This window comes from Sturnira hondurensis, unplaced genomic scaffold (genome assembly GCF_014824575.4).
Source record: "Sturnira hondurensis isolate 20B ecotype Veracruz unplaced genomic scaffold, ASM1482457v3 Scaffold0024152, whole genome shotgun sequence".
Taxonomy (NCBI): Eukaryota; Metazoa; Chordata; class Mammalia; order Chiroptera; family Phyllostomidae; genus Sturnira; species Sturnira hondurensis.
The window spans coordinates 9,576,977-9,687,214 of record NW_028096783.1 but is presented as its reverse complement, the minus strand read 5'-3'; the positions used below and the strand labels follow the sequence as shown (position 1 = coordinate 9,687,214).

At 45.1% G+C, this 110,238-nt stretch overlaps 5 protein-coding genes across 8 annotated transcripts; 4 read left to right on the top strand and 1 right to left on the bottom strand.

Annotated features, from left to right (window-relative positions):
- Positions 1-3,852: 3,852 nt before the first annotated feature.
- On the top strand, positions 3,853-4,783 carry OR8A1 (olfactory receptor family 8 subfamily A member 1). Its single transcript, XM_037038222.1, has one exon. The coding sequence runs from the start codon at positions 3,853-3,855 to the stop codon at positions 4,780-4,782; it is 930 nt and encodes a 309-aa protein (XP_036894117.1). The 3' UTR covers position 4,783.
- Positions 4,784-10,819: 6,036 nt separating this feature from the next.
- PANX3 (pannexin 3) lies at positions 10,820-17,730 on the top strand. Its single transcript, XM_037038321.1, has 4 exons — positions 10,820-11,000; positions 12,247-12,389; positions 14,702-14,916; positions 16,585-17,730. The coding sequence occupies exons 1-4, from the start codon at positions 10,820-10,822 to the stop codon at positions 17,222-17,224; spliced, it is 1,179 nt and encodes a 392-aa protein (XP_036894216.1). The 3' UTR covers positions 17,225-17,730.
- Positions 17,731-20,538: 2,808 nt separating this feature from the next.
- TBRG1 (transforming growth factor beta regulator 1) lies at positions 20,539-27,541 on the top strand. The gene is made up of 9 exons (XM_037038320.1): positions 20,539-20,911; positions 22,553-22,623; positions 23,248-23,480; positions 24,056-24,192; positions 24,479-24,625; positions 25,208-25,305; positions 25,578-25,688; positions 26,079-26,221; positions 26,912-27,541. Exons 1-9 carry the CDS (start codon positions 20,762-20,764, stop codon positions 27,055-27,057), a joined length of 1,236 nt encoding a protein of 411 aa, XP_036894215.1. The 5' UTR covers positions 20,539-20,761; the 3' UTR covers positions 27,058-27,541.
- A 3,001-nt stretch (positions 27,542-30,542) lies between these two features.
- SIAE (sialic acid acetylesterase) lies at positions 30,543-68,039 on the bottom strand. 4 transcript variants are annotated; one of them, XM_037038316.1, is made up of 10 exons: positions 67,881-68,039; positions 64,908-65,069; positions 58,823-58,998; positions 49,543-49,681; positions 45,950-46,127; positions 44,458-44,567; positions 43,751-43,884; positions 34,607-34,764; positions 33,324-33,519; positions 30,543-31,651 (listed from the first exon to the last, which is right to left on the bottom strand). In XM_037038316.1, the coding sequence occupies exons 1-10, from the start codon at positions 67,945-67,947 to the stop codon at positions 31,400-31,402; spliced, it is 1,572 nt and encodes a 523-aa protein (XP_036894211.1). In that variant the 5' UTR covers positions 67,948-68,039; the 3' UTR covers positions 30,543-31,399. The 4 variants fall into 4 exon arrangements, with proteins under 4 accessions (XP_036894211.1, XP_036894212.1, XP_036894214.1 ...); XM_037038317.1 differs by lacking the exon at positions 67,881-68,039 and adding an exon at positions 67,781-67,869; XM_037038319.1 differs by lacking the exon at positions 67,881-68,039 and adding an exon at positions 66,281-66,312.
- Positions 68,040-68,138: 99 nt separating this feature from the next.
- SPA17 (sperm autoantigenic protein 17) lies at positions 68,139-80,826 on the top strand. Its single transcript, XM_037038271.1, has 5 exons — positions 68,139-68,240; positions 69,277-69,457; positions 75,495-75,565; positions 77,328-77,396; positions 80,243-80,826. The coding sequence occupies exons 2-5, from the start codon at positions 69,304-69,306 to the stop codon at positions 80,384-80,386; spliced, it is 438 nt and encodes a 145-aa protein (XP_036894166.1). The 5' UTR covers positions 68,139-68,240; positions 69,277-69,303; the 3' UTR covers positions 80,387-80,826.
- The last annotated feature ends 29,412 nt before the right edge of the window (positions 80,827-110,238 follow it).

Genomic DNA, 110,238 nt, shown 5'->3' with positions numbered 1-110,238 from the left:
CGAGTAGTGACAGGGAAGGCAGTAAAGGACTGCCAGTCCCTGTCCCTAACTGGGTCCTGAAGGCACTGATACATGGTACTGGTTACCAACAAAGGGGCTTGAGTAGGTGCCACTGTCAGCATAGGAAAATCCACAAGAGGATCCTGAGTCCTAAAGGTTTTTGGGTTTTTTTTTTTTTTTGCCAATCAGGAGCAGATGGAGGGAGCAGAGGCAGGGAAGATATCTCTTTGTTATTAAGGAGTGGACTTAAGCCTTCCTGACTGGAGGCAATAAAGGAGGCTTCCTCCACCCTCATCTGACACGGATTTTCTCCTGCCCCTTCAGTCTTCCTATCTGAGCTGTGAATAGGAAGGAGTGTTAGAGTAGCCCTGGCCACCCCCCAAGGAAAAAGATTCTGATGCCTGAAAGGGGTGCAGCTTTCCTGGAGCAACTTCAGTTGCCCCCGTACTTCTAAATCTAAAGTCCCTTTATCGGGAAACCAGGGGCAATATCTTTTTTTTTAATATAAACGAAAATCTTTAATTGTTTAAAGCAAAGGCACAAGTAAATATTTTAGGCTATCATACAATAATAAGAAATTCCAATAGTAAAACAAAATACATCACAATTTTGCATCTTATTGGGTACCTAATATATTACTCTGTCATCTATGCTTTGGAGAGAGAAGATAGGTAGAGCAATGGATGTGATGCAAACACTTGGATTATAGTCTCCATTCCACTTTTAACCAGAAATTTTAATTTCAGTAGAATGAATTAAAGTAATTAATTAATTAAAAACTTATCATTTTGCCAATGACAAAGCAGCAGTAACTTTCTTGCCAAAGCTCATTGTTTTAACAAAGTAAATCACTGATTTCTGAAATGCTAGCTGCCAACACCTGGTCCTGCAACAATCAAGCCGGCCACAGTAGGGCTTTACCAAAACATGATTCATCCACTTTTCTTACATAAGTCCAGAAATTATGGTGCAATGTCTTTTAACAATACAAATTAAGTTAACTAAGTCCTGCTTTTCAACACGACTGCCTGAAGCTTTGAGAAGCTGCTGGATTTCCTTAAGGTATTGCTTCTGATCTTTAGAAAGCCCGTCGCCCACGACTCTTAGAGAAATTACTTAACAAATGAATGAGCTTTTTCTGAAATTATTCCCACAGCAAGATTTGGCCCTTAGAAGACCAGTTTTAGTGCTCCTACCCCCGTCCCCAGCCCCCCCCCCAAGAATTCTCGAATCTTCTCTCTTGGAGCTCTGGACTCGGGCTGTGCCCTACTGCAAAAAAACCCTGCTCTGGGGAGCATGGGAGGGGGGATGGAGCCTCGCTATCCCTCCAGGGACTGCCCTGGGTGTGGGAGGTGACAGCATGCCCAGTCCCAAACAAAAGAATCTTTTTCTTAAATCCCTTCTGCTGCAGGACGCGGCGATTTTAGCCACTCTGCTCCACCTGCACTCTTAGGTCCTATCTCTTGTTAGCCAGCAAGAGTGTAGTGGGTCAGAAATGTTCTGTTGCTGAAAGACTGTCAGGGAAAGGGGCACCGAATATTTCGGGTACCCTTAGTCCTGCTTATGAGTCTCGGGTTCACTTCCCAGTTGCCTAAACCAGCTGGGAGGGCTCGGAGCGCCAGATGACCAGTGCTATCCCATGGTCCCCCGTTGAGCCCAAAGCTTTATGTGAGATGGAATTCCCTACGGGGCCCCTGCACATGTTAGGGGTTGAATGCCAGACACCTCCGCGAGGCCCCCACTCATGGAGAGACGCCCGAAATCTCGAGCTGGAGAGAGGAAGTGCCTCTAAAATACCTGGATACTAAAGCTGATAAAAGGAGGAAGTCTTTGCTTTCTCCTCCCAAACCTAAAAACCTAGCCGGGGATTGCACTGCAGGGAATGGGGCTGTGAATNGTTCACCTCCCAGTTGCCTAAACCAGCTGGGAGGGCTCGGAGCGCCAGATGACCAGTGCTAACCCACGGTCCCCCGTTGAGCCCAAAGCTTTATGTGAGATGGAATTCCCTACGAGGCCCCTGCACATCTTACGGGTTGGACCCCAGACACCTCCGCGAGGCCCCCACTCATGTAGAGACGCCCGAAATCTCGAGCTGGAGAGAGGAAGTGCCTCTAAAATACCTGGATACTAAAGCTGATAAAAGGAGGAAGTCTTTGCTTTCTCCTCCCAAACCTAAAAACCTAGCCAGGGATTGCACTGCAGGGAATGGGGCTGTGAATGCTTTTACAGTGTGCCTCTCGTTGCATGGGCTTTTTCTTGCAGGAAAAAGCGGGAAACCTAATGTTTGGCGGGAAGCCTAATGTTCTAACCCGACACCAGGACCAACTTATTCCTGTCACGGGAGTCTTCTCCTGGTGGGCACCCTATTGGATTTTACTTGCCTGACCCACTCCCCCAGGGTGCAGGGAATGCTGCTGGACGCGGGGCGGGCGGGAAAGCAATACTCTTAATATGAAGGAGAGTGCAGGGGAGAGAAATGAGAAGGAAACCACTCAAGAGGTGGTAACAGTAACCTTTCCTCTTATCTGCAACACGCCTGGGGGCCTTACTGAGAGATGCCTCTGGTCCCTCTGGGGATGAAGTGCTGATTTTCATCCTCTTAGGCGTGTCATCCATGACAGTGGCTGCAAGCCTCTGGTCTGAAGCAGGTCCCGAGTCCTCAGGTCCCTGTCCGGGGCACCAGATGCAGGGGAAACTTTGCGCGCAACTCCCCCTGTCCACCAGGGATGAAAATGAAAGTACCAAGATATGATCTGCTTCAGGAGGAGAGGTAGACAATCTCTCAAAGTAGAAGGACCAAGAGCCCCTTCCTCAACAGGTTTTATTAGGTTCAGAACACACAGGAATACAGGTAAAGCTTATCAATCAGTGTCAGATGGCAAAGATCAAACAACAGGTAACATTTCAAAGAAATCTGAGGGCTTAATCTGAGTCAGTGTCTGTCAAGAAAGGGGGTTGCAAAAACTTTGGGAGATATACTCATTTCCTGCTCCGACCCTTATAGTATGAATGAAAGCCCTCTTAGCAAAGCAGGCTTCACAGGAATTTAGGAATTCTTTCTTATGCCTGATCACCCTGGAACCCTCTCTAGCCCCCAAAGAACTGCACTGCCTTCCCCGTGATAGGTTTCTAGGCTTAAGTGGATTAGGGCCAGGAAGTGCTTATCCCTGATGGAAATGAAGCCAGGGGGTGAGGGTCCATCAGTCCCTCTTTGTTGCAGGCCCCCAAGTCCTTCCTTGAGGGCCTCCCAAGTGATTGTGTCTGGCTTAGGTTGCCCCTCCACAGGGTTGTATCTGTCAATGACTAACTGACCAAGCGTTGTGGGCAGAGGATGAAGCAGAAGCAGTGTTTGCTACCACAGACAAGCTTTGTCCCCTTAGTGGCTCGAATTCCAGAGGTCACTCACTCAGTCTTAGCCATGGGGGGTGGTCACAACTCCTGAAACCAGGCAGAGCAGTTCCCAACAGACTGAGGTGCCCCATTCCCAGAGTTTCTGACTTGGTAAGTCTGGGCTGAGGCCTGAGAGGTTGCCTCTCTGATGTACAGGTGATGCTGGTGCAGCTGGTCTGGGGACTATGCATTAAGAAGAAACACCCTAGGATATTTGAGAAACATGCAAGTGTGAAAAGACCCAGATCTTGGCCCCGTTTCCTCCCATCTCCTTGAACTTTGGAACACCCAGGGTCTGGTCTTTCTCTCAGAGACAGCAGGAGGAGGGAAGGGTGCACCTGGAAAGAACCCACAATCATTCAGCTGCCTCCAAATGCTCAAAACTAGCTTCACCAAGCAGTCCCAGGTGCAGCCTCTCACAGAGTTCTCTCTTCCCCTCACAGGGCCCCCAAACAAGGGAGAATGGCTGCAGAAAATCACTCTACAGTGGTGGAGTTCATTCTTGAGGGATTAACAAAGCAGCCAGAGCTCCAGCTCCCCCTCTTTCTCCTCTTCCTTGGGATCTACTCAGTCACCATGATAGGGAACCTGGGCATGATGACATTAATTGGTCTGAATGCTCAGCTTCACACCCCCATGTACTTCTTCCTCAGCAATCTGTCACTCATGGATCTCTGCTACTCTTCTGTCATTACCCCGAGAATGCTGGTGAACTTCTTGTCAGAACTAAACATCATCTCCTATGCAGGGTGCATGTCACAGCTCTACTTCTTCCTCGTGTTCATCATTGCTGAGTGTTACATGCTGACAGTCATGGCCTATGACCGCTATGTTGCCATCTGCAGGCCTTTGCTTTACAACATTATCATGTCTCATCAGGTCTGCTCCCTGCTGGTGGCTGTGGTTTATGTAATAGGGCTTATTGGCTCAACAATAGAGACCAGCCTCATGTTACAACTGCCCTATTGTGATGTCCTCATCAGTCATTATTTCTGTGACATCCTCCCCCTCATGAAGCTCTCTTGCTCTAGCACCTATGATATTGAGCTGATAGTCTTCTTTGAGGCTGGATTCAACAGCATAGTCACTGGCTTAGCAATTCTTGTTTCCTATGCCTTCATCTTCTCCAGCATCCTCCGCATCAGCACTACAAAAGGAAGGTCCAAAGCCTTTTACACCTGCAGCTCCCACCTTACGGCTGTGGGCATATTTTATGGAACTGCTGCATTCATGTACTTAAAACCCTCTACAGCCAATTCCATGGCTCAGGAGAATGTGGCCTCTGTGTTCTACACTACAGTGATCCCCATGCTGAACCCCCTCATCTACAGTTTGAGGAACAAGGAGGTAAAGGCTGCCATCCAGAAAACACTGAGGAGAAAAGGGTTTTGATGCAAAAACTATTATTCTTCGCTAAGTTGAAAAGTAATTGTTATAAACACCCACAAGAAGCCTTCTGAATGCCCAGCCAACACTGGGGAGCACGCACTTTTCTGCAAAGCCGGTTGAACGCCTCCTTTGCTTCTTTCCTCTTCCTTTCACCCATGTCACTACTCTCATTGCTTTTTGAAGCCAGTGGATTTCGAGTTCATGTTCTCTTTCATTTGGGGTCCATTTTCTCTATCCTGAGCCTTTTGCATTAAATTTTCAGAATAATCATTGTTTTATTATCTTTAGACAAAAAATATTACTCAACCCAATCTTCTCTCTCTCTCTCCCCCTCTTAGTCTCCTTTCTAGTTATTCCCGCACAAGAATTTCTACCTAATCTCTTTATGCAATTTTCTTAGTAACAATAATACTAGCTGTTAACATGGTTTTTGGTGCCTATTCTGGGTCTACAACTCTTTTTGATGCTTTATATGTATTATTTTCATTATACTTTACAATACTGAGGTATTGTTGTTATCCCACTTTGCAGATATGAAAACATGGTTTAGTCACTTGTTCAAGGTCACTTAGCTCGTAAACAAAGACACTGGAATATACACTGAAGCCCAAGTGACTCTAGAGCCCACACTACTGGCTCTCAGTCATTACTCCCTATGCTATAGGTGAACACTCCCTTTGAACTTCCTATTAAGTCTGCCTACTTACGTTCTTCTCATTTCAAATGCCTCCTGAAAATACAAGGTCTGTCCAAAAAAAGTCCAACAATTGTTAATAAAATGACAATGATTTTGGTGACATGGATGTAACCTGGAAGTCAAGGAGATTGGACTGGAATGCACATGTGCAAACAATGATGACTTCACTGTACTAGTCAGTGGGGACAGTAGATGCCACTGGGTGAGTATGTGTATGTAGTGTATGGCCATTGCATTCAAAATGACTGAGCAAGAAAATCAACAAATCTGAACCAGATTTTCTATTAAGCTTCAACATTCTTCTGTGGATACTATTCCAATGATTCAGAAGGCCAAAGCTATGGGCAACTGGTGATTGGCAGCTTCATCACAACATATCTCCTCAATCATCACATTCTGCAGAGTGGTTTTGAGAAACATCAAATCAGACAGGTGACTCAGTCCCTCTACAGCCCAGATTTGGAGCCTTGCAACTCCTCTCATTTCCCAAAACTAAAATCACCTTTGAAAGGGAGGAGATTTCAGGCCATTGATGAGATTCAGGAAAATACCATAGGGCAGCTGATGGTGACTGGGAGAACTGTGTGAGGTCCCAGGGGGCCTACTTTGAAGGGGACTGAGGTGTCATTGTTCTATGTTCAATGTTCCTTGTATCTTCTTCAGCAAATGTCTCTTTTTTTATTACATGGCTGGATACATCCTGGAAAGACCTCCTATTTTCCCACACTCTCACCTTTTACCATCTGCCCTACCCTCTGCCCATTCATGAGAAACTTCTTCAAGGTGACTAAGGAAAGCTTACACTACAGTGAGCAACTCAATCTGCTTTTAGAACTGAAAGTCCTGCCACATCCTGGGAAACCCTCCATCCCAGACGAAGCCAGCTGCTTGTTCATCCTACATTACACATGCTGCAGAATCTATTGCTGTGCTTAAACCACTGATAGATCTACTGCCAAACTCACTCAGCAAATCCAGTGGCCATGGGACAAACTTCCTTCCTTCCTTTATAATGACATCAAAGATGCGTGTTTTAAAATTAGCAGCCTGATGTAGTGCAAAGCATTTGTGGACATCCTCTTGTCATTTCTAGCTATTTGGGGGTATAATATTGTATCAATCAGTGGTTTATTATGAGAAAGAGAATTGGTTTTCTCAAGCAGAAAGAGACTGCATTCAAGGAATAACTTAATTTTTTGAATAACTGAAGAAGGGGTGAGGGGCCCCCAAACTGACTCCACAACACATATGACTCAGAGGTCAGGAAGCTCTGCTGACACTGTGACACCTGCCACTATGAAAACATGCCTGTCACGCTCACAGAACTGGCAAGCAAACAACTGCACCCTAGTTGGAGTATCGCATGGAAACTTGTTGACAATGAAAATTTGGGGGCCCTGCTCCACACCTACAGAATACCAGGTGGGGCCCTCCTGACATGTGCACTGACCAGCCAGCAGTGTCATGGATGACACATGAGACAAATCCACATGGACTACCGAGTCCCCTGGAGGAAAAGGGCCGACATGGCTACTCCTTCAAGGGGAGACTCCGAACAGTCTGGCTACCCTCTCAAGGGGAGAGCAGCTTGGAGCGGCCTGGCAATTCTTTCAAGGAGAGAGCGAGCATGCTCACCCTTGCCTAGACAGCCTTTTATTGGTTTTTTTGCACAGGAGTTCAGGTACAACTCATCAATCATTGTCAGGCAGTAAACAGTAGATAGTATACAAAGAACCTAAAAGGCTAAAGCCTAAAAGTAGATAGTATAAAGAGAAGTAGATAGTATACAGCCTAAAAGTAGATAGTATATAAAGAAGCTAAAAGGCTATAGAACTTTGGGAACATAAACGTACTTTCTGCTTGGGCATTTATGGTTTAACTAAAAGCATTCTCAACAAAGCAGGTCTCACAGGATTGTTAAGAATTGTTTATCTTGCCAGATTACCCAGGCATTGGGCAACCTGGTGAAAGGTTACACCATCTTTCCCGTCACAGGTCTTTAGGCTTAAGTGGGTTAGAGCCAGGAAGCACTTCTCCCAGAGGACCTGGGGACTTGGGCTTTGTCAAAGCCGGGGCGGGGAGAGGGGGTTGTCAAGGGTCCATCACTCCCTCTTTGTCACAGCTCCCCACCCCAGTCCTTCCATGATGGCCTCCCAAGTGATCGTGTCTGGCCTAGGTTTTCCCTCCTGTGAGGGGTCTCACCTGTCTCTGACCATCCAACCACACTTTGGGGGCAGGGGGATGAAGCAGAGGCAGCGTTTGCTACCAGAGACAAGCTTTGTCTCTTTGTGGCTCGCATTCTGGAGGTTGCTCACTCAGCCTTAGGCATGAGGCAAGGAGATAGTTTACAATTCCTGAAACCAGGCAGAGCAGTTCCCAACACCCTCCAATGATTCTGATATGTACTGAAGTGTGAGAGCCACCTCCCACTCTTCCCAATGCTCCCATCTTCCCAATCTCACACTAGTGTGTGTAGATACTAGAAACTGCTTCAGATCCAGGGCTCTGGCTACAAGGGAAACTGGGATATGTATTTTTAGCTTTTTGACCTGACTATAAGGAGGGTGGAAGGGATATTGAGAGAGCTGTCATTGCCAAATGGCTATTCTGCCCTTTTTTCTTGACTTCCTTCCAGCAGGAACTGAGTCCTCTACCACTATAGATCCCCTCTAATTAGAAGAAAATGTAGGAAAATATCTTTGTTATCTAAGGATGAGAAACCAGAAAGCTAAATCAATTGGTGAATATGATAACATTCAAAAATTCAGATTTTTGTTCAGGAAAGGACACCGGAGATAGACTTAATAGAAACACAACAGAATGGAAGAAGACAACTCACTGGTATTTATTAGAAACTTCAATATCAACAAAAAATATAATGGGCACACTATGTAGAACAAACAATTTATAGAATAGAAACCTTGGAGTGCCACTCAGCATACAAAGAGATGCTCAAACCTATTGCTATCAGAGAAGTACAAAATAAAACAAGATCTATCTGTATACTCACCATGGAATCAGTAAGTAGATAAAGTAAGTGTAGCGGAGACGCTGCAGCAGTTAGAAGCAAAGTATCAGCCACAGGCGACACACCTTAGAGTCTTAGAGCCATAGGGACTCGTGAGAAAAGTAAGAAAGATAATGAGATATAAAACAATATTATTCATGTATATAAAGTTACATACACACAAACCAGATAAAAAGCATATTTAGAAAAAATAACTAATAAAATGCTCATTAGGCAGGTTAGAATGGTTACCTAGAGAGCTCAGATGCATGGAAGTAGGGAGTGAGAAAAAAAAAGACAGAATCAAATACTGCTTTTCCTACATCCACCCCAAGATGCATATGATGTAGAGCGAGAGAAGCCAACGCAAAAGCGTATATGTACATGATTCCACTTCCACAGAGTGCAATGAGACAAAATTCATCTGTGCTGTTAGACATCAGGATAATCTTACCCTTTGGAGAGTGATAATTATTAGAAAAGAACATAAAGAAGGCTTCTGGGGTGTTAGTAACATTCTGTTTCCTGATCAGATGAAAGCTGATTGAACTGTCCACCTATGTGTCTATGAATATATGTGTTTTATACTTCATTCAGTAAAAATGTAAACTTTTTTTAAATCAAAAGAAAATACATGGATACAAATCAGTAATAAACATTTGACAAAAACACACATAATGAAGATACAGAAATGGAGTATGGAGAGGCTAAAGTGAAAGGAAATGAAGGATCCCTGCTCTGGCCCCTTGCCGGATCACTCCAGTTACCACTTGCAGGGCAGCGTGAATCAGAGTTGGCCCCTAGCCCGGGGGCAGGGAGTGGCAGGCCCAGGGAAAACAGTTCAAATAGAGGCCCACATACCATTTACCTAAAAAATTAAATGCTATAAATAAAGCTAACAAACTGTTTAATAAAATATGTTCTATCTGCCCACCTTGACACATTTAGGCACACACACACACCCCTTCATAGTGATCAGGGATGCCAGGTTTAAATTTAGAATTCTCAGACTCCCAAGGTCCCTTCCCAACCCAGTGAAGTCCCCATATTAAAAGAAGCCTCATAACTGCATGTGTGGGCATCCCAGCACTTTTAATTCCACCTGAACTCCCACGGGAGCCATTCCTTAGTCCCAGGGGTGCACACCAGCAACCAGATTTGCCCACATGAGGATGCACCCAAGGAAAAGGCCTGCGCAGGCCTTGGAAACAGGCTGGTGCCTCCTGGGCATGGAATTACAGCACCCGGGTACCAGGAGTGGTCTAGAGCAGACACACAGGCTCTGAGCAGGTACATCCCTTTGGCCCCACGGATTCTTCACCTCGTGGAAGGCTAGAGCCAGAGGGGACCAGTGTGAAGACCAAGGTCAGGGCCTCTCAGGGCACATGCCCTATGTCCCAGTGCTTTCCCCCTGATTCAACCCTACCAGATGGAAATAAGTTGACCTTTGCCCTACACTTCACAGTTTACAAAATACCTTCACATAGAATACTCTTAATCAATCCTCTCAATCTTGTAAGATTACAATATAATACCATTTGATACATGAGAATACTTGGCCAAAGTGACTCCTAAAGTCACACAATTAAAAAAAAAATGAATACTGCGTGGTCTCCAGCCGAAGACTTTTCCTTCTCAATGTCAAAGGTCACTTTCTTCCCGCTATTCAACACTGCCACCCGTTCCTCAGTTTTCTAAAGAACAAATGGGAGCTTAAAAATTATAACTATATGGAACTGATAAATACGAGGCAGGGAGGGGACTTTAACACCAAATACAGACTGCTTTCCGAGAAAGAGTGTGAGTCCAAAGCAAATCTCATCACTGGTACAAATACTATGTAGGAGTAGCAGTTCTAACTGAGTCTTGGGGTCCCCATCCCCACCCCAAACCACAAAATGAGCACCTTCAACACAATTCAGCCATCTCCACCCAAAATCTGCACCAATTACATGGGGGGTGGTCTGGCCACACAGCCTGCCTTCTCTCCACCACCCCAACAAAAATACTTTATTAATAAGAGGGCAGCATAAAGCCACGACCTCCATCTGCTCAAGGACAGTCCAGAGAGAACAGCCTGGCACCAACCCCAGCTGACGCCCAACCCTCCTCTAGTGAGGACCCACTAAGCTATGCCTCCCTCTAATTACTAGGTGTCTGGCCCAGGGGCTGGCCAGTTATTTAGAGAACCAACGCCTGCTCCTGGCACAGATGTCTATGAGGCTGGGGTTGCAGGCACTATCTGCTCAAGACCAGCTGCTTGAAGCTGTCATCTCCTCACTTCAGTACCCCGGGACACCTCCTGCTGCCTGTGCACCCCAAAACTCAGCAGCACCATGTCACTTGCACACACAGCTGCAGAGTACATGCTGTCAGATGCCCTGCTGCCCAACCGCAGGGGCCCCCACCTCAAAGGACTGCGCCTAGAACTACCCCTGGATCGCATGGTCAAGTTTGTAGCCGTGGGCTTCCCCCTGTTGCTGATGTCCCTGGCATTCGCCCAGGAGTTCTCCTCCGGTAAGTGGCTTCCAAGACCCAGTGTATAGGAGACTCTACCTTGTTTCTCTCTTTATATCATAGGTTCTGAAGCGAGGCAGTTCCCACATTATCTAGGTGCTGTGACTGGCCTGGGCATTACCCAAAAGGCTGACTATGCATGAATCTAGAGTACCAGCAAAGGCACCAAAATTTTTTGAAAGTCACTTCCAAAATTTTGGGGAAAAAAGATTTAAATTTCAGTATTCATGTATTTTATGTCACTGCAATAATTAAACTTTTTATTTTTTATGGATGAAGGAGATTGGGGGCCCCATAATCTTTTGAGGACCCAGGACTTCAAAAGGTCTTGGTCATCCATGCTTTGGATAAGTCTCTTACGTTCCTGGAGCCTTCTTCCTGCTCCCTACCTCTCAGACTGCTGACTTAAGAATATATGTTAAGTGCCAAACAGAGCTTAGCACATCAGGGGTGAGTAAGCCCATTCCTTCCTCTCCATACACTAACATTAACACACACGTGTATGTAGTGTCCTAGGGGAAAGATTAACTCAGTAAATCTGCCCCCTCTATTAAAGAGAATTGGAATTTCCGGCTTTCTTCCCCAGCTGTGCGAGTAGCTTACTACATTTCCCAAAGAAGTGTGCCAACCTCCCACTGCCTCTCCCTTTACCTGCGGGTGGGGAGAAGAACTGGCTCCCATTTCTGCCTCTTTCTAGACAATGATGGGAAAACCCAAAATGAGAGAGTCCCCCTCCAAGCCCACTTTCCTTGTAGCACTGTTTGTCCACCTTTTCTCTTAGGATCAGGAATCCAGGCAATTAATCCTCTAAATTTTAGAACCCAAAGGTGTCAGCTCTCTCACCATGAAACTGAAAGCCTTCCGGTGCCAAACTGCAAGATTGCAGGGAGCCTCTTCTCCTTTTCCCCCCACACACCCCTACTTCCCACCCTGTGACCCCTGCTGCCCGCCTGTTTGGGAGTCCAGGGGGAGCTCAGAGAGAGAAAAACTGGCAAACAGAGCCAGTTTTTCCCACTAAAGGGAAATCGGTACATGGGCAGGCCTGAGTCAAAGAGCAGAGTGCTATCCTGTCATGCCCATCCAACAGCGACACAGGCTTGCCAGACCCAGAAACCTGGGCATGGGAAGAAGAAAGTGCCTGCCAGGTACACAAATTGGCAGAGCTGTGGAAGCGGCTCCTAGAAAGCTTTTAGCTGAATGTCCTCTGGATTCCAAGGGCTCCTTCAAAGGTGTATTCCTGTTCCAGGGTCTCCCATCAGCTGCTTCTCCCCCAGTAACTTCAGCGTTCGGCAGGCGGCCTATGTGGACAGTTCCTGTTGGGACTCACTGGTTCACCATGAACAGGGTGAGCCTGGGCAGTACAAGCCGAAATCCCTCTGGCCTCATAAGGTAAAGTGGGCTCGGACTCAATCAGGACAGCTTCATGGCTGAGTGGGGTGGGCCTGGACTGCACCATCATACACATTTTCTTTCTTCCTCTTCGCCAACCCTCCCCTTTCACATGTGGGCCATTGATGTTCATGTTTCAGTTCTTCGAATGCCTGGTGATGTTTGGTTTCTCACTGTTACCTGATTGAAGGTTTTGTGCTGATGGACGAAGCTTGCTGGCCAGCAGCCTTCCATTTAAAGAAAGCCCTTGGGCCATTTCATTGGGAAAACGTCAAATGTCAGCATCTGTAATTCATTCTCTCAGGCTAGCCAGTTTTCCCAAGGAGAATGACTCAATCCCTAATTTGTGTGGAGAGGGCAGGGTGGAGTGGATGTCAGGCTGAGCTGCCAACCCTGTGGGAACTCAGATGTGGTATCAGCATTCAGTATTCATTTAACTCCTGCCAGGTTCTTGCACACACGGCTGCAGAGAACAGCAGCGTGGTCCCCCCGCCCTCGATGGACCCAAGTGCAGAATCTCCCTGGTTTAATGTTTCTGAGGAGTAGACCATGGCCTTCCACCAGGGGAGGGGCAGGGCAGTCACTGAGTGCATCCTGTTGCAGAAAGACTGCAGGGCTGGATTTTCAATATTCCTTGCTCAGACCCACTTTCAGAGGCACCTGGTGCCTCTAACTAAGTCTTTCCAGTCTATGGTGCCAAAGAGCTTGCTCACTTGCTCCTGCCTCAACTCCCCATCCATCCATGCACTGCTGTCCCCGGTCACACAACTGCTTTTCAGTTTTCAGTGTTTTGTTGCTCTTGTGTTTTCTCCTGCTTTCTTTGTCCTCACAGGATTATGTCTTTTCGATCTCTTTATTGTCGTTCTGGAGCAGAAGTCATTTACACATCACAATATTTAGTCAGAAGTCACTCATAACATTTTGCTGTTATGACAAGTTTACAAGGTCTCAAAAACACCACAGTTCTCGGACCCAGATCCTGCTCAAAACCAGAAAACTAATGCAAAGAGGCCACGAAGTCTCTATCACTGGAAGTGTTTGAGCAGGATCTGGAAGGCAACAGGTTCAGGACAGTACAGAGGGAGTTTGTGTCAGAAACGAGTTAAGTCTCTAGGGGTGAAGAGTTCGTTTTCAAGAAATGTCATTTTTTAAACAGGTGTCAAAAGGTTCTAATTTTCTCTCACAGTCTAACATACCTTTTCCAACACATTTCTCTTGTTTAGTTCTGAAACTCTCTCCCTTACACACACACACCATGTCCCTCTATCTAGATGCAACCAAATATGCGTCCTCCCTCTTATTCTTCAAACTCTCCCCCCATATCAAAGCGCCCTGGTGCAGAGAAGCTATAGCCAAGCAGTCATAAGGGAATAAGCTCCAAAGCCAGATCGCTGGGTCCCAATTCCCATTCACTTACTTGTACAAGTAACTTGTACAAGTAACTTGTACAAGTTACTTAATATTTTCACATTTCAGTTTCTTTGTGAAACAGAGACACTAACAGTACCTACCTGATAGCACCCCTGTGAACATGAAGTGAAACTATGCATGTTAAGCACCTAACACAAATGTAGCTTTAAAAGCCTTTACAGGTAGTTTTTACTCTGGGCAGAATAGTGGTCCCAATCTGGTAGGTATGATAAGTATGATGAAGAAAAAAGGACAAGTCCTTTATCTCAGGTAGCTCATGAGAGGGGGAAGAAAAGGAAATGGGATTTGACCTCTTCTCTGGAGAGTCTAAATGCAGGTCAGCAATGTTGGGGCCTTTCGCTGGACCTAGCTAACGGACTCTAGATGTTTGGTGATAAGAACCTGAAACAGAGAAAGAAAAGTGGAAGACTGAGAACAAAGACGAGAAAGAAAAGTGGAAGACTGAGAACAAAGACACCCTCCCCTGGGATGCAGTGACCATGCTGGCCTTGATTTCTGGTTAGGTACCTCGGCTGACATGGATGGGGAACAGCCCCCTCTCTCTACACACCCAGCCCCTGCTCCATCCCCTACCTCTCTCTCACCTCCTTCCTTCCTTTCTCTCTCCCTTCCACATTTCCTTTCTTTCTGCCTCTCGCCTCTCTCCTTCCTGGAGAACCTACACAGACCCCAGATCAGGAAAGTGGAGCTGGGGAGTGTGGAGATCTACTGTCCCTTCTCTCCAGGGCCTCACGGTATTCAGCCAGGTCAGTAGAGAGAGTCTAACGACCTGGGCCTGGGGCAGCTCTTGCCCTTCTGAGGCAGAAGCCCCACAGTCAGAGCTGTCTCCACAAGGCCCCAACACCCTGGGCCTCCCTCCTCAGCTCACTCTCACCCCACAGGCCCTCCCCTACTCCCTGCTGGCCCTGGCCATGGTCATGTACCTGCCAGTTCTGCTGTGGCAGTATGCCGCTGTGCCAGCCCTCAGCTCAGACCTGCTGTTCATCATCAGCGAACTGGACAAATCCTACAACCGCTCTATCCGCCTGGTGCAGCACATGCTGAAGATCCAGCACAAGAGCTCGGACCCCGATGATTTCTGGGATGATCTAGAACAGTGAGTTGTCTCTTCCACTCCTTTCTGAAGAACTCCGCCAAACATCAATGTGATTTCCTTGCAGGGTAATGTTTAAATTAAACTATCCTTTACTAGGGGTGTCCAACCCATGGCCCATGGACTGCACGCAGCCCAGGATGGCTGTAAACATAGCCCAACCCAAAACTGTAAATTTATTTACATTATGAGGGGAGTTTTTGTGTGATTATGTGTCACAATGTATTTAATGTGTGGCCAAGACAACTCTTCTTCCAGTGCAGCCAAGACCCCCAAAGTTTGGACACCCCCGCATACCCACCTTCTCCAAGGGGCAAACTGATGCACCATCTCATTCACTTGCTATCACTGGCGCAGGGAGAAGAGAAAGGGCTCTGCCTCCAGTTTACAGGTGAACAGAGTCTCCAAGGGAGTAAATGCTCCGAACTACTACTCTCGTATGCCACTCCCCTGCTCAGAAATCCCCAATTGCTCCTCTCATGCATATAGAAGAATATCCACGATCTTCCGAGTGTTTTTCCAAGGCCCTCCACACACACTGTCACCAACCACTTTCTCAAACTACCAAGTGACAGAAATTTTCCACTCTACCTAGGGAGTCTCGTTTTCTCCTGACAAGTCTGTCAGCCACCATTTATGAGTACCAGGCACTGGTCTGGGTGCTTTAGAGATACACATCTGTGTTTGCACCTCGGAGCAGAGGTGGGGAGGAGACAAAACTACACCTACCCATGTGGGGCTTACACTCTACTGAGAGAAAACAGACATGAATGGTCATAACACATGCGTAAATTATATGGTAGAAAGTAAGTGGTTTGAAGAAAAAAAGTCAAGCAGGGTAAGGGTGGGGTGACCAGGAAAGCTGGACGGCTGCAGAGTGGTGCAGTTTTAGACAGAATGGCCAGGGTGGGCCCCACCAAGGGGACAGTCGAGCTAAGATTTCAAACCATATTGTGTCTCATGTTGGTGCACATACTCCTTCTGAACTCTATCTTTTGAAGGCCGATTGTGCAACGGCGTTTTCTGCAAAGGTTTCTGAACACTCAGCCCATACTGTTATCCTCTCTCCTCATTTACAGCTACCATGGGTTGTACTCATCATTTTAACAAACTGAGCGCTATTTTTACTTTATGTTTGTATATCCTATCTGTCCTTTCCCCACAAGCCAGACTGTAAATGTCTTCAGAACAGAGACTGGCTTATGTGTACCTGAACACCACAGCTCTCAACAAGTACTTGTTAGCACATTTATTTTTATAAAATAACTGGATTGGCCTAAATGTCATAGAGTATACAGACCATGAACCAAAATATGCTTATTTAGACTCCCCATCCAGTGCTAATTTAATAAGCCTTACTGCTTCCTAAGAGGTTTCTTCTTCTGCATAGAGGTTTATTCTGCCTTGCTGGACAGAAACAAACCAGTGTGACAACTGACTGTTCATTGATCACTCACTGGTTTTACTGCATTGCACTCATTGCTTGGAGAATTAAGATACACTTACTTGCCTCCTTTTGGGGAGGGGGTGGTTATGCTCAGAGAAGGTGGATTTTCAGGAGTTGAGAACGCCACGTTGGATAAGCAGATTCTGTGACTTTCTCACACAGCTCCATTAGGATATGGTTCTAAACAGTCCCTCCTAACCTTGCCTCATTTCTTCCCCACCCAGGGCTCGGAAAGAACGATACTTTGAATTCCCCTTGCTTGAGCGGTACCTGGCACGTAAGCAGCGCTCACATTCACTAGTGGCTACCTACCTCCTGAGGAACTCCCTCTTGCTCCTCTTCACCTCAGCCACCTACCTGTACCTTGGCCACTTCCACCTGGATGTCTTCTTCCTAAAGGAATTCAGTTGTTCTGTGAAGACAGAGCTGCTAAGCGATGAGACCCACATCCCTGATCGCATCACATGCAGGCTGACCTCCCTGTCTGTGTTCCAGATTGTTAGCCTCTCCACGATAGCAGTATACACCCTGCTGGTTCCAGTGATAATCTACAACCTCACACGGCTATGTCAGTGGGACAAGCGACTCCTATCCATCTATGAGATGCTCCCAGCGTTTGACCTCCTCAGCAGAAAGATGCTGGGGTGCCCCATCAATGACCTCAATGTGATCCTTCTTTTCCTCCGAGCCAACATCTCTGAGCTCATCTCTTTTAGCTGGTTGAATGTTTTATGTGTGTTGAAGGACACAACCACCCAGAAACACAACATTGACACTGTGGTCGATTTCATGACTATACTGGCTGGCTTAGAACCGGCAAAACCTAAACACTTCACTCACCCAGTATCTGATGAAAACCCATAGTTAAGAAAACATGGGGTGGGAAATTTTATGGGTAAAAGTCTTTCCCCTCCTCCCAAGCCTCACTCACTAACATTAAAAAAAATCCACTTTAAAATTGCTAAGCTTGGAATTCAGCTGAATGATATATCCTGTACCATATTATCCTAAAGCTGAGAAGATCCAGTCAACACATGGAAACAAATTTGAAAGTTAAAGCTGAAGAGTCGAAGAACTAAAAAATTAGGTCTAAAGCATAATATGATAGAAAAAAACCTACAACTAAAATTAAAGTTAGACATTTTACAAGGAAAGAAGGTTCTAAAAGCTATTTATGGAGGCAGGTTCTTCTTTCTATAGTTAATACTCCGTGGCCCTTCTACAATACATACTCAGCTTACCCCAAAGAGCAAGTGAGTTAATGTGGTAAGAGAATAGAGATATGAAAGCCCTAAAAATCCTTTGGTGTGGCCTCAGATCCTAGGAATATGCCCACCTTGCTTCGTGGAAGACACCAACCTTGCCCAGGCCCTCTGTGGCCTGCAAAGTGGTCTGGAGATACCCATGGCAGGAACCTGTGATATGCTCTTGGGACGCACTTAATCAAGGACTGGGATTACAAGCTGTGGACCCCTTCACAATTCTTAGTGGGCCTACATGTGTTTTTTAATAGCCCAGGGGAGGCTACACATCCACTTGCAGCCAATCACTGAAGAGCAACCACTTAGGTAAGGTGCTGGTGATCCCCTTCTCTCTCTCCTCTGACTCATCACCCACCTCATGCAGTAACTCCCATCCCTGTGTCTGTATTTAATGAAAACTTGATCTGACTCCAAAAGCCACGCTCACCTACAATACCAACTGTCTCTCAACTGCTATTTCTTTTTCTAGATGCGTATTATACCCTTCTTCTCACAGGTATGTAGAAAAATGATGTCGTTCTTGGCAAATCTGGGTAAGTTTACCTAAAACAAGCAAAGGAGCTGATAGGTAAACATTCCTTAATGGCTTCTTCTTGTCTTTGGTAAAGGTCTACCTCTTCAGATTGCTACACAAGACCCTTTGCTATCCAGATACAGCCCGCCACTTCAGTCCTCTTGCACCTCTCCACATACCTCTTTCACTCTAATCAACTACTTGAAGTTCCTATGCTTCTCGTGATGCTAAGCCTTTGGATGCACTGTCCCCACTGCCCAAGATGCCCTCCTGTTCTCTTCTTCAGGGTAAGTGTAGGCACATTTCCTTCAAGAAGCCTTCCCTAGCTCCTCCCCCTTCCCTAACTAGGTGCTGCAGTATCATCCAATACCTACCTTTGAGATAAAACTTACTACACGGTGTCAATATGGCCCCCCTTTTCCCTCTTAAATAGGCCTCCTAAACGTCCTGCCACAATAAGCACCATTATTCTGAATAAATAAGTGACTCAATGAATTGTTCAGGAATATTACATTGTTCGGGGCACACAAACCCAGCCTCTAAACAATCCTATGTGGAAAAAGCTTGGTGCACAAAGACTCACTTTGCAGAAATTGATGACCAAAAAGCCAAACAACTTGAAGATAATCATGTAAAGTGACTATGCCATAACTGAACTATTAAGCAGCCATTTAAAATTATAAAGAAGTCGTAATAATGTTGCAAAATGACTATTATATTGGTAAGTGAACAAAAAGAAAACATTGTTTTCTTTTTCTATATAAAGATGCATGAAAACATTTAATATGATACACAAGCATTTAATATAATAAAGATGCATGAAGACACACATACCAACATGTTAAAAATGGTTTGTTCCAAGTGACAGCATAAAGGGATTCTTAAACTCCTTGTACCATATTTTCAAAAATTTGCACGAAATGTTTTACCTATTGTAATGAGATATTTCTAATGAAGAACAAACAATAAATATTTTAATGAAAATTCCACTGAAATCCATTGGCCTGAACAACTTGCAAACTAAGACAAATGACAGCACTTTTCCTCCCACTAGGTGTGAAGAGGAATAATGAAAACAGTCAGAGGACAAAGCCTGCAATGACAAAATACAGCTAGGCAGCCAATAAACCTGGCAGTTAGGGAATAGGTGTTCCCAAAAGAAAAGAAAAATACCCCAAACCTCTTCTGATCAATCAGAACTGTTTTCAGGGTCCAAGATGAAGTGCCAATCTATAGTATCAAACGCATGAGTGTGGATATTTTGCAGGCCGACAAAATTCCTGGCAGTTTCAATACATGAACTTGTGTGACTGCCTTGAGTGTGTTTGCTGGGGCACACCGGCACCAGGAGGGGCTGCTCTGCTAAAACCCAGCCAGGCCCTACAAAGGGCCGCTTACAACATGGATGGGCATAAAGGGACTTCTGTTCAATCTATTTTTGTCAAGACCCCCGTCACCATTTTTACAATTTTCAGAAATGAAATACCTGGGACATCGATTCTCAACCTCTTTTGAAGTCTGATTATGTTACTTATTCAGTATTAGATTTTACTCCAGTAATTTCATAAATTTTATAACTATGTATGTATGTATTTTCCTTAATTCCCACATGCCACTGTAGAAGTCTATATTTTTAACCTGCAACACTAATTTTATTTCATATAAATAGTGCCTTACAGTTTAGAGCTCTCGCTCACATCCATTACTCTACAGTATATTCAGTTTTCAGAGGAAAAACCTGTTGGCCCAGATACTCACTCAACTAGCCAGCGGCACTGCAGTGAGAAAGAAAAGAAGCCTCTGTCTTCTGGATGGGCGCATTCACCAATACTGCATCCTAAAGTTTCCCCTCTTCATTTGATTTTAAATAGACCTGGATTACACATAAACGTGAAGGTACAGAAACTTACTTTTGGTGCCATCAGGCAAACTATGACTGAGTGCCTATTTGTGCTTGCGTATTATTAAAGCTGTTTGTTAGTTCTTCCACCTTTCCTGCTACATTCTAACCTGCGGGAGCAGAGGCTTTTTGCTATTCAGCCCGGACTTATACTAAAATCACGGCAGTACGGCAACATTTACGCGAGCTGCCGTAAGGTAAGGAAGCCAAGAAAACAGCAAGCCCATAGCTTGTGTTCGAGCGCGTCCTACAGCGCAGGGAGGACTCTGGGTACCGAGTGTATAAAGCTGGTGTCGGCTGCAGTCGGCTGCGGGAGCGCGTCACACTCCGGCGGGGAAAGTTTTTGCCGGCTCCCGCCTCGGCCCAGCAATCACACTACTAATCTAAGTAAGGGCACGTGAGTCAGGGTCACAAGCGTAGCAGCTACCTACCCCGGGTCGCACAGGAAGCGATCCCTACTCTCAGCACCCGGATGTTTTGCGAGTCGGCGCCGTGACGTAACTTCCGGTCAGAGTTACTTCCGAGGCAGACGCCGAAGTACCGGGAGGTCGGGGTTTGACTGCGGGAATTCTGTTCCAGCCGCTCTCCTTGGCTGTGTTCTCGGAGAGGTCGGTTCTTCAGGGTCCCGTCCGCCAGCACAGACCCGACGGGGCCGACGTCCCGCCGCCCCTCGGCTGGGCGCTGATGCCCGCTGCGCCCGGGAGGCCCCGCAGCGGGCCCGAGTTATGAGCCTGCTGGGCTGCCTCACCCCCTCGCCGCGGGCCGCGCCGCAGTCCGCCAAGGCCAGGATGAAAAAGCCCCCGAAGCGGAGCCAGAACGAGAAGTACCGGCTCAAGTACCTACGGCTGCGCAAAGCCGCCAAAGCCACGGTGTTTGTGAGTCTCGGTCTTTCCCAGTCTCCACACTCCCAATTCGCGAAATCTTTCCCCAAACCGTGCCCCTTCCCAGAATGGCAGTGGTAGTGTCGTGTTAGTTTTCGCAGTTATACATCGCTTCTCGGTAGTCTTGTACCCTTGGCACCCCTGGACAGATTACGTATTTCTATAATTTTGTTTCCTACCTGTGAGACTTTTTACTTTGCTGAGTTGTGAAGATTAAATGAGGAAAGTGTTTGGTGTCTAGAAGTTTTAGCCCTTTTCGTTATAACCGCAGAACTCTTGGAAACACGTTCGACTCTCAAGAGAACCTGAGAATGGGGCACTATTTTAAAAATAACACTGAATCCCAGAGAGATGATTTGCTTGAAGGTACAGTGTCAGAGCCCTGACACCAAGTTAGACTCTTCGATTCTAGTTTCTTTATTACTTCACTCACCCAGCCTATTTCCTAAGCGCCCTGTGTACCCCTTCCCTAAACAGACACATACAGGAAGCTTTCGGTAACTTACCACCTACCTCCTTTTGAGTCTCCCCAGTATTTCTGCCATTTTTTCTATTGTAGAGACACTGGGTGTGTTGAATGAATGAACTGGTTGGCCAGCCCCACACTCCGTGTTAACATATTCTGACTCGCCTGAGCTTGCCTCAGTGCAGGGAAATATAGAGAGTGGAGTCCCCAAAGGTCCTCCCACGTCTGAATCACCACCTCACCTCGTCTTTCTACCCAGAACTTGAACATCTCTCAGCTTTTTGGGGAAGCATAAGGGAAAGTTTGGGAATGAGCACATTCATTCCAGAAACATTTATTTAGCACTTGCTGCGTGCACTGGAGAGAAATACAAAAATTATGATTAAGAGGATTTGATACCTTTTATTCCGTACATGTCAAAGGTACATGAAGCTTGGAGCCTGTACTGTTAGAAGGAGTTTGGTTCCATTATTATGTGAAGATTTTGTGAAGAAAAGGGCTATTGTTTTCGAGTCACAGGCAGAGTCTGAGGTCCCACCTATGGAACACCCAGATTGCAGCATTTCCCAAGGACTGCTGCTTGGGAGACAGACTGAATCATCAGTAAAGAAAGACAGTGCTTGAATAAGTAGATGAGGAAGTCTAAGAATTTTACATACTAGGGTTGATTTTGTTCCATCCAGTCTTTCTCTAGGGTTCATATTGCATGGGATGCTTCCAGTTAGGCTGGTTTCAAGAGCTCCCCCAAGAGTCAAGGTACTTGGGCATGGCTGGTCCTCATATTCACAAGGATTGAATTTAAGCATCCATGGATTTAAGCAGGATGCCCTTTTCTCTGCCAAAGGTGACCCAAATTAGGATGACTGCACATCTTGGTTTGCCTAGAACAGTCCTAACCCACCATACAGTTCTGGCATAATCACTAATAGTGCCCCTTTTTTACTCAGAGATGCCCCAGTTTTGATAAATTTTGTAATTACCCTGCACATAGTCGAACTGGACTCCATTGTTACCTACAGGTTCTTTTGTAGTTTGCAAGGTGGACTAGTTCTTCCTTCTTATCTAGCAACAAAGGACTTCTTTCGTTTGAAATAGGATTCATCTTCCCAGCATAGTATTTTGCTCTTGTATTCATTTTATGTGATTATATTCATTTTTTTTTCTTAAAGGAAAATGCTGCTATTTGTGATGAAATTGCTCGTCTTGAGGAAAAATTTCTTAAAGCAAAAGAAGAAAGACGGTGAGCTGAGTTCATTTTGTGTTTACAGTCACAGTTTTGGTGACTGATACGCTGTACTGCTCCGGGCATTGCTCTCCAGTGGGTTTTTGTGCACTGCACAGCCTGCTGGCCGCTGAGCAAGCACAGAGAAACAGCCTGTGGTGTCAGCTCCCACTTATCGTAGCTGCATTAGATCAGTGATGAGACAGCTCTCTATTCATCTCTCTGATGAAGCCCTCTTGCCACAACTAATAAGTAATCGAATAATAGAACTCCCCAGTTATAAAATAACCTGTCTCTCATCCTGCAAATTTGTGTTCAGTATGTCCTAGTCTGTGCAAAGCCCAAGGGTATGTATGTGTGCATATGCAGTTCATGGTGCACGTCTTTCAGAAGTTTGACACCTCCCAACCTCAAGTTACAGCCATTCTCCAGGTGCAAAGAGACACACTACAATTCTTTATCCTTCGCCTCTAGAGTATTGCCCTCTGGACTTTCATTATTCTCAGGGTCCAGTAAGAATGTTATTTTTATAAGTGTAATAATCTTGTACATAGTTTTGACTTTTCCCAGTACTTAAGTAAAACATTGGCTTGAGATAAAATGGAAGCTCATACCTCTGCTTCCTTTCCTTCCTAACCTCAGGTACTTGCTAAAGAAGCTCCTCCAGCTTCAGGCTCTAACTGAAGGGGAAGTACAGCCCACAGCTCCTCCCCACAGCTCCAGTTTGCCCCTGGCTTATGGTGTGGCCAGCTCTGTGGGGACTCTACAGGGAGCTGGGCCCATTTCTGGGCCTAGCACTGGAGCCGAGGAGCCATTTGGGAAGAAATCCAAGAAGGAGAAAAAAGAAAAAGGCAAAGAGAACAACAAACTGGAAGGTACCTGGAAGGGATATCAGTTGTGCCGGCAGCTCAGTGCCTGTTGATAAAGACCTGATACTAACTGGTGGACTCACACTGCCATGGCCATGCTTAAACTCTCAGCCAGTCCTTAAGCAGCCCTAATAGCCCTTGGTAAACAAGTGTGTCCGAGCCATTTCGAGTGGAGGAATGCCAGTTAGACCTGGTTAAATGCACAGGGAGCAGACTAAGGCTTCCACCTTCCCTATCCCCAGTTCTCTAGGCTGCCTTCAGTTCACTCTTTGCTAGAGGCAGGAAGATGAGCTAGGTGGCCTTTGGAGCATATTGCCATCTTGAGAAATTTCTGGTGTGTGAAGTAAGAGGCCTTAAAAAGTGTAAGACTTTTGGGTCCTAAGCAGTGATACTCAAATTGGTTATTGCTGGGTGGGTGGCTTAGAACGATCCTCGGGGCTTTGGGGTAAAGTCCTGTGTGCCCATTCAGTGTGTGTAGAGCCAGGATTGGCTTATTGCTCTTAGCATTTACCTGTAAATTTTCCCCTTCCCCTTAGCACTGGGAGGGGCCTAAGGTGGGTGACCCCAGATTTGCGTTTCAGTTCTGAAGAAAACATCCAAGAAAAAGAAAATGGAGGGAGGTGCTCGCAAGCTGGTTCAGCCCATTGCCCTGGATCCCTCAGGACGGCCTGTGTTCCCCATCGGACTGGGGGGTCTAACAGTATATAGCCTGGGGGAGGTGAGTGAGACCAGTGATACATAGAGAGGAGCTTCAGAAAGGTGGGAATGGGGTCGAGCCTTCCCTCCCGTTCCCAGTAGTAGCAGCACTCGCTGTTCCAGACCAACACCAGGAAATCTCCAGGCCCTAGGAGCCAGGTCAGTTTGGTCTGCCATACAGCCTACACACTTTCTGTGACTTGCGTCACTCTTTGTAGCCCAAGTGGCTTCAAAGGCTACCTGTGGCACATGGGGCTTCTGGATTCTCCGGTGACTTCATCTGCAGGTTGGGGGAATCTTTTTTGTAGATCATCACCGACCGTCCTGGCTTCCATGATGAGAGTGCCATCTACCCTGTGGGCTTCTGCAGTACTCGAATCTACGCCAGCATGAAACACCCAGACCAGAAGTGTCTGTATACCTGTCAGATCAAGGATGGTGGTGTGCAACCTCAGGTATTTTTCTTCGCAAAAATCTTACTGAACTTGATAGAAAACTTGTCAAAGAATTAAGTTGGCTAGAAAGCACTTACTACAAAAACTGTCTTGGCAAAAATTTCTCAGTATAATTTTGACTGAATCATTTATAAATTGTTATAAATAGTTAAGGTATTCTGCAACTCAAAAAATACAGAAAATGAATTGAAAAGGGGACTTGCCGTCAAAATGGCCCATGAGATATTATAAGGTTAACCCGAGATTACTTGGAGAATGATGTCATTGGTGTGTAAGATACCATTTGCTTTTGTATTTAGAGACCTAAGTAAGTGGATTGAAACGGGTCTGGAGAGGTATGGAACCAGGTCAGTGTTGACCTCTGGAGAGCAGTCAGGCCAGGAAACATAGAATTGAAAGAGTCGAAGGACTTTGTTTCCTTGGATTTATTTGAATTTTTAATGGCACCGTAGGAAACTGTACCCACCTGCTAGTGTGGTATACATCACCTTCACGTTCCAGACTGAAGAACAATTACAGGACAGTATGAGTTCCTCTCTCCTTCCTGGAAGGTTGCTCTCATAGCTCCTTTGTCTTCCTCAGTTTGAAATTGTTCCTGAAGATGACCCGCAGAACGCCATCATCAGCTCTTCTGCAGAGGCCTGTCATGCAGAACTGCTCACGGCAGTAAGTGCTACTGCGTAAGTTGGCCAGCAGCTTGAAGACAGACAGACAGACCACTTTGGGTACAGCTACAGTGAGACCTTTTATCCTGCTGCAGTGAGCGGAGATCTCTTACCGTACAGAAGGCTTTCTTTCATCACCCGGCTGTTGGGCTGTTGCAGCAACTGAGGTCTCCAGAGGATCCAAGCCAAGAAGCCTCTCTGTGGCTGTTCGTGCCCACGTTCCAGCCCAAAACCCATTCTCATCTCCCTCTGAGCTCTCGAATTAAAATTCTCCCTCTCCCATCCAGGGGAAAACCAGTGTCTAATGTGCTTCCATCTGGAGCTGACTTTTTTGGGTTTTCTCATCCAACCATCCACAACCTGATACAGAGTTGCCCAGGAGCTCGAAAATGTGTCAAGTAAGTATGGTCAGATCCACTCCCTTGAGAGGTGCTGTACAATCGCAGGCCAGGGACATAAACTGTTTGGTTCGTTCGTATGCTTACTGAGCCGCTCCTGTGCACAAAGGATGCTTGTTTCTTGACCGCTGTGCCTGCGTATTGCCTCAGTCCTCTGCACAGGCGAGCAGAAGCCAGTTTCCCACCATACCATAATTACCGTTTTCTGTGTGCCCCATGACAGCAAAAGGAAGTCTTGCAGAATAATGTGCCACTAAAGAAGCCTATCTGTTTTTTTAAAGGTTTTATTGTTACTGTTTAAATGTGTTTTAGGTATATATTGGAGAGCGCTCTAGAAAAAAATGGGTTGTGGCTAACAGCTCTTGATAACGGTTCCCTTTGGTCCTGCAGTTACCAGTGGGTGAAATTTGATGTGTGCAAACCTGGAGATGGGCAGCCACCCCAAGGCCTGCTAGAGAGTGAGGCAGCTATAAGCTTTGAAGCCTTTCAGAGACAGACCTTTGATGAAGATCATACTGATCCCATGCTACAAGGTATCGTTTAATGTTATCTTCTGGTTTGAAAACTGACCATATTTAGGCTGCCCTCCCCTCTTCATCCATAGCTGAGTACCCCAGATGTCTGGGCAGAGGTACAAGCTTTTGCTGCTCTGATCCTGGAGAGTCCCGAGCCAAGAGAACCCACTGCCCTGTGTGGCTCTCCAGCAGTCCTCACAGAAGTCACAGGGCACAGCTGGGATCATAACAGTAAGGCAGGGCCCACTGAGAAACTAAGGTTTTTCATTTTCTCCTGAAGTTAAGACCTAAGTGGAACTCCAGGGGCAAATTTGCTGTGCGAGACTAAGATTCTTGGTGGGGTAAAGGGGATCAGGTCACAGTCTCAGTCCCACCTGTATCCCACAGATTCCCTACTGTAAATGGATGGGGTAGCTGGGGTATCAGCACAGCAGTCATATCGGCAGAGTTCTGAACTGGGAATGAGAAAGAACTAAAATTCCCACTCTCTGCCTGATATACTACATAACTCTAGGCAAGTCACTTAATCTACTTGAAACACAGTGAAAGTAAATATCTTCATTGTAAAAGAATTGTCCTGTCTTGTGAAACAAGGGTGAAATTGGGCTGACAGATGCAAGGGTGTTAAGGATTTGAAAGAACATACGTGAATCTGACCAGTCTCCTGAGATTGCCAGACAACACTGGAACTTAAGGAATTTTTTCCAGGATCCTTGGACCTCCCGGAGCTTCAGCCTGCAGCTTTTGTGTCTTCTTACCAACCCGTGTTCCTGACGCACGAGCCCTTGGTAGAAAATCACCTGGAGCACTTGAAGTCTCCAGCGCAGTGCAGCCCAACTCGGTCTCTAGACTGAATGAGAAGGGGTCAGACACCGCAGCATTTTCATCATGACAATTTTTTTAACTTAATCTAAAACTTACACTATATGGAAAGAGGCAGCAGGTCAGAAGAAATGATTAACACATTTTGTTGTGGAGCTTCCCATGGTGACAGTTTTCCTTGAGAAAAACTTCACCTGCTTTATTTTTAGTAATAAATTTCTCGACAATTCTACTTATTTTCATCTTGTCATCAGATATAATCTGTTTTGCCTCGTTCTGCCTCAGGTAAACCTAAACCCTTTATTAACCAGAGTAAGAAATGGCTGCTGACTCAGGAAGGAGTCAGTACAGTTCTGACAACCTTCTATCCTTGATTCTGATCCTACTTCAAGGACTGTTAAGCCCCAGCCCCTGTACCCCAAGCAGCTGTTTTATTTCTGTGTCAGTATCGTGGAAATCAAATCCTGCTCATCCCCAAGCTGGAGGCACACTTTGTCCCTTCACATTTCACCAATTCTCCAAGGGGAGCAAAAGGTTCTCTAAACACTTTCTACATCCTCTTTGTGGTTTCTTACCAGAGATGTGCTGTTAACTAAGTACTTGAAACTGCATGATAACATTTAGGTAGGACTGGGCATCCACTCCCAGCCTCCCTCACAGGCTCACCCTGTCATTTCATTAACTGTGTGACAACTCTGCATTCAGTACAACTGAATTATCTGGACCCTGTGTGTGGCATTAAGGTGGGGGCTTATCACATCGTCTAATCCTGACCATAGCCGCTGGCTAGACGGGCAGTGAGGGCATCGCAGGGAGTGTCCATCCTAGTACCAGGGCTGGCTGCAGTGGGACGGGACAGAAGGCCCCAGGAGGAGAAGACCGGGGAAGGAAAAGTGAGAACTGGACTGTCACTGTGCTACAGCTCACAGCTGCCAGCTGGGGACAACGCAAATGGGATTGCTGTTTTAGAGGAACGAATCTGGCCGGCCTGGGGAGGAGCTTGGGCAGCAGCATTTAGAGCGCCCCATACTGGTCACTATAAAGTATCAGAAGCTGAAGTAACATTAATTTTATGTCTCTTAATTATAGTCTTTTTATAACTAAGCTTTTACAGTGCAAAAACATGATTTGGATTATGGTAAATCAAGGGTGGAAAGGGTATTACTCAGAGCTGTTGATATTTTAATATTTTTCTTTTTTCTCTGTGAGTTGCCTGAACATATCTGTACTTAACACAGAAATGATATATGCTGCCTTTATCATATAGAAAATACTTTTCCATTCTGTTACAGCTTGAGTAAATCACATATTAAAAGAAAGCTTTATTTTAAGAAAGACATTTTAAAATGGTTTAATAGGTTAGTGTGCTATTTACTCTTATTAAAAAATACTCACTTTTCGCCCTGGCTCGTGTAGCTCAGTGGATTGAGCGCAGGCCTGCGAACCACACGATCGCGGTTCGATTCCCAGTCAGGGCACATGCCTGGGTTGCAGGCCAGGTCCCAGCAGGGAACGCTCAAGAGGCAACCATACATTGATTTTTCTCTCCCTCCTTCCCTTCCCCTCTAAAGATAAATAAATAAAATCTTAAAAAAAGAATATTCACTTAGTAGCTTTCCTAGAACAGAAAGAACCCATTTGTCGTTCTGAAACTGAGGGAGTCAAGATGTACATCTTTTAAAATTAAAGTAATCAGACTACATTGGAATGCATCATGTGCCAGAAGGCTAAAACTTTGTATCAAATACAGTGTGTGTGTGTGTGTGTGTGTGTGTGTGTGTGTGTGTGTAAATAGCACACGTGTTCACATGTATGGGGACACATGGAATATCAAACGTTTTTCTTATGTATCATTTTTAATAACTTGCAAAACAGTGCCATATATTGTCATCAACTGGATTGTTAGGGATTTATTTCTTAAATTTCACCACATGCAGTATCAATGAGAATGAGATAAAAAACGGAACTGTACCTGGGTGGGAATAGAAACTGTTGGACCCCTGAGAGGGTGAAGCTGTAGGTATCACAATTGTAAACATATTTATCCTTAAAACTGTTACTGCACATTAAGAGTCCTAAGGAAATTAAGTGTGGTACGATGTTTGCAAGTAGCAATTATCACACTATTCATTTAATAGTGAAAAAGTGGGAGAAAACCTCTAAGTCCACGAATAGGCAGTTGGTTAAAGCATGGGGCTCCCACAAAACAAAACATTCAAATCTGTATGCAGTTTGACAGGAAAATTATTTTGCTGGAATAAATGAAAAGCACAGATTACAAAGTGATACCTAATGTGGTGTGTGCAATACAACCCAGACAAATCAAGTGAGTGTTCACCAAAATACTGTTTCTCCAAATGATGGATTTGGGGTTATTTTGTACTTGCTTATAGTTTTGTTAGTGTCCAAATCATCTACAGTAATTATAAGTATAATATTTTTAAACAGTAAAATGTTATTTCATTTGGGAAATAAGCTGAGTTCCCACAAAATGTTTTAAAGTAGTCAACTATTAAAAATAAATTTTTCAACCATTAAATCAACTTTTACATGACTTTTCATTAGTATGTCCACTCCCCAAACCTCATTTTTCACACTATGCACTAGGTTATTGGAGATAAAAGGGACCTCAGCTTCTTGGCTCAGTCTAGTTTATAAAGTAAAGAGTTTCAGTAAACCCAGGTTAATTTACTATGGAAGAAAACATTTTTACATAAATTCAGAGTAGCCTAAGAGCACAGTGTTCGTGACGGTGACAGCAGTGAGCAGGAATGCCCTCAGCCTTCACAGGCACCACTTCCTGCACTGCCTCACCCAGAGCGACTTCCGGTCCTGCCAGCCCCATTCATGGTGAGTGCCCCCTACAGGTGCCCTGTTCTTACCCTATACCCTGATTTTACTGTACCTCTCCTGTGCTTAGATATATTCAGGCACACAAACACCACTGTAAACTGCCAACGATCTTTAGGACAGTAACAGCCCAGGTGCAGCAGACAGGCAGTGCCACCCAGGTTTGTGTGCGTGCACCTGTGATGTTTGTGTGACAAAAACCGCCAAGTGATGAGCTGCTCACACTGTGTCCCTGTCAAGCAGCGCGTGACTGTATACTTTTATTTCTAACTTCTAATAGGCAACACACAATTACCAAGTGCTGTTAACTGTTTTTAATAAACCAATAAATACGATTCTTTTTTTAATATTTTATTTATTTTGGGGGGAAGGGAAGGAGAGAGGGAGAGAAATATCCATGTGTGGTTGCCTCTCATGTGTCCCCCACTGGGAACTGGCCTGCAACCCAGGCATGTGCCCTGACTGGGAATCGAACCACGATCCTTTGCTTCGCAGGCCCGCGATCAATCCACTGAGCTACGCCAGCCAGGGCAATAAATACGATTCTTAAAAGCTCACACAAAAGCCCTCTTCCACATTTTTCCCATGAGGGTTACTTTTCTCAATGCTCATCAAGAAGCTTTACTTTCAGCCTCCCTTTTTTCTTCCATCTGGATATCCTTTTTAGAGTTAAAACTCTTAACTTTAAAGAGCCTGAGATTTCTACTTAACTGTAATGATCTGTTTGCCCATCAGTGACCTCCAGAGTCACATTCTTTCTAAGCTTGTGATCCCCCCAGACCTGCTGCTGGCAACCGGGGTGTCTTTGTTACCACAGCCTTGCCTTTTCTCTGTTCCTGGGGCCGGCCCTCTGCACCTCCCCTGAGGCATACACGTGGTTCTGCCTTGCTAACCCTCAGCATTCACACTGCCGCTACTCAGACCGAAAGAGCAGAACTGCTTTTGGCGTGGAGTGTCACATCCAACACTTCGTCCCCCCCACACCTGGAATTGCAGAAACAAGGCTGGGAAGACCTGCAAGGCCTTGTGGGCCAGCCAGGTGTTTCACCCCAATTAGAAGGAAGTGAATGACACTGAGGTTTGATTTGTTTGTAGTCTGGCGTGAGACCAATATGGACAACCAGCCTAACCAGAGCAGCTGTTCCCAACCTTTTTGGCACCAGGGACCAGTTTCGTGGAAGACAATTTTTCCACAGGAGGGGGATGGTTTTGAGATGGTTCAAGTGCATGACATTAAAGCTCATCTCCTCCTGTGTGGCCCAGTTCCTGGTACTGGCCAGTCAGGCCGGGACTGGTACTGGTCCATGGCCCAGAGGTTGGGGAAACCTGAACTGGAGGACAAAAGGAAGGCATTTCATTATCTACCAGCCCTGACTCATCTTAAAATATAGAAACAGCCTTGTGCTCACTGGGAAATGTCCAACAAGTTTCTATTAATTCCTTTAAAAGCAACTGTTGTCATCATTTAAACTCCTAAATGCCCACTTCTAAGGGATCCATACTTGTGCCTGTGGTCATACTGCATCATTTAGCAACCCTGCTGTGAGATCCAGGCATCTGGTCTGCCATGAAAGCAGTGAAGGGAGGAGCTGGCAGGGTGCTGCTGGGGTGGTAGAGGGGACACAGCTTATATTCACAAGGCCACGTGGTCCAGGCATAGCGGACAGCAACCAGAGCGCCAGAACAGGAACTGATACTCAGGGCCAGCGACCGGGTGGAGAAAGTGTTCATGGGAGCTGGCAGCCACGTGCACTGCTGGTCACCGCAACATGAGACCTAACGAGAGAGCCGTAAAAAGGGAGGGTCAGGTCCAGCAGCGGTGCTCCTAGAGGCTGGGAACTGCCCTTTCAGACACAAAGAGCTACTTTCAGCCAAGAACCCACTTCCTCCAGTGACCAGAGCAAACCTGAGTTTGGGTCTGGTGAACACAGCCACAGGCTGACAAAAATGTCCATGTGATGAACAAGTGACTTAAGTCACTAAAGCATGAATTACCAAGGGAGACAGGAAGCATAACGCCATCCAGCATGTGAGGAAGGGTCCCCAAGCACCCTCGCTGTCCCTCTCGCTGTCACCCACGGGACAGATGGCCGAGCAGGAGTCCAAGCGAGCCAAGCACTCCCACTGCCGCTCCCCTCAGGCCCTCCCCAGGAGCTGAGGACAGAAGCGGGGGCACCGAGACACAGGACACCAGCCTTTCTGCGGTCAGAAAGCAGTCCAGGGAGGGGAACGGGAACGATCCAGTACCGAAAGGTTAAGTGCTCACCTGACCACAACTGTGTTTCTGGGTCCAAGAGATGGACACGCTGCCAGCAACTGACAGAAGTGGAGAACACAGAATGCAGAACCTACCGACAACCCCCTGTCCTGAGTCTAAGTGGCATAGTGCCGACCAAACACTGGGGGCAAGTGGATACTGAAGTCGGGACTGCAGAGGAGAAGCTGCCCCAGGTAAACTGTGTCATTAAAGTTTGTTCTCAATATTCATCTCCCCCAGGGCCCTCTTTTCATGCCCCGCCAATCCCAGCCTGATGGCCTCTTGGTTCCCAGGCACTCATACAAACATTCCGTCTAGAAACACCCCGACCCGACCCCCAACGATGGAAGGCTCTTCAAGGAACCTCCTTAATCAACAGCCCCAGCTCCACAATGGGGTGATCCTTGCTAGTTGTCAGAAGAAAGCCGTTCACTATATAAATTCACATTAAGCTACAGAGCACCAAGCTTATGCCTCTTAAAATTAAGAGACACCAAACTCAAAAGAGTTTCAGGTTTAGGATAAAAAAGGCATCCAAGGTTGAGGGAAATATTCTGGAACAAGGGTCCTTCCGATGCAACCTACAAATACAGTGGCAGCCTTGCCCACAGCAGAGATGGCTGCTCTGGGTGGGAGGGAAAACACGAAAGGTGTATTATTTTAGTTTGGACGCCCCTTCCCTTCCTTGATTGTCCTGACTATTGAACTTGCCTCTAAGTCAGCAATTTTCAACTGGTGTGCCTGCCACAAGAATGTTTAAAACACGCAATACATGACTATTTAGTCAAGGGCACTGACTCTTTTCCCTTAGACCGTCAGGTAAAAAAATGAGAACAGCCAACACAACTACAGCTGTCCAGTGTGAATGGACAGCTGTCCAGTGTGTAATTTTGAATGAATCAAAATGACACCTACTTTTTTGTCAGACTGGCAAAAATATTCTTTTCTGTGTGCCATGGTTTTTCTGGTGTGCTGCAGGATTTTACTAATTTATGTGTGCCAGGAGATGAAAAAGGATGGAAACTGCTGCTCTAAGCAAATGAATTAATAGCGGCTTATCTGCCCCCCTGAGACAAGCCCCCCACCAACGAAGCCCTGCCACACAGTCATTTCATACCAGAGACGGGCCTCACTGGAGGAAATCCGGAGGCCCCAGACAGGAGGAGCCCCCGTTGTTTCTGCCATCCTCACCTCAAATATCTTGTCATCCTGCCTCTGCACCAGGATTTGCTGGGAATACGTGAGGTTAAGCAGGCCCCTGTCCGCCAAGAGCTCTATCTTCTCAGGCAGTGGCCCCTGAAAGGTCAGCTGCTTCTCACCGTAGGCCACAGCGCGGGCCCCCAGGTGCAGCCGGTAGGCCACGGTCTGTTTATCTCGAGGGTGGATGCTATGGGATATACAGGGAGAGAACTTTGGGTCTGAGCTCCATAATGACTACATTAAAAAAAGAAGAACAACAATAGGGTGGCAATTGCGGGGGTGAGGGAGGATAAGGGGGAGAAATACATGTTAATGGAAAAATACAATAAAAATAAATAAATAAAAAGAACCATAAAAAGAAATAATATATAAAGCACCCTTTAAGAAGGTGAGAATAAAGCTGAGCCAATCTAACTGCCAGTGATGAGTGGCTAGTCAGCTTGAGAGACACAGTGAATGGCAGGCAGAGGTGCACTCTGGACCTTCTGCAGGGAGGGAACCTTGAAATAACAGATGACTTGGAAGGAAGAAATAAAGGGAGGCAGGGAGGATGTTGGAACTGACCTAGGCGAGCTCACTCAACAGACTATTCCAACCAACATATCCTGTGTTTCCACCTGAATCGGCCGTTTATGACTTGGTCCCCTCCAGGTTTTACTGGTTCCATAAATATTTATTCATTCAAAAATAAATGAATATTAGTTCAAGCTCCTACTAGTATCCAGACACTGCGTGTTGGGCTGCAGTGTCCCCCTTTGGAACCCCCTCGTGTCCGACAGCACGTGGCAGTCATGGGCAGTCACACCCACGTACACCGTTGCTCCTCTGAGCCCACGGCGGAATCACAGCTGCACTCCCCACAGCCGGGCATGGCCACAGGGATGCTCTGGCTAAAGCAGCGTGGGCAGCAGTGACCGGCGTTGCCCCAGGGAGAGCCCCTCATCGCCAGTGTGGCACTTTATGGTGATGAAGTACAGGCCAGCGTGGTGCCTCTGTTTCCCTGGATCTGTGAGTGACCGTGATGGAAAGCTTCTGTTGACCTCTGGGCATGTAGTGTGAACAAGAAAAAATTTCTGTTGCATCGAAACCCTGAGATGGTAAGGGTTCTTTTTCATTACTGCAGCATATCCCAGTGTAAGTGATTGCAAATAATGCTTCTACAGTTCGATCCTCGGGCCATCTACTCCCTCCCCCTCACAAGTGAACGAACATCACAGTGAAGGCCACAAAGAACATACAGTATTATTCAAGCAAAGCCCAAGAAGCACCCATACCTGCCAAAAGGCGAGGTCCTGTCACCGAGATCCATCGCTACAGCCATGAAAGTGTTGGGCATCCTCAGGTTGGGGACATAGCCAACGTCTGCTGTTTGATGCCAGCGGATCTGGGAAAATCCGTCATCTGAGGCTGCACCAGGCAAAACAGAAGACAACTAAAAAGAAGAAAGATTATTGCATCAGAATTTTATTGCATCACAACCCTGCAATGGAATTTTTTTTTCACCAGCAAACCCTGGTTGTGCTTCCCTCGTTTGTCCAAATGTTCATTCACCAAGTCTTTGCTGAGCTCCACACTGCAGTGGCAGAATCCCTGTTGTCCCACCTGCCACAGTGTAGCTCTGCCACCCCTCTCATCACGAGGGGGACTCGGGGACTCCGGGTCTCCTCCCATGGAATCTAAGCTACATCTGTGACGTTCTCTGACCGATGGAATGCTCATAAGGGTGTGTAACTTCCATGCCTTTGCCTCAAGAGCCTGTGCCTCCTGATTTCATTTTCCTAGAACGCTGAGATGTCCGGGTTAAGAAAACAAATCCAGCTACCCTGATGGAGTAATGATGCAGATAGAGGAGCCCTGGAAACTGGAAGATTATGAAGAAGATAGGCATTAATGTCCCAGGAATCCCAGCAGAGGGGCCAGTCATGTGAATTCTAGAGCCTTCGGTTCCAACTGCAGACACATAAGCAAGCCCACCAGTACCACCAAGAGCACAGTGAACTATCCCAGTTGGGACCACCATGGAATCATGAGCACAGACAGTGGCTGATGTTTTGAGACACCAAGTGTTGGGGCAGTTTGTTGCAAAGCAATGAGCAATGGACACACCTGTGTACAACACAGGGCTGAGCACTGTTTTCATGAGGGAACCCAAGAGTTAGAAAAATTTTAGTTTTAAGTTACAGTTAGTAAGCTTATTAACTATATATAATAATTAATGCATGTAAAAATCTATCGTTTTAGGAACTGAACGAACACCCACCCTGACTCCAGGAGACCACAGGCAACTCAACCTTTGTGCCTGGAGGACTGCCAGCCATCTTGTGTGCTCCAGGGAAGAGACGTCCTGCCACCCAGGACATAAAGAGTCCCCGGCCAGCAGAGGAAAGGACGCTAGGGAAATTGCTGGATGGCAGCTTTTATTTGATTAACCTTTTCCCTGAATTCCCCCAATCATCAGAACAAAGTGCCCATAAAAATTTAATCCTTGTCTCTGTTTACTGGTTCTGGTAGTGACAGGCAGCATGAACTCTGACTTTTCCAGTTTCAGTGTGGGAAAGCAAAGAGGCATCTGCCCTGGAGTGTGTGTGTGCAAATTGCATCAAAGACCCCAGTTCTTGGCACGTTCCTGTATCCACACCCTCTTGTCATGTGACTTTATGGCTCCTCCTGTGAGGAGGAAAAGTATATTTATCTCCCGACCCCTTGATTCTGAGCTCAGCCATGTGGCCTCCTTTGGCCAATCAGTGAAACAGAGTTATAGTGGGTCAATTCCTAGACTCGGCCTCTTTTGCATTACTCTCCTGCATTTCTGCTGTCACCATGAGAATGACATGCCCGGGTCGGCCTACTGTTCTCAAGAGAAGGATGACAGCTGCGGACCAGAGCTGCTCCTCCAGCACAGTCCCACCCAGCCTGGTCTGCAGTGAGCGCCCCAGCTGACCCACAGAGAAGTGTAACTGCCCAAGGGAGCTCAGCCAAGATCGATCAACCCCCAGCCACTCAGGCACGTGAGCTAAAATAATAACTGTTATTTTTAAGTCACAGAGTTTGCAGTGATTTGTTACCTAGCAGTAGCGAACCAGTACAAGTACTTCACGGCTTTGCTGGGGGGACAGACCTGCACATAAAAAATGTGAATAAAAACTTTACAAAATAGTATGGATTAAATGCTGCCTTGGTGTCACAGACAGCAGGTGCTTTACATTTAGAACGTTTTGGGGTTTTTTAAATAATATATTTTATTGATTATGCCATTACAGTTGTCCCATTCCCCCCTTTCACTCCTTTCCACTCTGCACACCCCTCCCCCACCATTCCCCCCTTTAGTTCATGTCCATGTGTCATAGTTCATTAGCTTCTATATTTCCCATACTATTCTTGCCCTCCCCCTGTTTTCTCCCCACTGTCTATGCTACTTATTCTCTGTACCTTCTCCCCCCTTCTCCTCCTCCCACTCCCGTTACTAACCCTCCATGTGCTCTCCATTTCTATGGTTCCACTCCTGATCTAGCTGTCCTCTTGTTTTGCTTTTGTTTTAGGCATGGTTGTTAATAACTGTGAGTTTGCTGTCCTTCAACTGCTCATATTTTTTATCTTCTTTTTCTTAGATAAGTCCCTTTAACACTTCATATAATAAGGGCTTGGAGATGATGAACTCCTTTAACTTGACCTTATCTGAGAAGCACTTTATGTGTCCTATCATTCTAAATGAAAATTTTGCTGGATAGAGCAATCTTGGCTGTAGGTCTTTGGGTTTCATGACTTGGAATACTTCTTTCCAGCCCCTTCTTGCCTGGAAGGCTCTTGAGAAATCAGATGACAGTGTGATGGGAACTCCTTTGTAGGTGACTATTCCCTTATCTCTTGCTGCGTCTAGAATTCTCCCCTTCATTTTAATCTTGGCTAATGTAATTATGATGTACCTTGGTGTGCTCCTCCTTGGGTCCACCTTCTTTGGAACTCTCTGAGCTTCCTGGGCTTCCTAGAAGTCTATTTCCTTTGCCAGATTGGGGAAGTTCTCCTTTATTATTTGTTCAAGTAAGTTTTCCACTTGTTGCTCTTTCTCTTCCCCTTCTGGTATCCCTATAATTTGAATGTTGGAACATTTAAAGATGTCCTGGAGGTTCCTAAGCCTCTCCTCATATTTTTGAATTCTTGTTTCTTCTTTCTTTTCTGTTTGGTTGTTTCTTTCTTCCTTCTGGTCCACTCCATTGATTTGAGTCCCAGTTTTCTTTCCATCACTATTGGTTCCTTGTACATTTTCCTTCATTTCACTTAACGTAGCCTTCATTTTTTCATCTAATTTGCAACCAAAATCAACCAGTTCTGTGAGCATCCTGACAACCAGTGTTTTGAACTGTGCATCTGATAGGTTGGCTATCTCTTGGTTGCTTAAAAGTATTGGCTCTGAGGCTTTGAGCTGTTCTTCTGTTTGAGCCATTTTTGATCAGGTGGCACCTGTTAAATATGAGGGGCAGAGCCTTAGGTGTTCACCAGGGTGGGTCAACCCAGTGGCTGGGTTGTGGTGCTGCATGTGGGGGTGGGGTCAGAGAGGGAACAATGGTGCTTGCTCTGCTCTCTCTCAGATTTCAGTCCCCTCTGCCACTTCCCACAAGCAAATTGGGCCCTTGCCCCTCTGGTGCTGGTTTCTGGGTGGGTGGGCTTGTGTACATTCTAGGACCCTGTGGGTCTCTCCAACGAACTCTCCTGTGAGGCTGGGAGTCTCTCCCGGCACCTCAGCCCCTACAAGTGTTTTCAATCGGTGCTTTTAGGCTTTATTTCCTGTCACTTGGGCCCTGGGTTGCAGTCTATCTCGCTGCCCCTTTTTGTCTGGTTTATCTATGTGTGAATGTGTGACTGCAGTCAGCCAGTGGCCTTGCACTGTCACTGGGTTTGTTCATTCCCTCCCCATGCCCAGGGCCTACTAGCCCCACCCTGCCTGTGCTCCCGGGTCTGGCCACTGCCTTTTCCTGCCACAATCCCTCTCTACTGGCCGCCAACTCTGCCCCTCTTATCTGTCTGGTTGAATGGTTGTCGGACTTTTGTACAGTTCAGTTTTCTGTCTGTTCTGGTTGTGTTTTTGTTTCAAAATCTTTGTTGTCCTTAATTTGGTAGTGTGAGGAGGCACAGTGTTTCCACCTACACCTCCATCTTGGCCAGAAGTGGCAGGTGCTTTCCTAGAGCAACGTTTATTATTATAAGAAAATATAACCTCAGAATAAATTTTTAAAATGAATGGGCACAGAAAATATGATAAGTCACTGCAAACAGGACTGCTCATATGTCCTGTGTTAGAACCTTATGAAATGCAAAGGTAAAGGATAAAGGTGGTTTTGAGAGAGAGAGAGCAATTCAGTTGGAGTAGAGAATTTATGTGGGAAAGACAAGGCTGGAAAGAGAGTCAGGCAAGTGTTTGGACAGAGCTTACACTTTATAAGCGACAAGGAACCACTGGAGAGACAGTCCCAAAACACTACATGCCACCGAGCTGAACACTTTAAAATGCTTATGTGAGAAATTCACCCCACCTTAAAAATGAGAGACACTGAAATTATTAACATGATAAGTAGACTACTTCAAAAGATTCATCTAGTGGCCATACAAATGGTCTGTGAAGAAAAAAAGAGGCCCTGGCTGGTGTAGCTCAGTGGATTGAGCACAGGCCTGTGAAGCAAAGGGTCACTGGTTTGATTCCCAGTCAGGGCACATGCCTGGGTTGCAGGCTGGGTCCCCAGTAGGGGACACATGAAAGGCAACTACACACTAATGTTTCTCTCCCACTCTTTCTCCTTCCCTTCCCTTCTCTCTAAAAATAAAGAAATAAAATATTTTTTTAAAAAAGAGACCCATTAGTTCAGAAGGTACTGTAATATTCTCGATGCAGAAGAGAAAGGGCTAATCTAGAACAATAATAGTGGGAGGAGGATGGTTAGAAAGAAGGCAGTCTAAAGGACAAAATGACAGAACTGGGCATCCAACTGAATGCAGGGGCATAAGAGAAAGGATAACATCCAACATGCAGAATCTATAACATCTGAATTGTCTGCTTAGGATTCTGTAGCTGTAAGTAAGGTCCCTTATCACAGCTGACTTCAAAATAATCAAAAGCTAGAGTACTGTGGTCCAGCCAACCCAGTCGTCAGAGATTCTCACCTGCTGGCCTTCAAGGAGTAAGCTGCCATGAGGAAACGAATTCTGCCAACAGCCTCATGAGCCTGGAAGAAAACCCTAGGCTTCAGATGCGACCCCGTCCCCATCCAACTCCTTCATTGCAGCCCTGAGCAGAGGACTCACCTAAGGTACACCTACCCAGACTCCTCACCCATGGAAACTGTGATGGGTCACAGCAGGGCCTTGTTTTAAGCTGCTAAACATGTAATTTGTTGTGTAGTGATAGAAAACTAATATGCTGGGAAATTACTTTCCAGGCAGAAGGGAAAAAGTATGGTGGGCCCTGAGGTGGGAGTACACTTAGTATGACTGAAAAAAATACGACAGCCATTGTGGCTAGTGGTGTAAGCGAGGCAAAGAAAATCAGGAGATGAGGTCAGAGGGTAACGGACACAGGGGCAGGCCATGTATGGCTGGTGCGGAGGGACCAATGGAGCCTTCTCATATGATGTACATCTCAAAGGACCACTTTAACTGACATACTGAGAATATCCTAAAGGGGGAGAAAAGGAAGCAGTAGTAGCAGAAAGGATATGGTATGAAAAGTATGTGGATGAAAAGGGGGCCACACTAACCCTGACAAGCTCAGGAGAGGCCCGCATGGAGGGCCATACAAACTCAGACACAGAAGGTGAACACACCGGAGGGTATGAATATCAAAACCTTACTGAAAGCGAGTCACAGTGGGTAGTGACGTCCAAGGCCTGCAGATTGCTTGACAAAGGTCAGTCTTTACCTGAATGAGCCTGTCCACTGCCCTTTTGCATTGAAGACAACAGACCTCAGGAAGGTCAGAGTAATCCCCTTTTCCAGACCCCTGAGGGCACAACCTGTGCACCAGAGCACGAGACCACGGAAGATAGCAGAGACCCTCACTGCTGCCTTGTTCCCCCCATGCCATCTCTGTGCGCTGTAAATGTTAGTTACTAACTATCCTGTGCCCACCAGTGTAAGAAGTATGTGTCTTTCCATTTTACTTCTTATGCAATCTTGGAGGCTTCCCTGCTTTGCTTTCTCCCACCTCTTTAATCTACCACCAAGGGATTCCATGTAACCCCCTCACATCTCCTGCTTTGATTCTACTGTAAAACTAACCTGCAGAACTGACATTCTCTGCAGCAGATCGCAATCTGTTGAGCTTTTGCTTCCCAGCAACTGTCTTCAGTTGGGCTACAGATTTGGATGTTTCTTACATTGACAGGTATGCTATGGGATATAGAGGATATTTCCAATTCTCTTAATAAAATCTCTTATGCAGACTGGCTTTAATCTGTACAATAAGAGGTGCTGACATTTCACAATGGAATCTCATGAAAACTAGAAGATGAAATAGAAAGACTGGCGAGTTACCCCATTTCTTCCCGCACGACTGCCAGAAGACTGTAAGTGGAACCATGGTCACCCAGTCAACGCCATGATGGGGAGCACAGCAACAAGCTACTGGAAAGATCTAGAATAAGTACCAGCCTGAAGCACAACAGGGAGAGATGCTAACAACAGTCACTGACCAAGGGAGTTTTCTCAAAATGGCAGTCTCACTAAGAAGTCCTGGCCCGTTCTCCACTCCATTTTGTTGACTGCACTAGTGCACACTGGCCACATGGGGGCACCAGCAAACTAAACTCCGCAACTACATGGTTTTTCCCAGTGGGAGATACATAGTTCAATCTCCCATGGTGATTAGTAGAACTACTGCTGCTTATGATGGCAAACAATAGCCAAGAATATAAAGGCAACCACATTCAGAGGACTTTACGAATAATATACTATAGTCCACAGTCTCTTCCACTGGTCCTCCAAACCCCTTTTAGGAACGTATAGTCCCAAGGACTCCAGTCCCTAGCCTCCTGCTCCTTTCCCCTCCCTGCTTCAGGTCATTTCTCTACGAATGACTCTCTGACACGCATGTCTGGCCCTGGTCTACCCACTGAGCTTGCTCCTTCATTTCACATCGTTCCAGCTGCTGCAACCACCAGGTCAAACCCACAACCTCATCCTTCCCTACAGACCAACTGTCCTCCAGATGTTCTGCCTTCTCTCATTGATAAAAACAAACACTAACATTGTCTGGCATGTGCCAGGCTTTCCATGAATTGACTCACTTGATACTTAATAACAAAGAAGTTTGGGGTCTTGTTTGAAATCACACAGCTGAAGAAGTGCCAGAGCTGGGACTTGCATCAGGCAGCCTGGCTTCAGACCCATGCTCAGGACGGCTACATTGTCGAGTCCGACATTTCCCTTTGGAGGCAGATGTTCGCAGTCTCAGTCTTCCACAGGCAATCCACATATTTTTGTTGATGATGTAAAGTGAACACCCAGAAGCTAAGGGGCTTCTGCTAAACCATCAGGCCTAAGTGCAAGGCCAAGGTCTCTGGGCTACACACTGTTTCTCGCCTTCCCTCAGTACCTAGCACACCATAAGCATTCAATTCAAACTTCTGGTTTGAAGTGGCTGAAGTCACATTTAAATCGCCACGTACACAGGCTCAGAGACCAAAAAAAAAAGTCCCTCAAATCTAAATGTAGTTTCCACCAACAGTAACACAGAACTGGTGACAGGAGTTGCTATTTTGATAATAATGAGCAGAATAATCTTGTTTCAAAGTCAAAATAAATGTAAGGAAAACGATTTTAAAGTAATTATAAGTACAAGGAGTATCTATAAAAATCTTTACCCAAAAAAAGTATGGTGAAGTAGGACAAGGTAGAAGAGACAGGCGGATGGCGGGAAGGAGGGGCTTGAGGACCTCCAGAGGCAGCTGCCTGGAAGCGTTATGTCCAATGCAAACACTAAAGCCCAGTCCATCACTATGCTGTGAGTCAGGCTTTGTTCTCAAAACACCTTACCTGCTTAATTTCCTAAGTTCCAGCAAAGTCAGAACTACCACCCTACTAAAAGGTCTAGGTCTTAGAAACAGGTGAGGCAAGGCAACGATGAATTTTGCTAAACATGCGATTCCTTTCGGACAAGGCTGACAGCAGAATCTTTTTGCCTAGTTATCACAAAGTAAAAGCACATTTTCTCAAGGCATATTTTTTTCATGTGTTAGGCCACACATAACAAGTGTCAACTAATTAGGTACTGGGGACATACAAATGACCCTGGAAAATACGGTCATGCGAGCAATCTACGTGCAAGGAGAAAGGGAAGTAGAAAGTGCTACAGAGTCACCCATTTGGGGAAAGGGGGTATCTAACCCAGATTTTGAATAGGCCCAGAAGGCTTCCCAACTTATACTCAGGCTGAGACCTATAGGATAATTAAAAGTGAGCTAGGAAAGTATAGGAGAGACATCATTTCAGGCACAGGGCATGTGCAGTGGGCTGGCAGCGAGAAAACGAGGTTCATCCTAAGGCGTGGCAGGAATAACACCCCGCTGGGGAGGGGGTGTGGAAGTTCACGTTCTCACACACTGTGGCTAAGGGTTTGAATCTATACAAATTCATAGACTTTGACAGAGAAATGTGGGAACATGTTTAAGGCCTTAAAAAGTATTTCATTTAACCCAGCAATTTCATTTCTGGGAATTTCTCTTATGGAAATAATTAAGCATGTATGCAATGATTTAGCTACAAAGAATATAAATACGCCACTACTTGCAAAAGCAAAATGTTCAAAACAACAACCTAAGTGCCAATCTACTGAGGACTAGTTATATAAATTATAATATAACCATATTTCAGAATACTCTATAATCATTATAAATTATGCCTAAGCTTAATATTTATTGGCGTGGAAAAATATTCACAATATGACATTGTGAGAAAGAAAAGCAAGACATGGTACAGTATTATGGTGTGGATCCCACTTCAAAAATGAGCAGAAGAGTCTGCTTATTTACAGACTGTGGAATTACAAATGTTTTTACCTTATCTTTTTAATATTTCTTTAATGAACACGTAACACTTTTTTCCCTTTTAATTGTCGACACTATTCCAGATGTCCCCATTCTCCCTCTGGCCATCGCCACTCTGCTGTCTGAGTCTCTGGGTTCCACACGTGTGTTCTTTAGCCAAACCCTCCAGCTTCTCTGTAGTGCTTTTTTAATAGGAAGAAATATTAGTTGTTAACTTTTTCAAAAGATTTAATTGTCTCATCAGTGAACAGAGATGAATTAAGTCTTATATTCGGTTCTTGACCAGCGGCTGTGAGGGTGAAAAAGGAAGAAACATGGGGTCCAGGACAGAGATTTCAACAGCACGTCCCCACGGCGAGGCCCACACCCTCTCCCCCCAACACGAACCTGAACAAATCCGAACGGGAAGAGATGCTCCGTCTGCCCCTGAGAGCCGCGGTGGAAGGTCTGGCGCCAGTCGGCAATGAGTGCGGGGAATGTGCAGTTGTATAGGTCTCTGTTAAAATTTACATTGGCCTCCCCTGAAAACAGACCAAGCTGTCAGAGGAGTTGGGGGTCGATGCAAAAATGGCCGCACATTCCCCCCTAACTTCCACCCATGTCCTTAGGAAGGGGGCCTTCCTGCAGGCCCTCTGGCCTGGCCTGTCACTTGCTCAGGCCCATAGGGCAGAAGCAAACGTGATGCACGTGGAGACTTGCAAGGTGCTTCAGCTTAGGGGTTTGCTCTCTCCGGATATACCTGGAACCCTGAGACTGCTGTGTCAACAAGAAATAAGTCTGAGCCAGCCTGCTGCAGGCTGGGGCCACGTGAGAACCACGGGCCCAGCGGACAGAGGTCCTAGTCCTCACACACAAGGGAGAGGCCGTTCTAAGTCACCCAGCCGTCAGACAACCTGCCAAGGTGGCCAGAAACACATAACAGATTTTAGCACAAATTGGCTGCAGCAACTCAGACACAAAAACTACCCTGCTAGCCCACGGAATAGTGGGCTTAAAACAAAATTATTTTTGTTTTAAGGCACTAAATTCTAGAGTGGTGTGGTATGCAGCACAGCTAACTGACACAGTGAGGAAAGAGCACACTGAACACTCACCCTGGTACCATATCACGCCTTTCAGAGTCACACTGCACAGGGGATGGATCATGGCGTTCCAGAGAACCGAGTGCTCACTGGGGCCGGTCACAGAGTCGGGTGGGGCGAACCTGAGAGCAGTAAGATGCACGAGTGTCACAAGAGAGCTAGTGATGGGTCGCAGCAGATCCCAAAGCTGGGCATCTATTCAGCTTTCCCTTGGGGCTAACTTCCGATGAAACTAACACAGAATTAACTTGAACCAATCTGCTTCACAGGTGAACATGCAAACAGCCTCTGAATTTCACGTCCAGGTTCTTCCCAGGATAAGTGTATCAGCCGGTTTGGTGTGAGTTCGGATAGGGCCATCCCAGCTTCCAGATGAGGTCATTAAAACCATAGAGAAAAGTGTTTTATTATGAGTCTCTCACGCAGGCAATACATTTATTTAACTCACACTCAATGGATGCTTAGATTATTTTAAGCTGTTGGCTTCTATAAGCAATGCCATGACTGTCTTTCTTACAGCTTGATCATTACATACAGATTTAAGTATTTTCTTAAGATAAATTCCCAGAAATGAAATTACTGGGTCAAAAGGCACATTCTTCAGGTTTTCAACATGCTCCTAAATCTCTCTGCAGAATACCTGTGTGAACTCATACATGCAGCCGCAGTATGTGAGAATGCACACTTCCCTACACCCTTGGAATTGTCCCTTCCAAGCAAGCTAGAGGCCTGGCTCCAGATTCCTCCTACTTTCCCACAGGCGACTCTTTCTGCCCAAAACCAAACACGTTCACACAGGCACAACTTTGCCCAAGCTGCGCCAAGAGCGCAAGTCCACCCTCTGCCAGAGGCCCTCCCAGAACTGATGGGACAGTGTCTGTGAAAGCAGTTCACATGTTGCTCATCTCCAGCTTCTCGGGAGTGTCCAGGCTTCCTCCACGAGCCCGATCTCCAGCCCCCACCCCGCCACCAAGCATTCTTCTAGTCCATCTCTTCCTGAGTGCGCTTTCACAACCAGTGTGCTACACGCTCCTATGGGTAATACGGCACGCTGCACGCTCTTATGGGTAATACGGCACAGTGCTTCAGAGCACAGACACCGAAGGCACACTGCACCACCAACTCAGCATCCGTGAGCAAGTCACCAAAGTGCTATGGGACTCAGTACCTTTACCTACAGTAAGTTAATAGTGTCCACATTTCAAGAGGTGGCTGTGAGTATTGAGTGAGTTGCTATATATAAACTGCTTATAACATCAACCAGCATAAGCTTTTGGCAAGCATTAGCTATAAGTATTATTAAGAGGAAGAACCATAATTGCTTGTCACATTCTCCGGTGCCTGTGGTGATGACGACAGTGAAATAACAGCTTACCCAGCACAGAGTAAGTTGATACGTATTTGGACATTCAACCCATGCCTGACTCCCCAGAGGAGCCCATGGGCCTCTCTCTCGGAAAACCTCCTGGCAGGCTTGCTCCTGGGCTGGAGGGTGCTTTCTTACCCTTGCTTAGGGACCCCACAGGCTTTCAGGGACCTTCCAGATGACCAGGCTTCAATGGGGGTCCCACCCCAGGAGGCGGAGATCAGCCCAATGGGATACTGCAGCGTGTCATACAGGTAACGCCCAAAGAGCCAGCACACGGCTGACATGTACTCAAAACTTCCATGGCCTAAGTTGTCTGTTTGGAGAAATGGTTAAAGAGTTAGGGAAGAGTAGACAGCTGCAAACTGCAGGTGCAGAAGGGCCGAGTGACAGGAGCAGGCACAGGTCACCCTTTGCGTTCCTTGCTGAGTATTCCTGAAAGCAGAGTAAGACTGAGAGGCAACTGTCTCGTGAGCAGAGAGTGAAGCTCCCGAGCCAGGTGAGCAGACCCCCTGCTCCCCTAACACTTCCAGGCTCCTGAGAACCCAGGAGTACGAACAGTCCTGCTCAGCAGGTGAAGGGCAGGAAGGCCCCTGGGCCCCTAGACCACCCTCACCTCACCTCTGCATTCGTTCCCAGGTGGCTCTGTGGAAAGGAATACACATGCAGGGAGCATGTCAGGGAAAAATGTGTATTTTTTTCTGGGTAATGTTATACCCAGCTTTATAGCTGTGGTGATGAAAACATGGACAAATCAGTAATGGGAGGTTGGGATGAGAGGGAAAGCAACAGGAGCCATCTGTCCACATGGCCCAGTCACCACACGCAATGGAGTGGGCCACTTCCACGTCAGAGGAAACCGGAAGAAGAGGGGAACACGTGCAGACACACCCAACGGACAGGAACATTCAACCTAACGTTTATTAAAGAACTACTCTGCGTAAGTCGCTGGCTTGACGCTATCAAAGATGCAAATTCAATATACCAGTAGTTCCGGCCCTCAAAAAGCTGATGGTGTTATAGAGGAAATTCAAATCAATCTGAAATCAATTAAAATTGGTGGAGCACCTAGTAGGTGCCAGGCACTTCTAGGTGGCGGTAGGACAGTAAACAAAAAAGAAAAGGAGAAACATGCAACCTCTTCTCGTAGGTCTTATATTCTACAAAATAAGGCATCTATTCAGCTGAATAAAATATATGGCAAAATACGGTTAAGTGCCTCAAGAGGCACTAACCCATATTAAGCGGTTTTAACAACAAAAGAACGAATATAAAATGAAAGGCAGATCATAAAAAGCCTAATAAAGACTGACTTCCTCCTGGTGCCTCCATCATACCCACTGCATAGCGTTTCCCTTGCCCCACTAAACTCTCAGTTCCGTTCACCCTACTCTGTCTGGACCTCAGACACTGGGCAGAGTCGGTAGATGTTTGTTGGCTGGTGCTGGGTGGCTGTGGGTGGCTGGTGTGAAGCTGGACTCATTGATGCGCAGGTAGAGAGAAAAGGCAACTAAGAGGGACAGGGAAAGAGGTGGGGGAGCCTTGCAGGACAGACGGAAGTTTAATAAGCAGAGCCGGCATTCAAGGCAGAAAAAAGCAAGAGATAAAAAGGCACCCAAAATAGGAAAAAAATTTCAAGGTGCTTCACTGGAGCATAGGTTACAAAAGGAAGAGAAGACTGGAGGGGAGGCTGAAGTCACCCGGGGGTTTGGAACAGGGAAAGCCACTTGGAAATGCGTAAGAATGACATTGTGTGTAGGCAGAAGGGCCCCTGCAGATGCCCACACCGAATGCCTATAACCTGAGAAGGGGGACAATCCTGAATTATCCAGGGGGGCCCAATCTACTCACAGAGTCCTTAAAATCAGGAAACCCTCCCAGCTGCAGGCAGAGGGGCGACAACGGGGGAGGCAGGATGGACTGGAAAGGTGAGACGGACCGGCCCACTGCGCTCTTCCTCAGACATCCGCACTGCTTCGCCTCTTTCAGGTTATTACTGAAGCATCACCTTTCTCCCATGGCCATTCAAACTGGGAACCACTACCCACCCTCACCCCAAGGGTCCCTACTGCTCCCCTTCCCTGATAAAGTTTACTTATTTTGTTTCATTGGCATGCATCACCATCTAATCTCTCCCTTGATGCCCCCAGATTTATTTGGTTTCTGAGCTCAGAGAATAAAAGGGAAGTGAAAGCAAAGTATAAACACACCACTCAAGTCCCAGTGATTCCTGAGGTTTGGATAGCATGTGGTGAATGTTCATAAACCAAAAGATTCATCCAAGAAGTTACCAAACTAATTTTAGTTCCTAAGGTTTTTTTTTAAAGATTTATTTGTTCATTTTTAGAGAGATGGGAAGGGAGAAAGAGAGGGAGAGAAGCACCAATGTGTGGTTGCCTCTCGCACGCCCCCTACTGGGGACCTGGCCTGCAACCCAGGCATGTGCCCTGACTGGGAATCAAACCAACAACCACCTGGTTCACAGGCCAGCACTCAATCCACTGAGCCACACCAGCCAGGGCAGTTCCTAACTTCTTAAAGGGAGAGTTCAGATAGTGTGATACTGAACAATATCAGACACTTCCTACAAAACTTACTAATTTAATGATTCTGCTGCTCTAGAAGGCAAGCTCTATGAGAACAGATGTCCTTGCCTGTTTTATTCACTGCTGTACCCCCAGAACCAAGACCAGTGCTAGCACATAGTGACACTCAAGTATTTGCTGAATTTATTAATACTTGAAAATGCAGGAGCCATCAAGGTTACCAAAGTAGAGAATGAACAGACAGAATAAAACGGGACTAGAAAGAGCACGCCACAGTTGGAGGGAGGAGATGAAGAAGGCAAAGACACAGGCAGGGAGACGACAGAGGAGAAGAGCAGAGGAGGGAAGAACCACGCACGCGGACAGAAACATGCGGTTCGTAAACGGGGTGGTCAGCAGTGTTGAATGCTGTCGAGGTATCCGGAATGTCCAATTAGAACCACAGTAGTCATGCCAAGGCAAAGAAGTTGTTGAGATGGGAGCAGAAGACACATTATAAAGGGTTAAAGAGTGAACACATGGAAAAGCATCGAAAAGAATGACCAAAAAAAGATGTTCTAGAAAGGTTTCACAAAGCAGAGGGGAGAATTAAGGAGTGTGTGAAAGATGTTTGTTATGTTCGATTTTGCTTTATTTGTTATAATAAAAGAAAAGCTAAGGTTTGCGAACAGGAACTGTGTCTGTCTTGCTCACAGCTGTCCCCTTGGGGCCTAGCACAGAGCCACACAGAGCAGCTGGGAAGTGAAGATTTCCTGCCGAATGGGCAGTGGGATGGAAAAACAGAGCTATGGGGATAAGAAGAACCTGGAGGAAGTAAGAGCCTGCATCAGAGGCAGACGTGAGAGGGCACCAGCCAGGGTGTTCAGACACGGAAACACAGGAGGAAAGAGAGGAGGAGAGCCTTGAGGCACTGCAGAGATGCTGGCCGAGGTCATGCCGACAGCCTCCACGTATCTGGGAAGCTGAAGGCAGGGCATCTGCGTGTGGCAAGGCAGCAGACTCACCAGTGGAATCTTGGGAATAAACTTGGAGAGTGGCCACCACCAGGAATGGGGTGGAGAATCGGAAACAAAAAAGGGATGGTTGAATCATAATAAACAGGTAAGAAAATTCAGGATTACAGATCCCACCTGGGTTGCTGACCCCTTCTAGAAGAGATGGCACGTGCTCCAGCGCTCAACTCACCTGCGGTGGGCTTTGACCATTCCAGATCGACCGCAGCAAGATCCTCCAGCTCCTGCTCCGCCTGAGCCAGGGACACGGAGAGGAGGCGGACTGACTGATAGGCAGCCGTGTCAGACAGCTCGCTCGTGGCGTTAAATATCTACAACAGAAAGAGGGGTGTCATTTCTCACACCAATCTGTTCAGCAGGGGTTCAGCTATCTGACTGCCTCTTAAACACTACCAATTGTGGACAGAAAAGGGGCCACAGCTAAGCCTCAAAAGCTCAGGGGAGACCCCCAGGGCAGGGCCTACAAACTCAAGAGGCAGAAAGTAACCGCAAAGGATGGTCTGAACATAAAAATTCCTAACTAAAAGCAAGTCGGGACAGGTAGTCCAGTCCCAGGCCTGTAACTTGCTTGACAAAGGTCAATCCTGACCTTAACTGAGCCTGTCTGCTGTCTTTTTGCATCAAAGATAACAGAGGTTTGAAAAGTCAGACTAATCTTTTTCTAGACCTCTCAGGGCACACCCACCGTGCCAAAGCCTGAGAGAGACCACCGAACCCTTATCTGGTCGCCTGCGTACAATCTCAGTAAACGTTAACCTACTATCATGGACCCTCCAATGTAAAAGAAGTATGTGTCTCTTCATTGCACTTTTAATCCAATTCCAGGTTTTCCCTAGTTTTGCCTTCTCCCACCCCTTCAATCTACCACCAACGGAGGATTTCATGTAACCCTCCTCGCATCTCCTCCTTCAATTCTAATGTATGAAACAAGCTGTAAAACTGCCATTCTCAGGAGCATTTTCTCAATCCATTGGGATTTTTCTTCCCGGCTATTGTTGTGAGTTTGGCTCAGATAAACTCATGAAAATTCTCTACAGGTTTGGATGTTTGTTATGTCAACACCGCCCTTCAAGCTCTTTCTGAGCCTTCAGCATACGAAGATCAAACCAATAACCAAAACCAGGATGGGGCTGGTGGGAGTCACCTTGACCCACCTTGCCCAAAAGAGATGGTGAAGAGTAAGGTCCCCGAAGAAGGCAGGACCGCAGTAAAACCTGAGGTCTCAAGGGGTGAGTCTGTATTAGGTGAGAAGAGCAATGCAGTGACTTAGGTTAAAGACGAGCAACTGTCAATGACACCGCTGTGGTACGCTGAAGACGCAAACATACTTCTATTCAGGAAAAGTACCTGATAACATGAAGCCATGGTATTCAAATTTTTTTAATGCAGCCAAAAAGGCCGTGGGGAGGTAGATTTGTGTAATCCGTACCACCTAAGAGAAGTGTATTAGAAAGAAACACCTGAGAAACGACTGCCGAACGGCTGCAGCATACTGAGGTCCATCTCGACACGCTTATGTTCTCATCGGGCTCTTAGCCAATCACCAAAGAAAAGCAAGGGAGACATGGCAATTTGAAAAGTAGTGTTTGGGGTGACTGCTGAGAACAGTTCCAAGAAACTAAACAAGAAAAGGGTCCATCCAAAGACCCATCCCTTTCCCCCAAACCACTGCGTGACCCCTCACCCACTGCCCGGAAAGCAGGAAGGACTGGAGATTTTCGGGAAAAGAGTGTGTGGGGTCTGCACTGTTTTGGGTTGGGCAACAGCCCTCTCTGAGTTTACACATAAGTGCTATTTCCTTTCATCCTGATTTTTTTAGTTATTTTTAAAAGAATGTAACACAAATACATTATTTTGCTTTATTTGTGTGTTTACTCTTTCTTGTCCTGTCTCTATCCCCCTGGACTAATCTGGTTTTCCCAAAACAAAGGGCAAACAGGAATGTCAGGAAGCCGGGCTAGCGCTGGCCTCAGGGAACAGGCGCCCCAGCTGAGGCAGGACTGCCCAGCAAGGAGCCCAGGGGGCTGGATACCTGCCATTGGCCGCGAGCCACAGAGTGCGCAGCTGGCTCGCCTTCCCTCCCGCCCACCATGGAGAATACAGCTGGCCCTCCAGCCCACGCTGTAAGAGAAAGAGGGAGCTGCCAGACTGCCCCCACAGGGCAGTTCGCTGAAGTGTGCTGCCCCCTGAATGGCCTCATGACTTGCCACTGCACCTGCTGTGGTCAGTAAGACGGCCAGACGCAAAGGGCTCTTTCCGTCACCATGGAAGCCACAGCCTGAAATGCTCCCTGGGTGGCAGCAGCTCCCGCCTGCCAGGGTTACTGGTCTTCCCACCATCGGGGCACAGATTACATACGGTCTCAGGAAAATTCCACAGGAAAACCAGGTCTGTTTGTTCAGGATCTTGCCTGGCCAGTTTATAAAAATCAACTGTAAAAGAGTAAGGGCGGGCGAATGCATTCACAGTATATCCTGGCAGGGAAATTATTTTTCAGCAGCAAGTATCTGTAAAGAGTCACCTCTCCTGAAATCCAGTTCTTTGTGAAGTGCTGAGGCTGCTGCTCCCATGGAAACAGTGGATGGGACTGCTTCCCTCCCCTCCACCCACGCCAGCTTCCGCACTGACTGGGAACTCAAGTGCCTCATCGCCCCGAGATGCCAGCTTGGGGAGGCAGCATGGTGAACACGCTCCCCGTCTTTCAGACCCATTGCTAACACGTAGAGTACTACGGGGCCAACAAAGTCGGGATGGCTGGCGCTCTCCCACCTGGTTACCAGCACACAGAACTGGATCTAAACCATTTGGCTGAAAAGCTTCCATGTTCAAGCTCAACATTTGTGTATTATTTCAAGTCAAAACTTGAAAGCCCCAGAGAGCTGGAACAAAAATGGGGGTGGGAGAAAATTCTTGCTGTCCCTGATGACAATTGCTTCTGAAATTGGTCTCCTCTCCCAGTATCACCAAGCCTTTGTGACGGATGCAATTTCCTTAGGGATATTGGCAACAAATTTAGGAATAAAGAGATTTCAGGAAGATTTTCATTTAAATGACACATGGCTTCCCTGCTGATGAGAGGGGAAGCCTTCCTCCATCTGCTGAGATCAAATTTCATCTCATCAAACACCTCCGTGTAATTATTTTTCTACCAAGTATTTAAATGAGGATGTAAATGAACACCAAGGTATCTGAAGTCATTAAGGCTGCTGCGGCTGAGAGGGAGCAACGCGGGCTCTCTGGGGACGGGCAGATCACCATCAAAGCAGCTGGTCACGGGGGTTCAATTTGTGACCTTTACACCGCATTCTTGCATTAATGAAGAAACATCAAGAATCTGTTTCCTCCGAGAATCTTGGCACTTGGCACAGGGTGTGCATGGGGAGCAAGGCTGTGTGTGTGAGCGCGCGTGCGTGTGTGTGTGTGTGTGTGTGATGGGGGTGCATGTGCATTGTGTACTTCACCTTCTACTACAGTATAATACAGCAGTTCTAAAGTTGAGGAAATAACTATAAATAAGCTACCCGTCATTACCTCTGTGTCTCTTTTATTGTAATGTGTTATTGGACCTGGATTTTAATTTCTCTACTCGTGGAGCGGGACTGTCAGGGTTGCCAAGATATTGAAAAGTGGGTTTGCAGCCTAGCATTGGCCATCTTCTGAGCTCAACTAGAAATACCCAAGTCTTAAGACCTACCCTGTCTGAGGAGGCGACAGATGAACATTTAGACTTTTCTCCATTTATAAACATCTCACTCAGTGTTATAAATAACACTCAACTTAAAAATTCCACTTTACCCTAACAACAAGATGGGCTTACAATCTGCCATTTCCTTCATTTGAATGTGAAGAGTGGTAGGTTATAGTGGAAACCTTACCTCCTCAGAAAGGTCGCATGGAGGAAGGGAAAGGAAAGAGACAGACACGCTGTGTGTGGTGGGAGGGGGGCGTTTGGGGGAAATGAGCAAAAGCAATAACGGAGAAGTCACATACTACATCCTTCTGATCAAAAATAAAGTTCTACAGAGTGTGAAGAGACTAGAAAACCTGGCTCATGGTGCTGTCAGTGCCTAAAGCTGTCATACAAACTAAGTGCATGATTTAAAACCAAAAACTAAGAAATTAACACTTGGCTGTGTCAGGTGGAATCTTTTTTCCATTTTCCTATATCAGAGAGCTTGTAGCCCTCATTTAATACGGAAGATGCTAAAGAGTAAATTCTAGGCAGAGAGAATGTGTTCACTCTTAACAATCAAAAGCTGATTTAGCTCCACAGAACACGGGATGAAATCCCCTGGCATAGACTGCTACTGAGAGCCTGACTGTGTAAATCGAAACAGATCTGGTCCGTGCCTTTCTTTGCAAACAGAGAACTGCAATTAAAGTATTAGGAAAGTGAGGTCTTCATTAACGGGTTAACAGCAATGGCACTTCCATACGAAACCATGCTTTCTAGTAAGAGGTAAAACTTCTGTTTGGCTTCCATTTACTTATGCTAAAAGGGAGTCCAGTTAAAGTTCATTTTAATAAACATTTACATTCAAAAGGTTTCCATATATTTAAGTAGGGCAGGAAGCAAGAGGAAATAAAATAATGGTTAAGAAGACATAAATGCAAGAATTTAGATTTTGAATTAGAAAGCTAATCGTGAAATGAAGTAGATAGGTCCAGAGTAGATTCTTCTTAGTAGCATAACTTAGTAATTAGTTGGGGGGAAAAAGAATAAGAAACTATAAGGGGTAGAAGCAATAGCGGCAAAATAAGAAATCATAAAGTATGGGAAAGGACTCAATTTTATAACTTTTTTTAAAAAAGAAACTGAGATCACGGTCTAGTTGCAGAGATTTTTAAATCTCAAATTTGAATATTTCTCAAAGACAGAGAAGCAGATAGTAAAAGAAAGGCAGGAAAATAAAAATCAGCTTCAGGAGAAACTGAGTATTAGAGAAAGAGCTTGGGAAGACAATAATCTCAGGTTCTTAATCTATTCAAAAAAGTATACAGAACAGATTGATGCCAATCAATAATGCAAATTATTTATTCCTACGATTTTTACTTAAGTAACGTGACTCTTTATTGTAAACTGAGCCTTTGACAGATATTTTGGAGATTAAATCAATACCAATTTCTTATTTTTTAAACTTAAAAAAATATGGTTATTTATTTCATGCTCATATTTTAAAAAAATCAGAAAATACAGATAAAAAATCAATCCCAATTTCAAATGTGCCAAATAACTCACGCTAATTCCACTGGAGGGCCGATTCTGAGTAAAATACATTTACTAATCTTTAGGGGATATTTTACAAGCTGATATAGTTTAAATGTGTCTATGAACTTGGTGTTACACTGTCCAGCCCTGATCCTAATTTAAAGGAAACAACGACGGTCTTCCTTACTTTTATTTTTAAATCAGACAGCTGCCACCAAACGAATGAAGCAAGGACAATCGAGGTCTAAAGCACTAACCCCATCACACTCTATCCCGAAATCCACTCTCTCTATTCTAGACTGTTTTTGTGTCTAACTACAAAGTAGAGTTGATCCCCCCAAAAATCTGCTAAAGACTTATAGCACTACAGCCTTTGTTCTGCCAGGGTCACCTTGCTAGAACACCAAGACAGGTATTAAAAGTCTGGCTTCCCTTGATAAGTTTTTCAGAGTCCTTTTTACCCAGCGTTACTTGAGAGACCTCACTCCTAGTCTATCAGAGGGTCCCTGTTCTCCAACAGCAGTGGACACGGGAACACTTCAAGATGCGTTTCATGACTGACCAACATTCTGGCAAGTCAGCATCCTCCTGACCCATCCACTGGATCCCGCACGGGCTGCATATGCCAACCCCCCACCTTAGGAACCTACACAGTGCTTGTGCTCCCGACGCTCTGGTGGGGTACAAAGAGGCCAGGGAGGCCTCCACACACTTATAATAAAGGAGGAAAAGTTCTAGTCTCAGGATTTAAGGACAGTTCATCTTCAAAGCTAATGATTGAAATACAGAAAAAATAATTGACACTAACAAAAGAGGCTATGAAAATGCTGAGCAAAAAAAGTCATCATTGGCCTATTATTTCTTCTTTCTGTGAAAACAATATATATATATAATAAACAAATGAATTTGATATATGAATATATATATATGTGATATATGACACCTAATTGAAGTGCTAAGATGTCTGCAGCTTGCCTTGAGGTGGCTCACCATAAAAAGAAAGATAGATAAACCAAATATGGCCAAATATTAACACCTGTGCATCCAGGGAAATGGGTATATAGGTTTGGTTTTTTTTTTAACTTTTAGTTAACTCTTGTTCAAGTACAGTTTTCTTTCTTGTATTCCCAGCCCTGCCCCCCTTCAGTGCTCCCCGGTATATGGGTTTTTGTAAGTGTCTTAGCTTTTGTGTGTGTTTGAAATTTTTATAATAAAATGTTGAAAAATAATGACATCTTATATTTAGACAGCAGTTTTCAATTTATAAGGGCCTTTGAGAGACAAAAATATTTATAATGTACTCTTCCATAAGGACCCTGTAAATTAGTTAGGTCAAATATAATCACCATATCATAAAAACGAAGCCTCAGACACTTAACAAAATTCACCATACTTTCATGACAAAACCCCTTAGACAAGTAGGAATAGAGGGAAAATGTCTTCACATGATAAAAGTCATTTATGAAAAGACTACTGGTAATATCATACTCAGTGGTGAAAAAATGAAAGCTTTCCCCCTGAGACCAGACAAGACAAGAATCTCTGCTCTCACCACTATTATTTAACATTGTACTGCAAGTGCGAGCCGGAGCTTTAGACCAAAAAAAAAAAAAAAAAGATTGGGAAAGAAAAGAAGTGAGAGGTAAAACTATCTCTGTCTCTACACAATATGCTTCTCTATATAGCTAGAAAATCCCACAGTCCACAAGAAAACTGCTAGAGCTAATAAATGAATTCAGCAAAGTTTCACAGTACAGGGTCAACATGCAAAAATCATTTGTTTCTATACACCAGCAATGAACAACCCGAGAAAGTTAAGAAATTCAATTTATAATAGCATCTAAAAAATTAACACTTGAGAATAAACCAAAAACCCTGAAACACTGCTAAAGACATTGATGGAAAGACAACCCATGTTCACTATAGAAGTTAAAATATCAATACTACCCAAAGAATCCAGATTCAAACACAATACCTATCAAAATTCCAATGGCCATTTTTTAAAAAATGAAAAGGCATATCCTTATGTTCATATGGCATTTCAAGAGACCCCGACTAGCCAAAAACAATATCAAAAAACAAAAATGAAGTTGGAGGGCTCACACTTCCCAACTTTGAAACTTATTACAAAGCTACAGTAATTAAAACAGTATGGTACTGTACAAGAAGAGACCTACAGACCAATGGAATAGAAAAGAAAGCCAAGAAATAAACTCTCATGTGTATGGTTAATTATTGACAAGAGTGCCAAGACCACTCAATGGGGAAAAGACAGTCCCTTCAACAAATGGTGCTGGGAGAACTGGATATTCACCCACAAAAGCATGAAGTTAGACCCTCACCTTATACCATCTACCAAAACTGACTCACAAAGAACCAAAGACCTAAACTTAAGAGCTAGAACTATAAAACTCTTAGAACACTGGGGAAAATGTCCATGACACTGGATTTAGCAACAATTTCAGGACTATGACACCAAAAGCAGAGACAACAACTAAAAATAAACAAACTTTATCAAAATAAAGAACTTTTGTGTATCAAAAGACACCCTCAAGAAAGTGAAATTACAACCTAAAGAATGAGTTAAAATATTTTCATATACCTGAGAAGTGAGTGATTAATATCTAGAATATCTTTTTTTACAAAAACATTGTAAAAAGAAGTTATACAAATGGCCAATAAATATTCTCTTTTTACAAAAACATTGTAAAAAGAAGTTATACAAGTGGCCGATAAATACTCGATATCATTAGTCATTAGGGAAATGCAAATGAACACCACGATGAAATACCACTTCACATCTACTAATATGGCTATGATAAAAAATGGAGAATAATACGTTAGCGAGGATGTAGAGAAACTGGAACCTTGGTGTATTGCTGGTAGGAATATAAAAAATGGCACAGCCACTGTGGACCATGGTTTGGTGGTTTCTCAAAAGTTAAACATGGAACTAGCAGATGACCCAGGAAGTCCGTCCACCGGTATGTCTCTAAAACAATGGAAAGCAGGAACTGGAACAGGTGTCTGCACACCAACGTTCATGGCAGCATTACTCACAATAGCCAAGCAGTGGAAACAACCCAGGTGTCCCTCAACAGATGAGTGGATAAGCTAAATGGGCATATACAATAGAATACATTCAGCCGTGAAAGGGGGTAATATTTTGATAGATGCTACAACATGGGGGGAACTTGAAAAGATTATGCTTAATAAGCCGGATGCCGAAGGTCAAGCATTGTACAATTCCACTGACACGGGGGAACTCAAATCAGCAAATTCACAGACAGAAAGCAGAAACAGAGGTTACCAGGGCTGGAAGAGGAAGAAGGGGGGAAATACTGCTCCACAGATACCAAGTTTATGCTGAGGATGATGAAACAGTTTTGAGTATAGACAAGGGACGGGTACACAAAGTATTGTGAATGGGCGGTGGGCAAAAGTAGGTTTACAGGGGAGTACGTAAAACAGTTTATTCTTGTATTATTATTTATGAGTTATTGTATTATTTTCCATATAAACAACTGTTAACCTATTTTTGCCCTACCCTGTATATTTAATGCTACTGAACTGTGCACTTAACCAGTAAAAGGATAAGTATGTTATCTTCATTTAAGCACATTTTTAAAAGGATATTTTAAAAACAAAGTCCCAAAAGTATCAAGTAATTTTGTCTCTGAGCCATACCCTAGTAAATGGCAAAGCCAACATTCAATCTTAATTTTTCAATCTCCATGACAACAAAAGACATAATAGTGTATTAGCTGCTCAGCATTAAAGCAAAATCAAATTGTTTTGATTCCCTGGGCTCTCTCCAGAAGATCATCTTCTAAGACCAGTCAAGAAGAAGACTCAGCTACTTCATCTTTACTTTTTTGTGAAATCTCCATTACCAGCAGATACACTCTAGCTTCTGCCTGTAGCCCAGGACAGTGGGCAAGGCAGGCCGGGCACACTGACCACACACTTGCCCTAACTAAAAACACAGGCTCCAGAGTGGAATTACCACCTCATATCCTGGCTCCCCTACTAACTGTGACCGGAGGCAGGCAATTTAACCTAAGTGGTCGACTTTCCTAATCTGTGAGAAGAGAATACTTACCTCATAAAGATGTTAAATCAAATGTGCAAAGCACATGGTAAAAAAGGTTTCTATTGGTTTCTCTTCCTTGCCCCTTCCGCCTACTCCTTTTGTTTCTTCAACATCAACATTTCTTATTATCACCGAGTCTCTCTAAATTACCTGGGAGACCGTCATCTGCATGTTACTCTGCCCACTGCAAAGCCAGACGTCTCCAAATAAGACATCACGGATGCCAAGGGTCAGGTTCCTTCTCCCGTAAGTCTGCTGTGCCAGGACTTCATAAGGTCCGCCAGGCTTCAAAGGGTCCAGCACCACCATCCAGGTACTAGAGGATGCTGAAAAAATAACAAAGCTCCAAGGAATTCACTGGTCATTAATTAAAATGAAATTAAAGCCCAATCTTGTCAGGCCTCATACTCATTTGCAGCCTTTCCCAGCTTTAGTGAGCGACTGAAGGCAAAGCTGTAAAAACTGGCCAAATTTCAGACGAGCAAATACAAATAACAACAGTGGTGGAACTTCTATCCTTTATCTGTGCTGATCCCTCCTTACTTCTAACTGAGGTGTTCTCAAGAGAAATACATTAGCCGGTCATAATCCTAAATGAGGAGAGACAAAAATACAGAGGAATGAAAATTCGAGGGTGTTTACTAAAAGCAAAATAGAAATTCTTATTATACTATCTAACTGTCAATATTCACATAATCATAACCTAACAGATAGACCCAGTGCCCCAAATGTGAGCACAGGTTAGAAAAAAATCAGTTGTAATCTGAAACCTTCCCTTGCCTGATGGTGTCATCTTTGTCATCACCCACCGCCCCCCCTACCCCACCTCCACCCCACATTGCTACTAAGGTTTAATACTTCCCAGCAGTTGTGGGTCCTGCTGTCCCAGAACTGGTAAAGGGCGCATGAGAAAGTTTCACACAAAGAAGTAGCGGGAGACATAAATTAGTAGCTCTGTGAAGAAGATATTTAGATCTGCCCAATTAATTGCTTTCCCAGAGTTATTTACCAGACTTAAGGTTTTCACACTTACGTGAAAGAGATGAAGAAGCTGCCCAAGCCCCTATTTCAGAGACTCCCGGCGGCGGACTCCTCGGGAACCACCTCCCTGCCACCTTCCTACCTCTCACCCACTTACACCGCTACCCGTGCAAACATCACGCTCAGAAACTTAAGAAAAATATCTTCTAAGTGGCAAAATTATGCCCAGGAGAGCTACACCACATGAACAAAGTGGAAAAATGAGAGTGAGAAAATAGAGAAATAAGCATTTAAAAGGAAATATTCTAGGCATGATGCAGAAGAATACAAAGTGATTAATAACTTGTGCCCTTTGGGTCAACGTAAATTCGAAGGAAAAGAATGGCAAAAACTGGACGTGAAGCATCCCAAAGTTATTATGCCAGCCTGCAAAAAAAAATAATTATAAAAATACTACCCAAGTGACTACTACGTGCTGGACAGTGTGCTCAGTTCTCTGCAATCAGCAAGAGCTAAGCAGAAGCGTACGCAGTCTGGATGCATGACAGGTGATCAGTAAAAGCTCCCACCATAAAGCACTGCTCAGTCGGGGCGTGGGGGAGGGAATGTCCAAAACCACCAAGGCGTCAGTGAAAGGGTGCGTGTCTGCTCCTCTAGAAAGCACAGCCGACTCAGCCTGCTCCCCCCAGCCCTAAGGGGTCAGTCAGGCTCAGGACCACAAGTCTGCTACAGTGTTTATGCCACTGACACCCAGACACCAACAGAGCAAGTGCGTAATTCACCTAAAGCAGAAAACCCACTGTGTTGGCAGTGGTGGGCAGCCGGTGCAGACTGTGTCGCACAGGTGCGCGCGCTCCGTGTATCCGCGTGGCTCGCACTTCTGAGCAGGCAGACACTCCAATCTGTCCCCACCGCAGTCTTGCCAGGGTCTTTCCAGGCTTCTTGCACTGACTTACCTCACCAGAGCTCTGTCCTTCTGCCACCGTTACTCATTCATACTGATGAGTTCAACCCCCAGAAAACCAACGTTGGCCATTCTTTTAGGCTCCTGTGGCTATACAGTCCATCCTCATCACTGCTGTTAAGTGGTATTTACCCTGCACCTCAACCCAGGCAACGTGGCTGGTCAAGAAGATGGCCTTCACCAGAGTTTCTAAAAGTTTTGCAGCTCAGCAATAAAAAGACAAATAAAGGAAGGGGGACTTTGGGGCCAAACACGACAATACCATCTTAGCACAGCAGGAGGACGAGCTGTCTCCACAGGAGTGGAGGAGACTCCACATCAAGGCCCGGGCAGTTTTCCCAAGAGCTGTTCGCAGGCAACCTCTCACGTCGCTTGAAGACCTGGAAGAACTTTCTTCTGTTCTAGTCCTCAAGTTAGAGTTTCCAGCTTTTCCCCACTTCCACTTGATAGAAAAATAAACTCTGATACTGTCGTGAGTGTTAAGTAAAAACTTAACTGCCAGGCAAGGCAGGGGAAATCATATCTCCTACAGAGAGGTTACTAAGGGTCAGAGTTACTCAGAAGCAATCCACTTAAAACAATGAGAATTTACATTTCTATCTAAGTTTGCTCAAAGGAGAGCAGCCCCCATGAAGACTGTTTCTTAGATCAAAGGCAGGGGTGGGATTATACAGGCAGAGGCCACCTACTTCACAAGGTGAAGTGAACGGTCCTAAGCCTGTCAGTTTAGGACTAAATGGACCTCACCACAGGATGCTAACGTCCAAGTTACAGTTTTTAGAAGCTGTGCTACCCCCACCAAGTCCAACAGGTTGAATCCAAATAACAAAACTGTGTCACTGACCACAAGAGTTTGAAGTTCACCATCCAGCTGGCCCCCTGCTGACCCCAGTGGGTTTCATGAGCAGTAGTTGCTCTGGTTCCTTCCTTTGCGCCCTAACCACGTGCTACGTTGTAAGGGCTTTCCCAGACCAGGCCCAGGCTGCTGAAGATGCTCACCACATTCCCGTCTCTGCTTCCGCACACTCTTTCTCCTCCCATCTGGGAAGACTCATCCCTTTCCTCCATAACACAGCTAGAGTGTACCAGGAGCTCCATCATGTAAAAGAGAAAAAGACCCCGCCCTCAGCTACCCTGACAAGAAAGCCTTGCAAACTAACTAGAGCATCGTGTTTCCCTGTCTGACAGTTAGCTCACCTGGTGGTTTATTTACTGTTTCTCTTCTCTTTACACTCCAGCCAAAGACATGGGTAAAGATCACTCTATCTCCATTTCCTTTCCATCTCCCTCCCCAGTCCCCATCTAAAAATGGGAAGAACGAACCATCAAAGGGGAAAAAAATCAAAATAATTTGTCTAGAGACATGATTACTCATCAAGTGCTTTCTTTTTTCTTTCTGCTATTCACATCAGATGTTAATTATTTTTCAGGTTGTTGTGCCAAATCTCAGATGCCAAGAACAGAAAAGGGAAAATTATCCACAACCTTTCCCTTCCCACAAGGAAAAACCTCGAGCTGAAAGAAGCCACTCTGTTCCCTTCCCACGCAGAACCCTGGCATTCACCAGCTGCAAACGGGTTCAGTGACCTATGGAAGTGACTGGGAGGTAAAGAAAGCACCACAGGCCAAGCTGCCCCTTTCCAGCCTACATTTATTCTGTATCAAGTCCGCCTCCACCACCACCAAACATAAATGTTAAAAAAAAAAAAACCTCAAGTACTTGTCTGTTAATACAACTGTTTATACAAGTCGCTTCAACTGTAGCATGCTGTGGCAGACACGCCCTAAGATGACCCCCAACGAGCCACACCCTGGTCTACCTCCCCGCCCCCCCACCCCCTCAAGTGCAGGCAGAACCTTCCATCTGCCACTAACAAAACACAGTAAAAGAGATGAGATGTCCTTCTCCTGATTAGGTTATGCTGTATGGAAAAGATAAAGGGGTTTTGGAGATGTGATTAAAGTCCTAAATCAACTGACTTGAAGTTAATAAAAAGGGAGATTACCCTGGGCGAGCCTGACCTAACCTGGTGAGCCTTCAAAAGAGTACCTAGAGGTCAGAGGCAGGAAGCAGCCACGCACGATCCAGCCATGAACTCTAAGGCACAAGGCAGTGAACCTGCCAGCAGCAGACGGAGCTCAGCAGTGGACTGGTCCCCAGCTGGGCCTCTGCTGACGCCTGGGTTTCCGCTCAGCAGACCCTGAGAAGAGCACCAGCTACACAATGGCTGGGCTTCAGATCTGCAGAAACTGTGAGACAGTAGAAGTATGCTGTTTCAGGCACCTAAGTTTGTGGTAATTTATTATGTAGCATAGAAAACGAGTGTGCAGGCTACCACTGCAACCAGGGACTTTTTATTTTCTAAGTTAGAGTAAATACTATCTGCTTACTTCAATGAGGCTGACAAGTCCAGGCAGACACAGCCTCATCTTGTCATGCACATGCCCATCCCTGTGTGTGTCAGAGTGAGAGGCCATGCCCTGTCCCCCAGTTCCACTCCTGGTGCCTGAACCACTCGGTGTCATCTGACAATGTGGTCTGAGGGGCCCAGTGCCTGACCATATGCCCAGTCACCCACCGGCTTTCAATTTTCCCAATATTTAAGTGTCAGTCTTCCAGCTAAAAACTTTTGCATTGTTAAATTCCACTTTGTTGTGAGCAGCTAAGGGATTACAAATAATAAGTTAATCATTAACAGAAAGACACAGAGTGGGGAGCTGAGGTAGTCTAGCTGAAAATTCCCAGAGTCCTCGTGGATGTGGAAATAGAAGCCAACCCCTATATTTAGCCAACCCCTAAATATACCCTATAGTGTCTCCTTTGAGAAACATTTTCTTTTCTGTCCTTCTTTATTCCAAGTAACACTGTATTCAGTTTGCTCCCCGGGCAGACAGAGCAGGATGCGCAATGAAGTAGGCTTGTGGGTCCACACCAACCAAAGCCTAACAAACAGACTGACCCCCAGCACCAGCGCCTTTGTCTTTTCCAGACAGAGGCTCCTCGGTCAGGCTGCTAAGTCTCACCTTCTTGACCATCCTCACAGCTACCACCCTGGTTCCTGTCTATTGTCTGAACATCACGTAACAGCCTGCTAACAGGTCTCGCTTCCAGTCAGACCCATCTCCAACCACTCTTCCCCAGCACCGCCAGAGCCATCTAAAATACGAATCTGATTGTGTTATTTTGTGCTTGAAGCTCAGCCATCCAAAATAGAGCACTCACTCCTTAACAGTGACAAACGAGCCCCGGACATTTCCAACCTTGTGGCTCCTGTCATTCACCACCAGTCACATACCCAACTGCTCCAGACAAACCACCGGCTTGCCGCTTCTCCAGTGACCCGAGCTCAGCCCACTGGTGCCTCCCTGCCTTTGCCCAGGCTCTTCCCTCTCCCTGGTTTGCCCTACTTGTCTTTCAGGGTGAACCTAAGATGAAGTTAATTATCCCTACTAAGCACTCCCACTGCACCTTGTACTTCCCTACTGTGGCACTTACCACACTTAACGGTAATTGCTTGCTATTTTTCTGTCTCCTTGCCTAACCCATTAGCTTCGTTAGGGGAGAAACCACATCTGTTTTGCTCATTACTGTATCACCAGCACCTAACACAGTATCTGGCACATAGTAGACCCTCAATAAATATTAGAGCGACTGGATAAAATAATAATAGTAACAACGGTTAACATTTATTCTGTACTTAATGTGTGCCAGGCACTGTTCTAAAGTACTTTATATGTGTTCATTCATTTAAAATCCATACAGTCTCAAATACTCTTATCATCTCATTTTACAAATAAATAAATTATGACACAGAGGTATTAAATATCATGTCCAAGGTTATATAAGCAACTGAGTCAGGACCTGAACCCAGACAGCAAATTCCAGAGCCCAGGTTTGTAACCACTCCCCCGTACTGCCTCTCCTGGATGTATGATTCAATTCAAAGGCCACCTCCTGTGTAAACCGACCTTCACCGTCCAATTTTAGGCAGACGCTGCTCCTCTGTACCCCACGGCACCCTATGTCCACCTCCACCACAGCAGCTATCACACTCTATAACTGGGTGTCTACTCCCATTATTCTATCAGCTCCTTGAGAACAGGCCGTTTGGCTCAGTCCTCATTTTCTTTGTATCCTCAGTGCCTCGCACACACGGTAAACATTCAACTTCTGTGGATGGGTGGTGGGTGGATGGATAGCCTGAGCTGGAGAGGAAGCTTTCATTTTCAGACAATCCAGCAGGTGGCAGAAGAAGACAAAAGCTGAACAGAGAATGGGAGCTGCCTTACCTTTCACAGGAGACACTTTCTTCATGATGACTTCCTGATCTTGACGAAGAGTCACGGCCACTGTGGCTCCTGGCGTGCCATAGCCCCAAATCACCGCTCCTGCGGGCTCCTTCTGAAGCACCATGTGATTATGGATGTGTGAGGCAAATCGAAAATCAGCAGCTGGAAATTTAGCAAACAGAAGAGCATCACTAGGAAGACTCATCACTGATAGGATCTGGTTAACCAGCGAGGAACACACCATCTTTATACCAGAGAATTTGAATATAATCAGTACTTTTAATCTTCTAAAACTAGACCTTATTCCTCCTAATTAGGCAAGCGACATCACAAGAACAGTTTTCAACAGTATGCACCACAGTACAAGACCAACAAGGAAAATTTCCAGAGCCTAGGGCGACCGATGTACCACAGACCTCTTCCCCTTCAGAGCCCTTGATCTGCCTTTGTTCTCAGGCTTGGCCCTAATGCTTCATTCTCTCCTCCCAAATCACTAAAATGCCCCTTTTATGCACCCTACAGTGTTTGAGAAAAACAAACCACTTCCTTCCCCTCCTTTCCTTTACCACTCCCACTCCCGAGTAACTGGGAATTAAGGAGACTGCCTCTCTCCAACACAGCCCTCTCTAAATCATTCCCCCCTTTCCACCCTACCTGCGTGAATTTCCCTCAAGTAATTCCCCTTATTGTGGTTTTTTTGACAACGCACTGAAAATTCTAAATAAGCATATATGAATATCTGTAACAAGTCTGCTTCCTTCTAAGGTAAATTCAGATAAATCAAGGTGCAAAAAATAAGGTCAGTGCAAGTTAGAAAGTCAAGCTGTCTGAACAAAGGTCTTTTGTCATCATTTTACCCATTTCACAAGTGAAATTATGCACAAAGAACAAGAGGAAGAGCACTTGAAACTGTGAATTCTATTCTAGAGTCACTAACAAGACTGAATAACAACTCATTTTAACAAGATCATTCCTATTTTTAACATCCAGCCTATATCAAAGTATTTTATTAATAACTAGCATCTATCCAAATTATCTGTGAGTCCCTCATCAAGACTTAAAAGGGGGGGGGAACCCTTAAGTTATAGCTTTGTCTAAACAGACCCCAAAAAATCCTAGAAGAAAATAATTAATACAATTAAGATTTTGAAAAATGATAGGCAGGAAAGAGAACCAGACCTAACAAGGTTGACATTTCCTTCCCTAGAAGCTACAAATGATGATGGCCCCTCAGGCTATATTCCCGAGCGCACAGCTAATGGGGCCTCCTACACAGACTCAGTGGCCTATTTGTCCCGCACTTCAAACAGCCCCAGTCCCCAAAAAAACAGCCTTGGCTCTCTCTTAAGAGTTAGTTCCGTCATGAAACCTACGTGACAAAGTTCATCCAGAAGGCCCACTGGGTTGGAGATGCATGGCTGCCTGGAGCAAATGCTCTAAGAAATTAGTATCACACCAGGGGGAATTGCATAAGCACCTTGGCAGCCTGCTGGAGGGAAAGGGAAAAGCATGTGTGTGGGAAGGCCTTGTCTTGGGTAGGTGCTTCTTATGGAACAAAACTGAAAACGAAAGGCCTAAAGAGGGAACGGAGTGAAGAAATCTGGCTGCCACTGGCATAGGAGCTGGTGCAAATGGAGCGTTCTAGTTGTGCGCAGCCACCATGCTTCCCAAATCAGTCTGTTTTCTCCAGCACACACTTACTGAACCTCTTTGTGCATGGCTCCATCTGAATCAAAGAATTTTAGAGGTAGGAAGGATGGTGCACACCCTGCAGTGTAATCACATTATTTACTGATCAACAGACTGAGACCCAAGGGGATTAGGTAATTTTTTAAAATAGCTTGCATGCTTATTAATTAATTCAACAAATATTTATTGATGCCCACTATGTGCCAGGCACCACGTTAAGCAATGAAAAAACACCAAACACACAAAAAACCTTGCCAGCAGGCACTGTGCTAAACACCCTGCAGTTCAACTTAGTATCTGCAGGGTGTTTAGCACAGTACCTGCCAAATACTGATAGCAAATGAGCCTTCAACACAGGAAACTAATAAAATAATGGCCTTGCTCTTCTCTTTATCTTCTCCTCACCTCATATGCTGGACTCATATGTCCCCGTGTGAGGATGAGAGAAAAAGATTCGTTTACACTTTGGTTAAACCCAGAAAAGCCACCTATGTGGTTTGTCTGCATCTGGGTACTTTTTGGATTCTTAGGGAGAGCAGCGGTCACATTTCTGCACTCCAACCGTCCTCCCACCTCAACTTTCATTTCTTAAAAGGGATTTTTATGGCCCACTATTTGACTGTTTGAAGGAAAAACTGGGTCCAGCATTATCACTTTAACTTTGCATTAGCAGGCAGAGCTAGTTTTTCCATAGTTGTGACTCAGTGTCCAGCCTTGTGAAGTCAAATGACAGGAGCTGACTTGGACAATAGTCCGTGAGTCACCCTTCTCCCCAGCGCCACGCATATCATCCCACCATCAATATCTGTAAGCTGCACCAGAAACCAAAGTTAGCCTGAAATATTCTGAGCGAGTGAAGGGGTTGTACTTTTTAGCCCAATTAAACTAGTAAGATTTAATTCCTTGTCTGAAGCAAACCCTCCCCCAGGGTACCACTGAGAGGGCTCCAAATGTTTTGGATGACTCACGCACCTGTTTCCAAACATTACCTAACTGTCTCTGACCCTCCTCTTCCAGGTCTGCAGCAGTAATTCAAAGACTCTGCGGGCCTCCCCACTCGGATAAACCCAACTCCGCACCTGCCTAAAGCACTGCATCCTAACCGCAGGACAGGAGGGAGGAAGCGGAAGAGTGCGGAGCTCCTGCACCGCAGTGCAGGTTTGGGTTGGAGCCGCCTTCCCGACCTTGAAAAGGCTGTGGGAGCAGGTGGAGGGGGGGTGGTCCGAGCATCACGGATGTCGGACCCCAGGCTGCCGGGGGTCGGGTCAAGCCAGGCCACCTCACCTGCCCTGATGCGAGCCTGCAGGATTAAGGGCAGCAACAGTCCCAGTACAAACCCCTGCGTGACCATGTTTACTAAGACCCGCCTCCCGGCGCGGACCTCGGGGCGACGACCTCCAGGAGGATCACGACTTCCTGGACGCCGGGGCGGAGCCCAGGCGAGGCGGGGCGGGGCCTGGCCTGTGTGGGGCGGGGCCGTAGGCGGGGCAGGCCTGGCCCCACCCTTCCAGGCCATGTCGTCCGCTAAGCGGTCGCGAGAAGTTGCAGACCTTCTCGGCCGCCGTAGTTGATTGTACAAACGGTTCCTCAGCAACGAGAAAAAACAACTAGAACCATCGGCACCAGCTCTGGGAGAAGCAAGAGGTGAGGCTGTTGACCCCACTTCCCGTCCGAAACGAGATCTCCTTTTCCCTTCGCCTCTCGTAATTTTCCGAGGGTCCCCGATACATTCAGGGAATCCGCGGGCAGACGGGGGGCCCTGGAAGCCGGCTGGCTGTGAAGCCCCCGTTCCTCGACATGCCGCCCCCTCCCACGGCCCTCAGCTCCTCAGATCCGCTCGAAAGCTCACGAGTCCTTTTCACACCCCGAAATGGGTGTAATACCTCATCTCCTGTGCCCTCGAACAAGGAAAAAAAATAACACCGACAGATTAGGCCTCATGAAACCGTCTAGTCCGGTTGTTCGGTGTTGACCCACAATAGGCCGGGTCCAGACAATGTTTTGCTCACCCCGCCGCGCACCTGGCAGCTCCCCTTCATCTAGCCGTAGTGTGCCGGGGCGGGAAGGCAAGACAAAACTGGAGAAATAAGAATCCCAAGACTTTGGAGGCTGGGGCTGCAAAATTAAGACTGCCCCTCGCCCATCCTACCGCCCCTGCCGCCCCTTCCAAAATATATGGGTGTTACAAGGCATTATAAGTCATGCTATAAAAGTGTGAAACTTAAAAAATTCGAGTAATTTCTAGAACCAGGACCAGTTCTGACTTATGCTTTTTAAAAATTTGAGACCCTAAACTGGATCTTCTCAGCAATTTATGGTGAAGTTTTGACAATCACTCTATCTAAATCCCTGTGAGATAGCAAACAAACAAAAAAAACCTCACCTTTTAAATACAGAAAGACATCGAGATAGAAAAAAAAATTAATGTTTAGTGAAAAATCTGTGATTTTTATAATTAAAAGAATGACCCAACCTATTCAATAGGCCTGTATTTGTCACAGTCTAATTAGTAATGGAGAATTCAAGAGTCTTCGGAACAAATGGGTGGGCTGGGATTGCGTTTGGGAAAAGTATGTTAAGTCCAGAAAATTTGGTTCTCAGAAATACTGTGTTGCCGTAGATGTGATCGTGTGAGTAAAGTCGGGCACATTTAAGACAACACTCTTTAATAAATTTCCAGGTACAGTGGGCAGTTCCTTCCAAGGAGATGTCGATCCCATTCTCCAACACCCACTACCGAATTCCACAAGGATTTGGGAATCTCCTGGAAGGGCTGACGCGTGAGATTCTGAGGGAGCAACCGGACGATATACCATCTTTCGCAGCAGCATATTTTGAGAATCTTCTAGAGAAAAGAGAGAGTAAGCTTTTAAAAAAATAGGCACTTCAGTCCATAAGAGACTGAGCACTCGGTTATGGTGAAACTTAAGTTTAAGACCATCCCTGTTCCACCGACACAGCCTCCATGGAGCAGGCGGCATCGCGTGACAGTTCTTGGCAATGGAAACAGTGGGGGCCTTTTGGGCAGGGTATCTTAGATCTCCTTACTTGAGGTCAGCGACGGTGGCCAGTTCATTCCCCAAACCTTGTCGGGAGGCCTTCCTCACGGACCCGCGGGGCGGAAGGGGACCTCAGAGATCCCCAGCGCTGCTGTTTTCCAGGGCTGCTCCCGGCCGCGGAATGGTTGACTGCCTGTTCTCCACGGGAGGGGAGTTTGTCGTTTTCTTTACGTTTGCTCTTTTTATTTGAAAGTATTGTAAGTGTTGTAAAAATAACTCAAAACTCCTTAGATTGAATGAGTTGTTGTTATTCACTGAGGGATAGGAAACTGGTCTACATGTAGTACAGGCACAGAGTGCCTGCTTTGAAAGTGAACTTTTCAGCCTGGGAAGGCGATGTTTATTCTGCTTCTGTACCTGCAAGGCCCCATCCTGCCCAGAGACTAAGATTTGGGCCCACGGTGGCTCTGGTTGAGAGCTAAAGCAGTCTCTTCACTTCCAAAAGTAAGGTTTTCATATTTCCAGCCTTGAAGGTTCAGGGCTATCCAGACCCGACCTAATGGTTAAAATGGGAATTATCCCAGCTACAAATTTCTATTTAAAAACTTATAACTAGCCCTGGCTGGTGTGGCTCAGTGGATTGAGCACGGGCCTATGAAGCAAAGGATTGCGGTTCAATTCCTGGTCAGGACACATGCCTGGGTTGCAGGCCGGTTGCAGGCCAGGTCCCCAGTAGGGGACACAGGAGAGGCAACTGCACATTGATGTTTCTCTCCCACTCTTTCTCCTTCCTAATCCCTCTCTCTAAAAATAAAATATTTTTTAAAAAAACATAACTAGAGCAACCAGTTCAACATAAGCTTTTGTCATTACTTTTATAGGGGAGGTTGTGAAAATCTCAGTGTATTCTATTTATTTATTTACTTTTATTGAATTTATTGGAGTGACCTTGGTTCACAGAACCATACAGATTTCAAGTGTACAACTCAATAAAACATGATCTGCACCAAGCAAGGCCTCTTTCTGTCCCCAGTCCCCCTCACCTACCTCCCCACCCCTTTATCATTACTTTTGGTTACAGTGTTCTAACCAAGGGGCAAAGGTGCCTAGAAGTAGCCACAAGTAAATAAACCTTCCATTTTAAATCAATTTGGAGGGAGAAAACCTCCTGCAAAGCCTGGATTGAAGCAAATTCCATAGGGACGGTAGAGCTCTCTGTCCCCTTGTCTTCCTTGCTCTGCCCTGGCAGCGCTCAAGGTCTCTGCCAATTTCCTGAATGTTGCCGATCTTCTCCCTATCCAGTCACTGGGAGTATTGGTTACAGAATCTAAAACTTAAGTGCCACTAAAAAGCTACTAAGAGAAATCCTTTAGGGTAAGAGGTGAGTTGTAACGAACATTAATTTAATTTTGTTATTTTAACTTTATTTTACAAATTCATGAGTGAAATCTTTAGTGATTTGCTTAATTTTAGACCTCAGAAACATCTCATTACAAAAACACTTGAGTCATTGTTACTGGCTCCTGACAATTAAAGCAATCGGTGACCCACAGTGATAGTGTCGGAATACTGGCTCTCTAACTAATACGAAGTGGGTGAAACTATCTGAAAAGATTGTAAGCATCATACCCATTTTCACTCCTGTAAACCAAAGGTGAGTTATTCAACTGCTACAAGTGTTTGTTAGAATTTAGTCTCTCCAAAAGGGAAGCATAAAGTCCTCTGGGCCAGTCTCTCACGCAAGGCAAGACTCTCCTTACCAGGTAATCTCTCCTTACCTTACTAGGTAATCACTAGTCCTAATTCTGACCTTTATGACAGGAAACAGGTTGGTAAGTGAAATAAGTGTTATCTCAAAATCATTGGGAAAAGGTGGGCTTTTTATGAAAGATAAAGATGGAAAAAGATAAAGTTTTATCTATTTCTTAAATGGTTCACCGGGACAAGTTCCAAATTGATCAAAGATTTAAATTTTTTTTTAAAAAAATGAACCCATACAGATATTGGCAGAAAATATGGATAAATTTCTCTGTAACATAAAAGGAAAGATGGCTAGCTAAGTTGCTATAGTATCTTTAAAAATCCAAAAGCAATCAGGGGACAGATGGATAAAATTGACAATATTACATGACAAAAGTTTCTGTAAGGGAAATAAAACTATACATGACAAACAGAAAAGAAAAAGGTGTGCAATTAATATCAGCTGGTCAATTAACCTAATAAATAAAGAGCTTGTAAAAACAGTAAAGAAAGAAATGAACAATGCTATAAAAAATAGACAAGTGATATGAGCCAACAATTCCCACACAAATAAGTGCAAATGGCCCTCGACCTATTAAAACACATTCAAACTAACCCATAATAATAGACACCTATATCAAAGCTACACTGAGGCCCCACCACCACTGCCAACCCCACTCATCAGATTGGCAAAAAGCCAAAAGCTTGCCGATTTATTCCAGGCAGGGCTAGAGGGAAGTAATTACTTGTATATATTGCTGGAGGAAGTATAAAATGATACAACCCCAGGGAGGGAAAATGGCAGCATCTACCATAATTATATACATATTTAACCTTTGACCCAGAAATTCCACTACTTCACTTTTCACTGCACTGTTATGTGAGGCAGCAACCCAAATATCCAAAATAGGGATTTATTGACTAAAGCAGAGTGATCCACACAATGGAGTATTATACAGTGTTTAAAAAACAGGAGGGAGGGAGATCTCTATGTAATGCTATAGAGTGACCTTCCAGATAAATTAAGTGAAAACAGGTGTAAGCATACATTAGGGTTAGTGTGCTACTCATTGCCTAATGAAGGGGTGTTGCTATGAATACATAATGTTCATTTATATCCTGAATTCAAAATCATAAATATTAACAGTTATAAAATAGGATAAAATTTTTAAATTGTTAAACAATTTCTAAAATTTAGAAGCAAAGTGCAAAAGACAAACCTATTGAATGGGTAGCATAACCACAGCCTGGAATTATTTCCAGTGACTTTATGACAAAGTAATCTGATGGTACATCCCTGATGGATATAGCCTAAAAGCAAAGTGAAAAAGATCTTACATTATTTTTAGCAATTACTGTTAACATTGTAGTATAGTTATTCTTTAATTATTGCTTATAAATTGTAGGACATAGCAAATAAGTATCCTACCGTAATTAGGAATAAGATGTTTAGTGTGAGAGGAATTACTTACACATATAAAAATAGTTAATAAAATCATGTAATTCTCAACTTGAATTAAAGAAAATATCAGTTTGACCTCATGACATGTTTTCTGTTAAAAAATAAGTGTTTTCTAGCTCCATACATTTTTTAATTTATTGATTTTAGAGAAAGAAACATTGATTTGTTCTACTTACTTGTGCATTCACTAATTACTGCTTTTTTAAAAATAACTTTTTATGATTATTATTGATTTTTTTAGAGAGAGGTAGAGGAAAAGAAAAACAGGTTTGTTGTTCCACTTACTAATGCACTCATTCATTGATTCTTACATGTGCCCTGACTGGGTATCAAACTGCAACCTTGGCATGTTGGGACAACACTCTAACCCACTGAACTACCTGGCCAGGGCTCTATACGTTTTCAGGCCTCAAAACAAAGGCCAACACAGTACCAGTGAGCACCAGGCTTCTTGGAGAACTAGGTAATTCCTTGAACTGGATAAGAAATACAAAGATGAGCCCTGGCTAGTATAGCTCAGTGGCTTGAGCGCGGGCCTGTGAACCACACAATTGCAGTTCGATTCCCAGTCAGAGCACATACCTGGGTTGCAGGCCAGTTCCCATCAGGGGACTTATGACAGGCAACCATACATTGATATTTCTCTCCTTCTCTCCTTCCCTTCCTCTCTAAAGATAAATAAATAAAATCCTTAAAAGAAAAAAGAAATACAAAGATGAGCCTGAATATCTTGCCATACCAGAAAATAAGGAAACCATCAAAGATTACTCGGGTTGTTTCCAAAGGACTCGGAGCATCTGAGCACCCTAATAAGCCCCTACTGGCCAATTTTTGACAGGCATCAATTAGAATAAGATATACAATGGGTCAGAATTCATCCAATTTGTTAAATATTCATGAGCTCACAATGATTAAAAAGAAGCAGCTCCTTGAGAGAATCCTAAGGAACAAATGATTATTCTGAAAGCTGGTAAATAAAGAAAACTTTAATCTGCCCTTTCTTTTTTTCAAGATTTTATTTATCTTTTGATAAATAGTGCTCCAGAGATGAAGTAATGATAAAATTTGAACACTACCACTATGCAACACCTAAAGAAATTATCTAAGCAATCCTCGTCATCAATGGGCCCATAGAAAATGTAGAGAGCCCTGGCTGGTGTAGCTCAGTGGATTGAGCACAAGCCTTCAAACCAGAGGATCATGGTTCGATTCCCACTCAGGGCTCATGCCTGGGTTGCAGGCCAGTTCCCAGCAGGGGACGCACGAGAGGCAACCATACATTGATATTTCTCTCCCTCTTTCCTTCCCTTCCCCTCTAAAGATAAATAAATAAAATTTTTTAAAAAAGAAAATGTAGAGAGACAACTCTACAGGTATTATATATATATAATAGATAATATATATAATACATATATATTAATAATATACAATACATATAATATATATTAATAATATGTGATACATATATTATATATTATTATCTAATGCATATAATATGTATTATATATTAATATATTATTATAATATATAATACATATATAATATATACTACATCATAATATATATATAGGTATTATATATCTCCTGACGAATTACACTGCGCTACTTGTATTTTTGCCAAAAACAGTCAAACTTAAATCACTGGAGATCTAACTAGCAGTGTACAGGAAATTCAGAAACAGGAATTTGTTAAAAATCACCATGGGAATGGAATAAAAAATATCTAAACTGTGGAAAACTCCAAAGAAAAATGACCAAATTTTATCAACGAATACATTGCAAGGAAAAAAGATGGGATGGGAGATAGGGAACTTTCAGTGAAAAGAAATTTAAAGGCATAATACAAGTCTGTGTGTTCCCATTGTTTGGGTCCTGATTTGAACAAACCAACAATATGAACAAGTAAATAAATACTGAAAAATATTATTAGACAGTGAGGGAAATTTGGGTAGTTGACATTAAGGAATTATTGTTAATATTTTTAGGTATGATCATGGCATTGCATCTTTATATCTTAGAGATGCTTACTGAAATAAATATTGGTAGATAAAGTAATATGATGCCTAGGGTTGGCTTGAAAATAATCAGAAGAGAGCAGAAAAGTGAGTGAACTTTCAGATAAAGTAAGATAAATTATAAGTTTATAATTGTTGAATCTGAGTTATGTGTACATATTATTCTCTACTTTCTAAGTTTGAAATTCTTCATAATTAGAAGTTAAAGAAAAATTTTGTTTAAATATAAATACTTTTCTCTATGTCAACTACCTATATAATATGCCTCAATTTTAAAAAACATTCCCATCCTTCACTTTTCCAAACTTTCTTACTATTTAACATTTATTTTTATACATTTTCCTGTGTTTACTAATTTATGCTTATAAGTTTCTATACTTATATTTAAGTATTGGCATTTATTCTCTCTCCCCATTTTGTTATAAACTTTATGAAGGCAGCACTTAGCCATTTTTTACTGCCTTTCTAAATATACCCAACGGCTCATCCGATGTTTAATTCATCAGCATCTATTTCATGATCGCTGGTTAGAGCTGCAGCGAGCACTAGGCTGTGTTCGACAGCAGTGAGATTTTCAGCTAGCAGTAACAAACCTGGACTTTGAAAAACACTTGTTTTGTGTTATTCTAGACTTGCTTCAATGAACTCAAAATAAGTCTAAAATTATTATTTTATTACTTAGAAACCAACTTCGATCCAGCAGAATGGGGGGCTAAGGTAGACGACCTCTTCTACAACAACCATGCATTCAAGGTAGGGTCCTCTGAAACTAATGGGTCTGGTTACTTCTTCTCACTGTCTCTAGAGATTATTGGGATCTCCCCAGAATCATGAAAATTCTGAGAGGCACCGTAAACACCTTATTAAACCTTCTTAATTGTAATGTTCTTTCCGATGAGAAATTCTTTTCTAAAGTATATCTGAATCACGTATAAATTCATAGTTTAAATTTTAGATGATGAACAGGAAGAATGTAATGGACAGTCATAGAATAATTATTCTTCAAATTTTATTGGGCAGTATAGTGCTTAGTGGTAGCAGATAAATATTTGTGGAATTAATGAGTGATATTTCATAAAATAAAACACTTCATTTAGTTATTTTGTTATAGTGGACATTTTGCAGAAGACTGGGTAGAATTAAAGATGGTAATGGTAGATAGAGTTTTCTTTACAAAGCTAATCTGTTCAGAGACTGAACCTGTCTTCTGTCTAGTAGCATTCTTTGAACCAGTCTTTCTCAGCTAAGGTTCCTCAAAATATTAGTAGTTAAGCCCTAAGCGGAAGGCACCCATTGCATGTAAGGAATCACTGTCTCTCCTTTGCATCTAGAATGCTTCTGGTTATGTATTGTCCTTCGGAGAATTGAGAAAATAGTCCAAGTATTCTGTTTTGTGGTCCAGATCAGGAATATTGGTTGAGAAATGCCAGCATAATTGGCATCAACTAGGAGTTTGATGGAAATTCAGTCTCAGGCCCTCCCCCAGGTCTACAGATCAGAAGTCAAGTTTTAACAAGATCCCCAAAGTAAAATGTTAGGTACACTTAAAGCCTGAGAAAGCACTACACTAGACAACTGTGATAAAACAGCCACAAAGCACCTGCAGGTATGTGAATTAAAAGGAATTAACAAAGTTCAGCTTTTGATAGTGTTCCACAGTAGATTTGGGGAATTTCCTGGGGAAATATCTGTCACGTATTCTGAGTTCAAAAGTGAATTTCCACCCATTTGTGCCTGCCAGATAAGAGGAGGAGAGAATCTGTTTATATTCATTTAACTGGATTCTTTGTGTTCACGCTTTACTGAAATCAAAGGAAAAATGTTGAAAATTTTAAAGTATTTGTGTGATATCAGCTGTTTCTTTCTTCTCTTTTGAATTCTAGACTTGGTTTGAATAGCTTGTATGTCCTTTATGTTTTGTGGGTTAAGGAAGCCCTTCCCATAAGTTGTGAATTAGCCACGTCTCTATTTCCGAGGAAGATTTCAATAACACGTCAACACAGGCAGGGCCAGTTTCCCTTTTTCTATTTGAATCACTCCCCACAAGAAAATTTACTTTTTTGACTTCGTTTTTAATCTAGAAACTTCATTTAAAAGTCACCTTGATTTCACACTATAAAACACAATGACATTTATTTCATTTCTGCTTTAGAAAATATTGGCACCTCTTCTTTACACTTTGTTCAGGACTCATTACAGCATCTTACCAACCTTTAGTATAAGATAATGACTCGTTTTTAATGTAAAATAATGTTTCATACATTTGAAAAGCAAAAAAAGTGATTATTTTGTTTACCAGGTCTTTCATTTTTGATATTTGTTTAAGCACATACCTTTAAGAGTGTTCATTTATTTCTTCTTTTTTCACCCATTTTCCTTTATAAAAAAATCAGTATTTTTTTAATTTCTACTTCTTCTCAATATTTTAAAGTAATATTGAATCACCTTCAAGCAGTCTGATCCAAGACTTTACTATTTGGAAACGTTGCCTCTTTGGTCCCTCCCTTCTCTCCAGGAGCAAGAGCCACCTGAGAAAGAAAAGTTGCAGACATCTGTGACAGAGGAGACACCAGTCACAGTCGTGGTAAGTTATGTTTTCCACATACTGTTGGATTCCTAGAAAGAAGTCACTCATCTAAAATTGTACCCTAAATGCAAATCTAGTTTGTTATCCATGTTGTTAAAATTATTATTTTGCTTTCTAGATAACTAGCATCAGTGAGAAACTAACTGGTGGGTTATTTTTGGCCATGCCATTTATAAAGGAAAACTCATTTCCCCTCAAAAATAAAATCTTATTTTCCAAGATTGTCAACAGATGGATAAATCTCAAGAGGAAGAAAGGCAGCCCTGGCTAGTGTAGCTCAGTGGATTGAGCACGGGCTGTGAACCAAAGAGTCGCGGTTCAATTCCCAGTCGGGGCACATGCCTGGGTTGCAGGCCAAGTCCCCAGTGGAGGCCATATGAGAGGCAACCACACATTAATGTTTCTCTTCCTCTCTTTCTCCTTCCCTTCCCCTCTCTCTAAAAATAAAAAAAGAAATAAAATTGTTTTTAAAAAAGAAAATTTTTCTTATTAAAAAAAAAAGGGGAAGAAAGGCAGAACTCACCAGCCCCATTCTCCATCCTCCAGATTTGTTTCCCAGTTTGGGAGCTTTTCACTGCTTGAGGCTGTTACCACCACACAGTGACAAAGGTTCAGAGACAACAAAAGCAAACTCATGGGGAATGACACACAACCAAATGAAATGGCTTCACACACAGTGTCGTACTCACCGTATATGCATTGCCCTCTGCAAAAATGACCTCCTGCCTGACAGCCTGCATCTAAGTAGTAAAACCTGGGTAGATACCTGCACGGGTTCTATATTCTGTGTGCGAGAGCCAGCTTGCAGCTTTCAGGAGAGGGTTGAGTACATCTCTACACAACCCCGTGCTCAGTAAGGGCACTGTGGGAGCTTGAAATCAGCCAAAGAAGAAATATCGAGACCATGAAAATACTATAAATCAGGACTGTTTTCTGGAGAGCCAGTTTTTAAAGCATTTGCCAGCATATCACTACCCATATTTTTCATAGTCCAGACTCAAGAGGACCAAGCCTAGTGAGAAAGAAGAACTTAACTTTCCACAATACCGAAGGCCAAACTTTTGAGTTCCTTTTCATGTCCCAGGCAGTCACCCAATAATCAACACCTAAAATGGACATCCCCCTCAGGGACCACCTTACTTCCTACCCAGTGGGGCATAACTTTTCCCTGGAAACTTTATAAATTATTCCCGAATCGTATCAGTACAACTCAGTCAGCCAGACAAAAGAGACAGTGGGAGGCCAGGGAAGAGGGAGTATTGTTCCCTTTCAACTTCAACAGCTGCCCTTACACAGGTTTTCACGTGCGCGTGAGTTGAGATCTCGTTGATTTCCAACCTCAGAACAATTTATTTGCTCATATCAGAGCATCATCTTGGAGGATTTTATAACATTCTGTTTACATTTAAAAGTTGAAGAGCTAGCTTTGCCTCATTAATGTAGTGGGGGGGGGGGGGGGTAACAACCCAGAGTTGTGTCAATAGGAGGCAGAGTAAATAAATCAAAGCCCAACAATACAATGTAATGTGATGGTGTCATGAAAAAAGAATGGGCAGAGCTATGTCCTAAATAATAACATAGATGACGAGAACCAAGATATATCGTTACATGGAAAAAGTAGTAACAGAACTCATTCTTAAAAGAAAAAGGCATACCCATATGACTACTCTCTCTCTTCAGAGGTGTTGGAAAATTATATACACTCAGCCATAATAATAGTCACCTCTTAGGAGCAGGATTGGGGAAGGGGGAGGGAAACTTCCATTACCAGTGATACTTAAGTTTTTAAATGTATATGTATCACTTTTATAATTTAAAATATTAAAAGCTACATACTTATTGAATTTTACACTTACTATGTATTTCACCCTCTGTAAATCATACCTAAATTTTTTTTAAAAGGAAGCTAGACATGAAACTTAAACCAATCATGTTAAAACTAACATTATTGTCCCTGGCTGGTGTGGGTTAGTGGATTGAGTGCTGGCCTGTGAACCAAAGGGTCGCTGGTTCGATTCCCAGTCAGGGCACATGCCTGGGTTGTGGACCAGGTCAGGTCCCCAGTAGGGGGCACACAAGAGGCCACCACACATAGATGTTTCTCACCCTCTCTTTCTCCCTTCTTTCTACTCTGCCTAAAATAAATAAATAAAATCTTCTAAAAAAACCCTGACAATATTGGACTAAGTAGGCTTCTCTCTGGCACTCCACTTTAAATGTGTGCTTTCAGTTAGCTCGTTACTGAGAAATTAAGAAGTTAACACTTTGATTCAGTTTATGTAATCATGATTATTTTGAAACAGCACATTTGTTATCTTCTCAACATTTTTACCATGCTTCAAGGATTCTTTCTTATTCCCTCCCCCCAAAAGTGCTATTGCTCAGGAAACTGTTAAATACAAGCTATTTTGTTTTGTAATTTTTATTTACTAACTTGAGAAAGAAACATCGACCTGTTGTTTCACCCAGCCATGCGTTCACTGGTTGATTCTCTTCTGTGCCCTGATTGGGGATCAAACCTGCAACTTTGGCATATCGGGATGACATTCTAACCAAGTGAGCTACCTGGCCAGGGCTGAAACAGGAGTTACTTTGGAGGGAAAAAGTTGGCAATGTTGATTTATTGCAGAGACATATTAAAAATGACAAAACAAAATGCCTACCATTTGGGCAATTACCATGGGTGTGTAGACAACATGACAACTGTGTAAAATTTCCTCGGGAAACAACAAAACTCAATTGTTACATCAAGCACTAAATTTATTAAATGTATGCATTATTTTTATGGCATCAAAATACTGTATGGAATGTTTACCAAGTCTCTTTTGCTCCTTTCCGGGAAGGAACTTTCTGAAGAAGATAAGGAAAAAGAGGAGAACGCTGCTGTCAAAATCCAAGCAGTTTTCCGGGGACACTTAGCCAGAGAGGAGGTGAAGAAAATGAAAGATGGTGAAGTTCAAGAAGAGAAAACACAGGAAGACAACTGAGGAGACTGGTTTTGCCCCCAAAAAAGCATGAAAAGAGAATTCAAAGCCATCAAACTTGTTGTGATTGTCTTTTTTTTTCCTTAGTAAGGGAGTCAATGTAGTGAAGTAACATTTGTTGCTGTTGTGAAAATCTGTCGTGAGCATTTGTTTAATAAACATGCCATTGAACACATGCTTCTTGAAGATGCCTCTGAGATCATCAGTCTATTTATACTTCTCCCGAGCTATGTATAGAGACCCTTGGATGAGAGGGGTAGACCGGGAGCACCTTGGGTTCTCAGATCTCAGAGGGCATGCGGCCTAACCGTTAGCTAATGGCCACATTCTATCACAAACCTGTAAAGTGGTCTTTTAGCTCCCATTTCACTCATAGTGAGAGAGATCTCCACTGCCTTTCGAGAGTAGCCCATTTCATTTTAGAGTAACTTGAATTATTAGATGAGCTGAGTCAAAAATCTGTCTCCTTGTAAGTTTTCATTTGTCATGTCTGCATTCAGTCACTTAATGAAAAATGTATCATGCAGAATTCATGTGCTGGGGCATAGTAATGAATATCTGTTCTTATATTTATGCAACTGACAGTTTTTATTATCTTGCTCTCCAGAATGACACAGAATAAGACTAATATATTTGAAAAAATGAAAGCTTTGATAACATCATACACAAGTATATTCTTCTCCAGCTAAAGCTTCTTGTGTTTCTTTAATGTATCAATGGTCATACCTTCATCACGAACTCACAGACTTCTTTCAGTAAGCCATTCAAGTCCTATTGCCTAATTTTCAGAAAGTTCAGTCTCTCCTTTTGAGGCTTCCCTACCCTTGAATGTTCAAAAAACTGCAGGGTTTTTGTCTTACACCAAAAGCTGCAGTTCCCATCCCAAAAGAAAATGGAGAGAAAGTAGATTCTTACCATTTAATGCTGATGCCTTCTCCCACAGTGAGGCAGCCCAGTGGTCATATCCTGGCTGGTTCCACCTCCTGTCTGCAGCACATTGGACGCCCCAGGCTTTGGTCCTAGCATCACACCTCTCTTAGCTGGGAGCCACACAGCCATTTCCCCAAAGCTCAATAACACATCTGCGTGGCTTGGTCTTGAGGAGCTTCCACAAGCAGCCATGGGGTATGCATAACAAGTGGTCTGTGGCAAACACTCGGATCTGTGTCTTCAGCTCAGGTTTTGTCTTTCTGCAAAGCAGTGTTATTTCAGGTGCCCCATGCCCCTCCTGGGCATTGAGCCCTTGTCAGACTCCACAGCAGTTTACCCAAGGGGCTGCCACTGAAATACAGGTGACTTCTGCCAATGCTTTCAAGACAGTGGCATTCACTCTCTAATCACTCACCGCTGGACAGCCATCCCCTTTCTGAGGTCGTGTTGGCAGGAGAGCTGCTTGCCAGCTAAACACAAATCTCAGATATCCATTGGACTCCTTCCTCCCATCCATAACCCCATTTTTCCAGTTCTGAAAAGAAAAAAAAATCAACTCTTCCAGCATTTCCACTGCTCATTTGCAGTTGCATTCACAGTGCCAGCCTCCAACCCCACTTCTCAAAGGCATCCTGCTTGGGGGTTATCAACAGAACCCAGAATTAATGCAGAGACTTAGCTTCTCAGCCCTGAAAAGCAGACCAGAAGGAAAAAGACGTTTCCCCCCTAGTGAGGCTACAGCGTGGCAGGGCGGGGGCAGGGATGGGGAGAGGGGAAGGAACCAGTTAACTTTTACAATAATTTTGTTACACATGTAAAGTGATTAACTCTGTGCTTTCCAGTACACATGTGTGCGCGTGCACACATCTAATGACCTAGTGGCAGTAATGAAGTTTTTGGTGAGGGAGGAGAAGGAAGAGGAGAAGGTAGGGAGGAATGAATGGGGTATTATAACAACACAGGAATATGACTTTATTAGCACTTACCGCTTTTCATCTTCTCTCTCTGGCTGCTCCTTCTCAATCTCTGCTGGTAACTCTTCAAGTCCCCAAACACTAAATGCTAAAGTGACTCCAGTTCCAGTCCTTGGACCCCTTTTCAAGCAATCAAATTTAACTTGATGAGCTCATCCAATCTCGTGGCTTTAAAAGCCATCTACACGCGGATAACACCTAGATGTGTCCTTGTCGCAGTGGGCCTTTCTCCACTCCAGCGCCAAACTTGTGTGTTCAGCTGCCTACTCAACCTGACTGCTTGGATGTCCGTAGGCAACTCAAAGTTTACAAGTCCAATAACACATTACTGCTTCTGATAACAGCTCCTGATATTACCCCTCAAATCTTAAATTCCCTCATTTTCCCATCTCAGAAAACGACTGTTCTATTCTGTTTGCTCAAGCCAAAAACGAAGAACTCATCCTCAAGTCCTCTTTCTCTCACACCTCATTTACAATTTATCAGCAAAGCCTGTGTGCTCTTATCAACAGAATCTGACCACTTCTATTTTTACTACCCTGGTCCTAGTTCCCATCGCCTCTCTTGTGAATTATTGCAGTCACCTCTACATCTGTCAGTCAGCCATTGCCATCCCAAAGTCAGTCATTTCTTTTTCTCATGGGTCTGTGGATCAGAAGCACTTTACCTGGAGCTAGGCGGGACTCCAGGCTCCAGGCTCAGGTCTGCTCTAAGCTGAGGGTTTGTGGGTCGGCTGGGGAAGGTGTGCTTCCAGCCGTGAGCCCAAGGGTGAATTGTGGCGCCTCTCGTGCGCATATCCTACTCAGAGCCAGTCAGTGCTGAAAGTGCTGCCCAAGGCATGCTCTTCTCATGGTGGCCACAGGAGCACAAGCAGGGAACGCTGTGATGAAGGAATATTTCAAGCTTTTGCTCATAACACTTCCAGCGACATCTCATTCACCAAAAGAAGTCATCTGACCAAGCCCGAAGTCAAGAGGTAAGGAAATACACTGCTCGCTGTGCGATCACAGCAAAGACCTCATGTATGCACGATGCTTCTACAGGGGGGTGGAAATTTGTGAAGAACCAATAATTCAGCTGACCACAGTCTGCTCTCTTGGTTATAATCATTCACATCCTTTTCACGGGCAAAATACATTCACGCCTATCCCGAGACCCCTAAAAGGTCCATCAAATCCTAGAAATTCAGGATCTACCTTAGGTCCAGGTGTGGCTGTTCTTGATGTACAGACCTACAAATCGGAAGAGCAAGCATTTTCTCTAACACCCAACACACAACAAATGATGGACAGGAACAATCCATCCAAAACAATAACTCTTTCATTTCGAAAGGGGAATGAATAATAGAAGCAAATACCAGTTACTGGATCATACAATCATTAAATCCCACTGAGCAAAGATTGTCAAGTTTTTCTCTGTGGGGAGGGGAGATGGTGTTCCATGATCAGGCATCGGTTCTCCTCCCTATGAATAACTCTCCAGTCTACTCTCCAGAGCTCTTGGTTCTACAGTCTAGAAAATTACCTTTTCCTTCATCTTCCTTAGTCATTTGGAAAGGGCATTGGCTAATATGCCCTTCCTGGTGGATCAGTGAGTTTCTCACCCTGATTCCTGCCCATAGGAAATTGAGAGCCCAAAGTTCTCTTTACATCTTGCACACCTTCAGTCTCTTTCCATTGTTAGTAATGCTTTTGCCCATAGACTTTTAAAAAGCTTGTGTTTTCTCTGCGTTTGACTCCAGTCAGCTCCATGTGCCAAAAGCTGTACCTACAATGTCTTTCTAGATATGTCTCCCTCTCTCTACATTTAATTCTATTAAGAGTGACAAATTAGCCCTGGCTGGCGTAGCTCAGTGGCTCAGTGGATTGAGCGCGGGCCTGCGAACCAGACGATCGCGGTTCGATTCCCAGTCAGGGCACATGCCTGGGTTGCAGGCCAGTTCCCAGCAGGGGATTCACAAGAAGCAACCATACATTTGTATTTCTCTTCTTCTCTCCTTTCCTTCCTCTCTAAAGATAAATAAATAAAATCTTTTTAAAAAAGAGTGGCAAATTAGAACCAATGTTTTAATATCCTAAAGCCTCATACCTGTCATAAATAGTCTCCCTGCTTCCACCCTTTCTGCCTGTCAACACAGCAGCCACAGTGTCCTATTATAGTTGAAGTCATACCATATCACCCTGCTTGAAACCCCCACTGGTTCCTCGTCTCATCCAGAGTAAAAGCTAAAGTCTTCATAACAGACTACAAAGTTCTAAGCAGAACTTACCTCCCATCACCTCTCTAAGCCCTTTCCTGTATCTTTTTATTTTCCTCCTTGGTTCTGAACATCGTCTTAATGTATCTTTTTACTGCCTGCTTCTTCCTCCTAGAACGTACACTCTGAGAATAGAGATTTGCAGTTTTGCTCACTGCCTCGTGCCTTTTTTACGTGCAGCAGAAAGGGCTGAATCATTTCTAGTAGCCCATATAGAAGTGGGAGGAGCCCTAACAAATAACTTCTTCCATCAAATTAGCTTCAGTTGGGTTATATACCCATTGCTTAAGTAATCATTGAGACCAGGAAGAAAGAATATGCTAATTACCCTCCCGTGGAGTAGAGGGTTGGTTCTATGAAAAAAAATCTAGCTCAATGTCAAGAAATTTTAAAGTTCCTTATAGAAAATAGAGCAATCTAGACAGAAGGAAGGGTTAGTGGATACTGGGCAAGCAACCAACAAACACCCTCCACATAGCTCCTCACTATACTATGCTGCTTGTTAAATTATTGGTCAGAACCAGAGGCCAGGAAAGTATTAGGAATGAAAGGAAAAAGTTAAAACAGCAAATGAGGGGTTCACAAACACGGGACTGTAGAGATTTGAGTAGCCTGCTACATAAATGACAATGTGTGGAGCTGGGCAGTGTAAATGGGAACTCTCTCAAAAGAAAAAGCTTTGGAGGCTAGAATATGAAAAGTCATGTGAGAAACAAATTAAACTGTTTCTTAAAAGATTTTATTTATTTATTTCTAGAAAGAAGAAGGGAGGAAGAGAAGGAGAAAAACATCCACGGTTTGCCTCTCCCACTCTGCAGCCGGGGACCTGGCTTGCAACCCAGGCATGTGCCCTGACTGGGAATCGAACTGCCGACCCTTCCGTTTGTGAGGTGATGCCCAATCCACTGAGCCACACCACCCAAGGCAGAACTTAAACTGTTTTTACCAGCAATGCAAAATTTACTCTGTGGGAGGCTAAGTTGTGAGAGTTTTTAATGTGATTTTTTAACAAAACATTCTTATGAACACTTGCTATAGAAAAGGAGTCTTCTGTCAAAATCATCAATCAGTCCTTTTTAGTAAATGGAAGCCGAACATCACCTGGAGGGACCTGCTCTCCACTGCACTGAGGAAGCAGCTCAGTCAGTGCCTGAGTGGAAGGTGAACCCAAGATGTGAATCCGAACCCCTGCAGTCCTGTGGCCTTTAAACACAGGAGCGCACTCACCGCTGCTGCTGTTCTCAAGCCCACTCCACAGCGACTTCCCGAACTTCTCACTAACATTAGCCCAGTAGTCTCTCTCTGCTCCTCAAGTTGTCTTGAGTTTTCTGATGTTTGGAAACATTTCACTGGATACCATCTTTTCACAAACTGTGGGTTTTCTCCTATAAAATGCTTCCCATGTTCTTGTTTTGGGGGAGGGAAAGAAGGTTATACAGGAGCCAGGTACTAGTTTCCTACATGCAGCTCTCTCGGACCTGAGGATATTGCTTTTTTTTAATTAAGATTTTATTTATTTATTTACCTTTAGAGGGGAAGGAGAGAGAGAGAAACATCAATGTATGGTTGCCTTTCGTGCATCCCCTGCTGGGAACTGGCCTGCAGGGAACTGGCCTGCAACTCAGGCATATGCCCTGACTGGGAATCGAACCATGATCCTCTGGTTCGCAGGCTTGTGCTCAATCCAGAGAGCTACACCAGCCAGGGCAGAGGATATTTCTAAAGAGCACATTACACACATAGAGTTAGGAACTCAACTCTTCATCTTTGCTTATGTTTTTCCCCTCCTCTGTATCTATAATAAGCATATCATGGTGACCCATTTTGTGTCAATTTATGATGTAGATACACTCATTTGCAAGCTGATGTGCTTTTGACAAATATAGCTACTGAGATTGACAATTATTTATATCTGGAGAGCTCTCAGGAGAGACCGAACATGCAAAATACAATACTTCAAAATGTGAACTTATTTTTGTGAATGAAATGTTTCTGGGAGTAAGCAGGGTTTGTTGTGCAGAGCCAAAAGATGAAGGACTGCTGGGTGGAGTGACATGGTAACTGAAGTCTCAAGGGTCACCACACTCATTACTAGTCACCTTAGCAAAAGACGGTCAACACTCCAGCACCAGGAGATCACCACAGGAAGTGGATAAACACCCTGTCCCCAAAGGTCAGACACAACGGAGAACGTGTAAAGTCTGCCATTATTCTCTCCCTGAAGACACTCGTCTCAGAGGTTTCTGACCAATGAAACATTCTACTACTAAAAAGTAGGGCTCAGTGTGCTAGAGCAGACATTAAACCAGTTTTGAAAGGCATCAAAAAACTTGGCTTTGGCCCTGTCTGGCGTATCTCAGTGGATTGAGCGCAAGCTGCGAACCAAGGTTTCGCTGGTTTGATTCCCAGTCAGGGCACATGCCTGGGTTGCAGGCCAAGTCCCCATTTGGGGGCACACAAGAGGCAACCACACATTGATGTTTCTCTCCTTCCCTTCTCTGTCTAAATAAAAAAAAAAAAAAACTTGGCTTTGAAACCCGGACACAATAGAAGAGATGCTAGTCTGGACACGTTTGGTAGAGAAGCCTGCTCACTGCCCGCTATCCTAATACTGAGTTTAGAGTCCCTGCCTCTAGGTAGCTGGGGCATTGTCCTGAAGCTGTGACGTGTTGCCCAGACCTCTCCTCACTCTGCCCCTTTTTTCCAAGACTAAAGGCTACATACTGTCTAGGAGTTGCCTTCAGCATTAGGAAGCTGCCTCTGCTGCATTTTACCCTGGAGGCAGTTTGCAGTTGCTGACTAGTCACTGCCTCGTAAAAGGGCCTGAGCCCTTGCTTCCAGTGGAGACAGCTTTACTCCCAGCCACAGGACATGTCCCAGTTCAACTTCATGTCCAGTCCTGCTGTCATACTGTCCTTGCCAGTGTTGTTCCTGGAGGGGCAGGCTCCAATAAACCACCTCTACTCAAACTCTCAAAGACGTGGGTCTCAAAAACCATTCCCAGGCACGGGACCCATAACAGGTAAATTGAAAATCTCTGATATGCCTGCACATTTAAAAACTCTTTGTTTCTTTTAATGTCATCTACATAAAAATTCAGTGATGGGCATACCTGTGGATCAGGGGCTAATCTATAACAGAAAACTATGCATTTCTACTTCTTCTCTAAATGAATTATAATCACCAAATCCCCAAAAGTAATACTATGTACTGAACTCTGTGTCCAAAGTTCACATGATGAAGCCCTAACCCTCAGTGTGGTAGTGTTACCGAACAAGAGTCGGGGGGGGGGGGGAGGGGGGCAGGCGTGCAATACTTGGCCCACCAAGGGATGCCAAAAACTGCTTCAGAAAACAGAGGCCCCTCCCAAGGACGGTATACTAATATCTAATGGGCTCTTCTGTCCACCGCCAATTGGAAAGACATCTCTCAATGCCAGAGAGTTGTGAAAAGGAAACAAAATGTTTATTTAATGCTATTCAGGCCTAATGCCTTATTAAAATACTAAAGTCTTTAAGGGTATACACCTACACACACACACACACACAGCGCTCCCTTCTCCCACTGTCCCAACTCCAGGTACCGTAAATCAGGAAAAGAGCACACATCTGTTTTTCAGGTTGCTGGCACGTGAGCTGTGTCGCCTGTCCAGGCAGGATCTCCAAGTAATCCAAAGTCATGTGGCACCTTCCACTGGCAAGAGTTCTTTGTACCAAGTTCCAGTCAAAGTCTCTCCTGCTTTCCAGGCCACTCGGCCAAAGGGAGCACCTCGGAGCCACATGGGCCTCTTCTACCAAAGCCGCACTCCACTAAAAGTGTGTCTTTCTTCTTCACCTGGCCGCAGGGATCTCCATTCTGGCAAAGCTGCGTGGTCTTCCCTTTCACCTGGCCAAGAGGGGGTCTGCACTCTGCCGAAACCGCGTGGCTCTCCCTCCTAATGGCTACAGGGGTCTATATCTTTCCAAAACAGCGTGGCTCTCCCCCTCACCTGGCCAAGAGGGGGTCCTCACTCTGCTAAAGCCACATGGCTCTCCTGCAGGAACTCTCTCTGAGAAGCAGCCCCCGTTCCAGCCTGGGTAGCCGCCACTCACTTCTCCCTCCCCCCAAACTTGGCCACAGCTATTTAACATATCTATGAAACCAGTTAAAGGTTATAGATATGTTAAATGACCATTCCAGAGGTTAGCTGCAAAACTGTTGCTATGCAAAACAGGACAAATGGCCCTGCTCCATTTGTCCCTTCCCCCAACTGACACCTGGGTGGGGTGAGGACGTCTTAATAATATTTCCTCCAATATTCCTATACACTTTGAGTTCTGGACACCATTCCAAATCTTTTCTGGGCCACCCCTTGGCTGCACCCTGTATCCATAGTATTTGTATAAGAGATCTTTGGGAGATAATTAGGTTTAGATGAGGTCCTGAGGGTGGGACCCTCACAGTGGAATTAGTGCCTTTACAAGAAGGGACACCAGAAATTCTCTCTCCACCATCTTCTCTCTCTCTCTCTCACTCTCCACTAAAGTGAAGAGTTAATGGTCAGAGCTACGGGTTCATTGATCATCATATATGAAAATGGGAGATAACTGTACTTGAACAACAATAAAAATAAAATAAAACCAATACAAATTAATATTGAATATAAACTGCAATTGAACAATAAAAATATACACATTAAAAAACTGGAGAATTCTACTTATTCCATTTTTTTCCATAGGGAAGGTCATTTGAGAACGACAAAGATAGAGATCATGGTATTTGGAGAATACAGTAACTTTATTGATCCATAAAACCTTTATCAATAGCCAGTTACTATACTAAAAGCTGGGATAAAAAAATGAGTAAGAAAGTTACTTCAAGGGGTTCCCAGAGGGATGAGGGAGTGGCTATTGAAACAAGGAAAGAAAGAAAGAAAATGGGAGAGGCAAAGCGGTCACTTAGCTGCCACTTTGGGCCTAATATCAGATTATTCTGGGGTGGCTACTTCTTGATTATCCAGTATCACTTTCATCTTCTTTCTTTCTACTAGCACATAGCTTTTCTTTTGTGCTTCTGCCCTTTGTAAGCACAAACCAGAAGTTGACACAGGTCTAGAGATAAGTCCCAACTGAATTAAGCCAATCGGCCAATCAGCACTTTTCCACCTCAGCAGACCCTCATTGTGTCAGGACCAGATAGATGATGCAGGCTCAGATAATTAGGATAGAAGTTCTCAACCAGTGGTGACTTTACCCTTCCCCCAGAAGACATTCAGCAGTGTCTGGAGAAGCTTTCGGTTGTCACAGCTCAGGGTGGGAAGGAGGGTTGTTATTGATGACTGACAGGTAGAGGCCAGGGATGCTGCTTAATACCCTGCAATGCTCAGGACAGGCCCCTCTCCTCCAAGAGAGAATTTTTCAGCCCCAATGTCACTGTTGTTAGATTGAGCAACCCTGAATTAGGCATCAGACCCTGACTATGGCTGCAAGGGAGGACAAGCTTAGAGAATAAAGCCAACCCAGCAGGAAATAGGACAAAAGACAGAGACACCATATCCGCCCCTTTATGATTGTGTCAATGAGCTGCCGATCAAAGCTGAAGTCTGAAGATTCTCCACTTGTGAGTCCATTAATCCCCTAAATTGTTAATAGTTCTTAGCTGTAACCGATATTCTTCTAAACTTGTGAGTCCTGCATAAGAGGTTGGTAAGGGAAAAGACAGATATGAAGAGAGAAGAGAAGAGAGGAAGGACGAAAGCTAGTGACTCCAGCAGGCAGCAGCTAGAGCTGGAGATGCAGAGAAAGACACAGGGCTCTCCACCACTCTGATCTTTTGACCGACCCATTGGGAGTTACTGGAACTAACGTTGCAGAGGATGAAAGAAGTATATAAACCATGACCCTTTCCCCAAGGGAGCACAGACTTTCAGCAAGAAGAGAAGACATGCAATCACGAAGAGTGCAGCAAGGATAGAAGAAGGATTTTAAAAATATAATGCAAAAAACACAAACTATGAAAGAAACATCTGATAAGTATGGTCACATTAAAATGTAAAACTTTCATATATCAAAATGTACCATAAGCAAAGCGAAAAACACAGCACAGAATGAGAGGAGGTATTTGCAATTCAGAATGCATAAAATTAACAAAGGATTAGTATTCAGAATATAACTCCTACTCAGTATAAAATCTTTGCATGGGAATGATAAACACAAAATTTAGGATAGTGATTACTGGGGAGGAGAAATAGAACTGGGGAAAGGGGCCAAAAGGATATCAAGTATAGATGCTTTAGTTCTCTTAAAAAATCTGAAGGAAATTCGACAATGAAAAAAGAAGACAATTTAATTAGGCTGAGTGGTAGGCATATGAAGATTTTTTATGTTGTCCTCCAGTCTCATCTATATGTTTCAAATGTGTTTGATAAAATTTTTAAATGAATTCCAGCAAATCATTAAGAAGAAAAAATTAGAAAAATAGGCAAAAATAAGAGCAGAAGAGCAAACCTGAGTCCAATCAATATAGGTAAAAGACGTTTAGCCTCTCCCATAAGAAAAATGTAAATTAAACAATAGTGAGACAAAATCTCTCATTTGTAAACAGGCAAATTTAAAAGTTTGACAATATAAGTGGATGATGTACAGCAGCTGGAACTCACTTATACTCCTCCTAGGAATGGATATAATTGGCACAGTGGCTAATAAACTTGTTGAAGTTAAGCATACTATTCATGTTCAAGAAAGCCAATATATAATACCCCTCTCATCCCAACCCAAATTCTGAACCAACTGAGGGAAACAAAGGAAAAAAAAATAGGCTCAAATGATAGTGTTTGAAAACAGAATATTCCAATGGGACTACAATGAAATTTGATCTGTAATGAATATAGTTCAGAAATAGTGAGACTCTCTCCCACAAATACAATTGCTCTTTGGATTTTGTGGCTCCTCATTTTGGAAAATGAGAATGATTTTTGTAAAAAGGTGGAAACATGGAGCTGATTTTGATGCTGTATGGAAGTCCTAACGTGCTCAGTAGGTGCGCGTGGGTCCAGGAGCTGAAAGGGAAGACTGTGCCAATGAAGCTGTTGTCCCTCCGCCGCAAGCCCACCTCCTCGTTAGCTTCGTGATGCTGGGACCGGGCTCTGATCACCACGTTTCTCCTCTGCCAGCTGGATCTCTTTGAGGCTCTGACAATAAGGGCCATAGGGAGGGACTATCTTTTCTTCTGATAGAGGAATAGATAATCCTCTACAAAGGCCACAGATCTTGCCAAACAGCCTCTCCTATAGCTAGTCTCTCCTGGTTCTACTAACCTCTTCCTCCCCTTGTTCCTGTAAGCCAGCGTCTCTGAGGTTCTGCCCCCTGGTTTTTTTAATGCTAGTGTTAAAAAAAAAAAACAGCTAACACATTAATGCTGTATATTCACCACTCCAAGGTCTCAGCACTCCAAGGTCTAATATCTTAGAGCAACTGCTTGCTCTCCCAGGTCTGCAGGTCTGCTAGAACTTGGATGATTTAGGCTGGACTGGCTGGGCTCAGCTGGGCATCTTCCCCCCCGCCCCTCAAGTTTTATTTATCTATTTTCAGAGAGAGGGGAAGGGAGGGAGAAAGAGTAGGAGAGAAACATCAGTGTGCGGTTGCCTCTCATGTGCCCCCCAACCAGGGACCTGGCCCACAACCTATGCATATGCCCTGACTGGGAATCGAACGGGCGACCCCTTGGCCCACAGGCCAGCACTCAATCCACTGAGCCACACCAGCCAGGACTGACTAGCTAATTTTTTAACGGGTGTACAACTGGGAACTGGGTTTTAATGTTATGGTTTGAGTACTTGGGTAGTGGTATTAATAGTCAGCAAGGTTGGCCAATCTCAACAGTGAGCTATAGCCAGCAAGAGCAAAATTCCAGAACTTCCTTAGCATATCACAGAGTGAAAAGTCTAAATGCTAAAGAACATGAACGCTAAAGTGGATTTATTACAAGCAACCTGCCCAACCTCCCCCTAGCCATATCCCCTCAGGAGGTCTCAGAGGATGCTGAATTCTTCCAGGCATTAAGAACTAAATTGAACTGATTCTAATTGTAAAACTTGAAACACCACCTTGGTTCACCAGTCAGAGTATGAAAGTCAAATAAGAGATACAGTTTTCATCCAAGTCTAGTGGGACCAGGGATCTATTTCATATATTTGGAATAGAGATACTTAGAAAGTAGAAGAATCCTCATGCTGGTTCCCTGACCCACAGAGTAAGGGCAATTTTAGCCTAGAACTGCCTTACCCCAACACTCCCCACCCCACCAAGCTAGTAATCCAACAGCAAACACACTATTTTAAAGGAATCACGGAGTTAGTACCACCATTAAAGACTTGAAAGAGGCAGAGTGGTGATTCCAACCCCATTCTGGTTTAACTTCCTTCCCGGCTCTTGCAAAAGCCATGTGGCTGTGGAGAAAGGATGCGGATAGAGTATCACACACTTAATCAGCGGTGCCATTTGCAGCTGATTGTGGGTGGTGACTTTGCTGGAGCAAAACCACAGCCACACTTGGAAGCTGGTATACAGATACCTGTCTAATGAATTCTCTCCCACTCCCCATTCCTATGGCCAGAGATAATCCGAAGCAATTTGTCTTCCCATGGCAGGGACAACAGCACTCCTTCCCTGTTAATTCTACTCTTTGTCATAACCTTAGAGAAACCTTGATTGTCTTGATATCCTGTAGAACATCATAGTCGTCCATTACATTGGTGCCCTGGTAGAAGGCTCGAGGGCTGACCACGTTAGTGCAGTTCCTAAGGACCTAGAGGTCTAGTTCATGTCAGGATATACTCTCTACAGTAGAAGATAATTGGTTGCATCTACCCACACACACACAAAAAGTGCTTGGCAGGACTCTTTGTATATAAAGGCAACGTATACCACACAAGAGTGTGTTGCTTCTACCCATTTCTCAGGAACTCCTAAGAAGGCTGTCCGTTTCGAGTGAGGTCCAAATAATAAAAGACTTTGCAGCAGGCCCCTGAGGGAGCAACCCTGACACTTCCGATTGTGCAGGACCACGCTAATTAGTGATCAGTAAATGAGACAGGCAGTGCACTCTCCACGATGACCCGGCACAGCTATGGCCAAGGAAATCTTGCTGGGGGGAAAAGAGGTCTGGGTTCAGACCTGGAGAAGGATGGGTGAGTTCACGCTAGTCAGGGGAAAAGCTCGTGTATTTGCATTAGCTTTGCTTCAGAAACTCCAGTCTCAGGAAGAAGTATCGTTCTTACTTTACAGAGGTCACATGAAGCTCCAAGTTGCCGGTCCTCTGGTGACGCAGCTCGGATTAGGGACCACGGGCTTCCGCTCCCCAAGGTCTTCCAAACCCCGGTGTATGGGTCTGTCTTTAAAGCAAGAGTTTGCCAGCAGCGCCACCTCTGGCCAAAAACGGTACCAGGCGGTGAGACGAAATGGGGAGAAAGAACGTGATGTCCGGGATAGATCTGCCCAGGGTCGTGGCTCTGGCCACTCCTGCCTGATATGTCCAAGGGTGATTCTTAAAAATTGTTTTTCATTCTACAACAGTAGACTCCTTCCTAGGATGGCGTACGGCCATCCCGGAGGTGGTTTCTCTCTGGACCAGTCCTTAACGTTGGCTCTGCGAGCCAGAGCCGGGAAGAGTGGAAAGGGCGCCCTGTTTAGCTTCGCCTTCCCCCAGCTGCTGCGGTGGCCGGCGCCCGCCCTGTCCCTGACATCTGGGAGCGGCCAGCGAGCTGTTAGTGTATCCCAGGTCTCATTTCGGGACCAGCAGAAAGGGATAGAGACACAAGCTGCAGTCCACCCCCACACCGCCCCTGCCCGTGCAGAGATCTCTCCGGGGAGAAGCGGATCAGAACCCCGTCTGCCAGTCGGTGCTGCGATGGCCGGGGAGGCAGGAACGCAGTGAATTCTGGCAGAGCGCCCCCTTCGCGGAGGGGGCGGAGGGGGGGGGTTTGGAGAGCAGCAGGGGCTGGGTGGCTGAGCGTCCTTCCAGCTCCAGCTCCGAGGAAAAAGGGCAGCGTTTCCAACGCCGCCTGCGGACCTGACAGCGTCCTCTTCCCTGAGGGCCCCGGTCCCTGGCAGCGGAGCCGTCGCCCTGGAGGGAGAGCTGGCATGGGAACAACGGGGACAGCAGGGTACAGAGGGGCCAGCGGAGACAGATGGGAGACAGATGGGACAGCGTAGATAGCTGGGTGATAGCGAGGGATAGTGGGAACAGAGGGGTGGCGGGCTGCTTGTCCCCGAGAGCGAGGGCGGTGCCCTGTGCTCGGGACCGAGATGCGGTTTGGGGTGAAGGGAGCATCAAGCAGTATAATGACGTTTCTCCTCAACCACACGGTTGTTGTTGGCGGCCGTTTTATTGTCGTGGCTAGCACGTGGCAGCCCTCCCCTCCCTCTCTGGACCCTGGGCAGCCCTCCCAAGACCTGGGCCGCAGGGACCTGGGCCCCCAGGGACCTGGGCCCCCAGAAGACTTTCACTGGGTCTCCTCTTCCCTACCCATCCCCGAGACTGCTGCGGGGGAGGGGAGGCGAGGCTGAGGTACTCATTGTATTAATGAAAGTGGCAAACACATCCTTCCCATCTGGCAGCACAAAACGAGAGGCTGCTGGGGGTGCAATTACCCACTACGGGAAAGAGTAAGATATTTGTCAGGTTTAGCAATAAAACTAATATCCCCAATTACTAGAACCTCGCTAATGAGATGAATACAAAGTGCCTTTCTGTTTGCAAAATGAAGAGCCTGCCGCATAAAACCCATAGTGTGGTGTTTCCCAGGAACCTCTGCCCCTGAGATGGGCGGTTTCCCTGTTGGAGGACTCCAGGTAGTAAAGCTGATGACGGTGCTCAATGGTTGGTCACAGACACCCTGGCACTGCAAACAAGAATTGTGTGGGGGGTGGGGCAAGGGATGTCCATCTAAAGCCTGTACCCCTAGGACCCCAGAAGGCTCTGGATGATCCCCAGGCCTGCTTGGCCAGATGTCCAAGGACCCCACGTGCCTGGGTCACTTTTTCCATACCATCTCTGCAACCTTCCAGGTCTCCTGGAGCAAGTAGTTGTAGCCCACTTACAGCCAGATATTTCTGTAGTTTCCAACATCTTTTTTTTCCTTCATGAAATTTGTATATAGCAAAAGCTGGGTCTGCTTTAGGCTGAGCATATGCTTCATATTTATTGGAATAAGGTTTTTAGTTCCCTTAGCATTCTGTTCACTGATATTCCTTATGTTAAAAATATCTCAGCTTTCCCCCCTGATACTCAATAGTAGGCAGCTGCAGTTTTCCTCTGCAGGTTTGGAGAGGGGGTTAGAAACCGGAGCCTGCTCTCCACAGTCCAGGAAGGTATTCTGCCCCTTTGGAGAGAATGACCTGATTTCCCACCCGTGAAGAGAAATACAATTTTCTTACTCTCCACCCATTTCACAGATAATGATATCAGGCAGCCTGGTTCTGGGAAGTGAAGATTCTTGTTTTAGAAATAAAAAAAGCTAAGGCCAAACACTTTGTCTCTCACTGAGGGATTCCGAGTTCTGATTCCTCTCGTAGGTCTTCAGTGCGTTTGGGGAAGGAAGCAAGAGGATCTGAACGCTGCAACACTCCAGGTGATAGCAAACAAGCTCCGTGGGCGCGCCCTCCCCAGGAGGAGTGGGTTGATGCCCTGGGGCCCTGACAGACTGAGCCCACAGCTCTCACAGCCTCCGCAATTTCCCAGAGGTTCAATGGGGAGGCCCCGTCCCTGCCAAGCTCCCAAGAGACACGAGGAGCTACTGTCTCAGCGACAGGGAACTGAGTTTCATGACAACTTCAGCAACGAGACAACAGTGAATAGGCCAGACCTCTTCACATTTTAAAAACAGATTTTGGAGTTAAAATGGTAGCATCGATATCAAAATTCATAGGTATATGCATGCCTGTGTGTGTGAGTATGAGAGAGAGCTATGGGGATAAAAGCAGAGAAAGAGAGTGAGGTGGCGGGGCAATGTGCACGACTAAGAGGCAAAAACAAACCGCTCCTCCTCCTCAGCCGACTGTGCCCTCAGCGTCTGGAAGAGTGGGGTAGGGATGAAGTTGCCAAGGTCAAAGCTGATTCTCCATTTTACTAGTCCTAACAGCCCCTCAGACATCTCCTTGGAAGACCTTCCCCCTCAGAATCATTTCTACGAAGGACCGTAGCTTGTCATTTCTCTGAGCCAAGAAGCTGTCAGACCCAGGATCCAGGTCAAGCATGGCTGAGTGGACGGACCCACTAGCAGGTCAGGCACCCTCCCTGGACACTAACCTGACTTCTCTGAGCCTGGCCTCAAAGAGAGTCTGTAAGAAGACCAAACTTAGGAACTCCTTATGTTTCAAATACTCTTTGGTAAGCCAGTTCTCTTTCATTCAAAATGCCTTCTCTCCCATAAACAACACGAATTTGTCCACACACTCAGCCCTTGTTCACCGAGTGCCCACTCTACCAGGTGCTGGGAACAGGATGGTGAAAACAGACCTGGAGGTCACATTCCCACATCGGTTCATTAAAAAGCTATCTAACCAATAATGAAGGCAGACTGATCTTTGTGTGGGAGAATTACATTCTGAGCTCCATCTTGGGCTACCTGGAAAATAGCATTCCCTGTCTCGGCAAGGAGCAGCTGCAGTTTCCACCTGGTCCCCGAGCCCTGCAACCCTAGACAAGCAGCGCAGAAAGTGCTGTGTGTTCCACGCCTGCTGTGCATCTGTGCGGGCGCCTCACACACAACCAAGGTCTGACTCCATAAGAGAGACACAGTTGCTCTCGGTTTAGATCTTAAAAATCCAATTTTCAGGAGCTAAATAAGTTACTTCAGATGCCCAGGCTGCTGACACCAAAGCCCATGTTCTTTATTCTAGTCATCAACAGACTGCCTTAGTTGGGGCTTTGACCCAGAAGAACGGAGTAGTTTGGGAAGGTGGGGACTCAGGGCACCTTCCCGGGGCTTTGGCCACAGGGTGCCAGCAAGCCACAGGGAAGTGAGGTGTGCAGACGCACAGATGCTTTTTTACTTTCATTTTGTTTTTATTCCCCTTCATTCCCCTCCACCCTGCACACTCCTCCCACCCACATTCCCCACCTTTAGTTCATGTCCATGTATCATAAGTTCTCTAGCTTCTACACTTCCCCTACTATTATTGCCCTCTCCCTGTCTATTTTCTACCTACCATCTATGCTACTTATTCTCTGTACCTTTTCTCCCTCTCTCCTCCTCCCACTCCCCTGTTGCTAACCCTCCATGTGATCTACATTTCTGTGGTTCTGTTCCTGTTCTAGTTGTTTCCTTGGTTTGTTTTTGTTTTTGTTTTAGGTGTGGTTGTTAATAATTGTGAGTTTGCTGTCTTTTTACTGTTCATGTTTTTTATCTTTTCTTTCTTAGAAAGAAAGAAAAGGTCCCTTTAACATTTCATATAATAAGGGCTTGGAGATGATGAACTCCTTGAACTTGACCTTATCTGAGAAGCACTTTATCTGCCCTTCCATTCTAAATGAAAGCTTTGCTGGATAGAGCAATCTTGGATGTAGGTCCTTGCCTTTCATGACTTGGAATACTTCTTTCCAGCCCCTTCTTGCCTGGAAGCTCTCTTTGGAGAAATCAGTTGACAGTCTGATGGGAACTCCTTTGTAGGTGACTGTCCCCTTATCTCTTGCTGCTTCTAGGATTCTCTCCATTTTAATCTTGGGTAATATAACTATGATGTGCCTTGGTGTGTTCCTCCTTGGGTCCAACTTGTTTGGGACTCTCTGAGCTTCCTGGACTTCCTAGAAGTCTATTTCCTTTGCCAGATTGGGGAAGTTCTCCTTTATTATTTGTTCAAATAAGTTTTCTACGTGTTGCTCTTCCTCTTCCCCTTCTGGTACCCCTATAATGGATGTTGGAACGTTTAAAGATGTCCTGGAGGTTCCTAAGCCTCTCCTCATTTTTTTTGAATTCTTATTTCTTCTTTCTTTTCTGTTTGGTTGTTTCTTTCTTCCTTCTGGTCCACTCCATTGATTTGAGTCCCAGTTTTCTTCCCATCACTATTGGTTCCCTATACATTTTCCTTCATTTCATTCAGCATAGCTTTCATTTGTTCATCTAATTTGGGACCGAATTCAACCAGTTCTGTGAGCATCCTGATCACCAGTATTTTGAACTGTGCATCTGATAGGTTGGCTGTCTCTTCATCGCTTAGTTGTATTTGTTCTGGAACTTTGACCTGTTCTTCCGTTTGGCCCATTATTTTGTCTTGACATGCCTGTTATGTAGGAGGGGCCTGCATAGATGTTTTGTAGTCAGTGATTCTGAAACAAAGCTCTGAGGACAGTAGCCGTTTCTGGGATGCAGCTGTGGCTGTAACCACCCTGCTGCCTGTCCTGGAATCCTTATAATGGATCATGTACTCCAGTCGCCAAGACTCGGCTGAAACTACGAAGCCTTTTCCTCTGCTTGTTTTCCAGCTGAGATGCTGTAGGTGACTCACAGGAGGAAGTAGAGGGTGAGTAATAAAAGAGTTGCTTCTGTTGTAGAAAACCACACGGCCTAGGACCCGGACTCCTCTAGAGCCAGGGAGCCAGGGAGCCAGGGAGCCACAGGGTGCTGTACCAAGTTCACCACTTAGATATGCCCCCTTGAGTGAGCCACCAACCCTTCTCCAGTTTCCTCCCTTGGAACCTCAACAGGGTGGCACTATTCCTTACCTTCCCCACTGACACACTCCACGGAATGACAGTGTAGTGGCTACCAGGAGCTGTGTGCACCCTGAGTAACATCCTTCTGTTTCTACCCTCTGCCCCTAGCTCTCTCACCTTTGGGTGCTCACTCTCCATGGGACGCTGCGGGTGGCTCCCATTTGTCCCTCAAACGTCTTTCAAGTTATCTGATGATGTGCCTAAGACAACTGTTCCTACCCCCACCCCCAGGGGCCCAGCAAGGTTATCATGGCTTCTAATTCTCTAGCTGTGTGGCAAGCAGGGTCGACAGCAGCTTCAACTTAAAATGGAATGAGCCCTGGCCTGTGTACCTGCTTTCTGGTTTCACCTCTGTCGCCAGTCGGATCCTGGGGAAGTCACTTACCTCCCTGCACCTGTTTCTTCACTTGTAACAGAAGAGGATTTAACTAGGTGTATCTAAGAGTCTTTGCAGTTTCTCAATTTTGGTCTCCTTACCTAGGGACCTGAGCATTTTTGTATACTTCCTTTTGTTTCATAATTTCAGAAAGGACACAACTCCAGGGGCTGACTCAAATGGACACACAGAGACATACGCACAAACCCAGGCCCTGTCTGATCACGCGCCCAGTTAGAAGCCTAAGCTTCTCAGAGGCAGGGTTCCGACCACTGCCATCAGGGGATGTCTTAAACTAGGGCAGCCGCTGTCTCCCTGACCCTGTACCTTCTCCCCAGTGCACAGTCCTCTGCCCTGGTCCAGTTCACAGTGGGTGACTGCCCACCAGACAGTCCCTCTCTGAAGGCAAAGGGGTGAAACTGTCACTCGGAGACCCTCGCCCAATCCGCCCGCATCTCAGCCCCAGGACAGTTTCACTTTGCTCCGCACGCCCTACGTGGGCTGGCTCCTGTTGCTAGGAGAACCTGACCATTTGCATTTCCGCTGCGTTTATTTAGATCAGCAGCCACTGCTTCGGGAACACAGGGTATTTTAAGAAAGACGGAAAAGGAAAGGGTGAGGGGAGCACCTGGCATGAGACCTCCTTCCTAAAGGCTTCCAAACACTCAGACAAAGGCAGCAGCCAGCCAGACACCCACCCCACTCAGGCCCTTGCCTCCTCTTCCCTGAACAGCACCATCTCCCAGTCCCGACGCATTCGCAAGCACCTTCAAGTACAGGAACAAAACAACACAGTCCTCTTGTAGGACTATGGTCCTACAAGACAATGGTCAGGCCTGTGCTCATCCTAACACACACAGCACCTCTGCTTCCCCCACATGAAAACAAACAACGTGAAAAACATCCAAACTCCACAGCAATTCTCCGACTGTGCCAAGGGCTGGACCTCCACAGACAGCTCATGTTTCTCCCTTCTCCCTGCCCCTCTCTCCCAGTCACTGCCCCAGAGATGCAGCCTTGAGTTTTCCTTCAAGACCTCCAACAAGTCGGCTGCCTTCCCAGATCCCTCTCCGCTATCAATCTCCTGTCCCCGTTCTAAAAATACCTGCCCATTTATCCCATTACCTGTGTTTCAGATCAGCAGGTTGTTTTTCTGTGTCCCCTATGAGACGGAACTCCTAGAAGCCAGTGTCTATATAGTTTTTAGTTTTTAACCCCCTTCTTACCTCTAGAATATTCTGCTCATAGTAGTTGCTCATTCACACCTTTTACAATGGTTTCATCTGCAGACTTGTGCTGAGCCCACCAAGAGGTGTCTACCGTAGAAATCATGAGACCATCTCCGTTATTCAGGAGCTCTTAGCCCAGGGGAGGAAGACGAGTGCACAAACAGTTTGAAACAACATGATGAATGTTGTCATGAAAACATGTTCAGAATTGTAAGATGTTTCCCGAGGCAGGGGTGGGGGTGGGATGAAGTATGAGAATGAGGAACCAGGATGGTTTCCTGGAACTAATTCATGAAGAGGATTAAAAGGCCACCATGGGAGCCCTGAGTGGCGCTGGCTGGTGTGGCTCAGTGGGTTGGGCGTCGTCCTGCAAACGGAAAGGTTTGATTGGGTGTGTGGGAGAGGCAACCGATTGATGTTTCTCAGGTGTTTCTCTCCCTCTCTTCTCCTCTCTCTAAAAATGAACTTGACCTTTACTAAGACAGAGACTGCTGCGGGAATCCTCAGCTGTCTGCCATTCTCTTCTTTGCTCATGAACAGAAACACTGATTTTATGTGAGGCTACAGTATGATTCGCTGAAGGCCTGTGTCTCCCACCCTCACTCGCAGGGGTGTGGACAGTAGGGTGAGGTAGATTTCTGGGACAGCTCTTTGATAGGGGGACAGAAAACTGGAGCGGAGCTGTTTTGCCCCACTCCCCCACCCCACTTTTCTCCTGCTTCCTACCTAGAGGACAGACAGCTATTCAGCTAAGAAAGACTCTAACCGTCTCACACCACGAGGTGACCTCAAAGACGGGCGTCACGTGCTGGGAGTGACACTGTGGGCCATCATACCAGCTCTGAAGGAAATTCATAACTCTCCCCAAAATGCTGTTGACGTGCACATATGCAGTTTTGCAAACAGCTTCCAGGGCTTCTGGAGCACGGTAACCAGTGTGCATACCACACGTTAAGAACCCCGCCTTAGAGGCCTGGGGAGAGCCAGCTCCACCCAACTTCTTAGGCCATTTTTGTTAAAGTGGGGAGAGACTAGGATTGAACTGTGACCATCCTCCACAACCTGACCAGCGCTTTCCTTCCCCTCTTGATTGCCAGCCTCAATACCTCCATCATTCCGTCATTCCTCATTCTTTGGAACGTCTCTGAGGCAGGGCTGCCCAGCTCCCCTCACCTCCTCTCCCCCCCATCCCCCCAACTAGTCCTCCTGGGTTGCCAATCCTACTCCAAAGTCACTTATACCAGGAAGGAAATTAGCCATTTGTGTCCGGACAGAAAGTAACACTGTCCGGCTCTCACTGTAATTCTGCTCTTTTTCAAAGATATTTATTTATTTATTTATTTATTTATTTATTTATTTATTTATAGAGACAGTTGGGAAAAAATAGAGGTAGAGAAACATTGATCGGTTGCCTCTCACGCGCACCCTGACTGGGGACCGAACTCACAACTGATATATGTGCCCTGACTGGGAACTAGAACCCGAGACTTTTCTGTTTACAGAATGATACTCCAACCAAATGAGCCACACCAGCTAGGGCTGTCATTTTGCTCTTAATTAATATTTAATTCCAGAGAGATTGTGTTGTAGACAGAAGTGGCTGATGGGAGAACAAGGCCTGGGCTGCCTCCCCCACTTCCAGCTCCCTGAACCTTCTGGCTCTGAAAGACGCAGCCAGCCCAATGGGAAGGAAGAGGGAGTGGCAGAGAATGGCCCTGAGGGCCCTGGATTGCACTTTATGAATTTGCTTCCTTGGATGTCTTGTGTAGAGAACCCTCCTGTGACTGAATGAGAGCAGTTGGAGCCCAGAACCTGTTCCCAGTGCCCAGAGCTAGACCCCAGCCTGGCCTGCCCTGCCTCGAAGGATGAAGAGACTGGCGAGCAGGGGAAAAAAAAAAAGCAATGCAAATGTGCCCCTCGACAGATTCTATATACAGCTCTATTTTTAGTTGCCTTCAATCCCTTGGGGCTGTCAGGGCGGTTGCAGCCCCACTCCCCCGGGAGAGGAAATGACAGGCATTATTACCCAGCCCAGAACACTGGTGCAGCGCGTGGTGGGTGGGGGAGGTGCTGCCTTGCCAGCTCCAAAATTTGGGAACTTAACTTGCAAGGGGAAATTGAGGACACCAGAGAAAGATCAGGTTATGTACAGAAGGCCTACAGGACCCCCTCCTCCGTTCCCAGCTGGCCTGCCAGACCATCCCCGAATCCACAGCCACTGGGCCCAGACCAGGAGTGTGGGAGTCTCCTCAGTCCCCAGGCGGCTGGAAAAGTAGGTTATACAACACCCCTCACTGCCAAGTTCTTCCTTCTCTCTAATCTTAGTTCTGCCTTCGGTCTAAGCCCATTTCCCCTTGCACGCAGAGGCACGGGAGGACAGCTGGTCGCCACCCCCAGCTGGAGAGCCCTTCTTCTCCTCTGGGCCTTCTCTTCTCCAGCCTCTGAGTCATTCCTGTTCCTTTAACCTTTCCACACGTGTCATGTTTTTAGTTCATCTCCTTGTCACTCCTCTAACTTTGCTCTAAATATATTCCCAGGTTCCTCCTTGGAAGCTGAACAGGCATTGGACCTGATGGGGAAATGGAAAGTTGGAAAATTTTAGCTTTAAGTAATAGTTAATAAACTTAGTAATTAATGCATGTAAAGAGGAACTGTTTTTTATTGTTTTTATTGTTTCAGGAACTGAAGGACCCACTCTGATTCTAGGAGACCACAAACAGTGCCACCTTTGTGTCCTAGGGGGACTGCAAGTGATCAAGTGGTATCTGAGCCACTGTGCTCCAGGGAAGGACATCCCCAATGCCCAGGCCACAGGAGACAGACAAAGGATTGTCCAGGAGACAGATGCCCAGGACACAGATGAAGAATCACTGGTCAATGGATGAAAGGATGCTGGGAAACTGCCAGGCTGCAGCTTCTATCTGATTAACCTTTTTCCTGAGTTCCAAATCCCTTACCTTTTCCCCTGAATACCAAACCCCTTACCTACACTTCTCTTCTCCTTATAAAAAAAGAACACTGGCTTGAAGTGAAATGTAAGATGGTCTTTTAGGGTACATAACCCACCGTCTTCTTAGATCTCTGGCCTTCTGAATGAAGTGCAATCCTGCCGCTGCTTATTGGTTCTGAGGGTGACAGGCAGCAAGAACACCAACTTTTCCTGTTTCGGACATTCTCCAGAGAGCACCCGAGCATCAGGTGGAAGAACTTACCACATCCCGTCTGGAAGGGTTTTCTGGTTGTCTTAGTTATCTTGCCTCACAGCAAGACCAAACTCTCCTTACATATCATGTCCTCTACTCCTGCGAACTCCCTCACCCTCCTCTATACCCAGCTAAGCGCAAGGCTTATCAGAAGCGGTGCGTATACTTTCATTGCGTTTAGATTTAAATGAGATGCATATATAAAGCATTTTCAGAAAAGTAGTTATCATTTACGATGCTTTGTAAATTCCGCAGTGGCATCTAAACAGTAACTTTTATTATGTGGTGCTTGTCAGACCTCTGTGGACAGTGCTTGTTTCTAAACCATAGCATTGCAAACCATCTGTTCTCTTCCATTCGCTCATTCAATAAGTATTACTGAGTTCCTGCTATATGTCAGGTACAACGCCAGGTGCTGAGATGTCGGAATGAAAGGCCAGATCCTGGCTCTACAGGGGTTCACAGCCTAGGGAGGAAGACAAGATGTAAGCCATGACTGGACAGTGTGGTAACTGCTAGGAAAACACACAGAAAGTGCCAGGGGATGTGGACGAGGATGGGACTGACCGCAACTCTCCCCAGTCATGATTCTGCTTACTAGACACCAATGTGGACGTCTTTATGACGGCTAGAAGCTCATCTCAGGGTTGGTCCGGTGCATTGTCCTGGAGTCAGTTTTGTGAGCACGTACCCAGGAAGGGCTGTGCAGGGCCCTTTTCACACAATTTGGGATATGGATACGTGGAGATGGAGAGTGTCTCTTTCTTTAGGGGTTTTTGGTCTGTCTGCAGGCGTCTCAGCAATCTGAGGGTCAGCCTAACCCAGAGGGACATGGTGGGGAAGCCCTGCTGGATGGTGGACGGGGGCCAGAGACAAGACAGCACAGTTCTGAACCCCTGAGTCCAGCTGTGCGGACCCAGTGAAGCAGCCCAGGAAATCCCTGTTGTTTTCTTTTATTTTTTAAGTTAGTACCTCCAAGAGAAAGCAGAAGCCTAAAAAGAGTCCTCAATACCAACATGGCGTTTCCTGGAGGGGAAAAGAGGGGTAGAATGTGGTTGCTTAATGGTTTCATGACCCTAATTAATATGCACAGATGGAGGAGAAATCCCTCCAGGCAGGAGAGGGGGCCAGTTAATGGAGTAGCTCCGAGTTAAACAGACTCAAAAGGAATCCCAGCTCTTCCGCCTACCAGCTGTGAAACTGTGTCCAAATTCCTTAACCTCTCAGTTTGCCCACATGTTCCTTGCCTGTAAAACATGGATAAAAGTACCCACGGGCTACTATGAGCCCCGTATGACATGAAATCCTGAGACAAGTATACATACTCGGTCAATCTGGTCTGAAACAACCCCCTTTGTTTTGTGGGACGGCTCTTCGGCCGCTCTAATCAAGTGGTTCCGGAGGGCACTTCCCATCACATAAGGTGGCTGCCCACGCAGCTGTGCCACAGGCTGGTCAGCTCTGACACCGTGTGCTCATGGCCACAGGGGTTGCTGCCGGGATGGGCACATGGCCCAGGTCTGGTTGGTCAGAGGCTCACCTGGGAATTTAGCAATGACTATTAATGAAGCTTGGATTGAAGAATGATCCTTCCTCTATGGTCCCAGAGCTGCCTGCAGCCACCGTGTCATTATTGTGGGGACCGAAACAACATGCAGAAGGAGGCAGAGACCAGAGATAGAAAGAGAAAAAGAGTCTTTAAAAAAAAAAAAGTTCTGCTTTTCTTTTAAAAAAGATTTTATATTTATTTTTAGAGCAAAGGGAAGGGAGGGAGAAAGAGAGGGAGAGAAGCCTCTATCAGCTGCCTCTCATAGGTACCGCAACTAGGGACCAAACCTGCAATCCAGGCTTGTGCCTTGACCAGGTGTGGAACCAGCAACCTTTTGCTTTGTGGGATGACACCCAACTGAACCATATTGGTCAGTGTGGAACCACATGGGTCAAGGTGGAAAAACAGAGCCTTGGTGGGATTTTCTAGGACTGGACCTGGTTGCTCCTGAAGCTCCGCCTCTGCCCCTGCCGGGAATTAAGATTAGGCTAATGTGAGTTGGGCTTCTGTTCCCTACAACTGATTGTCTTGATCAATATGTATATTGTATGAAGCGGATAGCATGTAATAATGCCAAGAATAAGTATTTGGCACAGAGGTGCTCCTGGGAAAATGGTTTGGAGTCTTCCAGGCTTATGAAATGTCTAATTTAAGATAAACTCAGAAATCCTCATGTATATATACTGTTTACAATAATGATAATCTTTAATAATAGCATTAATTATTAAATTAGTGCTAATAATAGTAACCCAGTGTCCTAGAGTTTTCTGCTTATTGGGACAAGTCAATCCCATGTTGTGGTTAGAAGTAATGACCATTTTAAAGGAGACAAGCCTACTTTAGCCAAAGAACCGGCAGAAAATCTTTGTCCTGCGTATAACTCACTAACCCTTCAGAACATCAGCCCGACTGGACGGGCAGCTTCGCGGGAACCCCATGCTTGGTCCTAGGAGTGATGGAGGGGAGGAGCCACGCCCTGAAAGAACCCCGAAGGCTATTCAGCAAGGGATTCCGGATGGAAATCTGCTCTGCCTTGATTCTGTCTCCTTCCAGCACTAACCTGGGAGGGTTTTATTTTTATTAAAAGAGGTGGGCAGTTTCTTCATTGGGTAGTCTGATGTGGTTCATCCCAGTTGCCTTGAATAGGTTTATGTGTTAATGACTTCCGCCTACGCGTCGGGTGGATGGAGACCAGCCGCCACTGCCCTTTGTAAGGGATCGAACCTCTGCCACCCACCGCTTTTAAAAACCAAGGTAGATCAGTCATCTGATTAGAGATAAAATGCCCAAACCCACCCAGTTCTCATCTGTCTGAGTTCTTATCTCTGTCTTTTTTAAAAAAGAAAAATATGTCTGTTGATTTTAGAGAGGAAATTAGAGAGAGAGAAAAATACATCGATGTGAGAGAGAAACATCAGTTGATTGCCTCCCACATGTGCCCTAACTGGGGATTGAACCCACAACCTAGGTATGCACATTGAGCAGGAATTGAACCCCCAACGTTTTAGTGTATAGGATGATGCTCCAATCACCTGAGCCACAGCAGCCAGTGGCTTACCTCTGACTTAAAGAGGTTTTCCTTAATCATTAGTGTATCTAATTATAGCAAGCCTGCCCACCAGATGTGTAACAGCTGGGTGAGGTTGATGTCCTAGAGGTGCTGAGAGAGACCGGGGACGAAGGCTTTGCACATGACTACGAGAACCACAAATGGTCACTTGGAATCCTACACTGGCCCCTCCGACTGAGCAGAGCTCACGTAGGACAACCGATCAGGAAGGCAAGCAGTATGAGATCGCATCAACTAGTCTGAATCATCGACTATTGCAACTTAGGGTTTTCAGGGTCTACCATCGAATAACTTGCAGTCCTCATCTCATCAAAATGACAGGTGTGTCAATCTGATGCACCAGAACCTCTCTTGTATTATTACGGTATACTAGGAATTCATTTGTGTAATCCTTATGGAAAGCCAGGATGATGATGGCTTAAATATATAAAAGTGTTTTTCCTCATAATTTTAGCATTTGACTTGTCACTTCATGTCACAAGACAGCTGATGCAGCTCTAGCCTTCAGGTATTTGAGGCAGAAAGAAGGGGAACCGGTGGTGCCAGCCACATCTGCCTCCTATCCAGAAAGCAAAAGCTTCTCCAGAAGAGTTCTCAGCAGAAATCTGCTTATACCTCATTGGCCAATCTGGGTCTTATGACAAACCTTTGCTGTCATCAAAGCTGAGAAATGGGAGATAGGCTTGTTCTGTCTCTGATTCTGAAGCTTTGTCGGGTATAGACACATGACTGCCCCAGCAAAATTCTAGTTCTCTGAGCAAGCAGAAAGGGGGAGTGGAATGCATGCATATTGGCTAGGTAACCAGCGGTGCCTGCCTTCATAGTTTTAAGATCTATACATCTTGCCCTGGCTGGTGTGGCTCAGTGGATTGAATGCTGGCCTGCGAACCAAAAGGTCATGGGGTTTGGAAAAGGTCGCTGGTTCGATTCCCTGTCAGGACACATGCCTGAGTTGCTGGCCAGGTCTCCAGGTGAGGACATGCAAGAGGCAACTGATTGATGTTTCTCTAGCACATTGCCTTTTCTCTTTCTCCCTCCCTCCTTTCCTCTCCTCCCCCTCTCTCTAAAAGTAAATAAATAAAATCTTTAAAAACAAAGATCTTCATATAGTATTCCAAATATGGAACTTCCCTGTTGCTGTGAACTGACATACACTTAGCAAACCATAAACCGACAGAGCTCAGCCACCCTGTTCCAGTAGAACAGAAAGTGTTCTCATCTTTAGAGGCCAAGCCTTGTCTTCTTTCTCTGTTAACAACACCGACTACATAGGACCATGTCTGCTGGATAGATCTTTGATTCTGGCTCCTCGGTATATGTGAAAACTGATCACCTGCAGAAAGACTGTTTAAATACCTTAGGCTTCGGGGTCAAAAGGACAAGGCGGTTTTACCCGGCTTGCCTTCTCCCTAAGCAGGAGGAACATTTCTACTAACAACCCAGTCCAAAAACGGCTCATGTTCCAGCACTCCCCACCCTCACCCCACTCCAACACACAATCCCACGGCAGGCAAAGCAAAAATAACAAAAGCCTATCAACCTAAATACCATCAGTACTTACCTCCCTGAACTTAAGGGCTCCACCCAAATGACAGAAGAACAAAAGTTAGTGATTATTAACCCTTGACTTTCCAGTGCTTCAGTCTGACCAAAAAAAAAAAAAAAGGGCAAACAACACAAACATCATTTCCCCAGGTTAGAGGCAGGGTTAGTCTGGGTAGAACTACTCAAAGACATTTAACCAAATGACCAAATTCCTGCATCCTAATCTAGTCCCAAGGGTGTGATGGGCTTTTCACGTTGATGGTGCCCTTAAACGAGCTTTCTCTTACAGCTGGCTGCCACCAGGCCCTGCAGTGGCTGAGTTCTAATACCTGTTCCCCTACATCTTGGCTGTGTTGGATGACAGGCTGCTAGGACAATTTTGTCAATGTACCCTTCCTTTTGAAGTCCAAAAGTGAAATACCTTTTCATGCCCACACTTCACTGTCCTCACAGAAGCTCATATGAAAATTCAGTAGAAGACCATGCTTGGTAACACCTTTGCCAGCCAGATGGCTGATCTGTATTGGTTTTAAAAAAGTAGTAGGGCCCTGGCTGATGTGGCTCAGTGGTTTGAGTGACAGCCTGCGAACCAAAAGGTTGCTGGTTCGATTCCCAGTTAGGGCACATGCCTGGGTTGTGGGCCAGATCGGTCCCCTTTGGGGGCTGTGCAAGAGGCAACTGCACATTGATGCTTCTCTCTCTTTCTCTCTCCATTAACCTCTCTCTAAAAATAAATTAATTTTGCCCTGGCTGGTGTAGCTCAGTGGATTGAGCGCGGGCCTGCAAACCAAAGGATCACAGTTTGATTCCCAGTCAAGGCACATACCTGGGTTGCAGGCCAGTTCCTGGCAGGGGACGCACGAGAGGCAACTATACATTGATATTTCTCTCTCTCTCTCTCTCTTTCCCTTCCCCTTTAAAAATAAATAAGTAAAATCTTTAAAACTTAAAAAAATGAATTAATTTTAAAAATTAGGTATCGGAGAGTCCTTATATTTCAAAGACACATACTTAAACATTTATGAATTAAATGATCATGGGGAAATCATTAGGGATGTAGATTAAATAAGTTTGGTGATGAGCTGAAAATTACTGAATATGGGTGATGGGTAAGTGGAGTTCATCATAGACTATTTACTTTCACATGGGCTTACATTTTTCTAAAATGATAGAAGGGATAAAAAAGGGATAAAAAAGTATTACTATGACTATAACTGCTAGAGGCCAGTGAGTGTCAGCCGTGACCAGGGGACCCAGATCCAAAGCACCTGCCACACTCTCTGACGGGAGCAGCAGGCTGGGGGGTGGGGCCGGGATACTGAGCACGTACACCCGCTCCAAGAAATGCTCATTCTGGGTGCTGGTAGAAGGGTCTGCATCTCTTCAATAAGAGTTTCCCCCTTCTGCCCTGAGGGAGACGAGAGGGGAGGATGGCCTGAATGAACCCCACTTGACACACCTTGCTGGTAGAACCAGGAATTTCTACATAATTGTCTGGCTGAACCACAAAAGAAGACTGGGTCCTTAAATG

Coding starts and splice junctions, on each gene's coding strand:
- TBRG1 (XM_037038320.1), top strand. CDS start 20,762: ATGAGCCTGCTGGGCTGCCTCACCCCCTCGCCGCGGGCCGCGCCGCAG. Junction 22,624..23,247: donor AAAGCAAAAGAAGAAAGACG/GTGAGCTGAGTT, acceptor TCCTAACCTCAG/GTACTTGCTAAAGAAGCTCC. Junction 25,689..26,078: donor GGAGCTCGAAAATGTGTCAA/GTAAGTATGGTC, acceptor TTGGTCCTGCAG/TTACCAGTGGGTGAAATTTG.
- PANX3 (XM_037038321.1), top strand. CDS start 10,820: ATGTCACTTGCACACACAGCTGCAGAGTACATGCTGTCAGATGCCCTG. Junction 11,001..12,246: donor CGCCCAGGAGTTCTCCTCCG/GTAAGTGGCTTC, acceptor TTCCTGTTCCAG/GGTCTCCCATCAGCTGCTTC. Junction 14,917..16,584: donor TTCTGGGATGATCTAGAACA/GTGAGTTGTCTC, acceptor TTCCCCACCCAG/GGCTCGGAAAGAACGATACT.
- SIAE (XM_037038316.1), bottom strand. CDS start 67,947: ATGGTCACGCAGGGGTTTGTACTGGGACTGTTGCTGCCCTTAATCCTG. Junction 65,070..67,880: donor GCAGGCTCGCATCAGGGCAG/GTGAGGTGGCCT, acceptor CTAAATTTCCAG/CTGCTGATTTTCGATTTGCC. Junction 34,765..43,750: donor TCCCGTTCGGATTTGTTCAG/GTTCGTGTTGGG, acceptor TCTTCTTTTTAG/TTGTCTTCTGTTTTGCCTGG.
- OR8A1 (XM_037038222.1), top strand. CDS start 3,853: ATGGCTGCAGAAAATCACTCTACAGTGGTGGAGTTCATTCTTGAGGGA.
- SPA17 (XM_037038271.1), top strand. CDS start 69,304: ATGTCGATCCCATTCTCCAACACCCACTACCGAATTCCACAAGGATTT. Junction 75,566..77,327: donor ACAACAACCATGCATTCAAG/GTAGGGTCCTCT, acceptor CCTTCTCTCCAG/GAGCAAGAGCCACCTGAGAA. Junction 77,397..80,242: donor AGACACCAGTCACAGTCGTG/GTAAGTTATGTT, acceptor CTTTCCGGGAAG/GAACTTTCTGAAGAAGATAA.